At 48.4% G+C, this 115,625-nt stretch overlaps 3 protein-coding genes across 7 annotated transcripts; 1 reads left to right on the top strand and 2 right to left on the bottom strand.

The window, feature by feature from the left end:
- Positions 1 to 402: 402 nt before the first annotated feature.
- RFC2 (replication factor C subunit 2) lies at positions 403 to 19,238 on the top strand. Of its 2 annotated transcripts, XM_047779889.1 has the most exons (11): positions 445 to 604; positions 4,055 to 4,124; positions 7,342 to 7,383; positions 7,673 to 7,779; positions 10,387 to 10,488; positions 12,168 to 12,268; positions 14,419 to 14,576; positions 14,788 to 14,853; positions 15,829 to 15,909; positions 17,295 to 17,408; positions 18,813 to 19,238. In XM_047779889.1, the coding sequence occupies exons 1-11, from the start codon at positions 498 to 500 to the stop codon at positions 18,921 to 18,923; spliced, it is 1,059 nt and encodes a 352-aa protein (XP_047635845.1). In that variant the 5' UTR covers positions 445 to 497; the 3' UTR covers positions 18,924 to 19,238. The 2 variants fall into 2 exon arrangements, with proteins under 2 accessions (XP_047635846.1, XP_047635845.1); XM_047779890.1 differs by lacking the exon at positions 4,055 to 4,124 and having other exon boundaries at positions 403 to 604.
- Positions 19,239 to 20,631: 1,393 nt separating this feature from the next.
- Positions 20,632 to 39,168, bottom strand: LAT2 (linker for activation of T cells family member 2). 3 transcript variants are annotated; one of them, XM_047779887.1, is made up of 13 exons: positions 38,640 to 39,168; positions 34,584 to 34,706; positions 34,129 to 34,168; positions 30,073 to 30,113; positions 29,838 to 29,898; positions 29,579 to 29,616; positions 29,298 to 29,333; positions 29,186 to 29,216; positions 28,607 to 28,665; positions 27,341 to 27,403; positions 27,007 to 27,078; positions 26,501 to 26,612; positions 20,632 to 21,396 (listed from the first exon to the last, which is right to left on the bottom strand). In XM_047779887.1, exons 2-12 carry the CDS (start codon positions 34,675 to 34,677, stop codon positions 26,518 to 26,520), a joined length of 630 nt encoding a protein of 209 aa, XP_047635843.1. In that variant the 5' UTR covers positions 34,678 to 34,706; positions 38,640 to 39,168; the 3' UTR covers positions 20,632 to 21,396; positions 26,501 to 26,517. The 3 variants fall into 3 exon arrangements, with proteins under 3 accessions (XP_047635843.1, XP_047635844.1, XP_047635841.1); XM_047779888.1 differs by lacking the exon at positions 38,640 to 39,168 and adding an exon at positions 36,320 to 36,513; XM_047779885.1 differs by lacking the exons at positions 29,186 to 29,216; positions 38,640 to 39,168 and having other exon boundaries at positions 29,318 to 29,333.
- Positions 39,169 to 45,098: 5,930 nt separating this feature from the next.
- On the bottom strand, positions 45,099 to 72,022 carry EIF4H (eukaryotic translation initiation factor 4H). Of its 2 annotated transcripts, XM_047779883.1 has the most exons (7): positions 71,831 to 71,977; positions 55,708 to 55,895; positions 53,283 to 53,347; positions 53,100 to 53,196; positions 52,693 to 52,752; positions 47,082 to 47,219; positions 45,099 to 46,995 (listed from the first exon to the last, which is right to left on the bottom strand). In XM_047779883.1, the coding sequence occupies exons 1-7, from the start codon at positions 71,887 to 71,889 to the stop codon at positions 46,856 to 46,858; spliced, it is 747 nt and encodes a 248-aa protein (XP_047635839.1). In that variant the 5' UTR covers positions 71,890 to 71,977; the 3' UTR covers positions 45,099 to 46,855. The 2 variants fall into 2 exon arrangements, with proteins under 2 accessions (XP_047635839.1, XP_047635840.1); XM_047779884.1 differs by lacking the exon at positions 52,693 to 52,752 and having other exon boundaries at positions 71,831 to 72,022.
- Between the last annotated feature and the right edge of the window lie 43,603 nt (positions 72,023 to 115,625).

Genomic DNA, 115,625 nt, shown 5'->3' with positions numbered 1-115,625 from the left:
GCAAGTTCTAGAGGTCAGTTCAGGCCTCTGCCTCCCAGGACATCAGCCCCTGTCCATGTGCGCCGACGGTTCCTGCATTTGGGCGGAACGTCCCATGTCCACCGGCCCCGGATCCGCCCCGCACCAGACAGGATGCTCCTACTCCGCCAGGCCTGCCAGGCGTGCGGGTCCCGACGGGCCGCGCAGAGATAGCCTCCCAGACAAATCACACAAAGACAAAAACCAACGAACTTCCCTTCCTGAAGCAAGCAGCCTTCTCAGAAGGCGTTGCGGTCGGTCTCTCCTTCCTCTCACTCCGCAGGCGCGACGCCAGGTCTCCCATAGCAACTGCGGCCTCTAGCAACAGGCGCCCAGGCCGAGATAGCGCCCTCTGCGCAGGCGCAAAAGGCGCGGAGAGAAGCTTCCGCTCGCGCCCAGCGTCCCTCAGGAACAGGGGCGGAACCTGCGTGTGGCGTCGTGGGGCGGGGCCTCGGGCGGCGGGAAGAGGCCGCGGGAGAATGGACGTGGGGGACTCCGGCGGTGGCGCAGACGAATGCGGGGCCCAGGATCCTGCCCCGGCCCCCAGCAAGGCCCCGGGCAGCGCTGGCCACTACGAACTGCCGTGGTGAGGCCCCAGGCCATCAATGACGGGTCGTCTGGGCGTGTAGGTGGGCGCGTGGCGGGGCCCTGGTCCCAGGGTAGCCCAGGGGCGGGAGTTCATTCCAGAGGCACCTGAGAGGAGCAGGAGAGCCCCGTGGGTGTAGAGTAGATTGTTTGAAGAAGACAAGGGATGTGGCTCGCTGAGACCACTTGGAGTGGAGAGTGGCTTGTTTAAGCTCTGGAAGAGGGGTCTTGGTTAGAACGGTGCCAGTTGTGGTAAGAGCCCCCGCCCCGCCAGCATCCACTTTGCACCTGGCGTTTGCCAGCTGCGCTTCTGATGAGGCTCAGATTCTGATGAGGCGGGTTCGGAATCGGGATGGTATGCAAAAGGCACCCTCCTGGAGTTCCCGTCGTGGCGCAGCGGTTAACGAATCCGACTAGGAACCATGAGGTTGCGGGTTCGGTCCCTGAGCTTGCTCAGTGGGTTAAAGGAGGCGGCGTTTCCGTGAGCTGTGGTGTAGGTCGCAGACGCGGCTCGGATCCCGCGTTGCTGTGGCTCTGGCATAGGCCGGCGGCTACAGCTCCAATTCGACCCTAGCCTGGGAACCTCCATATGCCGCAGGAGCAAAAAGACAAAATTAATTAATTAATTAAAAAAATAAAAAGGCACCCTCCTGTTTTCCGTGGCTTGCTCTCTTTAAGTAGCAGCATCCTGGATGACTGAGAGGATATGGTTACTTGGGGAGTCACCTGCCACTGGCAGGCCCCACACCCTGAACTCTCCACTGGGTGTGGTAATGGTTTACCCCCTTTCCTCTTTGTATTCCCATCCCTCCTGCCCAGCTCTCTTCTTGCCGAGAGCAGATACCTAAATGAAAGGCAGTATAACTTACTGGAGTATCCACACCTTCGCTGTCCAGTCCCCCAGGCACTAGCCACATGAGGCTGTTGAGCATTGGGAAATGTTGCTAATCTGTGTTGAAATATGGGCTTTAAGTTGTACAATATAGACCGGATATCAAGGACTTAGTTTTAAAAAAAATCTCATTAGTAATTTTTATATTGATTACATGTTGAAAATAATATTTTGAATATATTAATTCTCTAAATTATATTATTAAAATTAATTTTACCTTTTCACCTAAGTGTGGATACCAGGTTTAAAAATTACACATGTGGTTTGCATTGTAATTTTCATGCAGAGCCCTCTTTTTTTTTGTTTTGTTTTTTTTTTACCACACCTGAGGCATATGGAAGTTCCCAAGCCAGGGACTCCAAGCCACAGCTGCTACCTATGTCACAGCTGCAGCAATGTGGGATCCTTAAACCAGTGCAGCATCTTGCCACAGCAGGAACTCCCACAACCCTCCTTTAGGTTTTTTGGGTTTTTTTTTTTTTGGCTTTTTAGGGCTGCACCTGCAGCATATGGAGGTTCCTATGCTAGGGGTCAGATCGGAGCTACAGATGCCGGTCTGCGCCACAGCAACTCTGAGCTGCGTCTGCGACCTACACTACAGCTCATGGCAATGCTGGATCCTCAACCCTCTGAGCGAGGCCAGGGATCGGACCCGCAACCTCATGGTTCATAGTCGGATTCGTTTCCCCTGCGCTGCGACGGGAACTCCACCGCAACGCTCCTTTAGATGCTTAAGATACTTCAGTATACAAAACAAAGTCTTTTGTCACAGAGCTTACATTTGATAAAGACCAAGTTAAAAAAGTAAAACAAGTAGACATATTTGACGGTGACAGGTGCCATGAAATAAATAGCTCTGGTGGTCAGGGATGGCCTCTGATGAGATGATATTTGAGTAAAGAACTGAATTCAGGGAGTCAGCCGTGTGGCCACAGGGGGAGAGAGAGCTTTCAGGCGAGGAGAGCAGCCCTGAAGGAGAAGTATGTTTGCTTTGTTCAAAGTCCAGCTCCAATTTGAGCTCTTGGCTTTCCCAGGTAGTGATCCTCCCTCGTCTGGGTTTCCACAGCCCTAGGTTTACATAAGCAGCTGAGCACTGGGGTAGGATTTGCGAAACTCTAGCTCTCCTCTAGCGGGAAAGCTGTTCAGAGGGAGAACCATGGCTTGCCCATCTCTGCTTTTTTTGTTTTGTTTCATTTTGTCTTTTTAGGGCCCTACCTGCATCATATGGAGGTTCCCAGGCTAAGGGTCGAATCCGGCCTACACCACAGCCACAGCCACGTGGGATCTGAGCTATGTCTGCGACCTACACCATGGCAACGCTGGATCCTTAACCCACTGAGTGAGGCGGGTTTGGAATTGGGATACTGGTCAGGTTCATTAACCACTGAGCCGGGATGGAAACTCCTCATCTCTGCACTTTCTGCTTTCCTCCCCTCGTGAGCGCTAACTCTTTACACGGCGCAGGGCAGCGGGAAGGGCTGAGCGTGAAGAATAAAGGAGTGGGAACAAGCACACTCTGTCTGCGGATCTTGGAGGAGAGCATGTGCTGTATTTTCTGTAGCATGTGACAAACAAGCTACTTAGCCCGCAGCTGCTTCTGGAGCAAGACCAGTCCCCAGAAGGGGTGCAAGCTAGGAGGTAACATGGGAGTCTCCTAGAGGGCGGTGGGAGTCCTGATGTTCACATCATTGCAAACCTACTCCCACTTCTCCTCTCAGAGCCCAGGAAAGTCATTTTCTCTCATAGCATAGCTTGCTTATGAATTAAAAGAGAGCAGTATTGGTCTGAAAAGGCCACGCGCCGGTCCAGTCTACACAGTGTAGTAGGATCACAGGATAGGCCTGCCGTTTCTGTCTAGCCAGCTCTGCTGGGCACCGGGCACAAGTCTGCGACAGGTACGGGCTGAGAAGGGGGCTCGGGTGCATCTGTGTCTGTCAGATCAGATGATGTCAGTGCCGTGTGCACAGGCCCTCTGTTGAGACTGTGTTGCGCACAGTGTCGCATTGCTCCAGATGGCCCTCTCTGGCTCTTCTCCAGCACCAACAGGTGTTGCTGTGCTGTGGCGGGTTTGAAGCCTTTGGCGCACGCTTCTCATGCACTTGACTTTTCAAATGGCACTTGGGGAGTTCCTGTCGTGGCTCAGTGGTTAACGAGTCCTACTAGGAACATGAGGTTGCGGGTTCGGTCCCTGGCCTCGCTCAGTGGGTAAAGGATCCAGAGTTGCCATCAGAGTTGTGGTGTAGGTCGCAGACGAGGCTCAGATCCCGCGTTGCTGTGGCTGTGGTGTAGGCCGGGGGCTACAGCTCTAATTAGACCCCTAGCCTGGGAACCTCCATATGCCGTGGAGTGGGTACGGCCCTAGAAAAGACAAAAAGACCAAAAAAAAAAAAAAAAAGGCACTTGGGAACCTCTTTGAGTGTAAAACCTGCAATCATTTGGTATATTTTTACTGAAGGTACCTCATCTTCTGATGGAGCTCTCAGGATTGCTTTTTGTGCTGTCTTTTGGGTTGTGTGAGAATAGCCATGTCCACATCTGTATGCCTTTTCTTAAAAACAGGGTTGAAAAATACAGACCAGTAAAGTTGAATGAAATTGTTGGGAATGAAGACACCGTGAGCAGGCTGGAGGTGAGTGAGTTTTTAAAAGATGATCTTACAGGAGTTCCCCTCATGGTGCAGTGGTTAATGAATCGGACTAGGAACCATGAGGTTACGGGTTCGATCCCTGGCCTTGCTCAGTGGGTTAAGGATCCGGCGTTGCTGTGAGCTGTGGTGTAGGTCTCAGATGTGGCTTGGATCCTACATTGCTGTGGCTGTGGCATAGGCTGGCGGCTACAGCTCCGATTGGATCCCTGGCCTGGAAACCTCCATATGCTGAGGGTGCGGCCCTAGAAAAGACAAAAGAAGTAAAAAATAAAAATAAAAGATGATCTTACATCTCATTATGGTGGTTTTGATACGCTCGAGGCATTAGAGGAAAACAGCCAAGGTGGCAACGTAGGGGCAAGCCACAAATCAGGGATTAAGGGGGAGTTCCTGTTGTGGCTCAGTGGGTTAAGAACCCCACATAGTGTTTGTGAGGATGTGGGTTCCATCCCTGGCCTCATCGGTGGGTTAAAGATCTGGCATCACCACAAGCTGTGGTGTAAGTCCCAGATGTGGCTTGGATCCCACATGGCTGTGGCTGTGGTGTAGGCTGGCAGCTGTACCTCTGTTTTGATCCCTAGCCTGGGAACTTCCATATGCCACAGGTGTGGCCCTAAAAAGAAAAAAGAAGAATTAAGGGACTGGGAGACGTCCTGTTTGGAGAGGACTAGAAGCCGGATGTTGTGGGGCTGGCTCACTGGAGAGGCTTACCCGTTTGTTTTGTATTCTTCAAGAGCAGAAGTGGCAAACTTTGCCTGTAAAGGCTCTGAATGGATATTTTAGGCTTTGCAAACCGTGCAGAGCCTTTGTCAGGAGTTCCCGTCGTGGCGCAGTGGAAACGAATCCTACTGGGAACCCTGAGGTTGCAGGTTTGATCCCTAGCCATGCTCAGAGGGTTAAGGATCTGGCATTGCCATGAGCTGTAGTGTAGGTCACATCTAGATGCAGCTCAGATCTGACGTGGCTGTGGCTGTGGCGTAGGCTGGTGGCTACAGCTCTGATTCGATCCCTAGCCTAGAAAACTTCCATATCCCATGGACGCGGCCCTAAAAAAAAGGCAAAGTCTTTGTCAAGTATGATTTGTTTATTTTTTAAACAACACTTTAAAAATGTGAGACCCGTTCTTAGCTGGGGGGCTAATGCCAACAGGCCGCAGGGTGGATCCTCCCCATTCCCCTCACCTTCCCTGCCGCCATGGTTTGGTCACCCCTGCCAGAAGGGAATAAGTGACAGGGCAGCAGACTTCAGGATGACATGAACCAGGGGCTGGCGGAAATGTTCAGCAGTGGAACAGGCTTTGAATTCCTAGCCCTGGAGATCTTTTGGTGGAATCCACAAGCCCAGCTGTTTGAGACATGAGAGGGGTGGTCTCTGCAGTCATTGGGGCTTGGACCTCAATAGCTACCAAGGTATTTATTTATTTTACAAATGTATTCATTCTATGAATGTTTGAGTATCTCTTCTGGGCCACATATGGTGCGGTGTTAGGAGCTGTGGATATAATGGTAAACAGAATAGACCTGATTCCAGCTCTGGAATCAGGTGGAATTTGCCCCGGTTACACCGTGGAATTTACGGTGTAACCGGAGCAGTGGTTAAGTCAGCAGGCGGTGTGATAAGCACTCTGCAGGAGGAGGAGCAGGGCCTGTGGGGGTGACGAGGCGAGTTCAGGGAAGAGTTAACCTGCTTGCAGGATCTTAATTCCCAAGTGGAAGAAGTGATGGGAGTGGAGCTAAGTGGGTGGGAGTCAGCCAGACTGGTGGGGGGGGGGGAGGGGAGGCAGCAGGAACAGCATGTGCAAAGGCCCAGGGGTGAATGTATGCAAAGGCCACTTGTTCTAGCTGGAAAAATGCCCTCCGACTGTCATCAGAGTAGTGCTTTTCCTGACAAAAATGGCATACAAATTGCTTGGGGATATTATGAAGTTAGAGGTTCTGATCCAGTAGTTCTGGAGTGGGGCCAGGGACTCTGCACTCTCACAAGCTCCGAGGGGGTGCCAGTGCTTCTGGTCCATGGAGCCCACTGAGTAACAGGCTGGAGAACATGTGTATGGGGGTGGGGGGATGAGGAATGAGCCGGGGAGGTGGGCAGGATCCAGGTCACGCAGGGCCTCGTGAGCCTGGTTGAAGAGTTTGGGCTTCGCGATGTGGGCAGGAAGGAGTCACACAGAGTTCCACTCAGAGCCTCCTTGCCTGCCCGCTTGTATCTCTCACAAGCATCTTATCTTAATAAATCTATTTCTTGCCTATCAAAAAAAAAGAGCCTGAGTCAGGTGAAAGTGTTTAAACCGTGTATTTAGGAGTTCTCTTGTGCCGGGGTTAAAGATCTGGTGTTGTCACTGCTGTGGCTCAGGTAGCTGCCGTGGTGAAGTTTCCATCCCTGGCCCGAGAATTTCCACCTGCTGTGGGTGTGACCAAAAACAGGGAGGGGGTGTGGTGTGTTTTGGGAAATTGGTCCTGTTTCAGGATGTGGAGTGGGTTGGAGAGAGGTAAGATTAGAGGCAACGGGACCAGCTCATGGGCCCTTGAAAGCAATGCTGACCGGAGTTTATGGGCTAAGAAAGAAAGTGGCAGTGGGCTGAAGGGAAGGAAACTCCAGATAAAGAGCAAAGAGCGCCCAGCCTTTGTAATTGAGGGGCTGTGTGGGGTGAGGGAGAAGGCCAGTCAGGGATGACCGTGATGGGAGTTTGCACTGTGGCTCAGTGGGATAAGAACCTGACTAGTATCCATGAGGATGAGAGTTCGATCCCTGGCCTCACTCAGTGTGGGTTAAAGATTTGGCTTTGCCGTGAAGGTCGCAGATGCCGTTGGGATCCCGTGTTGCTGTAGCTGTAGTGTAGGCAGCTCCGATTCAACCCCTAGCCTGGGAACTTCCATGATACTGCAAGTGTGGCCCTAAAAAGACAAAAAGAAAAAAAACAAGAATGACGGTGACCTCCAGGTTCCTGGCATGGGCTGTAGGATTGGTGGTGTTGACAGTCCGTGGAAGGGGAAATGAAGGATGGGGGCGGGGGGGGGGTGGCTCAGGTTCATGTGGGGCAGGGGAGGGGGGTCAGTTTTGAGGACGCTAAAGCGAGCAACCCAAGGAGCGTCCACATGGGACAGTCGTAGCCGCGTCACTTGCTAGGCCTGTGAGACTGGGGAGACCTGGCTGCTAAGTGTGCAGAGGAACCCGTTTTAATGAGCATTTCTTCCTTCAGGTCTTTGCACGAGAAGGGAACGTGCCCAACATCATCATTGCTGTGAGTACTCGGGCCTGGGCCAGGCCCACGTCTCTGCCGCCTCTTAAGTGCTTGCTTGTGCACCGAGCTTCCCCCTTGGAGAGGCCCGTTATCACCAGAGCCCTTGCTGTTCCTCTCGGCAAAGGGGAACCTTTCCCCCCGTTGGTGGGAAGGCCTGCGGGTCGATTGCCGTGTGCTGTGGGCTGGGGTCAGGTTGGGAGGGTTCAAGGCAGGGGTGAGCGGTAAGTCCGGAGTTGCGGTTAAGTTCATTCTGTTGGCTTGCAGCACTTAGTGGAGCTCTCATTTCTAGGGCCCACCAGGAACGGGCAAGACTACGAGCATCCTGTGTTTGGCACGAGCCCTGCTGGGCCCAGCCCTCAAGGATGCTGTTCTGGAGCTCAATGCCTCAAATGACAGGTGCGCTGGGGAGGTAGGGCGGGAGGGTAATGGCCCCTGGTTTACACTCTGAGTTGTCATGGAAACGTCCCTGTAGCACTTAGACGCTTGTCTTGCCAGCTCTGTGATTTCCTTTAATCCTTCCAACGAAAGAGAACAGGGGTTGCTGGCTTGTCGACATGCTGTCAGAAGCACTTGACTCACTGGTTTCATTTTATTTTTTTCCATTGGAGGTTTAAAAAATTATTTTTAAATTTACCATCTTTAAGGGTCCAGTTCGGTGGCTTTGGGTGGGTTCCCCTTTTGTGCAACCCATGTCCAGAACTGTTTTCATTTTCCTGAGATGAAATTCTGTGCTCACTAGACAATAGCTCCCTATTTCCACGGCCACCCTGCTCCCACCATGCAACTTTCTGTCTCTGTGAATCGACTCCTCTAGGAACCTCATGTAAGGGGCATCAGACAGGACCTGGCCTTTATGACTGGCTCATTTCATTTGCATCTTAGGTTCATTCGTGTTGTAGCACGTGTCAGAAGGTCCTTCCTTTTTCAGGCTGAGCTGTATTTACCCTGCTTTGCTCATCCATTCATGTGACCGGAAACATGGGGGTTGCTTTTATCTCTGGGCTATTAGGAGTTACGAACAGTGCTGCTGTGAACAGGGGTGTACAGAGAGCTCTTTGAGACCCTGCTTTCAGTTCTTTGGGATGTAGACTCAGAACGGAATCCCTGGAATACTTGCTAGTTCTCTGTTTAGTTTTCCGAGGACCCGCCCTACTGAGTTTCAGAGTGGCTACACCTCCTATATTCCCGATACCAGGGCTCCTTTTTCACCACATCCTCCCTGAACTGGTCATTTTGTTACTGTTGTTGTTAGTCACACCCCAATGGAGGTGAGGAGCTGTTCCCTTTTTAGATGTGGATAGTAGAGGATTACGAAATGAGAACTTGTTGGCGTTCCCGTCATGGTTCAGTGGTTAATGAATCCGACTAGGTACCATCAGGTTGCGGGTTCGGTCCCTGGCCTTGCTCAGCGGGCTAAGGATCCGGCGTTGCCATGAGCTGTGTATAGGTTGCAGACGCGGTTCGGATCCTGTGTTGCTGTGGCATAAGCCGGTGGCTACAGCTCCGATTAGACCCCTAGCCTGGGAACTTCCATATGCCGTGGGTGCAGCCCTAGAAAAGACAGAAAAAAAAAGAGAGAGAACTTGTTGAATAAAATGTCCACCGAGTCCGCCTTTGGTTGTTGCCTGAGGACGTGGTTCTTGGCACAGCAGCGTTTTCCTGGTTCTGACCATCTCTCTGTGCCTGAAACAGGTTCTGACCTGTTAAGTGCAACTAATGGTTCATAGTAAACAGGCCCACAGCCGAGCCATTTTGTGACTGCCGCTCCCAGATAGCAAATAGGAATAGCTTTGTTCTTGTCACCCTGGAATCATCAGACTCACTAGTTTTGAAAACTTTGGTGGCTGTTAATTTTGTTGAAGACAGAATGGCCCAAAATTGCAAAATATTTTCAATTTTAGATTTATTGCAATGATCAATACAGTGGCTTTTTTTCATTTCTTTTTCATCTGTTGGCATCACCTTATACACACCTGCCTTCAGCTTTGTTTTTTGTGTGTGTGTGGGCACACCCCCAGTATGCAGAAGTTTCCCAGCTAGGGATCAAACCCAGGCTGCGACAGTGACAATGATGGATTCTTAACCCACTGAGCCACTAGGGACTTCCCTGCCTGCAGCTTTTGATCATTTACAAACTGTATCCTATAAACCAGACATCATCAAGGATGAATGATTAGGGAATTCTCTTGTGGTGCAGCAGATTAAGGATCTGGTGTTGCCCTGGCTGTGGTGCAGGTCTTAACTGTGGCACAGTTTTGATTCCTGGCCTGGGATCTTCCACAGGCATGGCCAAAAAAATTAGAAAGACTTTTTCCCCCAGGAGTTCCTGTCATGGCTCAGCAGTTAACGAATCTGACTAACATCCTTGAGGACGCAGGTTCAATCCCTGGCCTTACTCAGTGGGTTAAGGATCCGGCATTGCTGTGAGCTGTGGTATAGGTTGCAGATGCAGCTTGGATCCTGAGTTGCTGTGGCTGTGGTGTAGGCCGGCAGCTACAGCTCCGATTGGACCCCTAGCCTGGGAACCTCCATATGCTGCAGGCGAGGCCCTAAAAAGCAAAAAAAAAAAGAATTTTGTTCCCCCAGTATTATATCATTCTTCTGAGTAATTCCATCATCCTTTCATTTTCTTCTTCTTTTAGTCTTTTTATAGCATAGTTGGGAATAATTGGTGAGTAGTGATGAAATAGCAAATGTTTCAAGATACAGGAAGTGTAAGATTATAAACGGGTTCAGTGGACCCTTAGGATAATTGCAAGATAAAATCAATTTCACTCTATTTTTCCAAAATAAGTACATTTTTTTTTTCTGTGTTCTTCTGAAGACCTCCCAGAAGGAATAAAACTGTTGAAATGTCAGTCCTTATAAATAGTTAGAATGGCCCAGAAAGAAACTTGAAAACTAAAATTGGGTCTCTGGTGGTGTTGTGAGGGTTCAGAGTCCTCCATGAAGGTGAAAATTGGTCTCAGAAGGTGATGGTAACACGGTGACTCACTGTTTCAGGGGGATTGACGTGGTGAGGAACAAAATCAAAATGTTTGCCCAGCAGAAGGTCACCCTTCCCAAAGGGCGACACAAGATCATCATCCTGGATGAAGCGGACAGGTAGAGTGCTTTGCCGAGGACTTTTTACCTCGATTTCTAAATCTCTTATCTGCTTTTTTTGTTTTTGCTTTTGTCTTTTTAGGGCCTCACCATAGCATACAGAAGTTCCCAGGCTAGGGGTCCAATTGGAGCTGCAGCTGCCAGCCTACACCACAGCCACTGCAATGCAGGATCTGAGCTGTGTCTGCGACCCACACCACAGCTCACGGCAACGCCAGATCCTTAACCCACTGATCGAGGCCAGGGATCGAACCTGCAACTCATGGTTCTTAGTTGGATTCGTTAACCACTGCGCCACGACGGGAACTCCCTTGTCTTTTTTTTTTTTTTTGCAGTATGCATTTTCACATAGTTGATATAATAATTATAATTTTGCATCCTGGTTTTTCCTTTTGACATGAAAAGCAGAAGTTAAATGTTATTATAATCTTGCTGTGAACATCGAGTCTTTGTTTTTGTTTTTGTTTTTGTTTTTTTAATAGCCACACCCATTGCATATGGAAGTTCCTGGACCAGAGATCAAATCCAAGCTGCAGTCAGAGTTGCCATCGTGGCTCAGTGCTTAGCAAATCCGAGTAGGAACCATGAGGTTTCTTTCGGGTTCTTCCCCTGGCCTTGCTCAGTGGGTTAAGGATCCGCCATTGCCGTGAGCTGTGGTGTAGGTCCCATTCATGGCTGGGATCCCGAGTTGCTGTGGCTCTGGTGTAGGCCAGTGGCTACAGCTCCGATTAGACCCCTAGTCTGGGAACCTCCATATGCCTTGGGTGTGCCCCTAGAAAAGACAACAACAAAAAAAAGTCAAGCTGCAGTTGCAGCAACCCCAGATCCTTTAACCTGCTGTGCTGGGCCAGGGACCCAGCCATCCTCCATGGTGACCTAAGCTGCTACAGTTCCACTGCACCATGGTGGAGTGGAAAAAAACTTGAACATAGTTCAAAAAACTTGAACATAGTTTTTTGGTTGGGTTTTTTTTTTTTTTCTTTTTATCTTTTCGGGGCCACACCCGCGGCATATGGAGGTTCCCAGGCTAGGGGTCCAATAGGAGCTGCAGCTGCCAGGCTACGCCACAGCAACGCCAGATCCAAGCCACGTCTGCGACCTACGCCACAGCTCACATCAACGCCAGATCTTTAACCCACTGAATGAGGCCAGGGGTCGAACCTGCATCCTCATGGATCCTAGTCCGGTTCGTTAACCACAGCACCACAACAGGAACTCCCAGAACATAGTTTTTAATTGCTGTGTTCTGTCCCATCGTGGGCACACACCATAACCATTTACTGTAACATTATTTATAGCAGTACTAGCAGCTGACATTTACCCGACACTTACACGTAAGTGTTTGCATTATGCCAGGTGCTCTGCTACACCCTTCACATGTTACTGTCTCATTTAATTGTCATGACAACCCTCTGAGGTGGGTAGTGGCATTATCTCCTTAGAGGTGATGATCCTGAGTCACAGGTAGCTTGCAGATGAAGGCGCTCTGAGGTGAGCCTGCAAGACTTCTGCTCTATGTCCCGGTGCAGCCTGCCGGTGTGAGACCTGCATGGGGGCCTAGAGACAGACTGAGCATGCTCAGCCAGAAGCACGGGCTCCCCAGGGGCTGTAGGCGGGGGTTTGTGTCCAGTGGGCTTTGGGGCCCAGCTGCGAGCTGCCCCTTGTGTTTTTCTTCTCAGCATGACTGATGGAGCCCAGCAGGCCTTGAGGAGAACCATGGAAATCTACTCCAAAACGACCCGATTTGCTCTTGCCTGTAATGCTTCGGATAAAATCATAGGTGAGGTTCAGCTCGGCATGGTTTGGGGTCCTCATGGCGCCTACATGGGGCTCTTCAGCAGCAGGAGAGAAGGGTTTTTGGAATGCCTGCTGTGGGCCAAGCACTATATAATCGCATTTTCTCTTTTAATCTTATGTAATTCTGTGCAGAGGTAGCATCAGTTCCACATGAGAGATGAAAAAAATTGGAATTCAGAGAGGTTGAGTAGTTTGCCCAAAGTCACACAGCAAACAGAAGAGCTGGGACTGGAACGCTCTTGCGTCGTAGACACACGTGCTGTTTTGGTATCCTGTGCACAGACGTGCTTGTGCACTTTCTGTGTTTTCAGAGCACTCGGCATACACTGTGTGTGCACCCTGGGCTTTGTTGTCAGCAGGGAAACTTTACACACCCGTCTTTGGGACCCGGCCTTGGTTCTTCCAGCCCCCCGCCCCCCCGCCGGCATCGGCTTCCTCACTGCTTTGAGCCCTCCCCCCGCAGTGTCTCCGCTTCCTGCCCTCTCACATCCTTCCCTTTCTGATACAGATGGCAGGCACGGTCCAGCTTTTCTCTCTGACCATTTCTCCAGCTCTCTCTGTCCTCACATCGGCCCTGCTAAACCTCTGGCCTGCGTGCGCTCAGCCATCTGGCTCCTTCTCCACCCAAACAAGCAGGGTGCCAACCGTGCTGCCACCAAAAAGTCATGGTTTCCAGGTTTGGTGGGCTCGTGTCCCCTTTCCTTCCCCACATAGTCATCATGTGTTCATGAGTCTATTCCACAATCATTTACCTGTTCTTTTGTTTTTTTTTTTTTTTTTGTCTTTTTAGGGCTGCACTCATGGCATATGGAAGTTCCCGGTCTAGGGGTCAAATTGGAGCTGCAGCTGCTGGCCTACACCACAGCCACAGCCACGTCAGATCCGACCCACGTCTGTGACCTACACCCCAGCTCACGGCAATGCCGGATCCTGCAACAGGAACTCTTAGAATTGCTTTTTGGATGTCTCACTGTCCCCGAGCCCCTGTGCCCTTTCCGTCACTCTTGCTTTTGAATGTGCTGTTCCTTCTCCCTTTGCAGCCTGGTAACCTCGTCCCTAAAGACCCAGCTCAGACCTTGCCTCCACTGAGCTGATCTCTCTCTGGCTGGGCTTCCAGAGCTGTTCCTACAGCATCTTCCGCGGTGGCCCTGTCCCATGGTGTCGTAACTTCCCCGCTGTTTCCTGTCCCAGTCACCCTGAGCTCTGAGGGCCAGGGTCTTGTCCCAGCCCTCATCCACCGCGTCCCCAGCCCCGTCCTACCACCTGGGGAGGTGACTGCAGGTTTCTTCAAGGCACATAAACTCACAGGAACATGTCCCTTGAAAGTGTGCGCGCAGAGAAGGGGCGGTCACTTCAGTGCGGAGTTACTTCAACGGGAAGAAGCTTGGGGAGATCCGCCAGGAGAGTGCAGGTCAGGTGTTCGGGAGGCCCTGGCAGGGTTAGGAGAGTGGAGGTGGGTGAGGTTCCCGGGAAATTTTGTGAAGGAGGATCAGAGGTGGACTGTACTGTGATGTCGGAGGCGGTTGAAGGTGATACCTCTGGGCGGGCAGAGGCGACAAAGTAAAACATCCTGAGGAAGGCCAGCGGGGCAGAACAGGGTCTTGGGGGGACCCCCCCCGTCCCCAGGACTTGAAGACACTTGTCGGTCTGAACCGAAGGTCAGGGACAGCTTCCAGAATTCTGCATTCGTCCGTCTGTAGTTCTCAGGGGCATCAGAGCCTCCCGTGGGACCTTAAGCCCTGAAGGTGCCCTGTTCTAGGCCGGCTGGGTTGTGACCTGCCCAGAAGGGCCAGCTGTATACACATGCAGTGATTCTGAGGTCTGGCCGGGCCGGCACTGACCCTCCTGTGGGCTGTGGCATGTGGCTCTCTCTATCTGGCGGATCTTTTCTCCTTTGGGAAGCCATGGCCAGCCAGGGTCAGCCTGGGCAGTGCTGGCTGAGGCCTCTATTGGTTGGTATTTTGAAATTTAGCCCTGATGACCAGGTCACGCTTGAGTCTCTGCCAGGTTGGGGGAGTGGTGCCAGCATGGCTGGGCCGCATGGTTCGTGCACCTGCTCCCCAGTAACTAAAGGACCAACGGGGTTACGCCAGCCTTGGCCCGGGGAGCCTGACTCTCCTCTGTCTCATCCAGAGCCCATCCAGTCCCGGTGTGCCGTCCTCCGCTACACCAAGCTGACCGACGCCCAGATTCTTGCCAGGCTGCTGAACGTCATCGAGAAGGAGAAAGTGCCGTACACGGATGACGGCCTGGAAGCCATCATCTTCACCGCCCAGGGCGACATGAGGCAGGTGCGTGCCCCCACCCCGGCTCGGCGCCCCCAGGCCGGCCACTCCCCTGGTTTAGATGGGGAGAGGGTAGTGACTGCTGCACGGAGAGGAGTGTAGCCAGACGGGACCACAGACCCAACATGTTGGTAGGGAGCCCAGCCTGAACCCCAGAAAGGGAGACGGGGAGGGCAGAGGTCGAAGGTCACCCTTGCGTGCTTCTGTTCCTCGGCAGGCCTTGAACAACTTGCAGTCTACTTTCTCGGGATTTGGCTTCATCAACAGTGAGAATGTGTTCAAGGTAAAGGCTGTGTGGGCCTCACTGTCCACGGGGCCAGTGTCGGCCTGGGGGGCGGAGCCGAGTGGGCTGCGGGGCCCGCCCCGGGGGAGGGGCTCAGGGAGCTACTCTGCCCCGCCCCCCGGGGAGTGGGAGGGACTTAGCCGAGGGATGTGCCCCCGCCGCTGCAGCAGGCCCGGTGCCCTCTGTCCTCTTGGGTCCTCATGACCTCCCTCCACGCAGGTGTTCTTAATATTTTACGGCAGAGGAAACTGGCCTCGAGATCACGCTAAGGCTGGGGCCCACCCAGGACAAAGCTAGTTTCTATTCCAGGAGGGAGATTGCCCCCCAAACCTCCCAGTTCTTAAATGGAGTCTCAGAACCCACTGGGTGAGTGATACTCCCAGTGCTCTAAGCAACTCACGACTTTAAAGCTGCTCCTGGAGTTCCCGTCATGGCACAGTGGTTAACGATTCCGACTAGGAACCATGAGGTTGCGGGTTCGGTCCCTGCCCTTGCTCAGTGGGTTAAGGATCTGGCGTTGCCGTGAGCTGTGGTGTAGGTTGCAGATGCGGCTCGGATCCCGCGTTGCTGTGGCTGTGGTGTAGGCCGGTGGCTACAGCTCAGATTCGACCCCTAGCCTGGGAATCTCCATATGCCACGGGAGTGGCCCAAAAAATAGCAAAAAGACAAAAAAAAAAAAAAGCTGCCCCTGTGGTGTAGACTCCTCTCTGGCTCTTCCTCCATTTTGCACTTGAGAAATCTGTAATGATGCTCTCGGAGGCTTGTCCTCTCTGTAGCAGGTCTCCACCGAACTCTCTTTGGTGACAACTTGGTGTTGAGAGAGGTGTTCCCAAAACCAGTTCTCTTGGCCGGAGAACTCAAGGCAAACAGCCAGTGCAGTTGGTCACATAGGTTGCCCAGACGTGGGTCTGCCAGGGCTCGCCCTCAGATGGTCCCCCGCAGCCCCTGACCAGCCTTTCTGTTCCGTCTGGCCAGGTCTGTGACGAGCCCCACCCCTTGCTGGTGAAGGAGATGATCCAGCACTGCGTGAGCGCCAACATCGACGAGGCCTACAAGGTCGGTCCCCCTCCTCCCTGAGCAGGGCAGTGGGGGTGCTCCCTGTGCTGGGGACCTAGCTCCACTGCATTGCTTTTCGTTTTTGTCTTTTTAGGGCTGCACTTGAGGCATATGGAGGCTCCCAGGCCAGCAGTCGAATCGGAGCTGTAGCTGCCAGTCTACACCACAGCAACGGAGGATCCAAGCCGTATCTGTGACCTACACCACAGCTCACGCCAGATCCTTAACCCACTGAATGAGGCCAGGGGTTGAACCTGCATCCTCATGGATACTAGTCAGATTCGTTTCCACCGAGTCATGACGGGAACTCCTCCACTGCATTCCTAAATGAAGCTGGGCATTGGGCACGCTCTGCAGGTCAGAAAACTGACTCAGAGGCCAGACCCCATGCTCTAAATCCCACTGCTTATCTTAATATACTTGCATCCCTGGCCTGGGGAACGTCTGCACGCAGCAGGCACAGCTTAAAAAAAGATTAATAGAGCCCTCTCTCTTCCTGAAGAGCCTGGGAATGGGCACTCTGGGCCCCAGAGCCTGGTCCGGTGAGCTGATTCCAGTGGGCATTTTTGGGGTTCAGGTGATGCTCCAGTCCCTGTGGGCGGCAGTGCTGTGATCTGGGGCTGTTGGTCTGATCACAGCCCATGCCCTCCCCCTCCCGCCACCAAACTAAGCTAGGAGTTGACTGGGTTTAGAACAGGGCCAGACCTCACATGAAACCGGGGACAGGGCACTCGGCCTGAAGGAAGCCAAGCAAAGGCACAAGCAACCCCCCCCCCCCCGCCAAAGTGTCTGCTATCGGAGTTGGGCAGCTGAGGGTTGGAGCTGGGCCGGGGTTGAGAAGGCAGGAGGCAGGGACCACTGCGGTCATCACTGCAGGGCTAATCGTGCAGGGGCTGTGTGTCGTGAGGGGCCGCTGGGCGGAGCACAGCTGACACTTACACAGGTACTATAGGGGACGATTAATGGTGTGCTTTTAAGGAGTTCCCGTAGTGGCTTAGCCCTTAACAAACCCGACTAGTATCCATGAGGATGCAGGTTCGATCCCCGGCCTCACTCAGTAGGTTAAGATTCCAGCATTGCCTTGAGCTGTGGTGTAGGTCGCAGATGTGGCTCGGATCAGGCATTGCTGTGGCTGTGGTATAGGCTGGCAGCTGGAGCTCTGATTGGACCCCTAGCCTGGAAACGTCCATATGTGGCCCTAAAAAGCAAAAGCAAAAAAAGTAGTGTATTTGACGCGCCTTAGCTAAGGGTGTTAGAGTGCAGAGTAGATGATCTTGCAGTGGTTTAATCTGTTTGTGGTGTCATCTCTCTGCCTGCTGGGAAGATCCCCCAGCGTCCCTGTCCTTCACCGTGTGACACAGCCCCGTGTATTTCCTTTTGCCCAGATCCTCGCTCACCTGTGGCATCTTGGCTATTCCCCGGAAGACATCATTGGCAACATTTTTCGAGTGTGTAAAACCTTCCAGATGGCAGAATACTTGAAACTGGAGTTTATTAAGGTCAGTGAGCGACAAGCAGTGTCTCTCTCCTCAAGAATGTGGGCCACGCTGTGGTTTGCTCTGTTTTTCTGTGTTTTACTTCCAGGCGCCTGGAAGACGATCAGTAAGTGTTTAAACCAGTCTTGCCAGGCAGTGACCTGGGGTCCCTCAGAGTGACTCTCCTCATCAGAGGGGTATTTATTTGTTTTATCCTTTCTTTTTTTTTTTGGCCACACCCATGGTATGTGGAAGTTCCTGGGCCAGGGATTTAATCTGGGCCCCTGCAGTGACAATACTGCATCCTTTTTTTTTTTTTTTTTTTTTGCCATTTCTTGGGCCGCTCCAGCGGCATATGGAGGTTCCCAGGCTAGGGGTTGAATCGGAGCTGCAGCCACCGGCCTAGGCCAGAGCCACAGCAACGCGGGATCCGAGCCACGTCTGCAACCTACACCACAGCTCACGGCAACACCGGATCCTTAACCCTCTGAGCAAGGGCTGGGATCGAACCCGCAACCGCATGGTTCTTAGTCGGATTCGTTAACCACTGCGCCACGACAGGAACTCCAATACTGCATCCTTAACCCAACTGTGCCACAAGAGAATTCCAAGTCTACCCATTTTTAAATTGGATTGGGTTCTTGAGTTTTGAGTATTCCTTTTTTTTTCCTCTCTTTTTAGGACCACACCCGTGACACATGGAGGTTCCCAGGGCAAGGGGGCAAATCGAGGCCAGCCTATGCCACAGCTACACCAGATCCGAGCCATCTCTGCAACCTACATCATAGCTCACGGCAACACCGGATCCTTAACCTACTGAGTGAGGCCAGGGATCAAACCTGCAACCTCATGGTTCCTAGTCGGATTCATTTCCGCTGTGCTACGGCGGGAACTCTAGACAGGTGTTTTATATTGTCTCTTAGAGTTCCCCTTGTGGCTCAGTGGGCTAAGAATCTAATTAGTATCCATAAGGATGCAGGTTCAATCCCTCGCCTCACTCAGTAGGGTAAGGATCCAGAATTGCCATGAGCCGTGGTATAGGTCGCAGATGTGGCTCGGATCTGTTGTTGCTATGGCTGTAGTGTAGGCCGATGGTTACAGCTCTGATTTGACCCCTAGCCTGAGAACTTCCAGATGCCGCAAGTGTGGCCCTAAAAAGATTAAAAAAAAAAAAAAAAAAATCTGTAAATGTTTTCTCCCAGTCTGGCTTTTTTTGTTTTCTCTTTTTCTTTTTCTTAGCTGTACCTTTCCAAGAAATCTCAGCATCCTTTTAGGAAATAAGTTGAACCTCAGAGTTCATCATCCAGCTGGAGTTTTGAGTTCACGGCATCCATTCTGAGCAAACCATTCGCTCAAACCATTTAGGTTTTAAAAACTAAACTTCTCCCTCACTTAGTAACCTGATTTGCATTTGACTTTTTTCCTCAGGAAATCGGATACACTCATATGAAAGTAGCAGAAGGCGTGAACTCCCTTTTGCAGATGGCAGGGCTCCTGGCCAGGCTGTGTCAGAAGACAGTGGCCCCGGTGGCCAGTTAGAGCAGAGAACCAGCTGACGGGCTTGCAGGAGGAGCTTTTGCCGCTGAGAGGCCGGACTCACAGCCTTCCGATTGAGAAAAAGTATTGCGGGGGACCAGCCCTGGCGTATGGCCTCCTGGCCTTCACCTTGCTTCCAGCTAAGCCCCACTGCTCCGTGCGCGTCTCTCTCAGCCTCATGCTGTAGTGACCACGTGGAAAGGCCCCGAGACCCTCCAGGGCACAGCTCCTGATCCGTGGGTATGTTGGCATTTTACTAATAAAACTGTCCAGTTTTGCCGGCAGTAACATGGCAGTGCCAGGCTACAAGGAAAGCCACCTCCTGTCTCTCTGCATGTCCCTAGCGTCCTGCAGGTAGAAGGGTGATTTCAGTAACAGGTGCACAGGCTAACGTAAATTTTTCTAGAAGCCGAGAGGACAATTCCACAAGGTGAGGTGCGGTTTGCTATAATTTACCGACTATTCAGCGTTGCCCGGGGCTGCAAGCCCTTCAGAAGGGACTTGGCCAGAGTGGCCGAGGAGGGTGGCGCAGACAGGCCCGGGAGCACCTGCCAGGTCCCCCTGTCTGTGCAGCTGCGTGTCCTTTGTGTGAGGATTTCCTAGTGAATTTGGTATTAATTTGTAGAATTGTTTCTCTTGCCTTTGGGGGGGTGGGTGGCAGGGCAAGGTGCCGTTTTTTTCCATTTTTTAAAATTCTGAAAAAAATAGCAGACATGAAGCAGAGACTGAGAGCGTGAACTTTCACATCCTCAGCCTCTGTCTTAACAGCTTCATCAGCACGTGGCCAGCCTGTTCCTTCCGCATTCCCACTCGCGCCCTACCCCGTGCCCACATCTGCTCTGAGGCCAACCCCAGGCAGGGTTAGGCGTCCCCAGAGCACGCTGTGGAACGGCCGAGGGAAAGGCGCCAAGGGGACCGGCTGTGGGGGTTCGCCTTTTGATTGGGGGGGGAATGAAGGTCCTCCAGATGGGTGTGGGAGAGCTGTACCAACTGCCTTGGCTGCCTTTTTAGTCTTCTGCTTGCCTGGAGCCCCGGGATCCTTGTGGGGTAAGGGGATGCCGTGTGCCCGTCATGGAGGTGAGACCCCCAGCTTCCCACACTCAGGGACAGCGGGGCGACCCCTCCCCCTGGAGCCCCTCACAGCCCTGCCGCATCTGCATTCAGGCCTGAGCCGTCCTCCCCGCACTGTGAGGCCAGGCCTGCTCGGCGGGAGGGAGAACGAGGCCCAGCAGCTGAGTTCTGGGTGTCTCTCCTAATTTCCCAACGTGCAGCATTAACACCTTCTTAGGGGAAATCGGTTTTGAGGAGTTCCCGTCGTGGCTCAGTGGTTAACAAACCTAACTAGTATCCATGAGGATGCGGGTTCAACCCCTGGCCTTGCTCAGGGGGTTAAGGATCTGGCATTGCCGGGAGCTGTGGTGGAGGTTGCAGATGAGGCTCGGATCCTGTGTTGCTATGCCACAGGCCCGAAACTAGCTCCCATTCAACCCCTAGCCTGGGCACCTCTGTATGCCATGGGTACGGCCCTAAACAGACAAAAGGGGGGAAAAAATAGTATTGATGCAACATCTGGAACGAGGGCTGGACCCAGGGACCAAGTTCTGTCCCCAGCCCTCTCTCCTGGCCTCTGGGTCCGATTCTGTGAAACAAGAGGCCTGACCTTCATTCCCCTAGAAGGTTCTGCGCAAAGCAGGAGGAAGAGACAGGAGGGTCACTGCTCTTAAACTGGAACAGTTTATTGAGACATTTTTGGTTGGATGAGGCATTTTGACTCGTGTTTCTGACGTGGGCCCCTGCCCTTCACATGAGACAGTCACGTTTCTGCCCCATCAGCTGAGGATTTAGGGCATCCAGGTGACGTCACTCAGGGCCACTCGGGTCTGCCTGCCTTTCTCCAGAACCGACACGCTCTCCGTCCACAGCAGACGCTCCCACCCAAGGGTCATCAGGATGGCTCAGGGCCGCGTCTCGAAATCAGTCAACAAAGAAGGGCACACAGGACTCCCCTAACTGCTGACGTTTAGTACCTGTAATGCTTGTAGGAGACCAGATAGACACAGACCTCTGCCCAGAGGCGCAGAGCGTTGCATACAGTCCCACCTCTATAAGTTAACTGTACAAGCTTATCCATCACGAAAAAATCCCAGCAACTGACATTAGTAAGCAATTTTGGGATCAAGATCCAAAGCAAAAAAGGACACAAACACCCATGTAGTACATTTTAAGTGTGGTTAAGGAGATGCTACCGCCTAAAGTCCTGGGCATCATACCACCGTGGGAGCTGCCCTGGGTGCCAGGCTCCTGCCCCGCCCACGGGAGCTGGTCAGAGGGCCATTCCTGGGCAAGTGTCTGCTCCTGGGCTGGGTGCCCGGTGGCCTGATGGGTGGTCCTCCAGGAACAGCTGGGGAGAGTCTAGAAGTTGAGCAGCTCTGGAGAAGGGATCCTGGGGGGGTGATGATAAATGGTTCCTGGGCTCCTTCAAAGAAGAGGCAAAGGGTTAATGAAAAAGAGGTGTGCCTGGCCCGACACTGTCGCCTCAGCCCGAGTGACCGGCCCTGGTCAAAGGAGGATGCACAGTGATGGGCAGGTCCAAGGAGTGCAGAACACGCCCTTCAAGCAGCCTTAAGCATACTCCAAGAGCTGCTTTTTTTTGGAAACCCTGACTGCTCATCGGTCCTGGCCGAGGCCCGGGTTGCTTGGACCTGCCTTGGGTGCAGAAATGCCCTCTGCATGGTGGCGGTGGCCTTTGCTGGCATGTGTCCTGTAACCGGGACCATCAAACCGCGTCCTCTCCCCTACACCTGAGAAGGGACCTGACCCTGACCCAGGGTATCAGGCCCTAATTTCACTCTGCCTTTGGCCTTGCACTTCGACCTACTAGAGCACAGGGATCAGGCCGCCGGTGTGGACGCCAACCTGTGACATTCAGACCCTTCTCTGTGTGGGATCCAGGGTGTAAATTTCACACAGCCATAGCCTTGAACCTCTCATGTCATTTGTCAGCGTGCAACATACTCTAATTTCTTTCATCTCAAAAAGCTGCATAGGTGACATATGTATAAAAAACCCTAAAGACCACACAAAAACCATTGGAAGTGACAAATGCACCAAGATAGCAGAATATACAAGATAAGCATACAGATGTAAGTTGCATTTCTTTATGCTAACAATGGGATACCAGAAAAAGTTAAAAAATAATTAAATTTAAAAAAATGGAGTTCCCATCGTGGCTCGTGGTTAACGAATCCAACTAGGAACCATGAGGTTGCAGGTTCGATCCCTGGCCTTGCTCAGTGGGTTAAGGATCCGGTGTTGCCGTGAGCTGTGGTGTAGGTTGCAGATGCGGCTCAGATCCCGCATTGCAGTGGCTGTGGTGTAGGCTGGTGGCTATAGCTCTGATTCAACCCCTAGCCTGGGAACCTCCATATGCTGTGGGAGCAGCCCTAGAAAAGGCAAAAAGACTTTAAAAAAAAAATCCCTTTTAGGAGTTCCCATTGTGGTTCAGTGGAAATGAATCTGACTAGTACCCATGAGGTTACAGGTTCAATCCCTGGCCTCGCTCAGTGGGTTAAGGATCCAGCATTGCTGTGAGCTGTGGTGCAGGCCAGCAGCTACAGCTCAATTTGACCCCTAGCCTAGGAACCTCCATGTGCCACAGATACAGCCCTAAAAAATATATAAATATATAAAAAGTCAAATTTTTAAAAATCCCTTTTAAAATCGCATGCTTAGGAATAAACCTGACCAAGGAGGTGAAAGACTTATATGCTGAGAGCTATAAGACATTAATAAAGGAAATTGAAGATGATTCCAAAAAATGGAAAGATAGCCCACGCTCTTGGATTGGAAGAACTGATATTAAAAATGGCCATGCTGCACAAAGCAATCTACAGATTTTATGCAATCCCTATCAAATTACCCATGCCATTTTTCACAGAACTAGAATAATTGCAAAATTTATATGGAACCATAAAAGACCCAGAATTGCCAAAACACTCCTAAGGAAAAAGAACAAAGTAGGTGACGTAACCTTCCCAGACTTCAATAGTACTACAAAGCTACAGTAATCCAAAGAGTGTGGTATCAGTACAAAAATAGGCATGGATCAGTGGAACAGGATAGCGCAGAACAAAATCTATACACCTATGGTCAATCTTTGACAAGGGAGGCAAACATATACAATGGAGAAGACAGTCTTTTTAGCAAGTGGTGTTGGGGGAGCTGGGCAGCTACATGGAAATCAGTGAAACTAGAACACACCCTCACATCCTGCACAAAAATAAACTCAAAAGTTGCTTAAAGACTTAAATACAAGGTACAAGACTATAATACTCCTCGAAGAGAACACAGGCAAAACATTCTCTGGCATAAATCATAGCAGTGTTTTCTTAGCCTCTCAAAGCAATAGAAATAAAAGCAAAAATGAACAAAAGAACTTAAACTTACAAGCTTTTGCACAGCAAGGGAAACCATAAATAGCAAAAAGACAACCTATGGCCTGCGAGAAAATATTTGTTAATGATGCAACTGACAAGGTCTTAATTTCCAAAATAGACAACCAGCTCATACAACGCAATGAAAAAAAAAAAAAAAAAACAATCAAAACATGGGCAAAAGATCCAAATAGACATTGCTCCAAAGAAGACATACACATGGCCAACAGGCACACAAAAAGATGCTCATCATGGCCAACAATTAGAAAATCGCAAATCAAAACTAAAACGAGGTGTGACCTCACACTGGTCAGAATGGCCATTATTAAAAAATCTGCAAATAAAAGAGTCAGAAAGGGGAGTTCCCTGGTGGCTCAGTGGGTTAAGGATCCATGTTGTCACAGCTGTAGCTCAAGTATCTGCCGTGGCATGGGTTCAGTCCCTCGCCTGGGAACTTCTCCATGCTACAGGTGCAGCCAAAAAAAAATATATCAGGAAAAAAAAAATCTGTAAATAACAAATGCTGGAGAGGATGTGTCCAAAAGAATGCTTCCAGAGTTCCCATCGTGGCTCAGTGGTTAATGAATCCGACTAGGAACCACGAGGTTGTGGGTTAGATCCATGGCCTCGCTCAGTGGGTTAAGGATCCAGCGTTGCCGTGAGCTGTGGTGTATGTTGAAGACGTGGCTCGGATCCCGCATTGCTGTGGCTGTGGCGTAGGTCGGTGGCTACAGGTCCAATTAGACCCCTAGCCTGGAACATCCATATGCCACAGGTACGGCCCTAAAAAGAGGGAAAAAAAAAAAGGGAACTCTTCTGCACTGTTGATGGGAATGTAAACTGGTGCAGCCACTATGGAAAACAGTGCGGAGGTTCCTCAGAAAACTAAAAATAGAATTACCATGTGATCCAGAAATCCCACTCCTGGGCATATATCCCAAGAAAATTCTAATTCAAACACAATACGCGCCCCTGTGTTCATAGCAGCACTATTCACAACAGCCAAGACGTGGAAACAACCTAAATGTCCATCAACAGTGAATGGATTAAGACGACATGGTAGATACACACAATGGAAAACTAATCAGTCATAAAAAAGAACAAAATAATGCCATTCGCCACAACATAAGGGACCTAGAGATTATTTTACAAATGCCACATGATGTCACTTATATGTGGAATCTAAAATATGACATAAACGCGCTTATCTGTGAAACAGAAATACAGACAGACCTGACTTATGGCTGGGGGGGAGTAGGGGTTGAAGAGAGAAGGACTGGGAGTTTGCGATTAGCAGATGCAACCTGTTACCTATAGGATGGATAAACAGCAAGGAACACAGGGAACACTCTTCAGTGTGCTGTGATAAACCACAGCGGAAAAGAATGTGAAAAAGTACCTATGTATATCAATTATTTCTATATACATATGAAGCGCTTTACAGCAGAAACTAACAACATTGTAAATCAACTACATGTCACTATTTCAATGAAATAATTTTTTTAAAACAGCTGTATAAGCTCTCCACCCCTGCCCTCTCCCTGAATCCAGGCACAGATCTCTAACGGCCCATTTCCTGCTTCCTCCTGCAGGGCACCTCCAAACCTAACAGGCCCAGAAATGAACCAGCCTTGCCCACAAACCTAGTCGGCCTGTAGCCTCGCAGGCCTCCACTGCCCACAGTGAGCGGCAAACCCCTGCAGGCCTATCTCTTCACCTCCTCCCCAGGCCTGGCACCCTCCACCAGCGCATCACAGAACGTTCAGCATTGCCCTGGGCCACCACCGCCTCCCTCGATTCCTGCCCGGACGTGTGGGCCTCCCTGCCCCCTCCGTGTTCCATGTACTCATGTCATTCAGCCAGTGACCCTTTAGCAACACCAAGTCCCTCTCCTCTTCCAGGCCTTCCCCTGCCGCACGCACCCCATGACCTCTGCCGGCCCTGCCCACCTCCCCCACCCCTGCGGGGCCTTTGCCAGCCCCTCCGCCTGGGTGTCCTTCCCCCAGAGGGGTGAGGAGGGGAGCTCCCAAAGGCTGCCTCCCTGCTTAAATCGCAGCACCACTTCCCCAACCCACGTTCCTCCCACCTTCTACCATCGCCTGATAAGCTGCGCTTCCTTTCTGTTATCTTCAGACTGGTTAGCTGTTATCTCTCCCCCACCAGAATAGAAGTTCTTTTTGTTTTTTAGGGCCACCCACACCCACAGCATATGGAGGTTCCCAGGCTAGGGGTCGAGTCAGAGCCACAGCTGCCGGCCACAGCCACAACAATGTCAGACCCTTTAACTCACTGAGCAAAGGCAGGGATCAAACCCACATCCTCATGGATACTAGTCAGGTTCATTACCACTGAGCCGCAACGGGAACTCCCACAATGGCAGTTCTGGGTGGACAGGGATTTGTGAGTATTCTGTTTATTACTGTGTCCCCAGCCTTTAAGACAGGACTTGCCAGGTCATGCTCGGTATTAGGTGAATGAAAAAACAGCAGGTTCTGCACAATGGGCTCAAACTCCTGCAGCTGATCCTGTAGCTGGTTCTCGAAGGGCCCAGGCCTCCAACATCTGAGCATTTGGGTGTCCGTCCCCTCCTCCACTCACTCTAAGTGTGACCTCAGCAGGTGGCCTGCCTGCTCTGTGCCTTTGGGAGTGCCAGGAGATGCTGTGTGTGAGCACTCGGCACCCTCACACCCGATCCTGCCCCCATCCTGTCCCCGAGTCCAACAGGGCAAGTCCTACTGGGTCCTGCTTTCTGTGTGGTGTCTTCCCCAAGACGCGGGTCCCAGCAGCTCCATGATGCAGGCAAGGGGATAGGTCTTGGGTGGTTAAGTCACTCACCAAGGTTGCAGAGCCCCATCAGGAGCCGACCCCCTCACCCCACGACTCACCAGCCTAGCCTGCCCTGCCTGATGCCCCCAGGGCCTGAGACCTTGTGTCTGCCGTGGCTCTGTCACCTCACCCCCCGCCGCAGCCACAGGAGGGGGAGGGCAGGGTGGGTGGGGACTGCTCCGGAAGCCTAGCGCCCAAGGAGCCACCCTATTTCAGCAGCTGTGGGTGCTGCCCCACGGCCCCACCCTGGCTCCTCCAGCTCTCGGCTGCTCCCTTGCAATGCAGACTCTGAGCCTGTGCAGCCCACCAGCTGGACTGTACCTTCCTCCAGGTGTGCCTTAGGCTTTGGTGGCCGCCACGTCGCCGTTCACGTAATCGGGCTCCTCGTCTGGGCTTCCTCCCGGGGAGGGTGGTGCTTCCCTCGTGACAGGCTCTGCGGACCAGCGGGTGAATGGTGAGGTGACTCACCCGGACACACCCACCCTGCTCCCGCAGATGCCACAAAGCAGCCCCTGGGAAAGGCTACGCCGGATGGTCTGTTGTCTGTCCTGTCCTCGGTGGGATTTGTCCTGCCCTGGGAGCAGGGCGAGTGTGACTCCATCCAAGCAGCTGGCCAGGAGGCCACGGGCCTGCTCACGGGGCCCTGGCATGGTTCAAGTCCCTGTAGCTGCTGATGCACCAGAAGCTTCAAGTGGAATCAGCTGGACTGGCTGAGAGGCGCCCACGCAGGCCAGGTGCCCTAAGAGCCCCTTCCAGCCCCCACCTCTGGGCCCCACCTGTCCATCCCAGGCCAGGCCCCTCCAAGCACCGGGCCTCTGGCCACATACCCACGACTCTCTTGGACTCCCTCCACTGCTGGATGGATGCCGAGTTCTGATAATCCTCAGACCCCTCGTCCCCTGCAGAGAGAACACCAGAGAGGGGCTGGCAGAGGGACAGCCACCATGGCCTTGGGCCAATGAGGTGCCACGGCCACCCCTCCACAGGGGCAGCTCCTATCCTCTCTGGGCACCCCTCTCGGGGGAGAGAAGGACCCCGAGTGTGTTCCCGCTCGCCCAGGACCGCTGGGGCCTCCTCCTGGGATCCCAGTGGTGAACCGTGCGGATGGGCCCGGCCAAGGAGGCCAGCCTCCCTTTCCAGCTCCCTAGCAGGCAGCCTCACCTGATTCGATTTTCGGTGGCTTACAGATGAGCACATTCTCATAGGAATTGGTGTCATCGTCATCTGCCGGGGAGAGGGTGCAGGATACTGGTCGGCCCTGCTGACAGGCCTGGCCCTTTCTCCCTCCCTCTTTCTCACCAAGCCCCAGGTCCTCTGGGTCCCCCAGGGCCATTCTCTTGGACAAGCTTCTGTTTTTTTTTTTTTTTCTCGGCTGCCCTTCAGCCTGCAGCAGATTGAAGTTCCCGGGCCAGGGATTGAATCTGAGCCTCAGCTGTGACCTACACCACAGCTGTAGCAAAGCCAGATCCTTAACCCGCTACACCACAGCAGGAACTCCTGAACGAGCTTCTTAATGGGCACTGGTCTGGCTCCAGGAGCCTCCACCCTGGGCTCTTTTGGCCTTTCACGGTCACCCCTGAGTGCCCTGGGGAGGAGAGATTAGGGAGCAGGGCGCAGTCAAGCCCAGGACTGGAGGCGGGAGGCCCATCTTTATTGGACAAAGAGGGGCAGGGAGAGCCACTGCGGGCCCAGGAGAAACAGGAACTGGGCCTAAGCTGGTCCAGAGGCAGGACCCTTAAGCCAGAGGGGTGGGCTGAGGGGCCTAGGTTGGTTGTGACATGTCAGAGCCTGGTACCCCAGCGTTGCCCCCCAACATAGAAGCTGACCTCTACACACCACCCCATGCAGCGTCTACCTGTGTCAAAGGGACTCTGAGAAGTGAGTGCTTCTCCCCAGTTTAGAAGCCTGGCCGGGGAGAGGAGGTCCGGGGAGAAGAGGACCTGCCTCCCCCCCCCCCCCCCCAGCCTGGGCCAGGCAGGACCCCGGCCTGAGGCCCTGCCCACCCTCAGGTCTCAGTTTCTCCTTCTGAAGAGCAAAGGTGTTAAGAGCCTAGGCTTCCTCATTCCCAGAGCCTGCAGGGCTCCGCGTCAGTCAGCAAGGCTGCCCCGCCCAGGGCTTTCCTCAGAGGTCCCACATGTGCCCAGCCGTGAGGGGGTACCTGGATGACAAGGGGCCCAGGCCGCCCCCTGCCCCGGCCCTGGCTCCCCCACCAACCGCGTCCTACCCCTGCCTCCACCCTTCCCTTCCCTCCTCGGGACCTTGGCTCCCGCCGCTCAGCTTCCCGGCTCCTCCTTCCTTCCGCGCCCAGGCCCCGCCTCCCCCTCCGCGTCCTCCCGCCCACGTCTGGCCCCGCCCCGGAGGTGTGGCTTCTGAAGCTGAGCTTCCAAGCCACCTCCTCCCTCTCCCCTTCCTCCTCCTCTGCCTCACCTTCCGAGGGCTTCTGGGACTGCCCCCAGTTGTAATAATCCTCGGTCGCCAAGGGGTCTCTGGCAAGAAAACACACACACACAGCGCTCCCTGAGGAGGCAGTGAGGCCAGGGCCTCTCCAGCCGTCACTCCCCCAGGAGCCCATGGGGGCTCGGCCAAGGGTCTCCCCAAATCCTTCCATCCTGCTTCCCAGGCCCCCGAGCCTCCCTTGGACCGAGGAGGTGGCCGCCCGGCTCCAGCCACCTCACCGTGTGACCTTAGGCAAGTGGCCTCCTGCCCTGGGCCTCCATTTGCCCAACCGCGAGACGACACGTCTTGGGGGCCCCTCCTCCCTGAGGTTCCAAGTAACTCGTCTCTCACTGGGTGATGCAGCATAAGGAGCCCCCAGACGACCCCTCCCCAGAACAGGGCCCCGTCCTTATCCCTGTCCCCACAAAGCCATGACCACCTGAAAGGAAACAACGCTACAAAAAGCCCGCCTGAGCCAGCGGCTTCCAGGGCAGGAGGCGGCTCTCACACAAGGGCAGGGGCCGGCGAGAGCGGGGAGGAGGTGGCCAGGGCCCGGAGAAGGCCGCTCACATGTAGACTGCATCTGATCTGGGTCTGCTTCCTGCGGGAGGAGGCGAGAATTAGGCCTAGGCTCGGGCTCCGGGGCCCCAGGGCAGCCCCCTCCTCCCCGGAGCCCCCCTACCTTTGCTGAAGTACTGGTACCTGGAGGAGTCGGGATCTGGAAGAAAGGCCCCGCCCATTGGCTCAGGCTGCTCCCAAGCCCCGCCCCCTCCTAGCGCCGGCCTTTCCCAGGCGTTTCCCATCTTCGCACCTTCTCCTGCGCTTTGTCCCCTCCACCCCCCAGGCCAGCCCATCAGCCCATCTCCCTGGGAATGCCTCTTGCTCAGTACCTGTCCCACCAGATATTCACCTGTCTCAGCCCCACCTGGCCCTGCTCCCACCCCCGTGTCCCAGGTCACTCACCCTCAAGGCTGGGGGAGAACTGCAGCAGCTTGTCCTTCCTGCACAGGGGGTGAGGGCAGGGGATGAGGAGGGGCTGGGAGGAGGCCGCCGTGTTTCTGGGGGTCTGGAGGTCTCAGCCAGCCCCACAGTCCCCTGGTGGGGCCCTCAGAATCAGAACTGGGGCTCTGAGGGCCCAGGAAGGAGCATGGTCTTGGCCTGGGCTCAGTCAGGTGCAGACCCCAGCGCCCTCCTCATTGCCTCCTGTGGGACTCATGCCTACCTTGTTGATGTCACATTGGAGGCCGTGTCCATCAGGGGCTCTGGCCAGGCCTCCCTGACCACTGCAAAGGATGAGGGGGTGTTGGCTAGGCTCCCAGGCCAGCACAGCCTCCTCACCCCATCATCCCCCAGATCAGGCCTGGCCACAGCCTCAGAACAATGGGGACAAAAGGGACTTTGATAGGGACACCCCCAACCCCAAGCCCAGGCCCCAGACCCTTCTGCTGGGGACTCACAGGTGTAGGTCCGGGCCACTGCAAAGCTCTGCTGATTCTCCCTAAAAACACAAGGAGCTGTTCTGAGCCATGGCCTTGCCTCTCACAGCCCTGGGGGACAGAGAGACAGGACAGTGGAGGACAGACGGACCAGGGTGAGAGTGAGGAGGGGAGTAGCCAGGGGAGTGAGCCCTCTAGCACTCAGACCCAGTGCTTCCCAGTGCCCCTGTTCTCTAGAATGTTCCCTTGCCTGCCCACTGAAAGCCCACACTTCTCACAGGGTCCTGGGCTGGAGTCAGCTCCCAGCCAGACCCACACCCCCCACACAGCCTCCCCAGGACCCCCGGAGATGATCAAGAGGGTCTGTGGGCAGGGAGCTGGGGCAGCTGCTCAGGAACACGGCAGTGACTTCAGCCAGGAGCAACAGAGAGGCTGTGGCCACCACCTACCACCCCAGGGGCGTTTAACATCCCTTAGCGAGCACAGCCCTCTTGAGGTGTTCAAACACACTGTTTCCTCCCCAATAACTGGGGAGGCAACTTCAAGGCTTAGCAGACACAGCTTAGTATCTAAAAGCATCCCCAGTGCTTCTTTATTCCTTTGAAATAAAACCCTGAATTTTTCTGTTTTTTTGTTTTTTTGTTTTGCTTTTTAGAGCTGCATCTGCGGCATATGGAGGTTCCCAGGCTGGGGGACTAATCGGAGCTGTAGCCACCTTCCTACAACAGAGCCACAGCAATGCCAGATCTGAGCCTCGTCTGCCACCTACACCACAACGCACCGCTGGATCCTTAACCCACTGAGCAAGGCCAGGGATTAAACCTACAATCTCATGGTTCCTTGTTGGATTGTTTCTGCTTTGCCATGACAGGAACTCCCAGAACCCTCATTTTTATTTAAACAGCCACATGCTCATCTAAAAGAATGTATTTCCCAGAGTTCCCGCTGTGGTGCAGCGGAAACGAATCCAACTAGGAACCATGAGGATGAGGGTTCAATCCCTGGCCTTGCTCAGTGGGTTAAGTATTGGGCGTTGCTGTGAGCTGCAGTGCAGTTCAGAGATGTGGCTCAGATCCCGCATTGCGGTGGCTGTGGCGTAGGCTGCCAGCTGCAGCTCTGATTTGGCCCCTAGCCTGGAAACTTCCATATGCCAACGGTGTGGCCCTAAAGAGACAAAACAAACAAACAAAACAGGCAATAAACAACAAGTGTTGGTGAGGATGTGGAGAAAAGGGAAATTTCCACACTGCTGGTGGGAATGTAAATTGTAGCCACTATGGAACACAATATGGAGATTCCTCAAAAAAACTAAGAATAGAACTGCCATGTCATCCAGCCATGCCACTTTTGGCTATTTAGCTAAAGAATATGAGATCATTAATTTGAAAAGAGATATGCACCCCTGTTTTCACTGCCATATTATTTATAATAGCCAAGATATGGAAACACCCTAAGTGCCCATCAACAGATGAATGGCTAAAGATGTGGTACATATGCATAATGGAATACCGAGCCACAAAAAAGATGAAATCTTGCCATTTGTAGCATGGATGGACCTTGAGGGTATTAGGCTAAGTCAGTCAGATGGAGAAAGAAAAATTCACTTATATGTGGATTATAAAAAGCAAACAAACCAAAGATAAATGAACAAACAAAACAAAAACATGTAGATACAGAGCGGGAGGGGAGGGGAAAATGGGTAAAGGGGACCAGCCGCATGGTGACAGATGGAAACTAAAGTTTCGTTAGTGAGATTAGTTTCTACATAATGTACACATGAAATATGTAATGTTATAAACCACGGCTATCTGGAGTTCCCGTCGTGGTGCAATGGAAACGCATCCCACTAGGAACCATGAGGTTGCGGGTTCGATCCTTGGCCTCGCTCAGTGGGTTAAGGATTCCATGTTGCTGTGGCTGTGTGTAGGCCTGGCGGCTATAGCTCCAATTAGACCCCTAGCCTGGGAACCTCCATATGCTGCGGGTGCAGCCCTCAAAAGATAAAGAAAAAAAAAAACAACAATGTTACCTTAATATTTTTAAAAAGACTGCATTTCCTGGCCTCCCTTGCCTCTAGGTGTGACCACTAACAAAACTCTGGTTAATGAAATGCAAGCCACAGTTGTTGGGACTTTCAGAAAAGCTCCTTAAAAGAGGCACTGCCAACTGAGGTACATCCTTTTGTCCTCCTTCATTCTTACTTCTCCATGGAATGCGGAGATGAGGGCTGGAGCTCTAGCTGCCATTCTGGGCCATGAAGTGCCCTTGAGAACAAAAACCATCCCTAAGGATAGTGGAGGAGATGAGATAATTGTTAAAACATTTTGGGCTCCTCCTCTGGACCAGAATGGGGACCTGGCCAGCCTTCCAGAAGTTCCTGGGGGCTGGGGGTCAGGGTGATCTGATTTAGGAAGGATGCCCTAAAGCCATAGAAGAGAGTCAGTCAGGCATCGCTTCCCAGAGGAAGGGGTGCGGGAACTAGGCCTGGCACCCATGGGTGGGGAAGACTAAACCCAAGTAAGGCGGGGGAGAGTCCAAGTCTCCCCTCCCACTTCCTCCCACTTCCTCCCACTCAAGCCCGGTTTTCCTGCCTCACACGTAACGAGCTTTAACTTGTGGCTCTGACTGTCTACAGTTCTAAGATTAATTGGGGTCTGCGGTGGGCAGGGACTAAGGGAGGAGGGGAGGGGGGAGAGATTGGGGTGCTCACCTTGGGGCAGGGGAGCGGGGGGAGGGGGTGCCAGGGGAGCCCAGCCCACCCCTGGTGGAGGTTGTGGGCTGGTGATCCAGAGGACCAAGTGGCCCCCAAAGCCTGGGAAGGTCCAGCCCTGGCCCCAGGGGTGAGCATGGATGGGAAAATTCTCTTTTCAAATCTCATTGTGGTTTTTCAGTTGCAAAAGGAAATGAGAGAGAGGGTGTGTGTGTGTGTGTGAATTTGTATGTGAGTGCCTGCCCAGGCGTGCAAGCAAATGCTCTGCGTGTGAGAAGTGCACGCATGAGCAGGCGCCTGGGGAGCCTGTGGGTGTGAGTGGGCGTGCAGGCCTGTGCACGTGTGTGACCGGGGTCTCGGAGTCCTCCGCCAGGCATTGAGAGGACGCCACTGCCCTCCTGGCCGGCGGGGGGTTATTCTTGGAGCACCCCCGCCCCCCCCAAGCTGATCTGCAGCGCCCAGCACTGCTGACCCTCCCAGGGCTCACAGAGCCGCCAGCCTGTCCCCAGGGTGCCTGGAACTCCATGCCGCCCGGGTCCTGCCACTCTGCCTGGGGCCAGTGACCCTGTGTGATGTCCAGCTCCACCCAGCTTCCAGCTCTCCTGTGGCTCCCCTTGGCCCGCAGGACAAAGGCCCAAGGCCTCTCCTCACAGTCAACGGCCTCCTTCCTCCCAAGGCAGCTCACCTTCCTCAAGACACACTCGCACCTGCCATCTCACCCCCAAGTCAGGGCTACCCTGGCCGCATGTCGGCAGCTGCCCCCACTCGTCCCCGTGTCTCTCTCTCTGGAATATCCCCTATCCCCTTCTTCTCTTTTATTTTTTAGTTTTTGACCGCACCCACAGTGTGTGGAAGTTCCCAGGCTTGGGATTGAACCAGTGCCACAGCAGTTACAACACCAAATCCTTAATCGCTACGTCCCTCCCCATCTCTTTAAAAGTGCTTCCGACCTCCTAGGTCTGGCCTTCCTTCATCCCCCAAAGGACACGCCTACATCCTCCTCTGAGGTCCTTTAAGCGTTTTCCTGGGGACTCTTGGACACAGCGGCCCGTCTCTGGCCCCCACTGTGCCAGGAAGGCACGATTCCTCTGTCAGCCCCCCGCACTGGCACAGCAGGCTCCCCTGGGCTGGGGTCACAGCGGGGGTTTCCAGAGATGCTCCTGGGCTCTCTGGGGTGTGACATGCCCTCTGCCCAAAGCCCTTCCGGACCAGGGGCACCCCTGATCACCCCTTGTCCTCCCCTAACTACTAAGGAGCCACTAGAGCCTGGCATGGAGGAGGGGCCAGTGAAGGGATGAGGGTGGGGGCAGGGACACCCTCACCCGGGGGGTGCAGAGTCACTGGGCTGGGGACACCGAGACACTCACAGGCTCCTCTGCTCGTAGATTTTCTCAGACCTCTTTGCACCTGCAAGAACAGGACCAGATTAGCAAGCATCCCCGCGTCAGGTGGAAAGTGAGGTCCGAGGCCCCCTCTTCTTGTCTGCCCCGTGCCCTGTGGCCTCAGCCCGGATGCGGGGGCTGAACCGCCCATCACCGGGGCCACCTGACCACTTATCTAGGAGAGCAGAGCGTGAAGGCCGGCGCCGCGTGCCCCCCAGCCTCCCTTCCCTTATTCCATTTGTCTGCCCGAGACACAGGCCCTTGACCCTACAGAACCAAAGCCCAGAGTGAGCCTGACCCACTGCCTTCAGGCAATTTAGGGGTTGGGCCCCTGGGTTTCCCTTCTGCCTCTTAAGGCTTATCCAGCTGCCCCTTCTGATGGCAGCCAGGTCTGGGTACCCCTCCCCTCCCTCCTGCCCACCGACCCCAGCCTTTTTTACCTGGGCGGGAGCAGCGGACACACAGGCCGGCCGCGGCCCCCACCAGCAGCAGCAGGGCCGCCCCCGGCCACAGCAGCTCTGTCTCTGGGCCCATGTCCACTCCTGGCCACTCTACCTGCAGGGCTGCAACACAAGGGTGCTTGAGCTGGGGTTGTTGTGGGGGGGACCCCAGGTTTCTGACCCCCACTGTCCTCTGACAACCCCGCGGCTGAGCGCAGTGTCACCCTCCCTCCTTGTTCCAGAACCAGGCAGGAACAGAGCCAGCCCTGTTCCCCCATGTGACCCCAGACCGGCACCCCGTACCCCCAGGGCCATCATCAACACTTGGTAAGTGCTGGAAGGTTCTGGAGACCCGTCAGACTGCACCACAGGTGTGTGCACACTCCCACACACGCCTTTGCTTGGTGCACCCAAATGCCGTTTGAGGGAGAGCCCTGCTCCATTTCACAAACAGAAGCGGAAGCCAAGATCCCTCAGCTGCTAAGGGGAAGGACGGGATTTGAACTCCAGCCTCCAGATCCAACACTGGCTCCACCCACTGCATCCTATTGCTTCCTGCAAACTCCACAAGCTCGGAGTTTGTGGCTCCTTCTGCCCAGGAACCCCCCTACCCCCACCCACCCTAGGCTTCTTCTCCGCTCCCATCCACGGCCTCCCGTGGAAGCTGGGGCTGGGATCTCCATTCCTAAAACACCCATCTGCCCCGGGAGCTGGGAGGAGGGGGGGAGGTCAGGAAGGCTTCTCGGAGGAGGAGGAGGCGGCGGGTCTGAGGGGAAGAAGGCTGCCCGGGCAGAGGGACCTTGCTGTCTGGTGGTGGGAGGTGGGCTAAGAGGCCACTTCTTGGTCAGTGGCTGGTCTTGGGGCCACGCTGTGACTGTCAGGCCTCAGCGAAGCCACAGACAACCACACAGGAGGGCCTGGGGCCTGCAAGTACGGCCCTCTGGAGGGGCCTTCCAAGGAGAATTGTTGCAACTCTAGAGGCTCAGCCCCCTGGCAGTGGCCAGGGACAGAGCCGAGGGCAGTGGGGGTCTGGAGGGGGCCGTGCCCGGTGGTGGGCACATGGAGCCACGCCGCTGAGGGTCCGCTCCGCACACCTGCTCCTCCCGTCTCGGCCACGTGGCAGGAGGGCCTCTCCCCACTTCACAGCTGGGGAAGGCGAGGCCTGGGGAGAGCCGAGCTTTGCACTGCCCACCTCCTGCTCCGGGCTCCCCCGAGGCCCGCACTGCGCCCCCTGGGCCCTCACCACTCGGCCGGGATGAAAAGGAGGATTCTCTACGCATGATTGCGACATGGAGAAGCCACCTCTCCCTCCCCCAAACGCCGAATGAGTCAGCCGGAACACGAGAATTTCCAAACCTCGTGACCTGGCGGCCCCCACAGGAGAGAAAGATGACCTGGTCAGCCCAGGATGGTGGCCGAGTGGATCTCGGCCCTCCCTCCTCTCGGAGCCTGAGCACGGCCCTCTGGGCCCACACACCCTCCTCCCTCCCTCGACTTGGGGGGTCTGCTCCCCGCCCCCGCCAGAGCGTGAGGTTGCGAGCACCTGGCCTTGGAGTGGGGACCCCTGCCCCTGCCTCAGAGTCTCTTGGCCTCAGTTTCCTCATCTATAAAATGGGGATCAAGCCTGTGTTTCCTCAAACCATTGTTGGGAGGATGAGCCTGTCTGGCCTGGCTCAGAAGAGACATTGCCCAGTGTCTTATTTCCAGCTGCTTGGACGGGTCCCTCGAGCTCCCACCTTTGACATTTCCGTCCTTTGGTCAAGACAGAGACTTTCTGCCCCCGAGGAGATTCAGGCAGAGACACACGGGGAGAGGCTGTCGCACAGATGCTCCCTGCAAGAGCCAGGGGGAGGGTCCAGCCCTGGCCACTCCCGGATTTCGCTTAAGACCCCGGAGCAAGTCCACACTCTTGTCCTGGGGGTCGAGGCCCCAGGACCCGGGCTGCTGACCTCTGCCGCCCTCCCTCCCAGAGGACCCCGCCCGTCAGAAAGCCGCCTTGCCTGGGACAAGACGCACACTTCGGGGTGCCCCCAGCCCGAGCCCATTTCTACCCCTGGCCGTGCATGAGGGAAGGGAGCAGGGCATAAGGTTTCCAATTCTGGCCCAGCATCCCCGGCTTCCGGTCGCCCCTGTTAAACCGGGGAAATGACTTTCAACCCTCAGGTTGGTCGTGTGAGGCCCAGCACTGAGCTGACGCCTGCAAGGTGCTAGGGCAGGCTAGTGGGGCACAGTTGGCTGGGAGCACCATGACTTGCCAGCACCACGGTCCCCAAAGGATGGAAAGCGGCAGCCGCGGCCTGTTGGGGCCAGAGCTGGCTGGACGGCCTGCAGTGTACAGTATGAGGCAACCCTACCTGAAACCCGCCTTGCCTGGTCCCCAAGATCTGCAGGTCTAGGCCCCCTCAACAACTGCCCAACACGGGGGCGGGGGGCGTTGTGTGGGGACCCTGGGAGGGGCTGGGATCTGAAGGAGAGTGTGGCCTTTGCCCGGCCCCCCAGTTGCCCAAGACAGGCAGAGCATCACCTCGGAGACGCCAGCTCCTGCCTTCCCAGAGCTGCACCGGAGCCCCAGAAATAGCTGCACTTCTAGTGCTGCAGGGTCTGGGGTGAGGGCCCCCTAGCCAGGGGCGCCAGGACAGTGCCGGGGCCAAGGGAGGGGGTGCCGGGCGGCCTGGCTTCTTCCCAGCCCCCCACCCCCAGGGAGGAGAGGGAAGCCCAGAGAGGTGTGTACTCCTGAGGTCACACAGCTGAGCGGTCAGAGCCGGGATCCGCTCCCAGGGTGGGCTGACGCCCGGGCCTACACTCTGCTACGTGAATCCTTCCTTATAGGACGTTTTAAAGATGTACACAATATTTTTTAAAAGAGACTCGTTGAGGAAAACCTCTGTGGCTGCCCCCTAGACGGAATCAGTCTGTTCGCTTTCCTACTTTCCCATCCAGGTCTGAGAGCAGGTGGGCAGGGGACAGGGAGGCGGAGGGGCTGGGCCCCAGCAGAGCCAGGCCTCGCAGCCGCAGGAGGGCCCCTAGGGGCCGGCAGGGCTGGGTGGGGTGGGGAGGGGAGGCCCTCAGCCCGTGGCCTGCGGGGCCAAAATAGCAGAAAGGGAAGTGGGCAGTTTTCATATGAACAAGGTTTGCAACAAGCCGATGGCGGAAAAGCTCTCAGGGCTGGGCTGAGCGAGCCTCAGCACCCACCTCCCATCCCCAAGGCGCCTTGGTGGCCCTCCTGCCCGGCCTCCCAGCCCTCCTCATGCTGGAGAAGGGGAACTTGGGACCCCTAGGGCCGAAGGGCAGGCTCTGGGGGCTAAGGGGGGAGCCAGAGGTCCGGCCCAAGCCCTGAGAAGGCTTTATCCGCGGGGCTCTGCTCCATTTTCCCAAATGACCTTGGCCTTCCGATGAGGCCAGGAGGACTCCAATGGAGGCTCTTTACGCTCCAGCGGCAGGTGCAGGGGCCCGGACGGCAGCCCTTGTTCTGGGGCAGGGGTGGGGGATGGTGAACAGAGCGGCCACCACGAGCAGCCCAGGGCCTGTAGTTCCTCCAGCCGCACAGGAGCGAGCTGGCTGGGGCTCGGGACGGCCGGGACAGCCGCTTCTCCCTGGCCCAGGGCAGGACCTGGGCCTGCCCGCCTGTAGCGTCTCACCCGACCTCCCATAGCCCTGTGGCAGGGCAGCTCCAGTCCCATTATACAGATGAAGAAACTCAGGCTCACAGGCCTGCCCCGGGGAGCGGCTGCCCTGGGACTCCCCAGGGCTGTGCGGGCTGGGCTGGGGAAAATGGGGGCAGGAGAGTAGCCGGAGCCCCAGAAATAGCTGCACCTCTAGTGCTGCAGGGTCTGGGGTGAGGGCCCCCTAGCCAGGGGCGCCAGGACAGTGCCGGGGCCAAGGGAGGGGGTGCCGGGCGGCCTGGCTTCTTCCCAGCCCCCCACCCCCACCCCCAGCCGGCAGCCAAGTGCTCCTGCTCGGCCAGCGAGGCCACTCCCATCCCCTGTGGGGTGTCTGGGGACAGCTCAGGACCCCTGCCTTGGGGCCAGGCTCCAGGCACCCCTGGGAAAGGCTTACCTGAGAGCCAGGCGCTCCTCACTGCGGCCACCTCATCCTGAGCCCACACACCTGCCGGAGCCGATGCCAACGCCACAGACACTGGCGGGCAGCAGGCAAGGCGGCGGGCTTCCTGTCAGCCACTGAATCATCCCTCACACATCCGCTGCTCTGCCGGACAGGCTCGGCTCTCACAGAGGCAGAGACAGAGAGAGACAGAGAGAGACAGAGACCAAGACGGAGGCGATCAGGCAGAGAGAGACGTGCACGGACACACACACAACACACACTAAACACACACACACACACACACACGTCTCACAAAGGGGAAGAGACAGAGGGGGACAGGGAGAAAGCATGAAACAGGGCTGCTTGCATATCACGCACAGGCAGGGACAAAGAGTGGGAAGACACGGAGAGACACGCTGAAAACACAGAAACACAGAAATACACGTCCACACCCACACCCACGGGGCATGGGTGGATGGGCGCAGAGAGATGCAAGCCAGGCCAGACACGACAAAGAGCCAGGAGTTCCCGTCGTGGCTCAGTGGTTAACGAATCCGACTAGGAACCACGGGGTTGTGGGTTCAATCCCTGGCCTCGCTCAGTGGGTTAAGGATCCCGCGTTGCTGTGGCTGTGGTGTCGGCTGGCGGCTCCAGCTCCAGTTGGACCTCTAGTCTGGAAACCTCCATATGCCACTGGTGAGGCCCTAGAAAAGGTAAAAAACAAAAAACAAAAACAATAATAATAATAACAAAGAGCCAAAGGAGTTCCCATTGTGGCTCAAGGGGTTAAGAACCCAACTAGTATCCAAGAGGATGCAGGTTCAAACCCTGGCCCCTCTCAGTGGGTTAATGTTCCAGCGTTACCACAAGCTGTGGTGTAGGCTGCAGATGTGGCTCGGATCCGGCGTTGCTGTGGCTGTGGTGCAGGCCGGCAGCTGCAGCTCCAGCTGGCCCCTGGCCTGGGAACTTCCACACGCCGTGGGTGCGGCCCTCTAGAGAAAAAACAGCCAGAGACAAAGAGAGATGGATGGAGAGGACAGCCACTGAGGTGAAGAGACAACGCTGGAGGACAGAGGAAGGACAATCCCGGCTCCTCCTTCAGTCCCGGGAGCCTTCTCACCCCCATTTTCCAGAGGAGGCTCGTGGAGGCGTGGAGCTGGCCCCAGGCAGGCGGCAGGCCCGGGGCGGGGTGGGGGGAAAGCAGGGCAGTTAGGGCCCAGCCCCCAGGCCCTCCACCTGCTGCCCACTTCTGGGCACTTCCTTCAGAGGTGAGAACGGTGCTGAGAGGTGGGTGCCCCACACGCAGCGCGCATTCTCCAGGGCCTCCTGTTATGTGTCCCTAATACCTTGTCCAAGGCCACTGAACTCTTAGTGGCACGCCACCCCATGAGGGTCTCAACCCCCACCTGCCTGGCATCTCAGAGCCTGGGCTCCCGAGCTCTGGGGCCCGTCTCGGCTGGGGCCAGGCTTTCAGCCCCAGCCTGGGGTGGCCCAGAAGTCCCAGACCCGGCCAGGCAGTCCAGCCGCAGTGGAAGTGCCCCCAGGAGGCCCTGCCAGAACCGAAACAGAAACACAGGGGCTGGGCGCCCTCTGCTGCCACCCTGTGGGAGAGAAGGGTAGCGCAGGGACCCGAGAGCCCTGGGCAGAGTGCCAGGAGTTGTCTCCACCGCAAACTGTGACACAAGGACTAAAGCCAACCTTATCTGAATTGCAGAACTGCACCTGTGACGCACGCTGCCTCCCTCGTTCCACGTGGGGCAGTGCAACGTGTAAGGCCCACGGCAACACTTGCCAGGGACACCTTGGCAAGGGCGTAGACTAAGAATCCTAGAGGTAAGCTGGATGTGAACAGAATCCAAAGCCTGTTGTCTTTTCACCACCCATGAGTGCAAGTCCTGGCTGGGACCGCCTGCCTGGACCCTCCTCACCCACGGGGACAAGCCAGAGTGGGTCTCCAGCCGCTCCTCAGCTACACGCCTGCCTGGGGTTTCCTGCCCGTGGAGACACAGAAACTCCAGGGTCTGGTGGGAACGGAGCTCTCATCCACATGCCGGCTTCTGTCATGGGCCTTTCTTAGCGACGGCAGGTGTTGAAGTGACCACCAACCACGGGCAAAGACTCAGGTGCATCCACAGCAGCACCGAGGAAACCTCCTGGACCCTCCTGGAGCTCGTTTTCTATCCACAGAAACAGGCCCTTCAACCTTTTGGACCTGAGTGGAAGGATGACCCTGCTCCCTTGCAGGGCAATTCTCAAATCTCTCCCAGTTCTATTCTACTTATAGGCCATTCAGCTGTGAGTTAGAAAATAAGCTTTAAAAAACTAGACATTTCATGTCCAGCTGTGTAAATGCCAGTGAATTTTTTTTTTTTTTTTGTCTTTTTAGGGCCTTGCCTGTGGCATATGGTGGTTCCCAGGCCAGGGGTCAAATTGGAGCTGAAGTTGCCAGTCTGTACCACAGCCACAGCAACCCCAGACCCTTAAACCAGAGCAAGGCCAGCGACTGAATCTGCGTCCTTACGGAAACTAGGCAGGTTTGTTACCACTGAGCCATGATGGGAACACCATTTTTTTTTTTTTCAATTCAATGGTTCCTGGTATATTATGCCATTAAAATATCGTGCCAAAATATATATCAACAGAAAATTCACCACTTTAACCATTTCTTTTGGCTGCGCCCTCAGCATACAGAAGTTCTTGGGCCAGGGATCAAACCGGAGCCACAGTTGTGGCCTGTGCCACAGCTGCAGCAATGCCAGATCCTTAACCCACTGCACCACAGGGGAAGTTCCAACTTTAAACATTTTATAATATGCAACTCAGCGACACGAATTATTCACAATATTTTGCAACCATCACCACTGTCTATTTCCAGTTTCCATCACTCCCAAAGGGGCTATTTGGCTTTGGGGCTCACAGCAGAGTGTTGGTTTGTGCACACACTCGTCAGAGAAGCAAGGTATCGAGGTAGAAAAGGAGCCGTTCTCTAAGAACTCAGCGCCAGGGCTCAGACTCTTCTGGGGTCACAGATCCCTGAAAGCTACAGGAAGTGATGGTTTTTTAGAAAAATGCAACTTGAGAAGCATATACGACATTCTAGAAGTCGCTGCAGGAGTTCCCGTCGTGGCGCAGTGGTTAACGAATCCGACTAGGAACCATGAGATTGCGGGTTTGATCCCTGGCCTTACTCAGTGGGTTAACGATCCGGCGTTGCCGTGAGCTGTGGTGTAGGTTGCAGACGTGGCTCGGATCCCGCGTTGCTGTGGCTCTGGCGTAGGCGGGTGGCTACAGCTCCGATTCAACCCCTAGCCTGGGAACCTCCATATGCCGCGGGAGCGGCCCAAGAAATAGCAACAACAACAACAACAACAAAAGACAAAAAAAAAAAAAGTCAAGATCAATAGCCAAGTAGCTATAATTAGATGGGGTAAAAAGAAAGATCGAAGGTTCTTAGAGAATATGTAACTAGGGAACCTATCTCTCTAGGTTTCTTAAAGAGTGACACTACAGGATTTCCTGTCATGGCTCAGCAGTTAACAAACCCAACTAGCATCCATGAGGACATGGGATTGATCCCGGGCCTCACTCAGTTGGTTAAGGATCTGGCGTTGCTGTGAGCTGTGGTGTAGGTGGCAGAGGCGGCTCGGATCCTGCATTGCTCTGCCTCTGGCGTAGGCTGGTGGCTACAGCTCCAATTAGACCCCTAGCCTGGGAACCTCCATATGCCGCGGGAGCGGCCCAAGAAATAACAAAAAGACAAAAAAAAAAAAAGTCGCTGCAGCCCATCTGTAAAGTTGTCTCCCGTCCTTGACACTCAAGATACGAACGGGCAGCCCACCTGCCCCTCACCCCAGCCATCTATGGCACTTTGCTTTGGCCGTGAACCACCCGTTCCTCTGCCTCCCCCGACCTGTGGCTTTATTCTCTTACCTGTGTACCATACATGAACTGTCATGCTGTGTGGCGCTTATTTCCCCAGGATACATGCCTGGGAGGGGAACCCCTGGGCTAAAGGGTATGGAACATTCCATTTTCAGGTTCATGCTAATTTTGAATTTATTCCCACAGTCATTGTACTCAAAGACCCACAAGCTTATCAGCAACGGGTTTGTCAGCCTTTTTTTTTTTTTTTTTTTGGTCTTTTTAGGGCTGCTCCAGTGGCACATGGAGGTTCCCAGGCTAGGGGTCCAATCAGAGCTGCGGCCACCCACCTATGCCACAGCCACTTGGGATCCGAGCTGCTGTCTGCAAGCTACACCACAGCTCATGGCAATGCTGGTTCCTTACCCCACTGAGCGAGGCCAGGGATCGAACCAGCGACCTCATGGATGTCAGTTGCTGAGCCACAACGGGAACTCCCTAGTGAGCATACTCTTAATTTCAAGAGTATAATGCATATGAGAAAAGCTTCTACCCATTCCAAGGGATCTTGGTTTACAGAAACTCGGGGCAACCTAGAAGCTTCCTAGATCTCCCTCTCCCCCATCTAGAAAGGTAAAGCTGTCAGGGCAGTAATGATTTTATTAATATTTACCTCATCCCCACGGTGAATGAAAGAACAGATACAAGAAAGAGATTCTCTCTGGCGCCTGAACTGAAAACCAAAGAGCTTGCCGCCATGAAGGAGTGTGCCTTGGTTTGTACATTTAATATTTTACAGTTAGCGTGTGATTACAGATGGGGGAAGAGATTAGCAGGAGGTTGTAATTAAGTACACAGTCTTTGTTATTTTGGCTTATTTTCATGACAAAAACCTCCAAAAGGAAAACTCTGATACTAGATGCGTTTCTAAGCCTGTTAACCTCGCCCAAGTGAGAGTAGCTCGAACATCTCAAGGTTGAGTGGCCAAGAAAATGGAAAAGACGGAGCGAAGCTCCTCACCCCCGAGGACAGATGTGACCGGGCCCCGCTGACCCCTGAAGGAGGCACAAGGGGCCCGCCCAGAGGGGCCTGCTGTTCACAAAGCATCCTTCTAGGGGGACCCTTGAGGATCACATGCTACCCTACATGCTGGGCCAACCCCGACTGGGGAGGGTGGGGAGAAGGGGAGGGAGCCACCTGTCACACGCACAGTGGACTACGGTGAGCTCCAGGTGGTCCTTCCCAGAGCTCGGGATGTGCCCTGTCCACCACCCTCCCCACATCCCCACGAGGGCACTGGAGGGCAGTCCCACCGGACAACAAGGAGCAGCTGAACAGAAGAGGCTGCCGACCTCACCCTCCATGGGCCCAGGGCAACCTGGATGGCGCTGCCCCCGCTCCAGGTCCTACGGAGGTTGTCACTCCAGAGTGAACCCTGTCATAGTGGTAGTGACCCTGCATGACCTTAACAGCCATTTGGAATTTGAGAAGAGGACTGGGGGGTGGGGTGGGGGGAGCACAGGTACATTTGGAGGAAGACGTGAAAAGATTCTGATGAAGCTGTTTAAAAATCTGAACATTGGAGTTCCACTGTGGCGCAGTGGAAACGAATCTGACTGGCATCCGGGAGGATGCAGGTTCGATCCCTGGCCTCACTCAGTGGGTCAGGGATCCAGGATTGCCGTGAGCTGTGGTATAGGTCGCAGACGCGGCTCGGATCTGGCATTGTCATGGCTGTGGTGTAGGCCGGCAGCTGTAGCTCTGATTCCATTAGCCTGGAAATCTCCATGCACCACGGGTGTGGCCCTAAAAAGAAAAACACAAGGGCCTCACTTGGCACTCCACTAAAATTTGCTTCTCTGAAGCCAGCTCAAAAATAGTAGAGAAACCAGCTGTCAACTGTGTGTACGCCCCACTCTGGAACATCCACAGACTTGGTGCAAACTTTTATGCAAATGACCCTATTTATTTAGGTGCTTATTTAGGGGAAGACATACCTTCTCCTCTCAATTCAGCTACTTGTGGATTAGACGCAGGTATTAAAACGCTTCCTGGGACGTCTAACATGACAGCAGTATTACATGCCAAGAACAAAGGCGCTCGTGAGAAGGCCACCACTGCAGAGTTACCGCAACATCTGGGGGAGGCAGAAAGACAGCTATAGTCTCGTTTCAATCAAATCCTAAGAAGCCTCTGAATCACTGGGAGACCCAGACGATCCTTTCAAGTGTCTGAACAGGTAACAGGCCTTTCAAGATGGAATCCACAGGACCTTTGGAAAGAAGCCTCAGAGAGACGGATTTCAAGCCTCTGGCCACCAGCCTGGGGGATGCCGCCCACTTTAAGAGAGCACCAGTCCTCTGAGCCCTCCTGGCTGGGGAGCAGCCGAAAAGCCACGCGCATGGCTGTAACAGCACTCATCCGCCTGCTTATTTCTCCGTTTCTAATCATCAAATAATCTCACAAATTCTTTAACTTCCGAAAGCAAGACGCTTTGCTTACTTAAATTAACAGTACATTCCACTAAATTTGGGCACTACTTTCCAAATGTAAATCGTTAATTTCACAAGCAACTAAGCGAGAACCCAAAAAATAAAGACAAGCAGTAAATATTACGTAAGGTTTTCATTTATTTAAAAGATCATTCACAAAATACCATATCCATAGATTTACTTTCTGTCATATAGCTGAATGTGTTAAGTGTTTGGAATTCCATTCTTACATTTTAAAAGTCAACTGGATCGCCCAGTTTAGGTGAATTTGTTTTGTTCTTAATCTTTTCCACATTGAAGATGTAAGTAGGTCATCTGAAAGCATCAGGTTTGATTACAACCACATAATGCATGTCTTTCTTAAGGTTAAGTATTGGTGTTACACAAATGGTTCTTATTTCAGAAGCAAAAATGACAAGTGGAAGGAAGGAAAGGATGAGTTCTGTAAATTGCTGAGACCAGGTGACCAAGACAACAGAGAAGCCAAGGGTGCCGGCCAGCAAGGAACTACTTTCTAAGCACACGACGCGCAGGCCCCGGGCCCTCCAGCCACGCTGGTGAGGTCTCTCCCCTCGGGGGCTCTCGGGTCCCCAAACTGCTCCCAGTGGGATGGGCTGTGACTCAGGTGCTAAAGAATGTGTTCACACACAGGTGTTCAAGCTCAGCAGCTGTGGCCCAGCTGTGTAGCCCGAGGCGGGTGGACACTGGGGGGAGTAAGCATCCCAGAGATGGAACCTGAGGACCCCGAGGCCAGTCAGTTATCTCAAAGTTCTGGACAGCTCTGCACAGTCAAACTCTCAATTCATCAGGTGGAACGGAGTAAAGCGCCAGATTCTAGGCCCATTTTCATTCTAAAATTAAGGGATGGTGGGAGGCACAGTATCTCACTGTTACCTACACAGATGACACAGTTTGGTAGGAAGCGGTGTCTGTGCCAGGAGGTGAGCCCGGCATAGCACCACCACCAGCAGTCCCCAAAGCACCTCTGCCCAGCGGAAAGGAACCCAAGGCAATTCCTACATCCAGCCACGGCGGAGCCTCTAGTACAGCCGGCCAAAGAAGGGAATCGGTGTGGCCATCGTGTCGAAAGAGCACTAATAAAGCACACGAACACAGCAGTGCACTCGCTGCAGCGCCTGTGCGCACTGCCCACCAAGAGCCCCCACTATTCTTTGACAATTTGCTGTTTGAAATATGAGTCTATCCTGCCTGAACAGTCCATCTGGGCAGGGGGTAACGGAGGCAGGACTACCTATAAATAGTTACAGGAAGGAATGTGCCAAGATCAACAGTTATTCAATCCTTGTTTTGAAAGCAAGGTGTCCCGAATTCTGTATGTTGATCAGAGCTGAATAAAAACAAGATGCTATCCAATTTGTGACTTCTGCTTTTTTTTCTAGGAAGCCACAGCAATACAGAACTCAACATGCAGGTCAGGAGAAGCACTGAGAAAACCAAAGGAAATGGCCAGTGTGGTTAAAATAAAGAGAGCGCAAAGCAGAAAAATGAAGCAGCACCTCAATCCAAAGAACTCCCGCCTGGCAGCTGCCTTTGTCCCTCAAGAAAAAGTCATGTGCTGGAAGGAAACAAGGAGCGAGAAGGAAAAAGGACAGAAGGAAAAAAGGAAGGGAGCGGTGGGAAAAAGAAAAAGAAAAAGCACAAAACAGGCACCAGGTAGCTACAGCAAAGCCAAGAATGTACTAAAAACCACTTGTTAACTGTTGACATGCACTCACGAGCTCTGTTTCCGCTGTGAGAAAGGAGGGCAAAGGTCGGGCGCAGGAATGGTGGCTGCAGGACTGCCGTCTGGGGGGCTGGCCGGGCGGTGGTCGCGCTCGCACTCCCCCCACACCCCTCTCCCTCCCAGCTGCAAGCTCATTCTTGCTCCTTGTGAACAACTTCCTCTCTGGGCCTGGCTCCCCCGAAGATCGCGGAGTTGGGGTTGGCTACTTGATTGAGGGGCGTCGCGACTGTTCGAGGTTTTAGCTGGAGTCGTGGCCTCTGTGCTCTTTCCTCTGGAGGAGGGAAACAAACAATACGGTTTACACAGGGGTCGTGAAAAGAGGCCCCCGAGCCCTCCACTGACCAGTCAGCGCAGTACCTTCTGTTGGTTCTCTGAAATCCATACTGGACCCCCGAAGGGGCGGGCCATCTCTGAAACGACTGCCCATGGGGGGGCCCGTTCGCCGGTCACCTGGGCGACTCCCTCCCCTGCCTCCTAAGAAGTCATCCCTGAAACCTGAGGACGGAAGATGACACTGAATTACTTTTTAAATTACTATCTCACAGCTGATTGCACAGCTTGTGCGAACTGTTTAAATGTTAAATTCTTTAAATCGTCCAGCACCAGAAGTTTTTCCAAAACAAAGTGAATTGAAAATGAGTCCAAAAGTGTATCTGCTGGGCAATGGCAATGCTAAGAGACTTTTCAAATAAAAAAAAAACCTTAGGAGAGAAAAAAAAAAAAACAAGCTGTTTAAATTGTTAGCTTGCAGGGAAAGACTACATTCTAACATGGCCTAAAACTCCTCAAAGCATATTTTATTGTTTTCTAATGTAATCCATACAGTTAATAAAAAGATAAACCTGAAATTTAGAAGTTACAATTTAGAATGCAAAATCATGTGAAAAAAGCTAGCTACGAAGACAAAATAAAAATACGCAGTCACCTCTGGGTGACACTTTCCATTTTTCTGTTTCTGCTGCAATTCGGGTGTGGATCACTCTAAAAGCAAAGCACCTGTGTGTAAACAAAGCTGTGATCAGGCTCACTTCCCCCAAGAGAGGGCGCCAGAGAGCAGGGACCACATACCCAGCGCCCACCTCCTCTGCTGCAAAGGGTCGCGCCCGGCCCGCCATTCATTTGTGGGACTGCTAAAATGACCAACAGAAGTAAACTGCCTAAATTAAGAGTAAGCTTATGCAGCTCCTGTTATGGCTCAGCACGTTACGAATCTGGCACTGTTGTGAGCTGGGGTGTAGGGGTAGAGGAGGCTTGATTCCTGCACTGCTGTTGCTATGGCTGTGGCACTGGCCCGCAGCTGCAGCTCCAATGTGTCTCCTGGCCTGGGAACCTCCATATGTTGCAGGTGCAGCCCTAAAGAGCAAAACAAAAACAAAAAACAAGAGTAAGCTGCAATTCTCATCAGTATGAAGAAATTTTCTCAACTGACTTAAAGATAATTCATCCTGTAACTGTATAACCTATTGAAGTTAACTTTTAGTAACAATTTAAGACTGCAATTAAACACATGAGCTTGTCCCTTTCTGTTTAAGCTTCTAAAGGTGACAATTATTTGTACTCACTCCAAGGACTGTCATTGCCCAAAGCTTTGTAGGAACTCATCCTTGAGAAGGAGCCTGAGCCTGAGGAATATTCTTCTAATACATGGCAGCTCCCCATTATGCCCATGTTTCACGTCTGCACATCTGTCTACTCACTAAAATTTATTTGTAATCCCCCAATCAATTCCTGGGGCTTTCTGCGGTCATTCAGACATGAACAGTGAGATCTGAGTCACCTGACCTGCACATTCCCAGCTGAGGTCAAACAAGGCAACACTCTGCCTTTCCGTCTCAGCTCAAACTATAAACAAGTGTCCTTTTCACAATCTACTTCATGCCAGGCTTGTGGTCTTTTGTGATTTTCAATGGTGATTTTGCTATTTAAAACAGCACCCACACATGTGAAGTGTTGGTTGGCGTTTCTTTTCGTCTCTTTGAGGGCCATACCCATGGCATATGGAGGGTCCCAGGCTAGGGGTCTGATCAGAGATGTTGGTGCCAGCCTATGCCACAGCCATAGCAATGCCAGATCCTTGACCCACTGAGTGAGGCCAGGGATTGAATCTGCAACCTCATGATTCTAAGTCAGATTAGTTTCTGCTGTGCCATGATGGGAACTCCCTGGTTAGTGTTTCTAAGAGCAAGAAGGCTGGGATGTGCCTTGTAAATAAAGGCATGGAGTATAGTGCAGTTCTGAGTTCACTGTTAATCAAATACATAAATAAAATAAGGTGTCTTTAACAGAAACACATAAAACAGGTTAGGTATTCACTGGCTGACAGTAATACAATCAAGAGGCTCACAGTGTTTCCTGAAGGAGCAACGGTTCAGAATTCACCACTCCGGTGTTTGCAGAGCCTGACTACCACAGAGAGGGAAAACCAACTATCCTCAACAGTGACGTATTTGTGTTCTTTAAGGGCAAGGGATTTGGGAACTGATCAAGTTATGTGAAACTCAGTTCAGAGACTAAGAACAATTTCAATTTAAGCAAAACAAATAATGGAAACAATTCTAAAAAGATTTAGGCCAACAGAAGCAATGCTTTGGGGGAAAATCCTCTTGGATGCATATGGTCAGGTGTAAAGGTCTTAGCAACGTGGGATCCAAGCTGCGTCTTTGACCTACACCACAGCTCATGGCAACACTGGATCCTTAACCCACTGAGCGAGGCCAGGGATCGAACCTTCGTCCTCATAGATACTAGTCAGATTCGTTTCCGCTGAGCTGTGACAGGAACGCCAAAGGTATAAGGTTCTCTATAAAGTCTTTTTTAACAACCAGAGCTTACAACCCTTCATTAAACAAGTTTAATTCAAACATTTAACCTGACATTTCCCCCCCCACTAGCCTGTGAAGTGTACCTTTCCAAGTGAGTATGAAAGTAAAGTTACTCCTGTTGTATTTATTTATTTTTGCTTTTTGGGGCTGTGCCCACAGCATATAGAGGTTCTCAGGCTAGGGGTCCAATCAGAGTTGTAGCTGCTGGCCTACACCACAGCCACAGCAATGCAGGATCTAAGCTGCATCTTCCACCTATACCACAGCTCACAGCAAACACCAGATCCCTGACCCACTGAGTGAGGCCAGGGATCGAACCTGCATCCTCATGGATACTAGTCCGATTTGTTTCCCGCTGTGCCACGAAGGGAACTCCAGTTACTCCTACTTTAATATAGGATTGTTAAATAATTATTGCTAACAGTGTTTAGTATAAAACCTATCAGCTCACACCCACATTGACAAGGTACATTAACTGCTACTTTGTCCAGGTTTGTGAGAGAATATAACAGAGGAAAAAAAGTATACGTTAATATCAAGTGACATCCTCATTTCAAAATCTCTTAGATATGAGCAGTGGGAAGATTATATGAAGGAAAGGCAAAGTTTGACATTAACAATTACCTTGTCTTGAAGTTTGATGACAGATTTTTGGGAGACCCACTATTCATGAGACTCTTCCCGGCCTTCTAGACAAAGTCTAGCTAGTTTCTGGTTAACAGGGCCTCATTTGCTTTCTTTCTTTTCTTTCCTGGCCACCCAGCAGCATATGGAGGTTCCCAGGCCAGAGATCAGGTAAGAGCCACAGTCTCACCTAAGCCACAGCTATGGCAATGCCAAATCCTTGACCCATGGTACTGGGCTGGGCATTGAACCTGTGTCCCAGCACTCTCAAGATACTGCCAATCCTTGGGAATTCCTGATTTTTTGTTTTTGGTATTGTCTTTTTCTTAAAAAAACAAAAACAAAAAAACAATGAGCGGAGTTCCTGTCGTGATGCAGTGGTTAACGAATCCGACTAGGAACCATGAGGTTGCGGGTTCGGTCCCTGCCCTTGCTCAGTGGGTTAAGGATCTGGCGTTGCTGTGAGCTGTGGTGTAGGTTGCAGACATGGCTCAGATCACGCGTTGGTATGGCTCTGGCATAGGCCAGTGGCTATAGCTCTGATTCGACCCCCAGCCTGGGAACCTCCATATGCCACAGGAGCGGCCCTAGAAAAGACCAAAAAAAAAAAACCATTCTCTTCTGGGGCAGCAGGTTAAGGATCTGGTGCTGTCACTGCAGACACCTGGGTTGCTACTGTGACATGGGTTCGATCCCTTGCCCAGAAACTTTTCACATGCCATGGGCACAGAAAACAGTCAAGAGTTTTGAGGGTTTAAAAAAAAAAAAAGTTTTGTGGGTTTTTTGTTTGATTTTTGGCTGTACCTGCTGCATGCAGAAGTTCCCAGGCCAGGGACTGAACCTGAGCCATAGCAGTAACCTAAGCCTCAGCAATGACAATGCCTAGTCTTTAACCACTAGGCCACAAGGGAACTCCAGCATCATTCTTTTAAAGAGTAAAAAAAGTGTATTTCACAATTTTTTTTTTGTCTTTTCCAGGCCCACACCTGAGGCATATGGAGGTTCCCAGGCTAGGGATCTAATTGGAGCTAGAGCCACAGCAACGCGTATCTGAGCAGCACCTGTGACCTACACCACAGCTCATGGCAACACCGGATCCTTAACCCACTGAGTGAGGCAAGGGATTGAACCAGCAACCTCATGGTTCCTAGTAGGATTTGTTAACCACTGAGCCATGACGGGAACTCCTATTTTCACAAATATTGTATAGAGTCAGTATTCCACCATGTGGAGACTGCTGGTTTTAGATTATCACCAAAGCACTGTAGTTTATTTACAGTGGAACTGGTGGGTGGCAAGGCTGTTTCTCTGGCTATGTTCACTTCAGAGTGAAAAAAGCCCAGGCTAAGCCAGTTATAGAAAGACACTAGTTCCTTTGGTAACCCCCAAAGGTATGAGCTCAGGGTGTTATTTCTAGTACTAGGAAATGCAAAAAAACATTCTGGCAGGTCAGAGACCACCATTCATCAAGTGGTGCTATACCTGTGGTGGCTTTGAGAAGACAATTGTTGCATTTTTCAATCAGAGACTAGCTTATACATAAAATTACAGGTTTACTGGATTATACTGTACTTTTATGAATAAGCTCATTTCTGATTGGCTATAATACTTTAAAAACAGATATAAGCAGTCATTTAGCTAAAGCAGAAACAGAAATGAAAAATTAAAAAAAAAAAAAAACTTAGACTCACAAGACTAGTTCTTCCCATACTTACCAGTTCCTTTCTACTGAGTTTTTGTTTTGATGGGTGGAGGGTGACAGGGTGGGTGGGCGGTCACTAATAATCTCATTTTATATGGTGTCCAGGGCCAGAGATAATCTCAAGTTTACAGCAAAGAAAAAAAAGACTTTGCATTTTCTACCTTACTGTTACAACTGATGTTTTTACCACATATAAATTACTTCCGTATTTTTTTTTTTACAAAGTAAGAGATGAAGAAGTATTTGGGAGATCAACCATTCAAAGCTCTTAAATTGGCACAAGGAGGCAGTACCCACTGGTCTGCCTTGGAGAGTTAAGAAAAGCAATGACAAAGCGGATTATGTCCACCATTAAGGGACAGGAGCTCCAAAGAGGCTGTCAAGACTACCTTTTACCATCTAAGAAGGCGCCACCAGGAACCATTACTGTGAGGCTTTCTGTAATCTTCTAGAACCTCCACCCTATTTCTAGAAGTAAAAGTACTTCTGTTTGTGCCAGACACACAAGAACCACCCAGGGGTTCCCCTGGGCTAGACCCTGAGACAGGCTCATGAGATAAAGGCACATATGAGTAGGCTAAGAAAAGGTAACAAAAAAGGTGGGTCAGTCCAAGTTGCCCACAGTGTGGACTTTTCAAGCCGTGCCCCAAACATTTAGGTTCTAACAGAGGCTTACTGCATGCCTGGGTACCTTTTAGGAAAGTTTCATTTGTGAAATGAACTAAGGAAGTAGTCTGGCCAGGCGGGCTACTCACAAGAAATGTACAAGAGCAGCAAGGCCACTGAAAAAGGTAAGTGGTGATACTTTAAATACTGATACCGGAATTGAAGTCATCCCGGGAATCCCATCCACCTCTAGATTCTCGAGAGCCACCCATTCCTGAGGATACACAAAAAAGATAAAGTTGAGGTCGTACCATTACCTTGCTGCACGAACATGGAAAAATTCACTGGGAAGATGTACAACTCATGTGATGGGAAGTTCAATGAAATTAGAAGAGTTTTTGTTGCCAATGGGAAGAAAGAAAAAAAACAAAAACAAAAACAAAAGCCAAAAACCAAAAAACCCAGGCTTGCAGAAGCATCATTCATTCTAAGACTTCACAGGTTTTTAAAAGCTCATGAGCACCTATCAGACCCATGACAGAGTTCTACTGGTAACCTTCCAGGGCTGTCATCAGGGGGCAGACAGCAAGTTTTACGTTCAGCTGGAGAAGAACCAATCACCTCTGTCATCTGGTCCACCTTTCCTGAATCCAAAGCCGCCTTTGTCTTGTTTTCTGCCTTCTGCAATGTCCACACGAAGTGACCGGTCACCCAAGAGCTAATGATAAGGAGAAAATACTGTTCAGTATTGGCAAGGAAAAAACTCACCTCCTAACACCACAGAGAAAGCCTGAGTGTACTTACTGCACCATCGTATGTCAAGGCTTCCTTAAGGGAATCCACTTCATCAAACTCTACATAGCAGAATCCTGTAAGAGAAAACACACTTCAATTTTCTCAAGCAATTCTGGGTTAAAGATGAGGGGTCTGTACTATTTCCCTATATCCAAACTACCACTTTTTGTTCTGTCCAGATGGCAGTAGACCGAAGAACCTAAAAGAGCATATTTCACTTTTCAATAAACAGAACTTGACTAATATCCCCCCCCCAACCTTTTTTTTTTGCTTTTTAGGGCTGCACCCGCTGCATATGGAGGTTCTCAGGCTAGGGGCTGAATCAGAGCTATGGCTGCCGGCCAACATCACAGCCACAGCAATGCCAGATCCCACTGAGCAAGGCCAGAGATCGAACCAGCAACCTCATGGTTCCCAGTCAGATTCTTTTCTGTTTCACCACGATGGTTAATTCCCCTCTTAATTATATTCCTTTTTGCTCCTTTTTATTATGTTCTAGCAGAAACTGCTAACCAAGTAGGCACTGAAATGGCAGCTGTGTCTTTATACTAATGAATTAAATATAACAGGTCTTCAGTGACCTGCCTTCCTTGGGTCACTGAAGAGCTGTTAGTTCTGACTCTGAATGACTTCAATATAACCCAAGAGGGGCTTTAAGACACAGACTGCAAATTCGATACCAAACATGCTTTGAAGGAAAAGGCTAAATCTACCTATACTCACTACTCAGGGAGCTGCATAAAAAAACATATACCCTTGGCAACAAGTGCATCCTCCTTGGGATGCCAATTACTTAAGGAGAGCGGACGGAGATACAAGCGTGCTTTACGGACAACCTGAGTCCCTGATGCTAGATTCTGACAGAGGCCTGTAAGCAGAGAACTCCAGACAGAGGAAACCCCGCCCTCTTTCTCACCTTGAAAGAATAAGCCTTTCCTTCTACCTTCAGCATTAGTGTCCACGCCCCTTCCTTGCCATCTGGGTCAAACAATCCCTCTGCCCCATATGCTCACTGCACCTCTATTACCACCCCTCCCCATGCTGTATGATGATGACACTTCACCTTCAAAGCCCATTAAACTGCAAGTGCTTCAAAAGCCTGGGGCCAAACTTTTCCTGTTCACCATGTGCTTATGTAAAGAATATACTGCATAGGAGTTCCCATCATGGCGCAGTGGAAAAGAATCCCGCTAGGAACCATAAGGTTGTGAGTTCGATCCCAGCCCTCGCTCAGTGGGTTAAGGATCCAGCATTGCTGTAAGCTGTACGGTAGGCCAGCAGGTACAGCTCCAATTTGACCCCTAGCCCGGGAACCTCCATATGCCATGGCTGTGGCCCTGAAAAGCAAAAAAAAAAAAAAAAAAAAAGGAATATACTACTTAGGTGGAGCCCCCCTCTCCCCATCAAGCCATTTCCCCTCAGTGGATTCATTCACTGTTCAGGGAAGTGAGAAAACTACTTCCAAGTTCAAAGAGGCAACACCAGCCTAGTCACACATCTCACATTCTGGAGCTACTGAAACTACCTCTGCCCTTCTATGAGACAAACTCTAAAACCTGCTGCTACCGACCCAGCCCAAAAGGCAGCTTCACCCACACATTTTTACCTTACAATTGGTTCTTAAGGCTTCCCAGCAGTGGGACTTACCTTTACCAGCTTTACTGATGTTTGTTTCCACTGTCTGCTCACTTACTATAACAAGGCCTTCTTTAGGTTCTTAAGTCAGAAAGCTTTCAAAATGACAAAAATATATACAGAGCCACTCTGATGAGCAGCAGCTATGCTTCTTGTACACCCCAGTCCCTCTACTTTTCATGAACACACTTCTTTCTGGGTAATAAAGCAAACCAAATGCCCTGTATCCTGCACCACACACTGAAATACAGGGCATTTTGGTTCCAGAAGCCTTGCAAGCGATGACAATGCCCATGTGATTCCTCATTCTCACCCCTTCTCTGCCCGTGATTAACCTGCAGTTTGAGTCAACCCCTCCCCACACGCAGGCTCTGAAGTCACAAGTGTATAATGACAACGTGCACTAGGTTCCCTTTTAGACTCCATAATAAACTAGATTATGGGAACACCACCAAGGAAAATGCATGTGTCAGCCAAGGTGCGATGCACCTGAAAAGTCCTGGGTTTTAACCATTCATTTATTGTGCAGTAACTCCTTTTCTGGCAGAGACAGGCTACTATATAGGCCAGGCAAACTCCAGATTTACTTGGCTATATGCTACCTAATTCTACAAGCTAGATTATGTATAAAACATGTCCCCTCCACCCGCAACAGAACTGAAGACCTATGAGTTAAAGGGCTAGCTTATTTTATCTGCCTGGATCAGGGAAATGTTTGAAACACTTTCACAATTACAGCCTCTTGGTTTAGACCCTTCCCTGCCTAAAATAATGCACAGTAAAAAATCCCCAAACTCACCTTTAAATTTGTCTGTGTCTTTGTCTCTGACTAGCCGTACACTCCTTATGCTGAGATCCTTAAAGATAGCATCTATGTCGCCCTGAACCGTATTAAAAGGTAGGTTTCCTACATAGGCTGTGTAGGGGGGCTCTGTGGGCAGCTCCTTCTGGCTACGGGAACCATGGCCACCAGCACTGCCACGGGACCTAGGAGGGAAACAGACAGGATTCAAGTCTGACCACCTGTTCCTGCCCCAGAGGGCCAAGGAAAACATCTCCCACTCAGCCACACCACCCAGGTGAAACAGTCCTATCTAATGCATACAACTACTTCCGAAATGATGAGGTGTATTCCAAAAAAATCACCTATGAAAAAGGTGCTTACTTGTGGATGACAGAAATGTCCACAGAAACACAGAATCTATGTCGACATACATTTCCCTGAAAAATCAAATCCAAATATAACATCCTCCTGTAATGGTTCTCTCCTATCCTTGTAGGAGGAGAGAAGTTCAGCCAGTTCCCTCCCTCATACTCAGTGCTGACACACACAGAAACAGACTGTCCACTTACTGCCCTGAAGCTGAAGTTTGACACATTCATAATACAACTGTGTCTTGCTACAGTCTGATTAGAGATGCTATGCTCTAACAGAAATGTTATTAGCAGAGTTCTCGTGGTGGCGCAGCGGTTAACAAATCTGACTAGGAACCATGAGGTTGTGGGTTCGGTCCCTGGCCTTGCTCAGTGGGTTAACGATTCGGTGTTGCCGTGAGCTGTGGTGTAGGTTGCAGACGCGGCTCGGATCCCACGTTGCTATGGCTCTGGTGTAGGCTGGTGGCTACGGCTCCGATTCGACTCCTAGCCTGGCAACCTCCATACACCATGGGAGCGGCCCTAGAAAAGGCAAAAAAAGACAAAAAAAAAGTTATTAGTGTTTGTGGAGCAAGTACCGTGTAAATACTACTCTCCACTCCATGTACTGCCTCCCTGAGGCTTCAATTTTATTTTATCTTATATTTATTTATTTATTTTTCTGGTCTTTTTGCCACTTCTTGGGCCACTCATGCGGCACATGGAGGTTCCCAGGCTAGGGGTCGTATTGGAGCTGTAGCTGTCTGCCTACGCCAGAGCCACAGCAACACGGGACCCGAGCCACATCTGCAACCTACACCACAGCTCACGGCAACACCGGATCCTTAACCCACTGAGCAAGGCCAGGCATTGAACCCACAACCTGACGGTTCCTAGTCGGATTCGCTAACCACTTAGCCACGATGGGAACTCCCCTGAGGCCTCAATTTTAGGGTGCATATTAATCCATTTAAACCTCAATGTCACTTCCTTAGCTATGACAAGAGGTGTTTACTTGTCCATGGTTGTAGGGTTTAAAAGTGGCAAAGGCAAGATAACGACTCTTACCACATCATTGCTAATTTGCAGGGGTACTGGTTTAAATCCCAGCTCTGCCACATACTCACACCATCATATAACCTTGAGGAGTTACTCAATTTCTCTAAACTTTATTTGGAAATCTGGGTTTATACTAACCAAGACCTTGAATTATTGAGAAATAATACAAGGTGCTCCATATACTGCCTGACACACAGTACACATATGCAGAGTAACAGTGACCATCACAGCAACAGTGACCACCGCCATCTACAACCTGAGGTTCAAAGTGTTTGATAGATAAATTTCTTTTTGGCTGCAAATGTGGCATGCAGAAGTTCCTGGGCACGCAGGGAATGAACCAATGCCACAGCTGTAACCCGAGCCACAGCACTCATAACGCTGGATCCTTAACCCACTGAGCCACAAGAGAACTCCAATAATTAACAAATAAATGGGGCCATTATACATTTGTCAAAGCCCATAGAATGTTCAGCACCAAGAGTGAACCTTAAGGTAAACTTAGTGATAATGACACTATCGATGCAGGTTCACTGACGGGACAAGTGTACTGCTCTACTCTGGGGAAGCAGTAGATAGCAGGGAAGCTGTCCCCCTATGCATTTGTGAGGGCAAGGTTTTGTTTTTTGGTTTTTTTTTTTTTGCTTTTTAGGGCCACACCCATGGCAGAAGAGGTTAAGCCATGGAAGTTTCCACGCTAGGGGTCAAACCAGAGCTGCAGCTGCTGGCCACAGCCACGCCAGATCCAAGCCATGTCTGTAACCTACACTGCAGCTCATGGCAACAATGGATCCTTAACCCAGAGTGGGGCCAGGGATAGAACCTGCATTCCCATGGATACCAGTTGGGTTTGCTGAGCCACAATGGGAACTCCAACACTTTTTTTTTAAAGCAGAAGGACCAGGCTATGATATAATCCTTAGCTAAAAAATTTAAGTTTAATAACTCAGAACTCTGCTACTTCCCAATAGAAAATCCTTCATTCTGTCCTAGAAATACCAGAAAAATAGGTTTTCAAGTGACCATCACAGCAGCAGTGACCACCGCCATCTACAACCTGAGGTTCAAAGTGTTTGATAGATAAATTTCTTTTTGGCTGCAAATGTGGTTTATAAGTTTACTTATTCTGCATTCCCATAACCATAAAACCTAAAATATTTTCAGCAAGATATTCTTTGGGACTGGATATTGAACGTGTAAGATACCAAATAACATTTGGGGAGTTCCCGTGGTGGCACAGTGGTTAACGAACCTGATTAGCATCCATACGGATGCCAGTTCGATCCCCGGCCTTACTCAGTGGGTTAAGGATCTACAGCTCTGATTCGACCCCTATCCTGGGAACCTCCATATGCCATGGGAGCGGCCCAAGAAATGGCAAAAAGACCAAAAAAAAAAAAAAAGAAAGAAAATGGAGGTATGGAGTTCCCGCTGTGGTGCAATGGGATCAGTGGCATCTCTGCAGTGACTGGACACAGGTTTGATTGACACCGTGGGTTAAAAAGGACCAGGTGGTGCTGCAGTTGCAGCGTAGGTTACACTTGCAGCTGCAGTCTGATCCCTGGCCTGGGAACTCCATATGCCGAGGGGTAGCCAAAAAAAAGAAAAACCCCATAATATCAATTGTGTGAAGTCTATGGTAGATTAAGCCTGCTTCAGAATACAATGGTCAGGAAGAAGCAGACTGACCTCTGGTATATAAAACAGGCCAACATCCTGTGAAACTGGATTGGGATGATCATTATACAACTACAGATGCGGTTAAAAAAAAAAAAAAGAAAAGAAAAGAAAACAGGCCAATAGATGAGGCAAAGCTGGAGGTCTGGGTAGACACCCCCCCCCCCCCCCCCCGTCCCAAAACCCTGCACTTCAGAAAAAGAGACCTGCAGTGCCCGCCATGGCTCAGTGGAAACGAACCCGACTAGTACCCATCAGGATGAGGGTTTGATCCCTGACCTCGCTCAGTGCATTAACGATCCAGCGTAGCTGTGGCTGTGGTGTAGGCCAGCAGCTGTAGCTCCAATGCGACCCCTAGCCTGCGAACTTCCACAAGCTGGCAGGTGCATCCCTAAAAGGACGACGATGACAACAAAGAGAGACCTGATAATCTGTGCTGCTAATTCCCAGGCCCTATCACCCCCACCACTGAGCAATGGTCCCCCCCGCTCATTACTGCTGCCCATAGGAGACAGTCTATATGCAAGTTTTAAAAGTAATGACTATATCCTCAGTAATTTAAGAAATTCAACTTTCAACTCCAGGTGCGATTTTCCAAAACCCATTACAGACAAATCACTTTTCTTCATTCAAATCAATAAAGTAACAATGTCTATTAAATACGGAGCACCATGCTGAGGGCACAAACCTGAGATTTGGTTCCTACCCTCAAGGAGACCATAATTCAGCCAAGGGGGTCCAGGCACCTAGAAAGGGTAAATCACATCCCAAGTAAAGGACTGCAGAAAATTCAGGAGAAAGCAGGGTGCACCATTTGAGCAAAAGGAAATTGGATTCTATTTTCCAGACAGCAGACAAAACACTGAAGTCTAAAATGGTAACATATAAGTGAAGATACATAGGAGAGATTAGAGGAAGCATGACTACAAGAAAAAAGAGAAGAGAATATTAGGGCTGAGATTAGATTTGTTAAGTGGCTGAAACAGATGATCAAGTGCTCAAGACTTGCTTCCAAAGTATAAAAATATATCAGTAAAATACAATAAAAAATAAAGGACACGTGCTGTTATTTCTGGGAAACAATTTTTTTTTTTTGGTCTTTTTAGGGCTGCACCCATAGCATAGGTAAATTCCTAGGCCAGGGGTGGAATTGGAGCTGAAGTCACTGGACCATGCCACAGTTGCGGTGACATCAGATCTGAGCCACGTCTGCAACCTGTAACACAGCTCATGGCCAATGCTGGATCCTTAACCCACTGAGTGAGGCCAGGGATTGAACTTATGTCCTCATGGATACTAGTCAGATTTGCTTCCACTGAGCCATGACGGGAACTCCATTTCTGGGAAAGAATTTTACAAAGATTTTTAGATGCATTAGAAACTATACCGGATTTATGTACGGTTGCTATCATTCTTAAAACTTTAAGACCAGGGAGTTCCTGTCGTGGCGCAGTGGTTAACGAATCCGACTAGGAACCACGAGGTTGCGGGTTCGGTCCCTGCCCTTGCTCAGTGGGTTAACGATCCGGCGTTGCCGTGAGCTGTGGTGTAGGTTGCAGACATGGCTCGGATCCCGCGTTGCTGTTGCTGTGGCTCTGGCGTAGGCCGGTGGCTACAGCTCCAATTCGACCCCTAGCCTGGGAACCTCCATATGCCGCAGGAGCGGCCCAAGAAATAGCAAAAAGACAAAAAAAAAAAACCAAAACCTTTAAGACCAGTGCCAAGATACCACGACCGTAAGAGTATTAACCTCTCTGGTATTTGGAACACTGGGTGCTCTGCTACTTCTGGGTGATATCTGAGTTAGTTCATCAGGGCTCATCAACAACTTTCATGTGCTGTCCCGAAATACTTATGAGCATACTATCCTGTGGCATGAGGCACTATCCTAGATCCTACATAAAATCACAGTAAGACTGCCTTCATGAGAATACAATGCAGGGAGTTCCTGTCATGGCACAGCAGAAACGAAACTGACTAGGAACCATGAGGTTGCGGGTTTGCTCCCTGGCCTTGCTCAGTGGGTTAAGGATCCAGCATGGCCGTGAGCTGGGGTGTAGGTTGCACATGCGGCTCGGATCCTGCATTGCTGTGGTTGTGGTATAAGCCAGCAGCTGTAGCTCCGATTAGACCCCTAGCCTGGGAACCTTCATATGCTGTGGGTGCAGCCCGGGAAAAGACAAAAAGACAAAAAACAAAACAAAACAAAACAAAACAAAAACAAGAAAGAAAAAAGAAAAGAGAGAATAAAATGCAGATAAGCAATAAAGACAAAATCCACTGGGCATACTTAGGGGAAAAAAAAAATGTGTAAACTACTTGGTTTCTAGACAATAAAGAAGCTTAGGCTCTCAAAAGCCAAGTCCTTGTTTCATAAACACCATTTTATTCTACTTGTTATTAACTCTTCCATTAGTAAAATACACTAGTTACAATCACTGAACCAATATCAATACATTACTAACTAAAGTTCAGTTAATTCAGATTTTCTTAGTTTTTACCTAATATCCTTTTCCTGTTCTAGGATCCTATCCAAGATGCCACATTACATTTTAATTGTACTAAGGTGTTATTTATTTTGCTTTTTAGGGCCGTACCCATGCCTTTCGGAAGTTCCCAGTCTAGGGGCTGAATTGGATCTGCAGCTGCGACCGAAAAAACAGTTCACAGCAACGGCAGATCCTTAATCCACTGAGCAGGGCCAGGGATGGATCCCACCTCCTCATGGATCCTAGCTGGGTTCATCATTAACTGCTGAACCACGAAGGGAACTCCCATACCTTAGATTTTAAAAAGTTAGCCAAGGAGTTCAGGTTGTGGCTCGGTGGGTTAAGAACCCAACTAGGATCCATGAGGGGATGGTAGTATCGATCCCTGGCCTTGCTCAGTGGGTTAAGGATCCATCGTTACTGTGAGCTGCAGTGTAGGTAGCAGATGCAGCTCAGATCTGGTGTTGCTGTGGCTGTGGTATAGCCAGCAGTCTCTGATTCAACCCCCAGTCCAGGAACTTCCATATGCTGCAGGTGTGGCCATAAAAAGACAAAAAAAAAAAGCTAGCCCAATGCAACTTGGATTAAAGATACTTTATTTCCAAGTAGATCTTCCTCTGCAAAGTGAATGTATTTTCCAAGGCTTTCAATTAGACTCAAAATTAAATCCCTTTATCCTGACAAGCGTCATCACTACAGGATATGCATGAAAGCCTCTGAAAAGTAAACACTGGGGGAGGGTGGAGACAGTGTCTCTGGTGAATTTTTCAATGAGCCCTATTTCAAGGAGCACTCTTCTGCTGTGAATGGGATCTTAATAATTCAATCACATCTGTAAGATACAAAAAGCAATGTAGGGAAGAAAATGCAGTCTTTCTGAGGCAGAAACTCTTGTCTAGTTCACTGCTTTATCTCTAGAACTACTCTAGTATCTGATACTCAGCAGGGGAGAAGGTACAAAGCCACAGGCCTATTAACTAAGGATTGCGAGTAACCTCCTTCAACAACAAGGGTATTCTTATTTGGAAAAAAATTCAGACTATAAGAGAGGGTTGGAGTTCCCATCGAGGCACAGTGTAAAGGAATCTGACTAGGAACCATGAAGTTGCGGATTTGATCCCTGGCCTCGCTCAGTGGGTTAAGGACCTGGCATTGCCATGAGCTGTGGTGTAGGTCACAGACGCAGCTTGGATTCCGAGTTGCTGTGGCTGTGCCGTAGGCTACAGCTCTGATTAGACCCCTAGCCTGGGAACCTCCATATGCTGCAGGTGTGGTCCTGAAAAAACAAGAAGACCAAAAAACAAAGCAAAACAAAACAACAAAAAAAAAGACGGTTACACGTATTCAAATGACATTCCCAATTAGGTACCGAAGTGTTTTTCAAAAAATCTTTCTAGTTGTGCACAAAAGCAATAAATACATCCTACATCAAAATGGAATACATGCACATTCCTACACGTTAACTACACAAACCATTTTTAAAAAGCTTGTCCAAGGGTACTAACTCATAGTAGAATGAACTCTATTCTGTATTCCAGTTCATCTTCTAAAAAAACTGCTTGTCAGGACCTACTAAATAAATTTCCTCATTTACCAACAGGACACAATCAGCAGTTTGCAAGCCTTGTTTTAGATGAATAGTGAACACATAAGGGATTGCTGGTTACATAGTTTTTAGGGAACTTTTCTTACTAGGAAAAAGGTATTCACCTCAATGTACTAAAATATTGGACTCCTACACATTAATGATAGTGGGTTAGTAATTTGATAACTTCACATGGGTGAAAAAGGTTACTCGTGATCCAAAAGTTCAGTATTTTCCAGAGGAAATAAAATCTTAAAGCTCAAGCTATTTATTGGTCCTAAGAAATGTCACCCCCACCCCACGTCTGTCTTAAAGCTATGATGTAATCTATTCCTATGAATTAGTTCTGAACTTTATAGGCAGAGTTCTTTTTTTCAGTTCTCCTTGTGGTGCAATGGGATCTAGGGCATCTCTGTAGCACCAGGACACAGGTTCAATACCAGAACAGTAGGTTAAAGGATTCAGTGTTGCCATAGCTATAGCGCAGGTTGCAACTGTGGCTCAGATCTGATCCTTGGCCTGGGAGCTCCATATGCCTCGGGGTGGCCAAAAAAGAAAAAGAAAAAAAAAAAAGGAAGAAAGAAGAAAGGGGCTTATTATTTGAGATTTGACATTCCGCATACTATCAGCTCCAATTTTTTTTTTTTTTTTTTGGCAGTCTTTCTAGGGCCATACACATGGCACATGGAAGTTCCCAGGCTAGGGGTCAAATCAGAGCTGTAGCTGCCAGCCTATGTCATAGCCACATATGACCCAGCCTATGTCAGAGCAACACCAGATCTGAGCTAAGTCTGTGACTACACCACATCTCACAGCAACATCTGACCCTTTAACCCACTGAGTGAGGTCAGGGATAGAACCTGCGACCTCATGGATATTACTCAGGTTCATTACCACTGAGCCACAATGGGAACTCCAGGAACTCCATTTCATTTCAAAGTAAACTTCATGTTTTCAGGTAATGTTGAATCTTGGATAGTCATTTACAACTATCCAATTAATTTTAAAATTTCAATTATTTACACAACTAAAAATTGCCATTGATAAATCATTTAAAACCTCAAGTTCAAAGGCAGAGCCAATGATTCTTCTCTTCATTTAATATTTGTAAAATCATATAAATCTAAGAAACATGTTCTAAAACATACATATGCATTAAAACAAAATACTTAATACTTAACAAAAATTACTCGTTGATACTCAATTTTAACTTACTGCTACCTCACATATGACAGTTACAAGTATATTAAAAGTATCTGAAAAAGGGCCACATAACCCTTTAAAAACAAACAAGGAGTGCAGAGGGTTAAGGATCTGGTGTTGTCACTGTTAACAGCTCAGATGGCTGCTGTGGTACAGATTTGACACCTGGCTCAGGGACTTGCAATATGCCAAAGGTGTAGCCGTTAAAAACAAAACATACACCAAAAAACCCCAAACAGCCAAGGGGAGGGTGGATAAGAGGAGGACTCTATCAATTAAGAGATTTAGTAAACAAACCACCAAATGCAACATGCAAACTTTGTGTGGCCCTGATTCAAACAAACCAGTTGAACATCAAAATTTATGAGCTAATTAGAGAAATTAAAATATTTACTGGGCTGTTGAAATGATAGTAACAGCTAAGATTTACTTTAAGGAGTTCCCATTGTGATTCAGTGGAAATGAACCCTACAAGTATCCATGAGCATGTGGGTTTGATCCCTGGCTCCGCTCAGTGCAGTGGGTCAAGGATCCAGTGTTGCTGTGAGCTGTGGTGTAGGTGGCAGACATGGCTTGGATCTGGCATTGCTGTGGCTATGGTGTGGGCCAGCAGCTGCAGCTCCAATTCAAACCCCAGCCTGAGAACATCCATATGCCTCAAGTGCGGCCTGAAAAAGCAAAAAAAAAATTCAGAAGTGAGTTCCTGTGGTAGATAAGCGGTAACGAACCTGACTAGTATCCATGAGGACTGGGTTCCACCCCTGGCCTCGCTCAGTGGGTTAAAGGATCCAGCAGTGTCGTGAGCTGTGGTATAGGTTGCAGACTTGGCTCAGATCCCACATTGTTGTGGCTGTGGCTGATCTGACACCTAGCCTGGGAACTTCCATGCGCTGCACATGAAGCCCTAAAAAGACTCCCCACCCCCCCCAAAAAGTGTGTAGGAGATGAGTTAAGCAAGGTGGTACAGATGAAATAAGAGTGGTCACTTTTTTTTTTGTCTTTTGGGGGCCGCACTTGCAGCACATGGAGGTTCCCAGGGTAGGGGTCTAATGGGAGCTGTAGCCACCAGCCTTCACCACAGCCACAAGTCCAAGCCACATCTACGACCTACACCACAGCTCACAGCAACGCCGGATCCCTAACCCACTGAGCAAAGCCAGGGATCAAACCCGCATGCTCATGGATGCTAGTTGGGTTCGTGAACCACTGAGCCACGATGAAAACTCCAAGAGTGGTCACTTTAATGAGTATATGGGTCAGGTCATTACAATAGACTCTGCTTTAAAATACTCATTTTCGGAGTTCCCGTGGTGGCACAGTGGTTAACGAATCCGACTAGGAACCATGAGGTTGCAGGTTCAATCCCTGGCCTTGCTCAGTGGGTTATGGATCCAGCGTTGCCGTGAGCTATGGTGTAGGTTGCAGACATGGCTCAGATCCCACGTTGCTGTGGCTGTGGTGTAGGCCGGCGGCTACAGCTCCAATTAGACCCCTAGCCTGGGAACCCCATATGCTGCGGGAGCGGCCCTAGAAAAGGTAAAAAAAAAAAAAAGGCTAAATAAATAAGTAAATTAAATACTCATTTTCCTCCCTACAATGGGGAAGATAAATGAAACAGTAACAGCGAAAATACAGTTAAAACTGGGAAATAGGAGTGGAAATAAATTCAACTAGGAACCACGAGGTTGCAGGTTCCACCCCTGGGTTAAGGATCGGGCGTTGCCATGAGCTGTGGTGTAGGTCACAGATGAGGCTTGGATCCTGCATTGCTGTGGCTGTGGTATAGACTGGCAGCTACAGCTCTGATTCGACCCCAGGCCTGGGAACTTTCATATGCTGAGGGTGCGGCCCTAAAAAGACAAAAACAAAAAAAACCAACAACAACAAAAAAAAACACAAAAAAACCCCAACCAACTAACTTCAGCATATCAAAGAATGTTCTTGATAAAGCGGTAAAAATAATTTTTAAAATATCACCCATGTTTAAAATACTCCAATGGGAACGAAGCACTTCTGCTTCTTACAGAAATACATTTTTACCTGAAAGAACTGACAAACTATGGTTCAGATTTGGATACAAGGCAGACGTTTTCTTGTAAATGAAGTGAGTTTATCACTTCAAGGAAAACCACAGCACTGTCTGCTGCCAATAAGGAAACACCAGTGTTCAAGCAAAAATCAGAATTTAGAAAACCCATATTCATCAATACATGCCTGACAGTCTCCCAATACCAGAAATTTTTCTGATGAGACTGATGGTGAGGTGACATTAATGAACATGATTTTTGACACTGTCAAGTGAAGTGTGTTCACATCTGGGAGAACCCCACAATACAGTGAACTGAATTTTCCCAATGAGCAATCTATCATGTGACAAAAAGCCATGCATTGGTAAAGGATCCATTCAAAATATCAATCTATACATTTTCATTTACGAGTATGAAAAATTTATTACTGCAGTTAAACTTTATGGAAACTACCACTTGCTGAGATTTGATATACTAGCAAATAAGAATGCTTACAATTACCTGAAAAGGCTATTAAAATAGCCCTCCCATCTCCAACTACTTATCTGTATAAGGCTGGACTTGCTTCATATATGTCAACCAAACAACCTATCAAGGGTGAATACAGAAGGAGCTCTGAGAAACCAGCTGTCTTCTATTAAACCAGATCTTCAGAAGATTCCAAAAATGTAACTAATTATTTCAATTATGGAAGAGTGCGCAGAGCAAGGGAGATCACCATCTCCAGCTACCCTATACTCAAGGGAGTACAATGGGGGCATCATTGTATCAACATTCTGCTACACATCCAGAGAGTCTACCAAGAACATTTTAAAAACAGTAACATGCTTAGCAAACAAAAAACCCTAGGACATTCAATTTAAAAAGATAACTCAGGAGTTCATCTGTGGCTCAGTGGTTAACGAATCTGACTAGGAACAATGAGGTTGCGGGTTCCATCCCTGGCCTTGCTCAGCGGGTTAAGGATCCGGTGTTGCCGTGACCTGTGGTGTAGGTTGCAGACACAGCTCGGATCCCTCGTTGCTGTGGCTCTGGCGTAGGCCGGTGGCTACAGCTCCAATTCGACCCCCTAGCCTGGGAACCTCCATATGCCGCGGGAGCGGCCCAAGAAATGGCAAACACACATACACACACCACACAAGACAACTCAGACATCACAGCTGTTAAGTGCAATCAACATCAAGTGATCACTGCTCTCATACTCTGAGTGTGCAGGTCTAACCAGCTGCAGAAATGAGGCATGCCATGGTCTCCTGCCCAACACGCTTCCATTTCTAGGGGAAACTGGAAGATGGATCTGACCTAGGGCTGACTCCCCCCACCCCCCTCCACCCCCCAACCAAACATTCTTCTTTGTATGTTCCAAGTTCTTGAATTTGTGAAGTCTTTCCAGAACACTAAGGCCAATTTCAAGTAGTTTTTTTTTTTTAGAAATCTCAGAAATTTAGAGATTTCAAACATACATTCTGTTATAAACCAATAATGTACAAGAACAAATTATTTAGGATTCATTTATAATATTTGTGGTATTACATTATGCTTTATGTCTAAAAAATGAACAGCTTTCCTTTAATTAGCTTCAGAAATATAGCCAGGGAAATAAAAAACTCACTCCAGCTAATTCAATAAAATTTTTCCTACTCTTATTAACTCCAAAGGAAAGAGTTTAAGAATTAAAAAATTATACATCAATAGCTGCCAACTACTAAGCGTATTTTATGTGTGCCGGTACGGTGCCATGCATTTAACATCTCATTTAATACCCCCCAACAGCCCTATAGAGAGGCGTTCTTACATGCGGGGAAAACGAGACTCAGAGGGGCAAAGGAACTTGCCTGGATCCCATAGCTTATATGCCCTGGTCTGCCTTATTCTAAAGCTAGAACTTGATTGAACCATCTCTCAGAGACCTCTTGGTAAAGCCAAGTATTTGTGGTAACTATTCTCATAAAGGACAAAGATTTGGCATCAAGCTTTGGGAGACTGAGGAGAGGAGAGAAGGATGACAATAAACCCATTTGTTAGGTAAACAGGATTTCAGAATAAGCCTTTCAACACCTTTACAGGTCCCTCATCAGTGGAACCAGCTAGTTTTTATACATCTTCTTTCCCATTTTAAGTCCTAAAATACACCTCGAAATTTAGACAGATGACAAGCTTAAGTCCTGTAAGACTCAAAGATTAGAATTCCAAACACCCTAACGGGATCCTAATAAAGAATATTTAACTTTTTGTAGTTTAATCAACTTTTAGCAGGTACTATTTCAGCAATGCCAGTTCTGGCTGACTCCAAGTTCCACTCTAACTCTTGGGACTGATACTAGTTTTAGGAAAGCACTCAAAAAAACTTTTGTAGGAGTTCCCGTCGTGGCTCAGCGGTTAATGAACCCAACTAGTATCCATGAGGATGTGGGTTCTATCCCTGGCCTTGCTCAGCGGGTTAAGGATCCGGTGTTGCCGTAAGCTGTGGTGCAGTTGCAGACGCGGCTCGGATCCCGCGTTACTGTGGCTCTGGCGTAGGCCGGTGGCTACAGCTCCGATTAGACCCCTAGCCTGGGAACCTCCATATGCCGAGGAGCGGCCCAAGAAATGGCAAAAAGACAACAACAACAAAAAACCCCCCAAAACCCAAAACAAACAAACACAAAACTTTTGCAGTTACAAAGGTAAAATCAGTATTACTCTTCACTTCATTGCCGATGTTAAACGAAAAACTGGAACCTCAGAAAGATGATTTAGCCAACTGCAAAAAAAAATACATTCAAGATCTGGTACAATCAACTCTTGATAATTTGGAATTTTGTTCTGACTTGCTTTCTGAGCAACAACGCAATCCCCAGCTCTCTCCTCTGCTGCTAGGACAGGCCTCTATAGACTGGGGAAATAAAGCAGTTGTTCAGTATCGATTCCTGACAACCGTACGGGTTATCACACACAACCGCAAAATAAACTTAAAAGGAATGTATAATTATTAAAACCCAAGATTCTACTGCACACTTCAAACCCACTACTCCTTTCATCTGTGATCCAAGGTGCTTAGAGATGTGACATCTTACCTCGGTAAAGTGTTTTAGACTAGAGAGAAGTTGCCTTACGTAAGTACCAAAGTAATACCACCAGACCAGCTATCTGCATAAGCATTGTTATCTGGACATAAACAACACTAAGATATGTATCAATGTGAACATAACTGAAACATGAAAATTATCACTGAAGAGTATCTGGTCAACTATCCAACATCATAATACACTTCAAAGATCCCAATAACTGATACCTTCCGGATTTGGTGAAACTAAAACAATCTTAACCACCTGGAATATGAAAGTTTTGGCACAGACTGCACCACTATGTGCCTGATCCCCTGTAGTTTCCAGACTCACTCCAGACACCGCCGAAAAGAACATACAAACTCACAAACAGATTTTTAAAACTACTTTTAGTAATGTGAGCAGTATTTCCTATGTACTTTTATTTGAAAAAAAATTTTTTGTTTTGCTTTTTAGGGCCGCACCTGTGGCATATGCAAGTTCCCAGGCTAGGGGTTGAATCCGAGCTACAGCTGCCAGTTTACACGACAGCAACTCAGGATCCAAGCTGCGTCTGCGACCTACGCCACAGCTCACAGCAACACAGGCTCCTTGATGGAGGCCAGGGATTGAACCTGCATCCTCACGGATGCTAGTCATATTCGTTTCCACAGAGCAATGATGTGAACTCCTAAAGGGGTTTTTTAATTAGGAAGTTCAGGAGATGAATGGTGCTAGATTCTATCCTCAGTTTTTGGAGTACAACTGGGCAAAAGGCTAACACTGTCCTTTGTCTTTTGATATTCTAAAAATAGCATCTTAAGAGAAATTTACTTTTTTTAAGTGAGAATTGCAACAATTTTAATTTTTATTTATTAATTTATTTTTTATTTTGCTTTTGAGGGCTGAACCTGCGGCACATGGAGGTTTCCAGGCATGGGGTCCAATCGGAGCTACGGCTGCCGGCCTACGCCACAGCAATGCTGAAATCTGAGCCTCACTGCGACCTACACCACAGCTCACACAAAGCCAGATCCTTAACCCACTGAGCGAGGGATTGAACCTGCAACCTTACGGTTCCTAGCCGGGTTCATTTCTGCTGCGCCACAATGCAAACTCCAGAAATTTACTTTTGATTATGATTTGCTGTTCAAGGCACTCCAACTGTCAAACTGACATTTACTGAAAAGTCCACTTGAGCACCTCAAGCCACCAGAACAGCTAGTAAAGGCAAAATTAAAAACAAAACCCCAGGCTCTGTATAACGCGACTAACAATGTAGTCCCAAACCAACTAAAATTCCTTGGATCTGTCTTAATTTGTTTTCAAATTACCTAGGGTTTTCCTAGATAGTTTCAAATGTTTTTTGAAACCAGTGAAAGAAAAAAAACAAAAAAAACAAACAAAACCAAACCCTAGTTATTAAATTTCAAGATGACTGAAGTACACATTTGATGTCTAGAAACCTACCCCAAAGGCAGTAATTCTACCTGTCGTCCAACATCTATTTCTTTTTTATTAGCAAATAAAGTATTCTTTGAAATAACTGGTGGCTCCACCTCCCTTAACTTCTATGTTCTAGTGCCCTGAATGTTACTGGGTACGCTCCTACACCCAAACAAGCTTTTTTATTTGAGCCATTCCCAACCAAGGTATTAAAATCATTCTTCACCAAACAAAGTTACTTTAGGGATTGAAACCCAGGAGATCGGACACCTCAGTAGGTACTATTGTGGTGTTATCTGGGAAAGTAATCCTTTCTGTGTACCACACAAAGGCCAAGTGTGCCGCTGACAAATAGCAAAATATTCATAGCTATCTTCTAAATTCTGTATGAGGTTAACTCGCGTCTAAAAAAAAATTATCCAGGGCGAGTTCCTGGAATTAAGCCCCGTATAAGCTTATTCACCAGTCAGGGATTTTTCTTTCCAACAAGGTGCCTCAGTTACATATAGTCTGTGTAGCACCAGAATCAGAACGAAGGCTAAATGCGGTTCCTTCTCCAGATCAGATGGAGTAACCGGGCAGAATAACACTTTCTGCCAAGAAGCAAGAAGCACTTGTCAACGAGGCACTCTGACCCAAGACAGGATAGATACAATGCGGTGATGTACTTGTTTTGGTTGGTCTCCCCCCATTCAGGGCTGAATTGGCCTATTCCTGGGCTCCAGCCGCCAAATCCCAGCCTCACACGTAAAGGGAAGGGAATCGCCCCTCTCTCGGCCTTCCGACCTTACCCAGCCCGCTGGCCTCATGGCGAAAGGAACCAGGAAGCCTGCAGTGCAGGCGGACAACAGGACAACAGGAAGCCGCGGCCAGGACCGAAGCAGGGAAGGCCGTGGCCCCCACCCCTGCGTCGCAGCACAGCCGTACTGGGGGATGGGGCTGGAAGCGGGAGCTTGTCCTCATAGGCACTCGGCGCGGCTGCGGCCTGGCCCTGAGGTCGAGGCACAGGGAAGACGACACGTCACAGGTAGCGGGGGGCACAGGGAGTGATCTGCCCCGCGAGCAAGACCTTGGGAGCCTAACCGCCGCCCTCCCCTCCCCGAGCGCGCCATTTCCAGGCTCCGGCCCTCCAGGCGCGTCTCCACCAGGCCTCCGCCGGTCCAGCACGGCTCCTATTGCTTGCCGCCCCGGGTGAGCGCCGGAAGGCCACCGCCCAGGGGCCCCCGACCCCGCCTGCCTCCCGCGCCCGGCCTGGGCCAGCGCACGTCCGCCTCACCCTCTGCCGCCGCCAAAGCTGCTGTAGGCCCGATCGTCGTAGGTATCGAAGTCCGCCATTTGCCGTCTCCGCTCCGAGAGGAACCAGGGTGAGCAAGGAAGGACCCCGCAATATAACTCCCCCCGCCCCGCCGCCGGGGCTGTCCTCCGCGCCGCCTGATCGCAAATCGCACGCACGCACGCGCGCGTGCGCGCACATAAGCCGCGCCGCGCCCGGCCTGGGCGGACGGGCCTCTTCTGGCCCGGCGCGCTTTGCGGCCCACGTGGTGCGGCAGCACCTCGGCCGAGCGCCTGCCCTCGCGCCGCTGCCCATTGTGTGCTAGCCCAGGGGCTTCAACCCGCAGCCGCCTCCTGCCCCCGCCCCGCCCCGTGCGTGGACGCGAGCCTTGCGTTCCCTCGCGAACCTCCGGTCGCTTCCTCTGCGCGCTGTGAAGGCTTTCCAGGCTGGCCTTGGAATCTGCGCCGGGCCCGCGGTGCTTCTGTCGCTTAGCTTTTCGAACTCCAGACCTGGGAGGGACCACAGAGGCCTCCTCCGCTTGGCTCCACTCCGACACCCTCCCGGCCAAGCGGTCGCTCTCTTAACACCAGCATAAGGGTCACCTCCCCCAGGACGGAGACCCCACAGAGCTAAGCACTTGTTGAGAATGCACAGAGGCGAAGGGCCTGGGAAGGGTGAGATCGAGGTCAGGATCCGAGCATGCAAGTCGATAGGGATGCTTTTCTGAATGCGGCCTGGATGTTGGCAGGGAGGGGGTGTTGGGATTGGAGTATAGGTTGTTGAAGCAGCAAGAGTTGGAGCCTCTTTCTTTTGAAAAAGAATTGCCTCAAGCAATAGCAAAGAATGGATATGCAATAAGAAGTCATTACCTTGGTAATGTCTAGGCAGAATTTAAAAGAATCAGTATTTTTGCAGTACATGCTTTGTACTGTTGTATATATTTAACCATTTTCTGCTACTGTATCCCAGTGCAGGCATCCACAGGGCAGCTGTTAACGCCTTTTTTGCTTTTGTTTCTCTTTCTTTCCAAGTAATAAAACCACTTAACTCTACAGTGGACCCAGAGTAACCTGGGCTGTGCCTCTTACTGTGTGGCCTCAAGCAAGTTATTTAATCTCTTTAGTTTCTCAATTTTATCATGTTGTCGTAAGGGGAGGCTGTTACCCACCTCCTCAGATTGTAAAGATTAGATGAAAAAATGAAATGAAAAAATGGTAAAATTCCTGGTCCACAGTAATTTCATTATCAGCACCTACATTGGTGTTTTACATAGAGTTTACAAATCTCTTTTGGCTGTGTACCACTCAGAGGAAGAGGCTTGCCCAAGGTCACGCTCCTTTGATCTGAAGGCGTATGGCTCAGAGAAGAACCAATGATTTTTTTTCTTTGCTTTTTAGGGCTGCACCCGCAGCATATGGAGGTTCCCAGGCTAGGGGTCTAATTGGAGCCATAGCCACCAGCCTACGCCAGAGCCACAGCAATGCCAGATCTGAGCTGTGTCTGCAACCTACAACACAGCTCACGGCAACGCTGGATCCTTAACCCACTGAGCAGGGCCAGGGATTGAACCTGCAACCTCATGGTTCCTAGTAGGATTCGTTAACCACTGAGCCATTATGGGAACTCCCAGATGCTACTTTCTCTAAGATGCCTTTGTGTAGTGGTGAAGCTCGTGGGTGCCTTTCAAACTCCCTGTATTTAAATTGTGGCCAAACCACTTAACTGCTAGCTCTATGACTCAAGCCAATTGTTTAATCTGTCACTTCTTCGGCTAGAAAAGAATAATAATCATTGTGATAACAGTTTTCAGTATTCAGCTTTTTTTTTTCTTTTTGTCTTTTTGCCTTTTCTTGAGCTGCTTCTGCAGCATATATGGAGGTTCCCAGGCTAGGGGTCTAATCGGAGCTGTAGCCACCAGTCTACTCCAGAGCCACAGCAACGCTGGATCCGAGCCTTGTCTGCGACCCACACCACAGCTCACGGCAATGCCAGATCCTTAACTCACTGAGCAAGGCCAGGGATCGAACCTGCAACCTCATGGTTCCCAGTCGGATTCATTAACCACTGCGCCACGACGGGAACTCCAGTATAGAGCTATTTTTAAAAAATTGTATTGCAGTAGAGTTGATGTACAATGGTGTTAGTTTCAGGTGTACAGCAAGGTGGTTTGGTTATACATAAAGACATAGCCATTCCCGTATAGGTTATCACAGAATACTGAGTAGATTCTCCCGTGCTATACAGCAGATTCCCCATTGACCATCCATTCCATATACTGTAGTGTGCATAGACCATTCCAAGCTCCAGATCCTTCTCTCCCCCCACCCATCCCTTTTGGTAATCCTAAGGTTTGTTTTCAAAGTCTGTGAGTCTGTTTCATTTTTTTTTTTAGATTCCACATATAAGTAATATTACATGCTATTTGTCTTTCTCTGACTTACTTCACTTAGTGTAATAATCTCTAGGTCTGTCCATGTTGCTGCAAATGGCACTTCATTCTTTTTTATGGCTGAGCAATATTCCATTGCATATGTGTACTACATCTTCTGTATCTATTCCTCTGTTGATGGACATTTTAGTTGCTTCCATGTCTTGGCTATTGTAAATAGTAGTGTTCAGCTATTTTTAAGTTCTGACAGGTTGGTGTTTTATTGCTGAAATACTGTTAACGTTATCTAAAATAATCTGAAATATAAATCATTTTTGTGTCAAGATTAAGATCAATGACTTAAATAGTCAATTTATGTGAAAAGACATACTAATAGTCTTACAAATCTATGTGGATATGCTGCTGTGTGAATCTCAGCAAGCATCTGTATTGAGCTACTGCAAAGCTTCTGTCACAAGCATGTTGTGTTACTCTAGGTTAAAGACTTTCCAAACAAGGGAATATGAATATGAGAAAAATTGAAATAACATCTCTATCTACACATGATGAAAATAGAGAAGAAAAATATTATGTGTTCTTTGTAACCAAAACTATAGGTCACTAGCACTAAAAATGTGCAGACTTTGCAAAACAACTCAAAAAACGGTTCAAAAAGATCTCAAATACATTAAATAAAAGGTGGAACTATTTGGAGAAAGTATGCTTTAGCTCTGCCCCCTTGGTCCATTTTCCATGAAGTGGTCATAGTGTGTCTTCTAGAACCTCAGTCAGGGTGTGGCATTTCCTCTGCTCCAACCCTCCCATCTTCCCGGGTAGAAGTCAGAGCCCTTACAGTGGCCTAAAGGCCCTATTCCCTCTGCTCACGCTCCCCCAGCCCCTCCTCCCTGTCTCTCCCATCACTCTTCCGTCCAGCCACGTGGCTTCTTTCCTGTTCCTCTAACACCCTGATCACCTTCCCAGTTCAAGCCTTTGCTTCCGATAGCCCCTGATACCCACAGGGCACCCACCTTTGCCTCCTATGGGCTTCTGCTCAAAGGAACCTTCCTGAATGCTCTCTCTGAAGTAGCAACAGTCTTCACTTTCCTCTTTCCTGCCCTGCTTTTCCCCAGCACTTGTCTCACCTGTTTTTTTTTTTTTTTTTTTTTTTTTGCTTTTTTAGGGCCGTACCCATGGCATATGGAGGTTCCCAGGCTAGGGGTCAAATGAGAGCTGTAGCTGTAGCCACTGGCCTACGCCACAGCCACAGCAACGCCAGCTCTGAGCTGTGTCTGCGACGTACACCACAGCTCACGACAACACCGGATCCTTAACCCACTGAGTGAGGCCAGGGATCAGACCTTCATCCTCATGGATCCTAGTTGGGTTCATTAACCACTGAGCCAGGACTGGAACTCCTCTCTGACTTATTACCTGAAGTCCATCTTCTCTAGGAGCAGGGAGTTTGGTATTTTTTTTTGAAGTCTCTCGGCACCTAAAGCAAAATCTCATAGAAGGAGCTCAATAAATACTGGTTGGAAACAGGAATCAGATGAAAATATTTGGGGTTTGATTAAAAACTTTTCATTCTCCCATTTCCTCCCATCCCTCAACCTGGGAAGCACCACAAAGAGCTGCCGCAGCCACTGGTGCTCTGTGGACAGGAAGACCTCGTGACTCAATAATGGCTCCATTCATGTGCCCAGTTTTACTGAGATAAAACTCATACCATACAGTTCACGCATTTAAAGTGCATAGTTCAGTGTGGTTTGTAGTATAATTGCAGAGGTGTGCAACCATCAATACAATCCATTTTAGACTATTTTCAATACCCAGGGAAACTCTCCTCACCTTAGCCCTAATTCCCCAACCCTCATATCTCCCCCAGAGTCAGAGGCCAGCTAATCTCCTTTTTTTCTTCTTTCTTCTTTTAGGGCCATACCCAAGGCATGTGGAAGTTCCCAGGCTAGGGGTTGAATTGGAGCTACACCTCAGCCACAGCAATGTGGGATCTGAGCCACATCTGCAACCTGCACCACAGCTCACGGCAGCTCTGGATCCTTAACCCACTGAGCGAGGCCAGGGATCAAACCCAAGTCCTCATGGATACTAGTCGGGTTCATTACCACTGAGCCACAACGGGAATTTCCCATCTAATCTACTTTTATCTTTATAGATTTGTCTATTCTGGACATTCCATACAAATGAAATCATACAATATGTGGTCCTTTGTGACTGGCTCCTTTCATCCAGCATCATATTTTCAAGGTTCATCCATGCTGTACCATTCATGCAGTACTTCATTCCTTTTTATTGTGAAATAAAATTCCACTGTGAGGGTGTGCTGCATTTTACTTATCCATTCATCAGTTGATGGACATGTGGGTGTTTCCATTTTCGGCTATTAGGAATAATGCTGCTATGAACATTTGTGTCCAAGTTTTGTGTAGACACATGGTTTTCCCTTCTCTTGGGTATATACCTGGAAGTGGAAATGGTGGATCATGGGGTTAACTCTGTATTTAACTATTTGAGGAGCTTCTGGACTGTTTTCCAAAGTGGCTGCACCATTTCACATTCCCACCAGCAGTATGTAAGGGTTCCGGTGTCTGCCTAGTCTCTCCAACACTTGTTATATATCTTTTTGATTATAACCATCTCGTGGTTATTAAGTGGTATCTCATTGTGGGTTTTTTTCTTTTCTTTTTTGTCTTTTTAGGGCCACACAGAGGCATATGGAAGTTCCCAGGCTAGGGGTCAAATCGGAGCTGTAGCCGCTGGCCTACGTCACAGCCACAGCCATGCAGGATCCAAGCTGCGTCTTCGACCAACACCACAGCTCACAGCAATGGCGGATCCTTAACCCACTGAGCAAGGCCAGGGATCGAACCTGCGTCCTCGCGATGCTAGTCAGATTCGTTTCCACTGAGCCATGACGGGAATGGCCCTCATTGTGGTTTTGATTTGCATTTTCCTGATGCCTATGAATATCTTTTCATGTCCCTATTTCTAATTTGAAGATACATGTATTCAGATCCTTTGTCTGTTTTTGTTTTGTTTTTCTTTTTAGGACTGCACCTGCAGTATATGGAAATTCCTGGGCTAACAGTTGAATTAGAGCTGCAGCTGCCAGCCTACACCACAACCACAGCAATGTCAGATCCAAGCAGCATCTGTGGCCTACACTGCAGCTCAAGGTAATGCTGGATCCTTAACCCACTGAGAGAGGCCAGGGATTGAACCCGCATCCTTATTGGATACTAGTCGGATTCTTAACCCACTGAGCCACAACGGGAACGCCAAGCCCTTTATATTTTTAGATGAGCCTCATATATAGCACATGGTGGGAGTTCCCTTGTGGTGCAGTGGGTTAACGATCTGGCATTGTCACCACAGTGGCTTGAATCGCTGCTGTGGCCCAGGTTCAGTTCCCAGCCAGGAACTTCCACATGCCATGGGTGGGGCAAAACAAACAACACCCAAAACGATACAAAACAACATACCCTCACACCACACACAAAAATAAACTCAAAATAGCTTAAAGACTTAAATATAAGACATGACACCACAAAACTCCTAGAAGAGACCATAGGCAAAACATCTTCTTGATATAAATCATACCAGTGTTTCCTTAGGGCAGTCTCCCAAGGCAAGAGAAATAAAAACAAAAATAAACAAGTGGGACCTAATCAAACCTACAAGCTTTTGTATAGCAGAGGAAACCATAAACAAAAGGAAAAGCCAACCTACAGACGGAAAAGATATTTGCAAGTGGTGCGATCAGTAAGGGCTTAATTCCAAAATATATACACAGCTCATACAACTCAACGACCAAAAAAACCCCCAAAACCCCAAACAACCCCATCCAAAAATAGCAGAAGAACTAAATAGACATTTCCACAAAGAAGACATATGGATGGCGGCCAACGGGCCCATGAAAGATGTTCAACATCACTGATCATTAGAGAGAGAAATCAAAACTGCAATGAGAGACTAGCTCACACCGGTCAGAATGGCCGTCGTTAAAAGTATACAAATAACAAATGCCGGAGAAGAGAGGGTGTGGAGAGAAGGGAACCTCCTGCACTGCTGGGAGAAATGAATTGGTGCAAATGCAAACTCTATGGAAAACAGTATGTGGGTGCCTCAAAAAACCTAAAAATAGAGTTGCCATATGATCCAGCAATCCCACTCCTGGGCATATATCCAGAAGAAAACTATAGTTCAAAAAGATACATGTAGCTCTATGTTCACAGCAGCCCCATTTGCAGTAGCCAGACATGGAAACAACCTAAACGTCCATCAACAGCTGAGTGGATAAAGATGTGGTCCAAATACGTATGTATATGTACACACATACAATGGAGTATTAGCCACAAAAGAATGAAATCATGCCATTTGCAGCAATATAGATGGACCTGGACATTATCCCACTGAGTGAAGTCAGAAGAGATAAATACCATATGATGTCACTTATATGTAGACTCTAAGATATGACACAGATGAGCTCACCTGAAACAGACTCACAGACATAAAGAAGTGACTTGTGGCTGCCAAGGGGTCGGGGGGGGGGGGGGGGGTGGGGGGAAGACTGGGAGTTGGGGATTAGCATATAAACTATTACATGTATTTATGTAAAGAATGGGTAGACAAGGTCCTGTGTGTGTGTATAAAATAGCATCACTTTGCTGTATAGAAATTAATACAACATTGTAAATCTAATTTACTTCAATACAATTTAAAAAAAACATGCCTTTTCTGTTTCCACCCCAATAATGTCTTATTCTTTAGAGTCCTGATTCCTAATATTTTCCCTTAATTATTTGTTAAATCACCTTATTGGATTATAACACACATCCAGGAAAGTATACAAATCAATTAGGTATGTGCCTCACTAATTGTCAAAAATTGAACAAATGCATGCACCTGGGCCAAGACACAGATATTCCAGTCCTCCCAGGAGTCTCCCTTGTGTCCACTCCCAGTGGTTCTTGACCCCTAAAGGCAATCACTCTTTTTTTTTTTTTTGTCTTTTTGCTATTTCTTGGGCTGCTCCCGCTGCATATGAAGGTTCCCAGGCTAGGGGTCTATCGGAGCTGTAGCCACCCACCTAGGCCAGAGCCACAGCAACTCGGGATCCAAGCCGCGCCTGCGCTCTACACCACAGCTCACGGCAACGCCGGATCATTAACCCACTGAGCAAGGGCAGGGACCGAACCCGCAACCTCATGGTTCCTAGTCGGATTCGTTAACCACTGCACCACGACGGGAACTCCCAGCAATCACTCTTTATAGCTATCTTTTCTTTTCTTTTCTTTTCTTTTTTTTGTCTTTTTAGGGCTGCACTCGCGGCATATGGAGGTTCCCAGGCTAGGGGTCGAATCAAGCTACAGTTGCCAGCCTACAGCACAGCTCACAGCAACACCAGATCCTTAACCCACTAAGTGAGGTCAGGGATCAATCCTGCATCCTCATGGATGCTAGTCAGATTTGTTTCCTCTGCACCACGACGGGAACTCCTCTTTACGTGGTCATCTTTAGTGGACTTGCTTTGTGTTCTCTTTCAGATTGTTGTTGAATATTCTGGGGAGACCTTGGGCCTCTCATCTTATGTTTGTTGTCTTCTGAGTTTCACTCCTAGTGGAATGGCCCCCCAGGGATTTTGACATTTCTCACTATGAACTCATCCTTAGGATGGCTGGGTCTTATTTTATTTTATTTTTTTGTCTTTTGTTGTTGTTGTTGTTGTTGCTATTTCTTGGGCCACTCCCGCGGCATATGGAAGCTGTAGCCGCTGGCCTATACCACAGCCACAACAACGCCAGATCCAAGCTCAATCTGCGACCTACACCACAGCTCACGGCAATGCCAGATCCTTAACCCACTGAGCAAGGCCAGGGATCAAACTCACAACCTCATGGTTCCTAGTCGGATTCATTTCTGCTGTGCTATGACAGGAACTCCAAGATAAACAATAAATATTTTTTAAGTCTAAGTATGTCCCATGCAATATTTGGGGCATTCTTACACTAAAATATTATTCATACTGTTTATCTAAAATTCAGATTTAACTGAGGCATCCTGGATTTAACCCACCCTTTTTTTTTTTGTCTTTTTGCTATTTCTTTGTTTTGTTTGTTTTGTCTTTTGTTGTTGTTGTTGCTATTTCTTGGGCCGCTCCCACGGCATATGGAGGTTCCCAGGCTAGGGGTTGAATCGGAGCTGTAGCCACCGGCCTACGCCACAGCCACAGCAACGCGGGATCCGAGCCGCGTCTGCAACCTACACCACAGCTCACGGCAACGCCGGATCGTTAACCCACTGAGCAAGGGCAGGGACCGAACCTGCAACCTCATGGTTCCTAGTCGGATTCGTTAACCACTGCGCCACAATGGGAACTCTGGATGGCTGGGTCTTAATTATATTTTCCCTCTGACAGAATCTTTTGCAGCCTGGATCTTGGGAGCGAGGCTTCAAAGCTTTCCCCATTTTGCTTATTCCCCAGAAGTATCACCAGGCTAGCTTCAGTATTTACCTCATTGCTTAGAGTTGAGAGTTTCTGGACCATTCCTGTGCAGTAAACATTTGACCTCTCAAACCATGCAGTGCAGGGTTGGGAGTTTTGCAGATAGCTTTTATTTATGTATGTATTTATTTAATTTCTTTTTGCTTTTTAGGGCCACCCCCGCACCATATGGAATTTCTCAGGCTAGGGACTGAATTGGAGCTACATCTGTCAGCCTACACCACAGTTCACAGCAATGCTGGGTCCCTGAACCAATAAGCGAGGCCAGGGTTTGAACCCATATCCTCACAGATACTAGCTGGATTTGTATCCACTGGGCCACGATGGGAACTCCGCTGGGTTGGGAGTTTTGGATTCTCGGGCTGAAACAGACAAGCTTGCTCATCACTGCCTTGCGGATGGTCATTTTTTTCTCAAGTTCGCCCTTTTGCTGAGAGTGTGGCTTTTCACACTTTTCAGTTTTGTATACAGTGATCTCTGGATCTACCCTGACCAGCTCCCTGATGGTGTACTCCTGTCACCACACGTGCAGGGCCCTGGCATAGGTTGCAGATGCAGCTCAGATTCAGCATTGCTGTGGCTGTGGTGTAGGCGGCGGCTACAGCTCTGATTCGACCCCTAGCCTGGGAATCTCCATATGCCGAGGAAGCGGCTCAAAAAAGAAAAAAAAAAAAAAAAAAAAAAAAAAAGCACGGGGCCCTGCGGTCTCCCCATCCTCACCCCAGAAGCAGGACCCCTTTGCTGTCATCTGCAGGAGTCAATCCCCTCTTGTTTCTGGCATCTGGGGATTTCTCTTTCTTTCCTGGAACCTCAGCTAAGCATTTGAAATAGTTTCTGTATTATACACCTTAAAGAGGCATTGAGCATTTGAAAGTTAAATGACACAGCTGATTTTTATTTTGTTTTCTGTTTCTTTTGGCTGTGCTGGGGCCTGTGTAAGTTCCTGGGCCAGGGATAGAACCTACGCCACAGAACTGACCCAGGCCGAGGCAGTGACAATGCCAGACCCTTAACTTGCTACACTACAAGAGAACTCAAGACTTTGTTTTATTTTATTTATTTTTTTTATTTTTGTCTTTTTGCTATTTCTTTGGGCCGCTCCTGCGGCATATGGAGGTTCCCAGGCTAGGGGTCAAATCGGAGCCGCAGCCACCGGCCTACGCCAGAGCCACAGCAACGTGGGATCCAAGCCGCGTCTGCAACCTACACCACAGCTCATGGCAACACCGGATCGTTAACCCACTGAGCAAGGGCAGGGACCGAACCCGCAACCTCATGGTTCCTAGTCGGATTTGTTAACCACTGCGCCACGACGGGAACTCCAAGATTTTATTTTATTTTATTTTTTTGTCTTTTGCCATTTTAGGGCCATACTCTCAGCATATGGAGGTTCCCAGGCTAGGGGTCGAATCGAAGCTATAGCCGCTGGCCTATACCACAGCCACAGCAACGCCAAATCTGAGCCACGTCTGTGACCTACACCACAGCTCATGGCAACGCCAGATCCTTAGTCCACTGAGTGAGGCCAGGGATCGAACCCACATCCTTGTGGATCCTAGTCGGGTTCATTAGCTACTGAGCCACGAAGGGAATTCCAAGATTTTATTTTATTTTAATCAGTTGACATTGAAATTTAAATAGCCACTTGGGGCTGGTGGGCTCCTGTACTGGACAGTGCAGTCTTAGGAAGGAGCTCACCATCCCAGGCTAATTCCGGGTCAGACTAATCCCAGGGTGTGGACAACCTGCATTCCAGCCAGGGTCCCAGGACTCTGACCTTGATGGAGGTCATGTGGGAAGAAGCATGTGGGTTGGCCTGGATTCCATTCTGTGGATTTGAACCCATATCTGCTTGGCGAAGAGGCCAGTCAGCCTGGAAGACAGGCCCTGGGGGTGCCTCAGGGGTCTAGCTGAGGTTCTACCCACTTATCCATTCGGGGTGTGACACGGAATTGAGAAGGCTGTGGGACACCTTAGTGGCAGTCAGGACCCTGGATGGCCTCTTTTGCCCTTTGAACCCTGGCTTTCCCCATCCCTGCATTCTGTCCTCAGCCCTTTCCTGGCCCCCAGCCTCTTCCTGGAGAGCTAGCTCCTCCTCCGGCCTCCAGCTCCCCGGGGCGCCTCCACTGCAGCCTCACACCTCTCAGGATTCCCCAAACACATCCTGCTCTCCCAAGTCTGCACGCCTTTGCTCAAGCTGCCCCCTTCCTAGCAGGGCCTCTCTCCCCGCCTCTCCCCCTGACGCCCCAACCCACTTTCCTGATGGGTACATTCTCTTTCAAAACCCATCTCAGGAGTCCCCACTGTGGCAGAGTGGAAACAAACCTGACAACTATCCATAAGGACCCGGGTTCAATCCCTGGCCTCGGTCAGTGGGTTAAGGATCCAGCAAAACTGACCAACCAACCAATCAACTAACCCTATACACACATGCACAGATGTTAACAATTGCTGAATGTAGGTGGTAAGGTTAAGGGAGGCCTAAGGGAATCATTAACCTACTCTTTCAACTTTTTGTTGTTGTTGTGTTGTGCCCTTGGGATGTGGAAGTTCCCAGGCCAGAGACAGAACCCATGCTACAGCAGTGACCTGAGCTGATGCAATAGCAACGGTGTTTTTTTTTTTTTTTTTTTTTCGGTCTTTTTGCCATTTCTTGGGCTGCTCCCGCGGCATATGGAGGTTCCCAGGCTAGGGGTCTAATTGGAGCTGTAGCCGCCGGCCTACACCACAGCCACAGCAACTCGGGATCCTAGCCGCGTCTGCAACCTACACCACAGCTCATGGCAACGCTGGATCCTTAACCCGCTGAGCAAGGCCAGGGATCAAACCCGCAACCTCAAGGTTCTTAGTGGGATTCGTTAACCACTGTGCCACCACAGGAACTCCGCAATGGTGGGTCTTTAACCCCTGTACCACAAGAGAACTCCAGGACAGTGGGTTTTTTTGTTTTTTGTCTTTTGTCTTTTTAGGGCCACACCCATGGCATATGGAGGTTCCCAGGCTAGGGGTCCAACTGGAGCTACAGCCGCCAGCCTACACCACAGTCACAGCAATACCAGATCTGAGTCCCATCTGCAACCTACACCACAGCTCACGGCAACGCTGGATCCCTAACCCACTGAGCAAGGCCAAGAATTGAACCCAAAACCTCATGGTCCTTAGTCAAATTCGTTTCTGCCACACCATGACAGGAACTCCTGTATAATCATTCTCATGTACACTAAGTAGGACCAACCATTTGATCCAGCAATCCCACTCCTGGGCATATGTCCAGAGAAAACTACGACTCGAAAAGACACATGTACGCCAGTGTTCATTGCAGCACTATTTGCAATAGCAAAGACATGGAAACAACCTAAATGTCCATCAACAGAGGAGTATATAAAGAAGCTGTGGTACATTTACCCAATGGAATATTACTCAGCAATTAAAAGGAATGAAATAATGGCATTTTTAGCAACATGGATGGACCTAGAAATTATCATGCTAAGTGAAGTCAGTCAGACAATGAGACACCAACATCGAATGCTATCACTTACATGTGGAATCTGAAAAAAGGACACAATGAACTTTTTTGCAGAACAGATTTGACTCACAGACTTTGAAAAACTTATGGTCTCCAAAGGAGAGAGATAGGGGGTGGGGGGATGGGCTGGGGGTTTGGGGTGGAAATGCTATAAAATTGGGTTGTGACGATCATTGTACAACTATAAATATAATAAATTCACTGAGTAATATAAAAAACCCACTATCTTAAGGAAAAAATAAAAATAAAATAAGAATAATAAAAACAAATAAATAAATAAACTAAGTAGAACCAAAAGTCCAATTATATGTAGAAAGGTGGGGGAAAGCAGGATGTGTTTGGGAATTGTGAGACCAGTAAGCTGTGCTTCTCGAGGGGAGAAGAAGGACTGGGGTGACACTGCTGGAGGGGGTGGCCTGGGTGGAATGTGAAATGGCCCTGAAGGCCAGGTTAAAGGGGCTGATGTCCTCTGCAAGGACTTGGACAAGCTGCTGAATAAGAGTCAACTTTGGGTTTTATTTGGGAGCAGTAAGGATGACGATGGACTGGAGAGAGAAGAGCCTTAGGCTCAAGTGCCCTTAGGGGCAAAGCAGACTGACTGGGTCTGTGATCATTGGGTGAGAAATTAATTCCCTCTAAGGGAACAGCTGCCATCTGGGGACAAGGGGGCAAATGCATGCCAGCCCAGCAAATTACCTAAGAGCAGTCAGAATTCCTTCCTTGAATGTGAGATCTTCTAGTTCATTGTGTTGGCTTATTTACTTTTGTTTTGTTTTGTTGTTAGGGCTGCACCTGCGGCATATAGAGGTTCCCAGGCTAGGGGTCGAATCAGCTGCAGCTGCCAGCCCACACCACAGCCACAGCAACACCAGATCTGAGCTGTGTCTGTGACCTACACTGCAGCTCATGACAACACCGGATCCTTAACACTGAGCAGGACTAGGGATTGAACCTGCGTCCTCATGGGTACTGCTGAGCCACAATGGGAACTCCCTATGGTGTTGGCTTATTTAAAAGCAAAGGCAAAGCCAACCACTACCAGAGGCAGACAAACCAAGTCTGAGGCCCTGATCAGGCTCAGGGGCCACCAACTTCGGACGAGAGGCTGAAGGTGAGTTAGGAGGTATGATAATCTAGAGGGTTTCGCTGGTGGGTGACCTCAGGTGACGGTGCAGAGGGAGGGGGGCCGGGAGAGGCCCGACTGCAGAGATTTCCAGACGTGGATTCCATCCGGGAGACTTGGTGACTGAGCAGATTCGGGAAGGGGCGGGTGGTGTCCAGGGTGACTCCCAGGTGTCTGCGTGGGTTGGACGGATAAAGATCACACTCTGGAACTGGAACCACGCGGGGCGGGGGGGGGGCAGGATGCCGGCGGAGAGGCGGGTCTGCGTCTGTGCACGTGGCCTTTGGAGAGCCTCTGGGTCCTCCTGGAGAGAAGCTGAGTGGGAGGCGCTGGGGGTGGGCAGCCCTGGTGGAGGAGGAGTTCTCTGGAGAGAGTCAGACTCAGGAGAGGGCTGAGGACAGGACAGAGGAGTAGGAGGGGATGGAGAAGGACAGCTGAGGTTTTAAGGGGCAACAGAGGCCACCCAGGGTCTAGACTGTCACCTAAGGTGTCCCTGATCCTTCTCAATTCTGTGTCACACCTCGAGTGGATAAATAGCTAGGGACTGATACAGCCCCCTGGGGCACCCCTAGGGCCTGTCCTCCAGGCTGGCCGGCCTCTTCACCAAGCGCAGGTGGGCCCAAATCCGCAGAATGGAACCCAGGCCAACCCACATGCTTCCTACGGAGCTCCATCAAGGTCATCGGAGACCTGGACCGAAGCCGGAATGCAGGTTGTCCACCTGAGAGCAGTCTGACCTGAGCCTGCCAAGCCTGGGAAGGGGTGGTAGGTTCCTCCTTCTGGGTTAGGAGAAGGGAAAAGGATCTTTATTGGTCAATGACTACCTAATTTTATCACACATTAGACCTGCAAAATGGGCATTTTTCTGACCACAAGTGCTAGTCAGCAATCATTCATGCTCTCAGCATCCATTTACCCAGTGTCACCCGTGGGCCATGAAACTGCCTAAGACACACATGTCCAAGACACCAAGAGCTGAATCAGAACCTGGGGGAAGTGCGGTGTGTTGTTTTTCAAATGACACAGGAACCATCCCCACCGCCATCCCATTTCTGGCCCCAGTTCCACCAGATGTCGGCGTACTCCCCAGGAGGCTGTATCAGAATTTTGGCAGGAGAAGAAGGGCTATGAAACATGTTCTGAAAAACCTTCCCATGTGTTTCTGATTTGGCAGCTAGGATAACCAAAAACTCTACCAGTAAAAGTCTTTGAAATGTTTGATTAAATCAGAACTATTTTAAGTGCACAGCTGAGTTCCCACAGAAGAAAGGAATCCAGAAACAAAGGGGGGATGAAACATCATAGATTACAGTAGATGAGCTGATAATGTCTTCCCTTAGGTGTCAATGAGGTTCAGTAACCAGTAGTGACAGGAGATGAGGCCCTGCACTAAGGTTACAAGAAAAAAACTACGGAAGAAAATATGCATCCTGTATTATTATTATTATTTTGTCTTTTTGCTATTTCTTGGGCCGCTCCCACGGCATATGGAGGTTCCCAGGCTAGGGGTCTAATTGGAGCTGTAGCCACCAGCCTACTCCAGAGCCACAGCAACGCGGGATCCGAGCCGCGTCTGCAACCTACACCACAGCTCACGGCAACGCCGGATCCTTAACCCACTGAGCAAGGCCAGGGACCGAACCCACAACCTCATGGTTCCTAGTCGGATTCGTTAACCACTGCGCCACGACAGGAACTCCCATCCTGTATTATTTTGTATACATATGTATCACATACATCTATAAACAAATAAACACACACACATATATATACACATATATATAATTTCTTTTTAGTCCAGGGGGCTAAGTAGGGCCCCCTGGACCCACCTACAATGGAAATTGTACCTTTTTTCTTTGGCTTTTTTTGTCTTTTTGCCTTTTCTAGGGCCACTCCCATGGCATATGGAAGTTCCCAGGCTAGGGGTCTAATTGGAGCTATAGCCACTGGCCTACACCAGAGCCACAGCAATGCGGGATCCGAGTCCCATCTGCGACCTACACCACAGCTTAAGGCAATGCCGGATCCTTAACCCTCTGATCAAGGCCAGGGATTGAACCCGCAACCTCATGGTACCTAGTCAGATTCATTAATCACTGTGCCATGACGGGAACTCCAAGGAAATGGTACCCATTATTTTACAGTTAAGAAATGTCAAAGCCCCTAAACAATTTTCACACGTGAGACTCAAAGTTACAATTGGGACAACTGGAGCCCCTAGATCTTGAGATTATACAACATCAGCATGAAAGGGAACATAAAACTTACCATGCTGAAAATTATTAAAGGCAAAATAAGAAGTCCAAACTCTAAGAAAAACAAACACTAACCATCTCCCCAGATTTGACAAAGTATCAAATAACATTACTAAAAATTGAAAGTGTAATCAATGAAACAAAGTCACAGCAAAGCCCTCAATGGGTGGATATAACAGCAGATTGAACATGGTAGAAGACAGGACTAGTGAACTGGGAAAGAGATTTGAAGAAGCACAGAGAGCTGAAATGATGAAAAAGTATGAAAAAGAAGTTAGGAGACACAGATAATAGAATCAATATTAAACACGTCTAATAGAAATTCTAGAAAGAGTATGGAAAGAACAAAGTAGAAATAGTATCTGAAGATATAATGACTATGAATTTTCCAAAACTGTTGAATCATGATTCTTTAGAATGAAGAAACACTATGAATCCTCAACATAATTTAAAATAGGTCTGTATAGATTCCCAAGGTAGTAAAAAAAAAAAAAAAAAAAAAGGTAAAAAAAGAAAAAAAGGTTAAAAAAAAAAGATTTTATCTCTCACAGATCTTTCCTGAAAGGATTATAATTCAAGGAGAAGAACTTTGACTTAGAACATTGTAAGAAGCAGTAAGGAATAAGGAGGGGAATTGACAGAAGACCTTGGCAAATCCTCTCCTCCAAAAAAGCAATGACAGAAGTTCCTGTCATGGCTCAGTGGTTAATGAACCCGACTAGGATCCATGAGGATGAAGGTTTGATCCCTGGCATCACTCAGTGGGTTAAGGATCTGGTGTTGCCATCAGCCGTGCTGTAGGTTGCAGATGTGGCTTGGATCCTGAGTTGCCGTGGCTGTGACGTAGGCCAGCAGCTACAGCTCCGATTCAACCCCTAGCCTGGGAACCTCCATATGCTGTGGGTGCAGCCCTACAAAGACAAAAGACAAAAAAAAAAAAAAAGCAGTGATAAAACTGGCACAATTTTACAACTATTTCAGTACTCTGGAAGTTAATTAAAGGCATATGACAAATTGAAAGGCATTCATTAATAAACAAATAAAACAAAAAAAAACCTCCCAAACCTCAGTAATAACAGTGGGACTGTGGCATTTTATCTTCAGACTGTCCCCATGCCCTAGCCCCCAACCCCAATGCCATGACATGAAAACCAGAAGAAGTCTCACTTCTGCTTGAGAAGTGGACCTGATTTGGAGCTGCACATTTTTTTCTGCAAAAAAGCTCATGGTGAGGGGAAATACGGCAAATCACACCAACTGGTGGCAAGCAATTAGGAAAAGTCAATCTCACAGTTCCCTAAGGCTTACATGCTATCTGAGCAAGAGACCCAATTTTTGCAAAGGAGATGTATGGCACAAGATAGATAGGGGGCTTTGAGAAGTCCCAGCACATTTCTGGAGATCTAGAGGCAGGCACGCACATCTGTGTACAGCTGAGGACCCCAACCCCAGGCTGACCCTGAGGCCTTGCAGAAGCAGAATGTAAAAACCAAGGCAGATTTATAATCTGCCTGAATTTTGTGTGCCCCAGCCCACACACAGACAACACTTGGCAGAGGTGGCAGGCACGGGCTCTAGGTGCTTACAAGAAACTTCTGACTAACTGTTGTCTGGCCACTAAACAGTGCTGACCCAATGGTGATACCAAGGAAGTCAAAGTTAAAAGTAAAAACAAGATTAAAACACACACACACACACCAGAACAGAACTGAACAGAGACAGGTGGCTGCACACTCTGGGAAAAACAAACTATAAAGAATCTGTCCCAGAGTTCCTGCTGCGGCACAGGGGACTAAGGATCTGACTCCAGTGGCTTGGGATACTGTGGCGGTATAGGTTCAATCCCTGCCCTGGCACAGTGGGTTTAAGATCCAGTGTTGCCATAGCTGCAGCTTGGATTTGATTCCTGGCCTGGGAACTTCTATGTGCTGCCAGTGCAGCAAAAAGAAAAAAAAAAAAAGGGAATCAATCCAGGCAAGTCACTAAATCAACCAATCAGACAACCAGGAAACAACAATAATAATGACAGAATCTACAACAGCAGTCCTTGAGAGATCAGAATCCAGAGTTACAATATATTATCTAAAATGTTTAGTTTTCAGTAAAGATAAGAAGGCACATTTCATTTCATCCTCCCAACAGAAGTATTTCTAACTCATATTCGGGGAAAATGAGGCTCAGAGTGATAAAGTCGCTTGCTCCAGGTCGCACAGCTAGGACATGGCTGCACTGATACACAAGCTTTGGTCTGATTGACATGCAAAGAAACAGAAAAGTATAGCCCAAACACAAGGGAAAAAGCAGTATCTGAAGGGGCTCAGACACTGGATTTAGTAGACAAAGATTTTAAATCAGCTATTATAAATGTGTTTAAGAACTAAAGGAATACATGCTCAAAGAATTAAAGGAAAATGTGACAATTACTCATCAAATAGAGAATATAAATAAAGAAATGGAAACTGTTTAAAAAGAACCAAATAGAAATTCTGGAGTTTTTGAAAAGTACAGTAAGTGAAATAAAAAAAATTCACTAGAGGGACTTGGTAACAGGTTTGAGTTGACAGAAGAAGGCATCAGCAAACTTGAAGACAGATTAATTATGATCCAGTCTGAGACTAAACAGAAAAAAAGAATAAAGAAAAACTGGAGAGATTCAGAGCCGTGTGGAACACTATTAAGTATATCAAAATACATGTAATAGGAGTCTCAGAAGCAGGGTCAACTACATAATTTATGGGTCCCAGTGCAAAATGAAAATGTGAGGACTTTTCCTTTATTCTACTGTCTCTCTGTTGACTTTTCCACGGTGTTTTTATTTGTTTTCTTTCTTTCTTTCTCTTTCTCTCTCTCTCTCTCTTTTCTTTCTGGCTGCACCTGTGGCATATGGAAGTTCCTGGGCTAGGGGTCAAATCAGAGCTGCAGCTGCAGGTCTACCACAGCCACACCATATCCAAGCTGCATCTGTGACCTATGACACAGCTTGCAGTAACATTGGATCCTTAATCCACTGAATGAGGCCAGGGATTGGACTCACATCCCCAAAGACATCATGTCAAGTTCTTACCTGCTGAAACACAACAGGAATGCCCCATGCATGGTGTTTTTAATTTGCTGTTTAATGTTATGCACTAATAGTCTTCAAGATACTTGTGGGACTTGTAAATGTTATATGGAACCAGGATCTCTGCAGTTGTGATTAAATTGAGGATCTTAACGCAGGGGAGATTATCCTGGATTATCCAGGTGGACTCTAAATACAATCACATGTACCCTTATTGGGGATGGGGTGGCAGAGAGAGACCATGTGACCAGGAGGAGCGTGATCAATGCTGTAGCCATAAGCCAAAGAAGGCTGGTGACCAGCAGAGGCTAGAAAAAGCAAGGAATGATTTCTACCCTAGAATGTGGAAGGAGTATGGCCCTGCTGACAGATACCTGATTTTGACCCAGGGACACTGATTTTCGGATTTCTAGAAACATGAGATAAAAAAAAATTTGTTTTTTTCTTTCTTTTTCTTTTTTTATTTTTAGGGCTGCACTTATGGCATATGGAGGTTCCCAGGCTAGGGATCAAATCGGAGCTACAGCACTGCAGGATCAAAACTGTGTTTGTGACCTACACCTCAACTCACCACAACGCCAGATCCTTAACCCACTGAGTGAGGCCAGGGATCAAACCTGCAACCTCATGGTTACTAGTCAGATTTGTTTACACTGCGCAGAATGGGAACTCCAAACATTTCTGTTGTTTTAAGCCACCAATTTTGTGGCAATTTGTTACTGCAGACATAGGAAACTAATACAAACACTAAATATAAGAACTATAGGATGTGGCTATAGGAATTCAATGTACAACCATAAACACATGTATTTGAAAACAAAATATAGGAGTTCCACTGTGACTCAGCGGGTTAAGAACCCGAAATAGAGTCTATGAGGATGCAGGTTTGAGCCCCAGACTCACTTAGTGAGTTAAGGATATGGCATTGCTGCAAGCTGCGGGGTAGGTCACAGATGTGGTTCAGATCCCACGTTGCTGTGGCTGTGGCTGACGCCGGCAGCTACAGCTCCAATTCATCCTCTAGCCTGGGAACTTCCATATGCTGCAGGTGTGGCTGTACAAAGAAAAAAAGAAAAGAAAGTATATATAAAATATGAAAGAGTAAATAATCTCAGAAACATAGAAAAAGAAAAATAGAGGGGATGCAAAGACATTAGAAAGAAGTACCCCCAAACGAACAAAAATTAATGAACCATCAAACAAATACATAATAAAGATAATCTATAAAAAGAAACTTGTGGGGGAATTATCAAGGAAAAAAAGAGGCACAAATTAACATTTTCGGAAATGATCAAGAGGACAGAGAGATTTAAACTATCCACTATTTTACAACAATAATCTCAAACCTTAGGCCAAATGGTGTGCTTTCTAGAAAAATGCAAACTATCAAAACTGACGAGGGCATTCCCTTCATGGCTCAGCGGAAACGAATCTGACCGGCATCCGTGAGGACGCAGGTCTTTGATCCCTGGCCTCGCTCAGAGGGTCAAGGACCCGGCGGCGCGGGTCGCAGACCTGGCTGTGGTGGAGGCCGGCAGCTGTAGCTCCGCTTCAACCCCCAGCCCGGGAACCTCCATGTGCCGAGGGTGTGGCCCTAAAAAGACCCAAAAAATAAAGACAGACACGCAAAGCACTAAAATCCTTAGCTGGGGTATCTGTTCCTCGAGACTAACAGCAGCCTCCGCCGAGATGCCTGCTCCGCTGCATGTGCTCCTCGGCCACAACCACAGGCAGCGGCCTCGCCCCCACCCTTCAGAGCTGCTGCTCAGAGCGGCCCCAGCCCTGGTCTCCCAGGCTGCAGTCCTCAGTGAAACACTGAATAAAAACTCAACTCCCAATGCTCTTACATTGTGGTTTTCTTTTGTTTTGGGCTTTTTAGGGCCGCCTTCGTGGCATATGGAAGTTCCCAGGCAAGGGGTCCAATCAGAGCTCCAGCAGCCTGTCTACACCACAGCCACAGCAACGCCAGATCCAAGCCACACCTCATGGCAACGCTGGATCCTTAACCCACTGAGCGAGGCCAGGGATCAAACCCACAACCTCATGGTTCCCAGTCGGATTTGTTTCTGCTGCGCCACGACGGAAACGCCTTACATTGCGTGTTTTTCTTTCAGTTGATGAGAAATTGGATGGTAGGCAAAATCTTTTAAAAATGACAACATTCCCAGCAGCTTTATAGATACCTTCTGCCAAACATTCAAGGAATTTCACAAGAGTGTCATACAGACTCTTCTAGAGCATAAGAAAAGAATACACCCCAAAGGAAGAGTACCCACATATTCTGGGAGGTAGGATAAGCTTGGTGCCAAAACACAGCAAGGACAAGAGGAGGAGGGCAAAAAGACCACCTCCCTTTGAAGTATGGGTATAGGTGGCATTAAAAAAAAACCTTAGCCGGTACAATCCAACAGTATATGCATATATTATAGAAAATTTGGGTTCGTTCCAAGAACACAAGGTTTTTAAGATTAAAAAATTAATATAATGTATCACATTGTCAATTTTAAAAAGAAAAACCATAAGAATCTCAGTAGATGAAGAGGAAATATCCCACGCTTCCCCCTCCCTTTTTTTTTAGGGCCACATCTGTGGCATATGGAAGTTTCCAGGCTAGGGATCAAATTGGAGCTGCAGTTGCTGGCCTACACCACAGCCACAGCCACATCAGATGTGAGTCATGTCCGCCACCTACGCCGTAGCTCACGGCAATGCCGGGTCCTTAATTCAATGAGTGAGGTCAGGGATCAAACCCTCGTCCTCACAGATCCTAGTTGGCTTCGCTATGGCAGAGCCATGACAGGAACATCTTTTTTTTCCCCTTAAGTTAACAGTGAATAGGAGGGATGTCTTTTTTTTTTTTTTTTCTTTTCTTTTTTTCTTTCTTTCTTTTTATGGCCACACCTGTGGCATATGGAAGTTCCTGGGCTTGGGGCTGAAACAGAGCTACTGCTGAGGCCTATGCCTTCAGCCACAGCCACATTGAATCCAAGCCACATCTGGCACCTACGCCAGAGCGTGCAGCAATGCCAGATCCTTAACCCACTGAGCAAGCCCAGGGGTCGATCTCGAATCCTCACGGAGACAATGTCAGGTCCTTAACCTGCTAAGCCATAATGGGAACTCCTAGCAGGGGACTTCTTTAACCTGATACAGAGTATTTACCAAAATCCTATAATAAATATAATTTTCAAAAGAGAAATACTGAAAGTAATTCTTAAAAATTAGGAATAAGAATTGGAGTTCCCATAGTGGTTCAGAGGGTTAAGAATCCAACTAGTATCCATGAAGATACAGGTTCAATCTCTGGTCTTGCTCAGTGGGTTAAACGATCTGGCATTGCCATGAGCTGTGGTGTAGGCTGCAGATGTGGCTCAGACCAGGTGTTGCTGCGGCTGTGGTGTGGACCGGCAGCTGCAGCTCCAATTTGATCCCTAGCCTGGGAACTTCCACATGCCGCGAGTGTGGCCATAAAATTTTTTTAAAAAATTAAGAAAGCAAAAAAAAAAAAAAAAAAGGTTGCCCACTATTGCCACTTCTGTTCAATGTGGTATAGGTGGTACCAGCCAGTACAGCAAAACCAGAAACGTAAACTAGAAGTACTGGAATAGGTTATGTGGTTCACGTGCAAAATCTTCCTCAAAAAACAAAATAAAACAAAACAACTATATATGTGATCAGAAGTCCCCTAACATCCTATTTAGGGAAGACTTACCAATATTTTCAAAATTACTTTAATTTGTTCTTGGCATGTTTGAGCTTCTTAAAATAGAACTTTAAAGGTTTTCACGAGGGGTTTTGGGCCACCTTCAGAGGAAAATAGAGCCCATTTTATATACATGTGATTGCTTTACTGTATCAACTCAGCAGCTTACAAGAAGGAATGCACTCGAAAAGAAGGAAAGTATATCATTTAAAAGCCACGTTAATCTGCATGAAACGGCTCGCTCTGCTGTAAACTCTGATAAAAAGACCCAGTAATTTGATTTCATACTTAAGTGGTATTTTTGTGATGGGAATTAGTGTTAAATATATGATATATGATTCCAACAAATAAAACAAGAGTTTTATTGTATTATGAAGCACTGTATTGATTTGCCAAAATTGTGCAATTTGGAAAAGGAATGACCTTCTTTAGATTTGTATTTCCGAAAGTCTTTATGATTTAGAAGGCTGTATTATAGATGGTATTATGTTAGCTGAAATCTATTACCTAGCTTTCACAGCACGCTAAACTTAGCGAGAAGCAGTTGTTCACGTCTCTAGCATTTTACATTTGCCTAACTTGTAAAATTGCCATATGTAAAAAAAATCACACTTCTGTGGAGTTCCCGCTGTGGTACAAGAGTATCAGCGGTATCTCTGCAGCACTGGGATGCAGGCTGGAACCCCAGCCTGGTACAGTGGGTTAAAGATCCTGCCTTGCCACATCTGTGGCATAGGTCACAACTGCAGCTCCGATCTGATTCCTGGCCCAGGAACTTCATATGCCACAGGGCAGCCAAAAAAGAAAAAAAAAAATCACACTTCTATGACTGCTAAAGCGTGATATATCAGTTTATTTGAATGTAATCACATTTTGCCGTAACTGTCACGACAAAACATTCTTTTAAAAAGGAGACGGGCATTATGTAACTTACTTATCAACTGCAGCATAAATCCTGCTGCTTAATGCTTGTAATAACACGGTGCCACAGCTGGAGGAAAACAGTTGACTCGACCACTAGATGCACTGCATTGGTTTTTATTTTATGTATTCATTTTTTTGCTTCTCAGGGCTGTACCCGCAGCATAGGGAGGTTCCCAGGCTAGGGGTCAAATTGGAGCTACAACTGCTGGCCTACGCCACAGCCACAGCAACATCAGATCCGAGCTGTGTCTGAAACCTACACCATAGCTCATGGCAACGCCAGATCCTTAACCCACTGAGAGTGAGGCCAGGGATCGAACCTGCAACCTCACAGTTCCTAGTCGGATTCGTTTCTACAGCATCATGATGGGAACTCCAGAAATCTCTTTTTAAAAACTGGAAATTCCAGAGCTAAAAATTATGGTGCTTGAAAGAAAAATGTGCTGAATGAATTTAAAAGCAAACTGGAAAAAGCACTGAACAGAATCACTGGACAGAAGGACAGAATCCCTGAAATTAAAAAAGGTCAAGAGAAATTCTTTAAAAACAAAACAAAACAAAACCCTATGAATCCTGCTGTGGCGCAATGGGATTGGTGGCGTCTTGGGAGCGCTAGGATGCAGGTTTGATCCCTGGCCCAGCAGCAGGTTAAGGGCCCGGCATTGCCACAGCTGTGGCTTAGGTTGTGACTGCAACTCAGATCTGATCTCTGGCCAGGGAGCTCCATTTGCTGTGGGGTGTCCGAAAATGGAAAAAACAAACAAACAAAACAAACAAACAAACAAAAAAACACTGAGGAGTTCCCGTCGTGGCGCAGTGGTTAATGAATCCGACTGGGAACCATGAGGTTGCGGGTTCGGTCCCTGGCCTTGCTCAGTGGGTTAAGGATCCGGCGTGGCCGTGAGCTGTGGTGTAGGCTGCAGACGAGGCTCGGATCCCGCATTGCTGTGGCTCTAGCGTAGGCCGGTGGCTACAGCTCCGATTCAACCCCTAGCCTGGGAACCTCCATATGCCGCGGGAGCGGCCCAAGAAATAGCAACAACAACAACAACAACAACAACAAAAGACAAAAAAAAAAAAACACTGATAGAATGTCAGAGACATGTGGTACAATACTGAAGAGTTTCACAGATATGTAAGACCTTCTGAAATTGTCCCGAGGCTCTGAGGCTCTGAATTGTCCAGGTCTCTGAGGCAATGATCATTTAAAAAAAAGTGTTATCTTTGTGTTTTTCAAATTGGTAATTTCTATTGATATACTTCAGGTCCACTGATTTTCTTCCATCATCTCCATTCTGCTTTTAAGCAGATTTGTTTTTGTTTTTGTCTTTTTGCCTTTTCTAGGGCCGCTCCCGAGGCATATGGAGGTTCCCAGGCTAGGGGTCAAATCAGAGCTGTAGCCGCCAGCCTACACCAGAGCCACAGCAACGCAGGATGCAAGCTGCATCTGTGACCTACACCACAGCTCACGGCAACGCCGGATCCTTAACCCACTGAGCAAGGGCAGGGATCGAACCCGCAACCTCATGGTTCCTAGTCGGATTCATTAACCATTGAGCCACAACAGGAACTCCTTAAGCAGATATTTTAAGCAGACTTTCCACTTACTTCTTTTTCATAATTTTCATTTCTCTGCTAAGATTTCCAATCTTTTAATTCGTTGTAAAAATATTTTCTTTTACTTCATTGGTGTAATTATAATAGTGCTTTAAAATAAAACGCCATAGGGCTAACAGCAACATTTGAGTCATTTGGGGACTGGACTTGGATCATTTTCGTTTCTCTTGAGATTGGCCACATTTTCCTGTTGGTTGCATATTGAAATTTTTAGGTTTAATCCTGGACCTTCTGAATATTATGTGAGAGATTCCCTGTGTTGATTTCTTTTTAGCAGGCAATTAACTGGGAAGCTCAAATTCAAACTCTGTCTTTCATGCAACAATTCAAATCTTCATTCATTTCTTTTAGATTTTTTTTGTCTTTTTTTTTTTTTTTTTAGGACCACCCCCACAGCGTATGGAAGTTCCCAGGCTAGGAGTCGATTCAGAGATGCTGCTGCCAGCTTACACCACAGCCACAGCAACGTGGGATCTGAGCCACGACTGCGACCTACCCAACAGCTCACGGCAACCCAGATCCTTAGCCCACTGATTGAGGCCAGGGATCAAGCCTGTGTCCTTGTGGATCCTAGTTAGGTTCATTACCACTGAGCCACAATGGGAACGCCTTCCTTTATTTCTTTTTTATTTTTTTTTTATTATTTTTTATTTTTTTGTCTTTTTCTAGGGCCACACCCATGGCACATGCAGGTTCCCAGGCTAGGTGTCTAATCGGAGCTGTAACTGCCAGCCTACATCAGAGCCACAGCAAAGTAAGATCCCATCTGAGTCTGAGATCTACACCATAGCTCATGGCAACACTGGATCTTTAACCCACTGAGCGAGGCCGGGGATCAAACCCGCAACCTCATGGTTCCTAGTCAGATTCTTTAACCAGTGAGCCTCGACGGGGAACACCCATTCATTTCTTTTTGATGCTTTGAATCTGCCCTTGCATGCATAGTTTGGTTCTTCAGATAAATTTCAGATTGGACAGAGTACTTACTGTATGACCCTGAGTTTGTTTTGACCCTAAGCTAAAAGGTATAAATGGGAAACTTCCTGCGACAGCCCCTTGTTTCAATTTTCAACTCCCCTCCAGAAGCTGCCTTTGTTCACCCTCCAGTGCGTTCACGCCCTCTACAAAGATCTGTCTGGCACTTATAGGTACTATCTGTGGGAGGGCCAGGGGTTTTAGGAGTTTACTTGGCCATAGAGAAAAGTGGAACCAAAATTTCCAACTTGAGTGAAAAGCATTAAAAAACTTTCATGAAGCCCACAAGGGATAAATACAAAGAAAAAATCACACTTAACCCAAAGTCAAGCTGCTGAAAACCAAAAGCAAAGAGAAAAATCTTAAAAAGAGACAAAAAAGACATTAACATACAAGGAAACAATAAAATAAGGGCTACCATCTAATCAGACATACTAGAGGCCAGGAGACAAAGAAAGACGAATGGAAGGACTGAAAATACAACTGGTCAGCTTGGAATTCTATACTCAGTACAAGTAGCTAAAAAATGAAGGTAAAATAAAGACATTTTCTGATATATATATATATATTTTTTCTTTTTAGGGCTGTACCTGCAGCATATGGAGGTTCCAAGGCTAGGGGCTGAATCAGAGCTGCAGCTGCCGGCCTGCACCACAGGAATAGGCACTCGGGATCTGAGCCATGTCTGCGACCTACACCACGGTTCATGCCAATACTGGATCCTTAACTCACTGAGCAAGGCCAGGAATCAAACCCTCATTGGCATGGATACTAGTGGGGTTCGTTTCTGCTGTGCCACAACAGGAACTCCCAAGACCTTTTTTTGATAAACAAAAACAGAGAAAATTTGTCTCTAGCAGACATGCACTATGAAATTGTAATCTGATATTTGTCCATCAGAAAGGAAAAGATAGCAGATGGAAACTCAGATATAAAGGAAGGAATGAGAAACATTTCTTTATAAGCATGTAGGTAAAAATAAAGACCAAAAAAAAAAAAAAGACTAATTTTTCTTTTCTTTCTTTTTTTTGTCTTTTTGCTATTTCTTTGGGCCGCTCCTGCGGCACATGGAGATTCCCAGGCTAGGGGTTGAATCGGAGCCGTAGCCGCCGGCCTACACCAGAGCCACAGCAATGCAGGATCCAAGCTGCATCTGCAACCTACACCACAGCTCACGGCAACACCGGATCGTGAACCCACTGAGCAAGGCCAGGGACCGAACCCGCAACCTCATGGTTCCTAGTCGGATTCATTAACCACTGCGCCACGACGGGAACTCCTTTTCTTTCTTTTTTTTAGGGTTGCACCCACAGTATATGGAGGTTCTCAGGCCAGGGGTCAAATCGGAGCTGTAGCTGCTGGCCTAAGTCACAGCCACAGCAAGGCTGGATCCTTAACCCACTGAGCGAGGCCAAGGATCAAACCTGCGTCCTCATGGATACTAGTCAGATTCATTAACCACTGAGCCAGGACGGGACCTCCTAATTTTTCTTTTCTTAATTTAGTCAAGAAAGCTGGTGGTTTAAAGCAAACAACAGAACAAAACAAAACAAAAACAACTACTAACAACGCCTTGTGAGGCTTATAGTATACGTAGAAGCGAAACATAGTACAGGAGTCTCACAAAGGATGGGAAGAGGTAAACAGAATTACATGGTTGAGAAGGAAGGCCTTGTGTGCGAAGTGATAAACATTAATTCAAGGTAAACGAAGCTGAGGATTAGGTTTGTAATTATAATTATAGAGCCATCAGTAAAGCATACTACAAAGAAGTAGGACTACAAAGCCAAAGAAGGAGATAAGAAGGAATTCCAAAAAACCGAAGAACTCAAGTCAAAAGAAGGCAGAAAAAGAAAAACACGGGAACAAAGAACAGATGGACAATTAGCAAGTAAGAGCAGTAACGACCACATTGATAAGGCTATCAAATGTCAATGGACAAAACATTATTAAAGGTGAAGTCTGAAGGTCAAAACAAGACCAAGTCATATGCTCTCTTCAAGAGACACAGGTTAAATATAAACACACAGATACACAGAAAACAAAAGGATGCAAAAAATATACCATGGAAACACTAACCATAAGAAAGGTGAAATGACTACATTAATATCAGAGATAAAGATGAAGAGAGAAGGCTCAATTCATCAAGAAGAGATAGCCATCCTAAATATATATGTACCTAATAATACAGCTTCCAAATATAAGAAGCAGGGAATGGAATGTTTTCTCAACAAATGGTGCTACCTGAACGTACGATGTTACTCATTTCACAGTGTATACATATATCAAATCATTATGTGGTACACCTAAAACTAAAACTAATACAATATTATACGTTAATTACACATAGGGTGCTGGAATAATTCCCTCTCTCTCTCTCTCTCTCTCTCTCTATATATATATATATATAAGCAAGTATTTCTTTTCTTTGCACCTTTTTTTTTTGCTTTTTAGGTCTGCACATGCAACATATGAATGTTTCCCAGGCTGGGGGCCAAATCATAGCTGCAAGCTGCTGGCTTACACCACAGCCACAGCAAGGTTAGACCCGAGCCGAGTCTGTGACCTATACCCACAGCTTAAGGCAACACCAGATCCCTAATCCACTGATGGAGGCCAGAGATGGAACTCGCATCCTCATGGATAGTAGTCAGATTCATTACCACCGAGCCACAGTGGGAACTCCAGCAAATATTTCTTTTTTTTTTTTCTGGGCCACACGGCAGCACATGGAGTTTTTCAGGCTTGTGGTCTAATTGGAGCTACAGCTGCTGGCCTACACCACAGCCACAGCAACGTCAGATCTGAGCTGCGTCTGTGACCTATGCCACAGCTCATTGCAACAGCAGATCCTTAAACCATGGAGCGAGGCCAGGGATCGAACCTGCAACCTGGAGGTTCCTAGTTGAAATCATTTCCGCTGCGCCATGATGGGAACTCCCAGCAAATATTTCTTAAGAGACAAAAAATTCTTAAGAAGCAAAAGAAAAAACTGACATATTGAACTCCATTAAAATTAAGAGCTTCTGGGAGTTCCCTGGTGGCTCAGTGGGTTAAGGATCTGGTTTTATCACTGCTGTGGCTCAGGTTGCTGCTGTAGTATGGGTTTTTGATCCTTGGCACTAGAAATTCTTCATGCTGCGGATGTGGCCAAAAAAAAAAGAAAAAAGTTAAGAGCTTCTGGTCTTCAAAAGATACAGCTGAGAAAATGAAAAACAAGTCACAAACTGGGAAAATATATTTGTAAAACCCATCTGATGAAGAACTTGAATGCGGCTTGGATCCTGCATTGCTGTGGTTGTGGCGCACACTGGCAGCTGTAGCTCTGACTGGACCCCTAGCCTGGGAACCTCCATATGACGCATGCGGCCCTAAAAAGCAAAAAAACCCGAAAAACCAACCAACCCCCCCCCCAAAAAAACCTTATGATAACTACTGCTGCTGAGGATGCAAAGAAAGCAGAACTCAGATACTGCTGGTAGAAATGAACAATGGTCCAGCCCCTTTGGCAGTTTCTTATAAAGCTAAATGTATGTTTACTATGTGAACCAGAAATTCCACCCCTGGGAAGTTATCCAAGAGAAATGAAAACACAAAACTACCATGAGATATCACCTCACACCAGTCAGAATGGCCATCATTAATAAATCCACAAATAACAAGTGCTGGAGGGGGTGTGGAGAAAAGGGAACCCTCCTACACTGTTGGTGGGAATGTAAACTGGTACAGCCACTATGGAGAACAGTCTGGAGATACCTTAGAAATCTATACATAGAACTTCCATATGACCCCGCAATCCCACTCTTGGGCATCTATCCGGACAAAACTCTACTTAAAAGAGACACGTGCACCCGCATGTTCATTGCAGCACTATTCACAATAGCCAAGACATGGAAACAACCCAAATGTCCATCGACAGAGGATTGGATTCGGAAGATGTGGTATATATACACAATGGAATACTACTCAGCCATAAAAAAGAATGACATAATGCCATTTGCAGCAACATGGATGGAGCTAGAGAATCTCATCCTGAGTGAAATGAGCCAGAAAGACAAAGACAAATACCATATGATATCACTTATAACTGGAATCTAATATCCAGCACAAATGAACATCTCCTCAGAAAAGAAAATCATGGACTTGGAGAAGAGACTTGTGGCTGCCTGATGGGAGGGGGAGGGAGTGGGAGGGATCGGGAGCTTGGGCTTATCAGACACAACTTAGAATAGATTTACAAGGAGATCCTGCTGAGTAGCATTGAGAACTTTGTCTAGATACTCATGTTGCAACAGAAGAAAGGCTGGGGGAAAAATGTAATTGTAATGTATACATGTAAGGATAACCTGACCCCCTTGTTGTACAGTGGGAAAATAAAAAATAAATAAATAAATAAATGAAAAAGAAATGAAAACATATGTCTTCACAACGACTTGTATATAGACATGTGTAGTATCCCAAATCCAGAAACAAGACAATGTCCATTGACATAAGAGTCATAAGTAAATTGTAGTATATTCACACAATGGAATACGAGTGAGCAAGAAAAAGATCCAAGTGCTATACACGCAACAGTATGGACACACCTGGGAGGAATCAGGTTAAACAAAAAGTCAGGCATAAAAGAGTGTGTGCTGCATGACGCCATTTGTTTGAAGTGTAAGAACTGGAAAATGGGAGTTCTCATCATGGCTCAGCAGTTAACGAACCTGACTAGTATCCACGAGGCCGTGGGTTTGATCCCCGGCCTCACGCAGTGGGTTAAGGATCTGGCGTTGCTGTGAGCTGTGGTGTAGGCCAGCGGCTGCAGCTCCAATTCAACCCCTAGCCTGGGAACTTCCGTATGCCACAGGTGAGGCCCTAAAAAGACAAAAACAAAAAACAAAAAAACCTGGAAAATGTGTCCCAGGGTGACAGAAACTATGACGATAATTGCCCAGGGGCGGGTTGTGGTAGAGGATTGATGGCAAGAGCCCCAAGGGAATTCTCTGGGATATGACATGGGAATATGATACGGGAATTCTCTGGGATATGACATGGGAATATGATACGGGAATTCTCTGGGATATACCCTTGGCTGGGGTAGTAGCTACATAGGTGTAAATTTTATTAAAATTCTTCAAATCGCAAAGTTAAAATTTGTGAATTTCAGAGTTCTCTGGAAGCCTAGCAGTTAAGGATCTGGCTTTGTCACTTCCGTGGCTTAGGTGTGATCCCTGGCCTGGGACTGCTGCAAGCTGCAGGTGTGGCCAAAAAACAAACAAACAAACAAACAACAACAAAAAAAGCAAGATTTGTGCATTTCACTTGTGTGTAGATTTTATCTTAAATTATCTTGGCAGGAGTTCCTGCTGCGGTGCAGTAGAAACGAATCCAACTGGTATCCATGAAGATGCGGGTTCGACCCCTGGTCTTGCTCAGTGGGTTGGGGATCCTACTTTGCTGTGGCTGTGGTGTAGGCCGGCAGCTGTAGCTCCAATTGGACCCATAGCCTGGGAACCTCCATATGCCATGAGTGCGGCCCTAGAAAGCAAAAAAAAAAATTATCTTGGCAGTTTCTTTTTGTTTCGAGTTTTTTTTTTTTTTTTTGGCTGTGCCCACAGCACCTGAAAAGTTCCCAGGCCAGGGCTTGAACCCAGGCTTCAGCAGCAACCCAAGCCCCTGTAGTGACAATGCCAGATCTTTAACTTGCTGCACCACTAGAGAGCTCCAGCAGATCCTTTTTCATATTTAATGTTTTAGGTTTATTAGGCCTCTTCTTTTTTTCAGTGCTAATTAATAGAATTCTGGTGAGTAGGCTTGAAAATGCTGCTTACAATAAAGAAAATCTCAGTGAAGTATAAAACACGGGCTCTTGTCTCACAGCCGCAGAGATGCAGATAGCACTGGGCATCATACAGCTGTTTCTGACAAAGTAATAAATTAAGAGCTTCATGAAAGTATCAGTTCTACACTCCTATCTCATGTGAACGTTTGCAAACCTTCTAGAAATGGTACTTGTTCAAATTAAGACACTCAGACTTTAGAGTCTTTTACTATCTTCTATGAACTGCAATCAGTAGTCCCTGAAAGTTTGCATTCTGGTTAGCTTATTTCACAGTATTTTGCCCTTGTAGTAGTGTTTAATTTGATGCATATGCTTTCCTTTTTTTTTCTTTTTATGGCCACACCCATGGCATATGGAGGTTCCTAGGCTAGGGGATGAATCAGAGCTGTAGCCACTGGCCTATGCCACAGCCACAGCCACGCCAGATCCAAGCCGTGCCTGCGACCTACACCACAGCTCATGGCAACACCACATCCTTAACCTACTGACCAAGGCCAGGGATGGAACCTGCGTCCTCATGGATACTAGTCAGATTTGTTTCCACTCAGCCATGATGGGAACTCCCTGATGTATATGCTTTCTGAAAGATAGGCATAATTAAACTTCTTTTTGTTAAGTCAAGAAAGGATCATTGACATTTTTTTCCTTTCCCTATCTGGAAAAATTTAGTAAAACTCTAAACTTAGTGGATTTCTTATTCAGAGCTGCAGAGTCTGAGTCAAATTTAAATTTATCAGGCTCAAAAAAAAGAAAACACAAAAACCAAAAAAAAAACAAACAAAAAAAACTAGGAGTTCCCGAATGGCGCAGCGGAAACGAATCCGACTAGGAACCAGGATGCAGGTTTGATCCATGGCCTCACACAGTGGGTTAACGATCCAGTGTTGCCGTGAGCTGTGGTGTAGGCCGGCAGCTGTAGCTCCAATTGGACCCCTAGCCTGGGGTCCTCCATATGCCACAGGTGCGGCCCTAAAAAGACGGAAGAGTAAATAAATAAATAAATTCATCAGGCTAACCAGAAATAAACTCACACACCTATGGTCAGTTAATTTTCAACAAAGGAGGCGAGACTATGCAATGGAATTCTCCTCAGCAAGTGGTGTTGGGAAAGTTGGACAGCCTCATGCAGATCAGTGAAATTAGAACAGTCTCCCCACCATACACAAAAATAAACTCAGAATGGCTTAAAGACTTAACATTCCCAGACATAAATCATACCCTGTTTTCTTAGGTCGGTCTCTCAAGGCGATAGAAATCAAAGCAAAGATAAACAAATGGGACCAAATCAAACTTACAAGCCTTTACACAGCAACAGAAACCATTAACGAGATGAAAAGACAACCTACGGACTGGGAGAAAACGTTTGCAAATTGATGAGACCAATGAGGGTTTCATTTCCAAAATGTAAAAATAGCTCATACAACTCAACAGCAACAAAACAAACAATCTGATCAAAAAGTGGGCAGAAGACCTAACCAGACGTTTCTCTTATGAAGACACAGAGATGGCCAATAGGCACATGAAAAGATGCTCAACATCACTAATTATTAGAGACAGAGAAATCAAAACTACAGCAAGGTACCACCTCACACTGCTCAGAATGGCCACCATCAAAAAGTCTTCAAGTAATAAATGCTGGAGAGGGCGTGGAGAAAAGGGAATCCTCCTACACTTCTGGAAACTGGTGTGGGCACTATGGAAAACAGCATGGCAGTTCCTCAAAAAACTAAAAATAGAGTTGCCATATGATCCAGCAATTCTATTCCTGGGCATATATCCTTACAAAACTATAATTCAAAAAGATACATGCACCCCTATGTTGATAACATTCACAAGAGCCAAGACATAGAAATAACTAAATGCCCATTGAAAGACGGATGAATGAAGCTGTGGTACCTATATTACTAATGGAGTACTACTCAGCCATAAAAAAGAATGAAATAATGCCATCTGCAGCAACAAGGATGGACTTTCAGATTATCATACCAAGTGAAGTAAGTCAGAAAGAAAAAGACAGATACCATATGATATCACTTACAGACACAATCTAAAATATTACACAAATGAGCTTATCTAAAAAACAAACAGACTCACAGACATAGAGAACAGTCTAGTGGTGGCCAAGGGGGAGAGGGGTGGGGGAGGGATGGAATCAGAGTTTGAGATTAACAGATGCAAGTATCACATATACGATGGATAAACAAGGTCCTACTGTGTAACACAGAGAACTATATTCAATATCCTGTGATAAAATGTAATGGAAAAGAATATGAAAAAGAAGGTATATATGTGTATAACTGAATCACTTTGCTGTACAGCAGACATTAACACAACATTGTAAGTCAATTACACTTCGATAAAATAAATTAAAAAAATAAATTTATGGAGCTAAGATATGAAAGCAGAAAGAGGTTGATGGACTGGTTTGATGGGTGGTCAAGAGGTGAACATAGTCAAAGAATAAATGTTGAATGATTTAACTGTTGAATGGCTACTTTAAGCTGCTCATCGTGAGAATAAGATGGCAGCTGGGAGTCCCAGATCTTTTAAGTTCAATTATGCATTCTTTTCTTTTCTTTTTCTTTTTTTTCTTTCTTTCTTTTTTTTAGGGCTGCACCAGCAGCATATGGAAGTTTCCCAGGCTAGGAGTTGAATCGGAGCTACAGCTGCCAGCCTACACCACAGCCACCGCAACACCAGGTCCAGGCCGCATCTGTGACCTACACCACAGCACATCATAATACCGGATCCTTAACCACTGAGCGAGGCTAAGGATCAAACCTGCATCCTCGTGGATACTAGTTGGGTTTGTTTCTGCTGAGCCACAATGGGAACTGCAATTATGTATTATTTAAAAAATTTTTTTGGCTATTCCCATGGCATGTGGGAGTTCCTGGGCCAGAAATTGAACCCATATCATAGCAGTGACTTGAGCTGTTGCAGTGACCATGCTGGATCCTTAACCCACTGTGCCACAAGAGAACTCCCAATTATGCATTACTTAATTCATTAATTTATCCAGCAAATATTTCAACCCCACTCTGGTACCATGTACTGTATCAATCAGGGACCAGCCAGGATAATGGGAACCAAAATTTATAACTTACCTGGGAACTCTACGTTGTATGTCCTTGTAGCTGGTGTTCAGAACCCTGAGGAAAGGGTTGCCCTCGGGTGGTACCCAGACTACAGAGGAGGCTGTGTCATGTGGATGGCGCTCAGACCTGTGAAGAGAGAGCTATGGGCAGTCTGGGCTATGCTTGCGGCAAGTGGTTGGGGGCAGAAGCCAAATGTTTGCTGTTTGAGAAATAGAGACAATCCCTGGAAAACTGGTAGAAGTCTTTTTTCCTCATTGTCCATCTTCCAAGGTCCCTTTAGTGCTTCCCATTGTCAGAAGTTAGAAGGAAGCCAGCTGGCAAGAGAACTAGACTTTAAGAGGTGAGGTTCTGAAATTGATTTGGCTGCATTCTTGACCTTGAACTCAGAACAAAGTACCTTGCAAATGTAAATGGGATTCTGGTATCCTCTGGCATAGATATCTCAGTTAATCTAATTATCACTCACCTAATAATTGAGATGAAGTGCCTTTTGAACCCAGTGCCAGGTGAAAAAAAAAAAAAAAAAAAGGCTAGAGAAAACCAGAAGAATGGTGAGGTGGCCTGGCTATTTCTGACTGCACTGCAGTTGTAAGAAGAAAGGGGAGTTCCAGTTGTGGTTCAGCGGTTAACGAACCCGACCGGTAGCCATGAGGAAGTGAGTCTGATCCCTGGCCTGACTTAGTGGGTTAAGAATCTGGCTTTGGGGAGTTCCCGTCGTGGCGCAGTGGTTAACGAATCCGACTAGGAACCATGAGGTTGCGGGTTCGGTCCCTGCCCTTGCTCAGTGGGTTAACGACCCGGCGTTGCCGTGAGCTGTGGTGTAGGTTGCAGACGCGGCTCGGGTCCCAAGTTGCTGTGGCTCTGGCGTAGGCCGGCGGCTACAGCTCCAATTAGACCCCTAGCCTGGGAACCTCCATATGCCGCGGGAGCGGCCCCAAGAAATAGCAACAGCAACAACAACAACAACTACAACAACAAAAGACAAAAAAGACCAAAAAAAAAAAAAAAAAAGAATCTGGCTTTGCTGTGAGCTGTGGTGTAGGTTGGCAGATGCGGCTCGGATCTCCAGTTGCTGTGGCTGTGGCGTAAGCCGGCGGGCTACAGCTCTGATTGGACCCCTAGCCTGGGAACCTCCATATGCCATGGGTGCAGCCCTAAAAGGACAGAAAAAAAAAAGAAGAAGAAGAAGGAGGAGAGGAACAAAAACAAGAACAAGAAGAAAGGGACTAGCTTGGGGCTTTAAATTCTCAGTTTAAGTTATAGTCAAAAACCAGAGAGGTTTTATGGTGGCCATGTCAGCTATCCATTGCTGCGTAACAAATTAGTCTAGAACTTAGTGTCTTAAAATAGTAATAAACACTTATCTATCATATTTTCTGAGAGTCTGGAATTTAGAAGTGACTTACCTAGATAGTTCTACTTAAGGCCTCTCGTAAGGTTGCAGGTAGGATGTTGGCTGGGTCTGCAGTCAGCTAAGGGCCTGACGAGGGCTAAAGGATCCGCTTCAAAAGTACTGCTTCGAATGGCTGGAACGGTAGTACTTGTACAAGGTCTATGTTTCCTTTCAGTTCTAAGAATTTTTTTTTTTTTGTCTTTATAAGGCTGCACCTGCGGCATACGGAAGTTCCCAGGTTAGGCATCAAATTGGAGCTGTAGCTGCCAGCCACGGCCACAGCCACTTGGGATCCGAGCCATGTCTGCAACGTATACCACAGCTCATGGCATCACTGGATCCTGACCCACTCACTGAGTGAGGCCAGAGATCAAACCTCATGGATTCCAGTCAGAGTCGTTTCTGCTGCACCACAAGAGGAACTCCTGGGTAATTCTCTCTTTATCCCTAATCATTCTTTCCAGTTCTGAAGTCTACTTTATTTAATCTAGCTAATCTAATCTAACCTAAATACAGATAGCCCGTCCACATTTTAAAAAAAAATCAGGGTTTGCTTGGTACATATTTTCATCTTTTTTATTTTTAATTTATCTATATCATTACATTATATTTTATTTTTTTTGGCCACACCTGCAGCATGTGCAAGTCCCTGGGCCTGGGATCAAAACCGTGCCACAGCAGTGACCCCAGCCTTAACCTGCTGCACCACAAAAGGAACTCCTATATCATTATATTTCAAGTCGGTTTCTTGTAAGCAGCACATATTTTTTTTTTTTCTGTCTTTTGTCCTTTTAGGGCCGCACCCACAGCGTATGGAGGTTCTCAGGTTAGGGGTCTAATGGGAGCTACAACCGCCAGCTTACACCACAGCCACAGCAACGTGGGATCTGAGCCACGTCTGTGACCTATACCACAGCTCACGGCAACGCCGGATCCTCAACCCACTGAGAAAGGCCAGAGATTGAACCCGAAACGTCATGGTTCCTAGTTGGATTTGTTAACCACTGAGCCAGGACAGGAACTCCCATAAATTTTTTTTTTTTTAAATCCAATCTGATAGTCCTTTTTTTTTTTTTTTTTGTGGTAGGAACGCTTTACATGTATTATAGAATTCTTTGACTATTACACTGTTTGCAAATATTTTCTTTATGTTGCAAATATTTCTCCTGGCTTGCCATCTGCTTTGATTAGATTTAAGAATTATTATTTAAAAAATTTTCATACAGTAAATTTGACTTTTTTCTTTTTAGGGCCACACTTGTTGCATATGGAGGTTCTCAGGCTAGGGGTCGAATCGGAGCTACAGCTGCTGGCCTACACCACAGTCACAGCAATGCTAGATCTGAGTTGCGTCTGCAACCTACACCACAACTCATGGTCACACCTGATTCTTAACCCACTGAGTGAGGCCAGGGATCGAACCCGCAACCTCGTGGTTCCTAATTGGAACCACTGTGCCACAACGGGAACTCCAAATTTGACTTCTTTTTCCACTTATTTTAACACATTTAAGATTCATATCACCACCACCACAGTTTTATTTTGTAGAGGAAAAATTTTAATTACGATGAAGTCTAATTTACCAACCTTTTTTTCCCCCCTTTTTTTGTCCATCTGGTGGCATATGGAGTCCTGGGCCAGGGATCAGATCTGAGCTGCAGTTGCCACATAAGCTGCAGCTGTGGCAACACTAGATCTTTAACCCACTGTGCCAGGCCAGGGATTGAAGCTGCATCCCAACGTTCCCAAGACACAGCCAATCCCGTTGTGCCACAGCGGGAACTCCAACCTTTCTTGTGGTTGTTGTTTTGATTGTGCTTATCTAAGAACTCTCTGCTTAACCCAAGTCATGCAGATTTTCTTCTACGTTTCCTTTTTTTTTTTTTTTTTTAATTTATGGCTGCACCTGTCACATACGGAATTTCCTGAGCCAGGGATTGAATCCAAGCTGCAGCTATGACCTATGCCACAGCTGTGGCCGTGCTGGATCCTTTAACCCACTGCGCCAGGGCGGGGATCAGACCTGAGCCTCTACAGTCAGATTTCAACCCACTGTGCCATAGTGGGAACTCCTATGTTTTCTAATAAACATTTTATACTTTTACATTGAGATCTATGATCCATTTTGAGTTAATATTTCTATACGTTTGGAGGTTTAGGTTGGGATTTCATTTATTTATTTAGGATATATGGATTGTTCCAACGCCTTTTGTTAAAAAGAGTATCCTTTCTTGGGAGTTCCCATTGTGGCCCAGCAGAAACAAATCTGACTAGTAACCACGAGGTTTCGGGTTCCAATCCCTGGCCTCGTTCAGTGGGTTAAGGATCCAGCGTTGCCCTGAGCTGTGGTGTAGGTCATGGACGCGGCTCAGATCCTGTGTTGCTATGGCTGTGGTGTAGGCCGGCAGCTATAGCCCTGATTAGACCCCTAGCCTGGCCTGGGAACCTCCATGTGCCGCAGGTGCAGCCCTAAAAAGCCAAAAAAAAAAAGTATCCTTTCTTTATTGATTTGCCTTTGCATTTTTGTCAAAAAGCAACTGGCTATATAAATGTGGTCTATTTCTGGATCCTATTTTGGTCCATTGGTGTTTGGGACTGTGTCTCTTCACCAACACCTCACTGTCACGATTACTGTAGTTCTTACAGTTCTTGACATTGGGGAGTATGCCTTCCAACTTCTTTTTTCAAAATTACTTTAACTGTTCCAATTCTTTTGCTATTCCACATAAAATTATAGACTCAGCATTCCTATACAGAAAAAATACACTTGGGATTTTTATTTGAATTATGTGAAATTAATAGATCAGTTTGGGGAGAATTAACAGCTGTGTTGAGTTATCCAAGCCCCATGTCCCTCCGTTTATTCCGGTCTTTGACACTTCTTCAGCATTTTTCTAGTTTTCAGCACACAGATCTGACACATATTTTTGTTAAAGCTGTAACTTTTAGATGAGGTTTTGTTAGATTTCTTTCCTTTGGGGAGGAACTATTGTAAATGGTACTTGAAATTTTTTTGGCGTCCTATCATTCATTGATATGTAGAGAGAAATACAACGGATTTTTTTTTTTTCTGTCTTTTTGCCTTTTCTAGAGCCGCTCCTGCCGCATATGGAGGTTCCCAGGCTAGAGGTCGAATCAGAGCTGTAGCCGCTGGCCTACGCCACAGCTCACGGCAACGCCGGATCCGTAACCCACTGAGCAAGGCCAGGGATTGAACCCAAAACCTCACGGTTCCTAGTCGGATTCGTTAACCACTGAGCCACGATGGGAACTCCAGATACAACGGATTTTTGAGGCTAATTTTGAGGCTTGTATTTTCTGACTTCGCTAAATTTAGTTCTTAGGAGGTTTTTGTTTTTGTTTTTTGTCTTTTTGCCATTTCTAGGGCCGCTCTCACAGCTAGGGGTCGAATCGGAGCTGTAGCCACTGGCCTACACCAGAGCTACAGCAACGCGGGATCCAAGCCACGTCTGCAACCTACACCACAGCTCACGGCAACGCCGGATCCTTAACCCACTGAGCAAGGGCAGGGACCGAAGCCGCAACCTCATGGTTCCTAGTCGGATTCGGATTTGTTAACGCCTGCGCCACGACGGGAACTCCCGTTTTTGTTTTTGTCGATGTGTTAGGGCTTTCTACAGAGACAGTCATGTCTTCTGAAATAGTAAGTTTTACTTCTTCCTGTCCTATCTGGACACACTTTACCTCTTGTCATTTTCCTTGTCTTCCTGGAGTGACCAGGATTTCCAGGGCAGTGATGAATAGGAGTACTGGAGCTGGACCTTCTAGCCTTTTTTTCCTGATCTTTGGAAGAAAGCATCCATTATTTCACCATTAAGCATAGTGTGAGCTGGTGCGGGGGGCTTGTAGCTGCCTTTAGTAAGTTTAAGGAAATTACCTTCTACTTTAGTTTGCTGAGATTTTATTTTTTACTTTTTTTTTTTTTTTTTTTGCCATATCTGAGGCACACAGAAGCTCCTAGGCCAGGGACTGAACTTGAGCCACGGCAGTGATCCAAGCTGCTGCAGTGACAATGCTGGATCCCTAATCCCCTTGCCATAAGGGAACTCTGAGTTCCTTTTTATTTTGCTTTTTTTTTTTTTTTTTTTTTTTTAGGGCTGCACCCAGTGGCACATGGAAGCTTCCAGGCTAGGGGTCAAATCGGTGCTGTAGCTGCTGGCCTACACCACAGCCACAGCAACGCAGGATCCTTAACCCACTGAACGAGGCCAGGGAGTGATCCTCATGGATGCTAGTCCAGTTCGTTAACCACCAAGCCACGAAGGGAACTCCTCTGAGTTGCTTTTAAAACAAACAAAAAAACTGATGGAGGTTGAAATTTTGTCAGATGGTTTCAGCATCATTTGATCTGATCACATGATGGGATTACACTGACTGACTTTAAAAACTGAGAGAATTCACATACCTTAAACTTCACCATTTTAAAGTGTACAATTCAGTGATTTTTAGCATGTTTGCAGAGTTGTGCAACTATCACCACTAATTCTAGAACATTTTCTTCATCCTCCAAATAAACTCCACACCCATCAGCAGTCACTCCCTATCCACCGTCCCCAGTCAATCTACTTTCTGTCTCTAGGACTTTGGCTGTTCTGGACAGTTCATGTACATAGACTCTTCAACATATGAACTTCTATGTCTGGCTTCTTTCTTCCTCTTAGCATAACATTTTTAAGGTTCATCCATGTTGCAGCATGTAGTCGGAGTACCTCGTTCCTTTTTATGGCTGAGTAATATTCCGTCATATGCATACACCAGATTTTGCTTATCTACTCAGCAGTTGATGGCCATCTGGGTTGTTCCCTTGTTTTGGCCACTCGGAATAATGTTGCCATGCACATTCAAGCACAAGTTGCTGTGTGTACATGTTCTCATTTCTCTTGTTTATACATCTGAGAATGGAACTGCTGGGTCATACCTCTGTGATTAGCATTTTAAGGAACAGCCAAACTGATTTGTGCTGCAGCTGCACCACATTATTTTTTAATTTTTTTTTTGTCTTTTGTCTTTTTGGGGCCTCACCTATGGCATATGGAAGTTCCCAGGCTAGGGGTCTAATTGGAGTTGTAGCCACTGGCCTATACCACAGCCACAGCAATAGCAACACAGGATCCGAGCCGTGTCTGTGACCTATATCACAGCTCACGGAAATGCCAGATCCTTAACCCACTGAGGGAGGCCAGGGATCGAACCTGCAACCTCACGGTGCCTAGTCAGATTCGTTAACCACTGAGCTACGATGGGAACTCCCAGCTGCACCACTTCATACTCCCCTTGGTGGAGAATGAGTTTCCTAACTTCTCCAGATCCTCACCAACACTTACTCTCTTTCTTTTTAAAAATTTACGACCATTCTTGTGGGTGTGAAGTGGTGTCTCACTGTGGTTTTCCATGGATTTATTTTTATAATACTGAACCACTACTACATGCCTGGGTACATTCTACATAGCACATTCATTCTTTTGGATATTGATATTGCTAGAATGATAATGGGCTGTAACATTTCCTGTACTGTTTCTGACGCTGGTATTAGGGAGAGAATGATGCATCTGTGTACAAAGGATACTTGCATTTTCTTAGGTGGAAGCATGAAGCTGTTGGAATTGCGTGGAAATCGCATATGGGAAGAAGGATGAGAAGCCAGAGGGATGGATTGTGCTGGTTGCTGATGGTTATCTCAGCCCCAAGCCCACTCCGTTCATCTTCAGGTCTGTGGTCCTGTGGCTGCACTGATGAAAACTACATTTCCCAGACTTCCTTGCAACGGGCTTCCTATTGAAGAGGGTGGGCTAGGAGGGGCCCGCTGAGGGAGACTGGAATGTGAAAGGAGGGAGGGGACTTTCTTCTGCCCATCAGTCTGGCAGGAGCAGATGTTCAGCTCCAGCACTGCCTGTTTTTGCATCTCCCTTCTTAGAAGTTCCAACAGGAGGTAGACTTCTACCTTTCCCAACACACATCACAACTCCAAGCCCTGGTCTCCTGGGCTCCTCCCTCCAAGTCTCTAGCCAGCTTCCAAGATGACCCCAGCGATCCCTCCCGGTCCTGGGATTTGTAGTCTTCTATAGACACTTCCTGTATTGAATCAGGATTGGTTTGTGTGACCAGTGGAATATGATGGATGTGACATTGCGTAACTTTTTTTTTTTTTTGTCTTTCTAGGGCCGTACTCTTGGCATATGGAGGTTCCCAGACTAGGGGTCTAATTGGGGCTGTAGCCGCTGGCCTAACAGCACAGCCACAGCAACGTCAGATCTGAGACCTGTCTGCGACCTAGACCAGAGCTTATGGCAATGTTGGATCTTTTAACCCACTGAGTGAGGCCAGGGATCAAACCCACATCCTCATGGATTCTAGTCAGGTTTGTAAACCACGGAGCCACAATGGGAACTCCCAAGAAGTGACCTCGTGTGACTTCTTAGAGCAGGTCTTCGAAAGCAGTGGAGCCTCTGCTTTGCTCTCTTGGGATGCTCTCTAGAGGAGGATGCTGGGAGAGGCCCCTGAGAGGGACACTGAGGCCTCTCCACAGCCAGCATCCACTTGCAGCCATGTGCCTGAGCCCCATGCAGAGCCCTGGGAGGTGGGCCCTCTGGCACCAGGTAAGCCCTCAAAGGACTGCAGCCCAGGCCACATCTACCCACAAAGAGACCCCCGGCCAAACCCACCCCCTCGAGCTGCTCCCAAGTTCTTGACAGAGACGTTCTGAGCCATGACTGATCCGTTACTTCAAGACACCACATTTAAGGAGTGAATTGTTAGCCAACACCAGATCGCTGAACTGACCTCCTCGTTCCTTAAACGCCCCAGCCGGGCTCTGCTGCTGCTTCCTGTGGTTCCTCAGAAGTGGTTATCTATCTCAGTATCCACTTCTCGCCCTTCCACTGCGTTTCGACACCTGTGTGAACAAGTCTCTGGATTAAAATGCCCTATATTTGAAATGACGAGGATGGCTTCTATTTTCCTGATGGACCCTCTACATTTTTCTTTTTTGCTTTTTTAGGGCCGCACCTGTGGCACATGTAAGTCCCCAGGCTAGGGGTCAAATCGGAGCTACAGTTGCGGGCCTAAACCACAGCCACAACTCGGGATCCGAGCCGTGTCTGCGATCTATGCTACAGCTCACGGCAACACCAGATCCTTAACCCACTGAGCGAGGCCAGGGATTGAACCTACAACCTCATGGTTTCTAGCTGGGTTCGTTTCTGCTGTGCCATGACGGGAACTCCAACCGTCTACATTTTATAATAGAGAGCACGAACGAAAAGCCATCTGTCCTCCAGCACCCCTCACTCTCCCCGCCTCCCCCTCCCAAACTCAGTTCTGGAAGCATCTTCCCTTGTCCCAGCTGGGCCACCACCTCCATTCTACGCCCTCTGCCCATCCCTCC

Source organism: Phacochoerus africanus, chromosome 5 (genome assembly GCF_016906955.1).
Source record: "Phacochoerus africanus isolate WHEZ1 chromosome 5, ROS_Pafr_v1, whole genome shotgun sequence".
Classification (NCBI taxonomy): Eukaryota; Metazoa; Chordata; class Mammalia; order Artiodactyla; family Suidae; genus Phacochoerus; species Phacochoerus africanus.
Note: the sequence above shows the minus strand (reverse complement) of the source record. Positions and strands in the feature narration are given on the sequence as shown.

Coding starts and splice junctions, on each gene's coding strand:
- RFC2 (XM_047779889.1), top strand. CDS start 498: ATGGACGTGGGGGACTCCGGCGGTGGCGCAGACGAATGCGGGGCCCAG. Junction 14,577..14,787: donor CCCAGGGCGACATGAGGCAG/GTGCGTGCCCCC, acceptor GTTCCTCGGCAG/GCCTTGAACAACTTGCAGTC. Junction 15,910..17,294: donor ACATCGACGAGGCCTACAAG/GTCGGTCCCCCT, acceptor CCTTTTGCCCAG/ATCCTCGCTCACCTGTGGCA.
- LAT2 (XM_047779887.1), bottom strand. CDS start 34,677: ATGGGCCCAGAGACAGAGCTGCTGTGGCCGGGGGCGGCCCTGCTGCTG. Junction 29,899..30,072: donor AGTGGCCCGGACCTACACCT/GTGAGTCCCCAG, acceptor CATCCTTTGCAG/TGGTCAGGGAGGCCTGGCCA. Junction 27,079..27,340: donor GCCACCGAAAATCGAATCAG/GTGAGGCTGCCT, acceptor TTCTCTCTGCAG/GGGACGAGGGGTCTGAGGAT.
- EIF4H (XM_047779883.1), bottom strand. CDS start 71,889: ATGGCGGACTTCGATACCTACGACGATCGGGCCTACAGCAGCTTTGGC. Junction 55,896..71,830: donor AGCTTTGGCGGCGGCAGAGG/GTGAGGCGGACG, acceptor TTTCCCTCCTAG/GTCCCGTGGCAGTGCTGGTG. Junction 47,220..52,692: donor CCGGGATGACTTCAATTCCG/GTATCAGTATTT, acceptor TTCCGTCCTCAG/GTTTCAGGGATGACTTCTTA.